We start from the raw sequence: 138388 nt of genomic DNA on the forward strand, positions 1-138388 counted from the left end.
CCCACCTCCTCTAGTTCACCCTCTGGATTCAAGTTTGTCAGCCACTGCCGCTGAGATCAGGGGATGGCACCAGATAGAATTTTAATTCAAAAGGAAGCAGAACTTAAAGATTAAGAAACTTCTCAGCCTATCCATATTGTGAAAACTAAGAAAGCATGTTCAGGAGAGAACACCAGTGGTGTGTCTATGTAACCATCGGATGAGGAAATTAGTATGCATCAACCATCTCAGTGGAATCTGGGTGCTATTTATCAAAGCAATGAAAGAATGACCCAAAGACATTTCAGATCAGGGCTGCCACTCCTATCCGAGGTGCGGAATACAAGGGCATGGGGGACAGAATGATTTCAAAGGAGGGGCTGCATGTACTTGTGGGGCTTCAGCACTCACTATCATGGGCCACCTTGAGGCTCTGCTCTCCACCCTCCATCACAGGGCTCCTAGGCTACCCCAGGTGTGGCTCCAACAGATCCTGGTTTAGTGTGTGCTGTGCTCTGAAAAGCTGTGGGGCATGTTAACCTCCACCTAGATTTCAAAGGATGCTCTGGAAAGCCACAGAGGGTAGGCAGAAAGCTACCATGTGCAGGGCCACCATGGAGAGTTGCACTGTGCAATGCCCAGTGAAGCAGTAGGGTAAGGCCACCCCTGAGGCCCTAGACCAATTGAACCACTGGTATACAATTTCAGCCTGGGAGAGCCTCGGGCACACAGCTGCCTCAGAGGTAGGGCCACCAAAGGGAGCAACTATGAGGGCAGGGCCGCACAAAGCCATGAGGCAGAGGCCACCTCCCCAGTGTGCCTGGAGGGCAGAACCTTGATTCAAAAAGATTATTCTGGAAACTTGACTTGCTCAGGACCTGGTACACCTTTCTTCTCTCCCATTTCTTCCTTTTGGAATAAGAATTTCTATCCTATGCCTGTCCCATCATTATATTTTGGAAGCAAATAGCATATTCGATTTCACAGCTGGAGAGCAATTTGCCTCACAATGAATCACACCTTGAGTCTCATCCATATCTGATTTATCCTCTTAACCCTTTTATGTGTATAGCTCAGTTGGGTAAATAATATTCACATTGTTGTGTGACAACTCTAGCACCTTTTTCTATGCAAAATGAAACTTTATACTCAGGGAACAACTCCCTATTTCCCACTCTTCCTAGCTCCTGGAAACCCCCACTCTATTTTCTGTTTCTATTATTTTGACTTTAGATATCTCTTATAAGTGTAATCATACAGTATTTATCTTTTTGTGACTGGCTTATTCCACTTACCATAATGTTCATCCATGTTGTACCATGTAACGGGATTTCTTCTTTTTTTAAGGCTGAATAATATTCCACTGCATAGATGTAAACCACATTTTCTTTATCTGTGGGCAGCAAGCCACCCAGGTGCCAAGGCAAGAGACCAAGGGCACAAGTTTTTCCAGTATAATAAGGAAAATATATAAAAATAAGAATAGTTATACTAGAAATAGATTATAGATATGATGATATATGAATATTATTAATCATCAGTTTGTATACTTACTCTTTATTCCAATATTATAATAATCCTTGCTCTACAATTATAACCTAGGAAAAACCAGACCATACAGAGATAGGAGCTGAAGGGGCACAATGACAAGTGACCAGAAGACAAGTGTGAGCCCTCTGTCATGCCCGGACGGGGCCACTAGAGGGCTCCTTGGTCTCACAGTAACGCCAGTGCCTGGGAAGGCAACCGTTACTTAGCTGACCTTGGTCTAGCAGTAGCATCAGTGCCTAGGGAAGGCACCCATTACTTAGCAGACTGGGAAAGGGAGTCTCCCTTTCCCTGGGGAGTTAGAGAAGACTCTGCTCCATCACCTCTTATGGAAGGCCTGACTGATATCCACCCACAGCCATCCAGAGGCCTAACCGTCTCCCTGTGATGCTGTGCTTCAGCGATCACGCTCTTGTTTCACTTTCATGTTCCACCCCATACACCCTGTACACCTGGCTCTGCCTTCTACATAGCAGTAGCAGAATTAGTGAAAGTACTAAAAGTCTTTGAAATACATACAAGAAATAATGGTGTAAGCTGTCCTCTCTCTCTCTCTCCTCCTCAGCTGCCAAACAGGGAAGGGCCCCCTGTCCGGTGGACACATCACTCACGTGACCTTACCTATCATTGGAGATGGCTCACACTCCTTACCCTGCCCCTTTTACCTTGTATCCAGTAAATAACAGCGCAGCCAGGCATTCGAGGCCACTACTGGTCTCCATGTCTTGGTGGTAGTGGTCCCCCGGGCCCAGCTGTCTTTTTTTCTATCTCTTTGTCTTGTGTCTTTATTTCTATGATCTCTTGTCTCTGCACACGAGGAGAAAAACCCACAGACCCTGTAGGGATGGTCCCTACATTTATCCATTTATCTGTCAGTAAACTTTTGGGTTGTTTACACCCGTTGCCTATTGTAAGTAATGCTGCAATTTACATGAGAGCAGAAATATCTCTATGAAATGCTGATTTTGTTTCCTTTGGGTATGTATCTAGAAGTGGAATTGCTGAATCCTGTGATAATTTTATTTGTTAACTTTTTAGGAAATCTCATACTGTTTTCCATGGTGGTTGCACCATTTACATTCCTACCAACAGTGCACTAGGATTCCAGTTCTTGAGATTCTCACTAACACTTGTTATTTTTTTTGTTTTGTTTGGTTTTATAGTGGCCACCTTAATGGCTGTAAGATAATATCTCTCTCATTGTGGTTTTGATTCATGTTTTTCTAATAATTGGTGGTGTTATGCATATTTTCATATACTTGTTGGCTATTTGTATATATTATTTGCAGAATTATCTATTCAAGTCCTTTGCCCATTTTTAAACCAGGTTATTTGTTTTTCGTAATTGACAAAGAAAAATTATGTATACCTATCACGTACAACATGATGTTTAAAATATGTACGCATTGTGGAATGGCTAAATTGTCCTAATTAATATATGCATTATATACTTCAATGGTGAGAACACTTAAAACCTACTCTCTCAGCAATTTGCAAGAATACAATGCATTGTTATTAATTATAGTCACCATGTTGTACACCAGGCCTCTTGAATGTATTCCTCCTATTTGACTGAAATTTTGTATCCTGGGACAAATATCTTTCCAACCAGCAGCACTTTCAGCTCCTAATAATCACCATTCTATTCACTCTTCTTATGAGTTCAACATTCTTGGATTCACATATAAATGTGATTATATGGTATTTGTCTTTCTGTAGCATATTCACTTAACATAGTGTTCTTCAGGTTCATCCATTTTGTTGTGAGTTACAAGATCTTCCTCTTTTTTAAGGCTCAATAGTACTCTGTTGCGTGTATATACCACATTTTCATTATCCGTGTATCTGTTGATAGACACTTAGGTTGTTTCCCTATCTTAGCTATTATGAAAAATGCTGCAATTAAAATGGGAGCGTAAGTATCTCAATGAAGTGCTGATTTCATTTCCTTTGAGTGTATGCTCAGAAATGGGATTGCTGGATCATATGGTAGTTCTATTTTTAATTTTTTAAGCAGCCTCCATACTATTTTCCATAATGACTATATAATTTACATTCTCACAAACAGCATACAAGGGTTCCATTTTCTCCACACCCTTGCCAACACTTCTTATCTCTTGTCTTTTGATAATAGTCATTCTAACAGTTGTGAGATGATATCTCATTGTGATTTTAATTTTCATTTCTCGATTAGCTATGTTGAGCATTTTTTTCATATACCTGTTGGCCATTTGTATGTAAACTTTTGAGAAATGTCTTTTCAAAACCTTTGCTCATTTTAAAATCAGGCTGTTTTCTTGCTATTGAGTTGTTTGGATTCCTATACCCCTTATCAAGCATATGGTTTGCAAATATTTTGTCCCATTCCATAGATTGTCACTTCATTCTATTGATTGTTTCCTTGGCTGTAAGAAAAAGTTTAGTTTGATGTAATCCCATTTGTCTACTTTTGCTTTTGTTGCCTGTGCTTTTGGGATTATATAAAAAATTATTGCCCAAACAAATGTCATGGAGCTTTTCTTCTATGTTTTCTTCTGGTAGTTTTACAGTTTCAGGTCTTATGTGTAAGCCTTTATTCTGAGTTGATTTTTGTATATGGTGTGAGATGAGAGTCTAGTTTCATTCTTCTACATGTGGATATCCAGTTGTCCCAATACCATTTATTGAAGAGACTATGCTTTACCCATTGTTGGTTCTTGGCACCTTTGTTGAAAATCAATTGACCATAAATGTGTGGATTTGTTTCTGGGCTCTCTATTCTGTCAATATATCTGTTTTTATGTCAGTACCATGCTGTTTTGATTACTATGGCTTTGTAGTATATTAGTATATTTTGAAATCAGGTAGTATGATGCCTCCAGTTTTGTTCTTTTTGCTCACAATTGCTTTGGCTATTCAAGGTCTTTTGTGGTTCCATATGAATTTTAGGATTTTTTTCTGTTTCTGTGAAAAATGTCAAGGAAATTTTGATAGGGATTGCATTGAATCTGCAGATCACTTTGGGTAGTACAGACATTTTAGCAACATTGGTTCTTACAATATATAAACACAGGATATCTTTCCATTTATTTGTGACTTCTTCAATTTCCTTCATCGGTGTTTTATAATTTTAAGTGGATAGGTCTTTCACCTCCTTTGTTAAATGTATTATTTTATTTATTTACTTATTTTTAGCGATTGTAAATGAGATTGTTTTATTGGTTTCATTTTCAGATAATTCATTGTTAGTGTGATGCTACTGATTTTTGTATGTTGATTTTTGTATCCTGCAACTTTATGAGATTCTTTTATTTTTTTTTCAGTACAATCTGTATTCTGTTGCAGCTAGATTCCTTTATTAGTTCATAGTTTTTAAATGGAGTCATTATGGTATATATATATATATAATCATGTTATCTACAAACAGTGACAATTTATATTTTTCCTTTCCAATTTGGATGATTTTTATTTCTCACTCTTGCCTAATTGCTGGCTAGAACTTCAGTACTACGTTGAATCGAAGTGTTTAGAGTGGACCTCCTTGTCTTGTTCCTGGTCTTAGAGGAAAAAAATTTCAACTTTTCACCATTGAGAATGATGTTAGCTATGAGTTTGTCATATATGACCTTCATTGTGTTGAGGTGCATTCCTTCTGTACCTAATCTGTTTAGAGTTTTTTTCAATCATGAAAGGACGTTGACTTTTGCCAAATGTTTTTTCAGAATCTATTGAGATAGTCATATGTTTTGTATTCTTCATTCTGTTAATGTGGTATGTCACATTTTTAGATCTGAGTATGTTGAAACATCTTGCATCCCTGGAATAAAACCCACATGATCATGATAAATGATCCTTTTAATGTGCTGTTGCATTCAGTTTGCTATATTTTGTTGAGGATTTTTATAGGTTATTTGTCATTGTTGCTGCTGTTGAATTGTAGAAGCTCCTTATATAATCTGGATATTAACCTCTTATTGGAAAGATAATTTGCAAATATTTTATTTCATATTGTTTTTAACTCTGTTGTTTTCATTGATGTGCAGAAATGTTTAAGTTTGATGAAGTTGGATTTGTGTATTTTTTGTGGCCTGTTTTTGGTCATATCCAATAAATTACTGCAAAATTTAAAGTCATAAAGTTTTCTTCTATGTTTGATAAAACTTCTTCTAGGAGTTTGATACTTTTAGCTCTTACATTTAGGTCTTTTATCCATTTCAAGTTAATTTTTGTATTTGCATATGGTGTGAGGTAAGAATCCAACTTCATTATTTTCCTTGTGGATATCCAGTTTTTCCAACACAATTTGTTGAAGAGATTGTCCTTTCCCCATTGTATACTCTTGGCACCCTGATGGAAGATCATTTGACCATATACTTGAGGGTTTACTTCTGGGCTCTCTCTTCTGTTCCATTGGTATGTTTTTATGCCAGTATCACATTGTTTTGATTACTGTAGCTTTGTAATATGTTTGAAATGAGGAAGTGTGAGTTCTTCAACTTTGTCCATGTTTTACTTTTTTTTGCTATTCAGGATTTTTTGAGATCTCAAGGATTTCATATAACTTTTTAAGATGGCTTTTCTATTTCTAGAATTTGTAAATTTCTTTTGATAATTTTCCTCTCTTTACCTGAAGTCATTAGGCATAAAGCCTTTAAAAGTCTTACAAAAATCATGTGTTTGCTTTAAAAATAAGAAAAAGAAAAGGAGAAACTGTAAGTGTAGCTCGATCCAACAGAGACTTAAGTGAAAGATATCTAGATAAGACAGATTGCACTACGTAGAAGGGAAAACACTGTCAAAATCCCGCTTTTCTTTCAGTTCTATGTACCTGCTGCTTATTTGACTGACTAGAACATAATATATATCAATTAACACTCATTTAATAATAAGTGGAATAGGCAGTTGACATCGGGTACTCAGAAAACAGCAAAAATCTAAGAGTGTTTGAGGGTCTCTTCTTAGAAAAAAATCTTTCTCATACCCATAATCTCTGCTTTTGTGAATCCTTTCTATCTTTCAAAACAAAATCCATACTTTTTCATTCATTTGTCATTCATTCATTTACTCACTTATTTAACCCAATTTTATTGAGCACTTAGTGGCAGGATTTAGAGTAAAGACCCCGCTGTAGGGCTTACATCCTTCAATTATCCTCAGTTTTTAATGATTCATGTTTCATCTTAGCTCCTGTAACTCTTCCATATGGTCGTTCATTTACTGTACCCATAGTGTCCCATATCTGCATGGGACTCAGATATATATGTCTTGAATCTAGACAAGGAATATTGTATTTTAAGAAGTTATAATAATAAACAAATTCCACTCACCCAAAGCAGTGACTTTCTAATGGATAAATTTAAGACACAACTATAAGATGTGAGTGGCTGAAAAAGCAGGGACTTCCCAATGCCCTGAAATCATGTGATAACTTTTTATCTTCTCTAAGACTGTTTGGCATGGTTTTCTCTTTTATTATTTTTGACAAATGTGATGACTCTAGGCGTGGGTTTTTCTTTCACTTCTCGTCTCTCTAACCAAAAATGATGTCACCAGGCCAACAGAATTCAGCAATACCTCATAGTCATCCCTGAGCTGTGATGTTGGCTCTCCATCTCTATCAGCCATCAGATTTTCATATTATCTTGTCTCTCTCTTCCTCTTTCCTTATACCAAAAATTGATTCATCAAGGAGTCTGACTACTTTACTATATTTCCATTTCAACTCACACACACACACTCAAATTAATCACTGATAATGTCTAATTTATAAAATATTCCTTCAAAGCAGCCATTGGCATAATCCCCAAATGATGCCGTTGATCCATGGCGATAGGGAGAATAATGTCTCCATCATTACTTTCTTCTCATAGTCTTTTAATTCCTTATATAGAGGCTAGTTTCAACTGCAAAAGTAACATGAAGTCCTTTCTCCATCAAACTCCCCTCGTAATATTTATAACTGCTCTGGGACAGAAATCTGTCCTCCGGACACCAGAGTTGGAGGTTTAAGAATGGCCAAATGTTGATACAATCCAACTGATGTAGAGTGATAAGGAAGGGAGTCAGGCAGCATAAGGAATTGGGAGGATGGGAGTTACGGAGAATTTCTGATGTAGACAATGAGCTTCTTTTCCTTTTCTTAAGGGATTTCCACAATCCTCCACTTTGTGGCATTGGGGACAGTGGTAATGACAGGGAGGGAAGGGCAGGAGAGGCTTATTCCAAGAGGAGGCAGTAAATGTGGGCCTGTGAAGAGCTGTTTAGCAGGCTTTAAAGTCCTATGTACATGTCCTTATCTTTTGAAGTGCTCTCCTGGTCCAGGCCCTGCTTATCATTACTCACAAATTTCAGTGTCTGAAATAATCCAGAACGTGGCCAATCAGACACCCACAGATTAATTGATGATTTATACTTATTCTCCCTCTCTCCTCACTCTCTCTCCCTTTCTCTTCTCTCTCTTCCTCCCCTCTCTCTCTCCCCCTCTCTCCCTCTCCATCTCTCCCTCCCCTTCTCTCTCCTCCCCTCTCCTTTTTCTCTCTTCCCGCTCCAATAAAGAATGATACAGAGATGTATCACACTCCTCTCTCTCCCACCTGAAAATTTAGGGATGGGGTGGGGTCCTAAGAAGTTAGCCTTAGAATCTCTTCCTCTTACTGTGGCTTCCTTAACCCTCCATCATCTCATAACTAATGATAAGTCTGAAAATGAGCTTCCTTATTAATTCTCATTATTCTGACAACAGACTCTAGAATCCAGCCATATTCTACTGTTTGGAGCCAGTCAGGGACTTTCCAAGTATTCACAGAGAAACACAGGTTTCCGTGCCTGGGTCTCCCCACCCACTGCCTCTGCACTTGATGCCTTTGAACCTCTCTTGTTCCTCTTGCCCTTGCTACTTCTGTATAGATCACAAGATCCCTCTACACAGCTTCAGTTACACACATCCGTGCAGCAGGAACTTCTCAGGGACTTAGTCTGCCAGAAACTAGTGATGCTGCGTTTCACTCACTTGTTATTGGATAGAGAGAAATGTTACCAGAATTTCCCAGGAACAGAGCTTCTTTGAAGTCTCTACATGCATTCTTATTTGAATCCTTTCCCCTGATGTTTTCCCTCCCTCCCTCTACTCACAGCCCTGTTCAGAAGCCTGAACATGTCATGATGGCTGGAGTCTCAAATCTAGGGGACAATCCGAGGTGAAGGTAAGCAAGGAGAGAGTCTACGAAGAGATCATGGAAGCTGTTGGGGAACGAGAATGCTTAAGTACCACAGGCAATCAAACTCTTCCTACTGCTCCAGTTGCCAAAGCAGGAATGAAAACCTGTCCCCTCTGTTGATTGCTCTTCTTCTTCGCTCCTAAAACTACACACCTGATGGATGTTGTCATCAGTCCTCCTCTTATCACTCTACACCTGCTGCTCTGGAGGACTCATCCAGGCCTGTGGCTCCCTGCAGGTCTACACTAGTAACCTGCAAATCCACAGTCTCCAGCACTCCCTCCTGCTCCCATCCCCAGGTCAGTCAGGAGCCTGCACTTGGCTATCTCAACATCGACATCACCCCAACACCTATTTTTTCATGGGAGAATCTTTTCTCCCCAGATTTCTTTCACCTTCCCTTTGGGGTTCCTGGAATAAATAATACAAAACTTGAGGTTTTCTTGTGATGCTGCATCTGTTTGGAGTTAGAGAGAGAGAGAGAGAGCGATACCCCCAGGAGGAAGCTGTCCCGATTCTTTTCCATCACTCGGGAGCTAGCCCTACATCTAATCTAGTCTTACTGTTTGGAGCCCTATAAAAAAAGGGCATGAGCAGCCCCCTGGGAATAGCATATGTCTTTGTTCTCTGAGAGGCAATGATTTTTATCTGGACCCCACATAACTTTTCTCTTCCCCAGAAAGCATCACAGTAAAAGCACGTTTATCTTCTCTCCTTAACTTCCAACATCCTTAAATCCCAGGGAAGGTCATGGAGGGAGACAGATTGCTGATTCTGTGTATTTGGGTAAACCAGGTTCCTGGCTAAAATCACTTAGTAAAAAATGCCAAGCGGGTTAGAGAGTTTAAAAGAATGAAATTTGGAGACAGGTAAACTTGAAATCTAATTTTCCCTTCACCTATTGTGTGTGTTATTTGGGGTCATATACTTAACTGTAACTACCTATTGCCTCATCTTAGAATAAGGATAGATAATATCTATGTTGAAACATTTCTGTGAGCATTAGTGCTCAATAGCTATTACTACTGTACTAATGCACGTTCTTGATTTTAAACAACAGAAAGCAACCTTGAATAATTAAGCAGAAAAGGCATTTATTGGAAAGGAACTAAATAACTCATAGAGGATATGACAAAGGCAGGAGTTCTTAATAGTTGATATTGTATCTCCATGCATTGAATCAGGAGACACATTATGTTGATTTGTTCTATTATTAGTAACGCTAATTTTGACTACTTGATTTTAGTGGTCACTGACAGATTTTTCAACCATAAAGTTATCATTTTCATTGCTTGATTTTCATATATTAAACTTACCCTGTGTTCATAGAATAAACTCAACTTGGTCATTAGTTTACATAGTGTTATATTTAATTGACTAATAGATCATTAAGGAGTTTTATATCTATGTTTAAAAATGAGATGGGCCTGTGCTTTTGTTTTTTGTTTTTGTTTTTGCTTCATGCTTATGAGGATTTGGCATATTGCTGCCTGAGTTGAGAAATGTTCTTTTATTCCCCCATCTTTTTGAATAGCTTGTGTAAGGTTAGCAAATGCCTTCATTGAGTATTTGGAAGAATTCACCCAATGTCATCTTTGCCTACAGATTTCTTTGTGGAAAGTTTTGTAATTACCAACTCAATTTCTTTAATAGATACAGGATTATGAAAATTTTTCTATTATTTCTTAAGTTCATTTTAGTAAGCAGTGTTTTCTAGAATATGTCTATTTCATCTAGCTTTTCAAATTTGCCAGCATAAAGTTATTTATAATATTTTCTATTATAATTTTAATGTCTATAGGACCTGTAATGATAGCGCCTTTTTCATTTCTGATATTGGAATTTCGTACCTTCTGTCTTTTTAAAAATCTTCCACAGTCTTGCTAAAATTTTAATCAATCTTACTAGTCTTTTCAAAGAAAAAAACCTTCAGCATTGTTGATTTTTTCTATTGTATTATTATTTCCTATCAAATTATTTTCTTCTATTATGTATATAATTCCCTTACTTTTACTTTTCCCGGGTTAAATTTGACATTCTTTTTCTAAGTATATGATTGATTGATTTTCAGTGTTTCTTTCTTTCCAGTTGTATGCACTTAAGGCTGCATATACTTTTTGTCTAGACCTGACTTCGGCTTTATCCTATATTTGCAATTTCCTTTCTTCCTTCCTTCTTTTCTTTTTCTTCCCTTTCCTTTTCTTTTCTTTCAAGACAGGGTCTCACTCTGTTGCCCTGGCTGGAGTGCAGTGGTGCTGTCATAGCTCACTGCAGCCTTGGACTCCTGGTCTCAAGTGATCCTCCCACCTCAGCCTCCTAAGAAGCTAGGACTACAGGCATGCAGCACCACACCAGCTAACTTATATTTTATTTTTTGTAGAGATGGGGTCTCATCATGTTGTCCAGGCTGGTTTTGAACTTCCTAGGCTCAAGCAATCCTCTTGCCTCAGCTTCCCAAAGTACTGGGATTACAGGCGTGAGCCACCACACCCAGCTGATATTTTCAATTTTTTATTGTCAGTGATCTGATAATAATTAGATTTAATCTCTGATTATCTTTTTTGACGTATGGATTATTTTAATTTGTATTTCTTAATTCTAAACTCTTCAAAATTTTCTGGTTATCTTTCTGTTATTGATCTCTAGCTCTGTTCTATTTTTGTCAAAGAACATTGTACAAGAGAAAATACTTTGAAATATTGTGTTCTTTTAAATTCTGGTTTAGTAGTTATGTTTTTCGAGAAATTTGTCTTCCTTTTTTTTTTTTTTTTTTTTTTTTGACAGGTTGCTATGTTGCCCAGGCTAAAGTGCACTATAGCCCCATACTCCTGGGTTCAAGCAATCCTCCTGCCTCAGCTTCCCAAGTAGCTAGTAGTACAGATGTGTACCACCCTGCCCAGCACAAAATGTATCTGTTTTATCTAGATTATCTAATGTATTGGCATACAATTGTCCACAATATTCCATTATACTTGTTTTTCATTTCTGTAAGGTGGTAGAAAGGTCTCATTTTTAATTCCTGATTTGAGTAATTTGATTCCTTTCTTTTTTTTTTTTCTTACTCAGTCTAGCTAAAGTTCCCTTAGTTTTGATTCTTTAAAAGCAAAAACTTAGTTTTGTTGAGTTTCTCTATCGTTTTTCTATTTCCTAGCTCATTTATTCCCATTCTAACATTCCTTTCAGTAGTTCTGGTTTATCTTACTCTTTAATAATTTCTTTATTTTTTCTTTTTGAGATGGAGTTATTTTTTTGAGATGGAGTCTTGCTCTTCACCCAGGCTGGAGTGCAGTGGCCTGATCTCTACTCACTGCAACCTCCCACTGCCGGGTTCAAATGATTCTCCTGCCTCAGCCTCCTGAGTAGCTGGGATTATAGGCTCCTGCCACCACACCAGGCTAATTTTTGTATTTTTAGTAGAGATGGGGTTACAGCATGTTGGCCAGGCTGGTCTCAAACTCCTGACTTCAAGTGATCCACCCACCTTGGCCGCCCAAAGTGCTGGGATTACAGACGTGAGCCACCTTGCCCAGTCTCTTTTCTAATTTCTTAAAGTGGAAGGTTATTATTGATTTGCAATTTTTCTTCTTTTTAAATGTAGGTATTTAAAGCTATAAATTTCTCTTTTATCATTAAAATGTCTTTACTTTTCTCTAGTGGCAATTTTTGTATTAAAGTCTATTTTGTCTGGCATTAGTGTAGCCACTACCACTTTCTTTTGGTTGCTCTTTACATGGTGTACCTTTTCGTGCCTTGTACTTTCAATCTCTTTGTAACTTTGTATCTAAGGTTTGTCTCCAGCAGAGAATATACAGTTGCATCATTTTTATTTTATCCATTCTGCTAACCTGTCTTAATTGAAATATGTAATGCATTTATATTTAGTGTGATTACTGTAACATATTTTTATGTCTGCCATTTCATTGTTTATTTTCTATTTTTCTTATTTTTTTTTATTTTTATTTTTTTTTGAGACGGAGTCTCACTCTGTCGCCCAGGCTGGAGTGCAGTGGCGCGATCTTGGCTCACTACAAGCTCCGCCTCCTGGGTTCACGCCATTCTCCTGCCTCAGCCTCCTGAGTAGCTGGGACTACAGGTGCCCGCCACCACGCCTGGCTAATTTTTTATATTTTTAGTAGAGACGGGGTTTCACTGTGTTAGCCAGGATGGTCTCAATCTCCTGACCTCATGATCCGCCCGCCTCAGCCTCCCAAAGTGCTGGAATTACAGGCATGAGCCACCGTGCCTGGCCTATTTTTCTTATATCTTTTTTGTTCCTCTATTCCTCTATTACTGCTTTTTGTTGTGTTAGACATTGTCTATTGTATCATTTTAATTCATATATCATTTCTTTTACTCTACTTTTTAAAGTTTCTCTACTTTTTTGTCTTAGTGACTATGCTACAGATTAAAATTAACATATTAATAATCTAGTTTGTATTAATACCAACTTAATTTCAATAGTATACACTTTATTCCTATATAGCTCTGTTCCCTATCCCCGTGCAGTTATTGTCATACAAATTACACCATTCTTACATGTGTGCCTATCAACACAGATTTATAAATATTGTTTGCTGAAGTTTTAAATTAAATAGGAGAAAAAGTCATTAAAAATTACATTTATATTGTCTTTTATATTTACCTATTTCAGTTACCTTTATTGGTGTCTTTATTTTCTTACATAGATTTGACTATATTACACTGTATTCTAGTGTCCTTTCACTTTCTCCTGAAAGTATTTTAATATGGCTGTCTTGCTAATGATGAAATCTGTTTCTTTTTTACCTGGAAATGTCTTAATTTCTCCTTCATTTTTGAGGGATAGTTTTGCCAGATTTAGAGTTTTTGGCTGACAGCTTTTCCCCTCAGCACTTTGAATATGTCTTTGAATTGCATTCTAGCCTCCATAGTTCCTTTCTTTTCTTTTCTTCTTTCTTTCTTTCCTTTCTTTCTTTCTTTCTTTCTTTCTTTCTTTCTTTCTTTCTTTCTTTCTTTCTTTCTTTAATTCTTTCTGTCTTTTTCACTTCAAATATGTTTTTCAATTGCATTCTAGCCTCCATGGTTCCTTCTTTCTTCTCTCTCTCTCTGTCTCTTCCCCCCATCCCTCCCTTCTCTCTCTCTTTCTCTTTCTTTCTTTCTTTTTCTCTGTCTCTCTTTTTTGTGTTTTTACTTTTTTTGTTGTTTTTAATAGAGATGGGGTGTTGAACGCTTGCACTCAAGCAATCTTCCCACCTCAACCTCCCAAAGTGCTGGGGTTAAAGGCATGAGTCACTGCACCTGGCCCTCCATGGTTTCTAATGAAAGATCATCTGTCAATCTCCTTGGTTGAATGTGATGAGATACTACTCTCTTACTGGTTTCAAGATGATATCTTTGTCTTCAACTTTCAACAGATTGATTTCAATGAGTGTAGGTGTGGATCTCTGTGAGTTTATTCTGCTTACAGTTCGTTAAGATTCTCAGATATGTAGGTTAACATTTTTCATCAAATTTGCAAAGTTTTCAGCCATTATTTCTTCAAACATTCTTTCTGGCACTCTTTTTTTTTTTATTTTGGTACTACAATTATACATATTTTGGTCTGCTTGATGGTGTTCTACAGGTCTCTGAGGATCTGTTTATTTTTCTTTTCTCATTTTTCTTTTTCTTCCTCAAACTGGATAATTGAAATTGATCTACATTTAACTTTGTTGATTATTTCTTCTGCCTGCTCAAATCTGATGTCAAGCCAGTCTGGTGAAATTTTCATTTCTGTTACTGTATTTTTCAACTCCAGAATTTCTATTTGCTTCTTTTCTTATATAATTCCTGTTGCTACAGTCTCTATTGGGTGGTGAGACATCATTCCTATGCTTTCCCTTAGTATACATGATTTCCTTCAGTCCTTTGAATATATTTTAAATGCTTATTTAATGTCTTTGTCTAGTAAGTCCAATTGCTGGGCTTCCTTGGAGACATTTTTTATTTATTAATTTCACCCCTATGTACAGGCCATACTTCATTATTTCTTTGCATGTCTTACAATTTTTGTTGAAAACTAGGTATTTGTGTAATGTAATGTGGCAACCCAGATAATGAGATTCTTCCCTCCCTTTCCCTTCTACGGTTTGCTTTCACTGTTTGTCGTTTTGTTTTGTGACTTTTCTGAACAAATCTTGCAAAGTCTGGTTATTTGTTATGTGTAGCTATTAAAATGTTTCTCAGTTAGCTTAGTGGTCACCTAATGTTTGAACAAAGGTTTCCTAAATACCTAGAATAACACATCTCCTCGTCTTCCCTGAGGGGCTTTGTCTTTGTTTTGTGTTGCTGTAACAGAATACCTGAGATGAGGTAAATTATAAAGAAAAGAGGTTTATTTTACTCATGGTTCTGCAGGCTGGAAAGTTCAATATTAGACAGCTGCATTTGGTGGCTTCTGCTGAAGTCCTTGTGCTGTGTCAAAATATGGCAGAGAAACAAAAGGAGTACCAGGTATATGTGAAGAGGACAAAACAAGATAGGCAAACTCACTTTGTAACAACCCACTCTCATGGGAACTTGATAACTAACCCAGTCTTTCAAGAAAGACACCAATCCAACTTAATGAACTAAGCACCTCTTAAAGGCACCATCTCCCAACACCACCAGATCGGGAACCAAGCCTCAAAATAAGTTTTGATGAAGACAAGCAGTATTCAAACCACAGCAGGTTCTGTATGCATGTTGGTGATACTTTCAACACTCAGCCAGACAGTTGACAACTCTGCTTTACCCTTTATTTCCTCCTTGTACAGAGCCCCAAGGCTGTGCTGTTATCCACTGCCCTAGGCAACTCAGTTGCCTTTAATTTTTTCCAATAAATGTTTTCATGGAAAAGGATTTTTGCACTGGGCAAGTTCCCAATCAGGTCAAATGAGAACTACTTTGCAAACTGGGTATTCCAGCAAACCACCAGACTGGTAAAATAATGACAATTCTCTGATCACAGGGTTTTGGAAAAGCCCCACCTCTATGCTGCTCCCTCCAGGCTGCTGGTTTTCACCATGATTATAGCCTGTTGGTTTTCAAGTCTACTGCAGAACCTGAGAGGACAGAATGGGAATTGTACAAGTTAAAATGTCACAAAACTGTTCTTATTGAGATTGCACCTTTTTTTTTTAGTAAATGTTCTCTGGATTGCTGCAAGACTTTGATTAATTTCCAGAGTTCTGAAAAAGCTGATTTTTTACAATTTTTGTCACTTTTCTTGTGCTTTTATGGAGAGGAGAGTTTTTGGAGGCTCTTACTTTGTTATTTTTGCCAATATTGACCCATCTATAGGAGTTTTTAAAATTTATTTCATTGTCATTTTTTAGTTATAGAATTTCTTTTAATTCTTTTCTATACATTCTTCTCTTTAATAAAATTTTTCATTATGATTTCTATTATCTTGAACATATTCATTATAGCTGTTTTAAAGTTTATCTCTAATCCAATAATTAAGTTATTCATTATTTTTCTCAGTGATGCACTTTTCTTCCAGAAGGAATTTGCCCTATCCTCTGTTAGGCATGTAGAGTAGAAACTTATCCTTATTTTAATCTGGAATGGATCTGACTCGAAGCAGGGCTTAAGTTTTTTCTGGCTGTCATTGTCTACTGTTTCACTGACATCCTGACCCCTTAAATTTGGCAGCCCCAAATACTATTCTTTGTCTCTCCATGGCCGTAGGTTTTCTGCTAGAATTATCAGTCTCTTCCTCTGCCCTAAAAATAAAATAATTTCTTTAGGAGAAAAGCAGCCACAGAATGTTGGCTCACCTCTCTTGTTATCTTCTTTTCATGATCTTGTCTTCTCAAGCTGTGGTCACCTTGAGAGTTTTATGATTCCCTCAGGCATATATTTTTTGTAGTTTTTTTTTGCTTTGAGAGGGGGTCTTGCTCTGTCACCCAGGGTGGAGTGCAGTGGTGTGATCATAGCTCACTGCAGACTCAGCTTCCTGAGCTCCAGTGTTCAATCCTCCTGCCTCAGATTCCCAAGTAGCTAGGACTGTAGGCACACGCCACCATGCCCAGTTGATTTTTTACTTTTGTAGAGACTGGGTCTTGCTATGCTGCCCAAGCTGGTCTTAAGACTCCTAGGCTCAAGTGATCCTCCTGCCTTCGCCTCCTAAAGTGCTCGGATTATGGGTATGAGCCACTGTGCCTAGCCTATTTTTTGTGTTTTATCTGGCTTTACTCATTGTTATTGGAAGGAACATTAATATTGTACAAGCTATTCCATCATAGCCAAAAAGCAGAAGGCAATCCACAGTATTGTTTTTGATTTACAACTGGGGATAGAATTGGAACCTCAGGTCTTACTAGTCTCTTCCTTCATAATCTCTTATTTCAGATGTGGAAGTTGATATTGGACATCTTCCAGTAGCCAAGTGTATATATTGCATTCATATAGTAAGGATCTGGGAGATAATCAAATGATGTGTTATAACTATCATAATCTACCACTTTGACCAGCAAACCATAGTCACTCCTTGGTGGGAGAATACAATTGATCAAACATACATTATGTCTTAGACTAGAAGAAAAATAATTTTATTCCTCTTCAGTTACTATATGGTAGTCATTAACCTTAGATATTCTTAGAATTAATGACACTCATTAACCAGTTTATCATTGATGTTATCGTTGTCATAGTAAATTAGAAATGAGGGATTATCTTCATCAATGTCAGTATTTCAAGTAATATCAGCAAGAAATTAATAATAACCTGTATAGATGTGCTTGGGCAGATTCATTTGAGGCTGGGGAAAGAGAATGGTCAAGTATATGGTCTGGTAAAGGTAAGGCATCCAGTATGGCTAGAGTGTAGTTTACAATAGCGTGACAGAGAGTAAATGACTAAAATAATGAGTTGATGCCTTTTATTTACTACTTCTCTGCCTCTCTCTGGGTAGAGAGGAGGTAAACAATATCAAATGTTGGGGAAGTAACAATATATTATTATGGCTTTACATTGAAGAATCAAGGCCTATAGGTAATTAGTAAGCACATAAAACACAATATTGAGAGTTCTAAGATCATTAGTATGAGAATCAGGCATCCTTAGTTTAAACCTATCTATGTCCCTGATTAAATCCATGTAATAATTTAACTATGCATGGAGTGAATGTGAAACCATAAATAACTTCTCTACCTTAAGTGTGTCCCCAAGTTAACTCTCCCTTGTTTGAATCTCTGAAATATCTATGGTCACTCTATTGCCACCTAACAAGGGGAAAAATGTATGATGGATGAGAAGTCAGAATGAAGAAAGACAGCAGTCTTAACAATTTGCTATTAAATTATCTTACTTTTTGCAGATTGTACAAAAATATATGATGTTAAAAGGCTCCTGCAAGAAGGGGTCCTGAATATTAAGTCTCTTTAGCTTAAAGGTAAGTCAGCCTCTGTATAACGACAATTTCATTCCTATACTTGCTCCTATTTTCTTTCTTTTTTCTCTGGATTTGGCTCTCTCCTATCTTCTTTTTCTTGTCACTCTATTCACCCTTTTTTTTTTTTTTTGCCTATTTACCAACTGGTTGTAATTTAGAAATGAAAAATGTTTATCTTAATATTTTGATGTATTCATTTACTTAATAATATAAGTTCTGAAGATTTGGAATGTATAAGTAAAAATTTCATTATGCTTTGTTTCTGTAAATTAAAAACTAAACTACATGTTTGGGTTGGGGGTTGGTTTTTGTTTTTAATTTTAAAATTTTTTTGATACATTATATTTGAACATATTCATGGAGTACATGTGGTATTTTGTCACATGCATGCAATGTAATGATCAAATCAGGGTGTTCAGGGTATCTATCACCTACAATTTATCATTTTTGTGCATTGAGTACCTTTCAAGTCCTCTCTTCTAGTTTTTTTTTGAAAAATACTATACATTGTTGTTAAGTATAGTCACCCTACTCTGCTATCAAACATTAGAATTTCTTTATATTAGTATATGTTCATAACCATTAACCAACATGTCTTTATCTCCATCCACTTGCTAGTCTCTAGTATCTATCATTCTACTCTCTACCCTGTTGTGATCAACTTTTTAAACTCCCACATACGAGTGAGAACATGTGATATTTGTTTTTCTGAGCCTGACTTATTTCACTTAACATTATGATGTCCACTTCTATCCATGTTACTGCAAATGACATGATTTCATCTTTTTAAATGGCTGAATAGTTTCATTGTCTATATATACTACATTTTCTTTATCCATTCATCCATTCATGGACACTTAGGTTGATTCCATATCTTGGCTGTTGTGAATTGTGCTGCAATAAAGAGTGCATATATCCCTTTGATACATTAATTTCATTTCCATTTGGATAAATACTAATTAGTGAGATTGCTTTATTGTGTAGTAATTCTATTTTTAGTTTTTTGAGAAATCTCCATATTATTTTCCATAGTGGCTGTACTAATTTACATTCCAAGTAACTGTGAATAAAAGTTCCCTTTTCTCCATATCCTTGCCAACACCTGTGATTTTTTTTTTTTGTCTTTTTCATAATAGTCATCCTAACTGGGGTAAAATAATATCTCACTGTGGTTGATTGTTTTGTTTTTTGTAGAGATGGGATCTCACTACGTTACTTAGGCTGGTCTCAAACTCCTGGCTCAAGCGATCCTCCCACCTTAGCCTCTGAAAGTGTTGGCATTACAGTCATGAGCCACTGTGGCCTGGCCTATTGTGGTTTTGATTTGCATTTCCCTGGTGACTAGTGATGTTGAGAATTCTTTCATGTACCTGTTGACCATTTATATGTCTTCTTTTCTTTCTCTTGCTCTCTCTCATTTTTCTTTTCTCAGTGAAGAGAATAAATGTCTGTCTTCTTTTGGGAAATGTCTGTTCATGTCCTTTGCTCATTTTAAAAATGGGATTATTTATTTATTTATTTTTGAGACTAGATCTTGCCCAAGCTAGAGTGCAGTGGTGCCATAGTTCACTGCAGCATCAAATTCCTGGGCTCAAGTTATCTTTTTGCCTCAGTCCTTCAGCTGGGACTACAGGCTCATGTCACCATACCAGGCTATTTTTTTTTTTTTTTAAATTTTAGTAAGAGACTGAGGTCTAGCTATGCTTCCTAGGCTGATCTTGAACTCCTGGACTCAAGCAATCCTCCTGCTGTAGCCTCCCAAAGTGCTGACATTACAGGCAATAGCCACCACACCTGGCCAGGATTATTTATTTTCTTACTATGAAGATGTTGGAGCCCCTTGTATATTCTGGATATTCATCCCCTGTTGGGTGAGTAGCTTGCATATATTTTCTCCCATTCAAGAGGTTTTCTCTTCACTCTGTAGATTGTTTCTTTTGCTGTGCAGAAGCTTTTTAGTTTAATATAGTTCCATTTGTCCATTTTTGGTTTTGTTACTGGTGCTTTTGAGATCTTAGTCATAAAATCTTTGCCTAAACCAATGTCCTGAAGAATTTTTTCTATGTTTTCTTCTAGCAGATTTATAGTTTCAGGTATTATGTTTAAGTCTTTAATCTATCTTGAGTTGATTTTTGCATATGGTGAGAAGTAGGGGTCCAGTTTCATTCTTCTGCATATGGTTATCCAGTGTTCCCAGCACCATTTATAGAAGAGGATGTCATATCCCCAATGAACGTTCTTCATAGCTTCATTGAATATAAGTCAGCTATAAATATGTGGATTTATTTCTGGGTTTTCTATTCTGTTCTATTCTTTTTTAAAAAAAAATATTTCTATAGGTATTGGGGAACAGGTGGTGTTTGGTTACATGAGTGAGTTCTTTAGTGAAGATTTTTGAGACTTTGGTGCACCCATCACCCGAGCAGTATACACTGCAACCAATTTGTAATCTTTTATCCCTCACCCCCTTCCCACCCTTTCCTGCTGAGTCCCCAAAGTCCAATGTGTCATTCTTGCGGCTTTGCATCCTCATAGCTTAGTTCCCACTTATGAGTGAGAACATACAATGCCTGGTTTTCCCTTCCTGAGTTACTGCACTTAGAATAATAGTCTCCAATCTCAAACGGGTCACTGCAAATGCCATTAATTCACTCCTTTTTATGGCTGAGTAGTATTCCATCATAGATTTATATTCCATCATATATATATATTCCATCATATATATATTCCATCATATATGTATATTCCATCATATATATATTCCATCATATTATATATATTCCATCAATATATATTCCATCATATATATTCCATCATATATATATTCCATCATATATATAGATGATATATACATATATTCCATCATATATATGACGATATATACATATATTCCATCATATATATGACGATATATACGTATATTCCGTCATATATATGACGATATATACGTATATTCCGTCATATATATGACGATATATACGTATATTCCGTCATATATATGACGATATATACGTATATTCCGTCATATATATGACGATATATACGTATATTCCGTCATATATATGACGATATATACGTATATTCCGTCATATATATGATGATATATACGTATATTCCATCATATATATGATTGATATATACATATATTCCATCATATATAGATATATATATATTCCATCATATATGTATATGATGATATATATATATATATAATCACAATTTCTTTATCCACTCATTGGGTTGCTTCCACATTTTTGCAATTGCGAATTGTGCTGCATAAACATGTATGTGCAAGTATCTTTTTTGTATAATGACTTCTTTTCCTCTGGGTGGATACCCAGTAGTGGGATTGCTGGATCAAATGGGAGTTCTACTTTTAGGACTCTTTAAGGAATCTCCACACTGTTTTCCATAGTGGTTGTACCAGTTTAATTCCCACCAGCAGTGGACAAGTGTTCTCTATTCATCACATCCTTGCCAACATCTATTATTTTTTGATTTTTTGATTATGGCCATTCTTGCAGTAGTGAGATGGTATTGCATTGTGGTTTTGATTTGCATTTTCCTGATTATTAGTGATGCTGAGCAATTTTTCATATGTTTGTTGGCCATTTCTATGTCTTCTTTTGAGAATTGTCTATTCATGCCCTTAACCCATTTTTTATGGGATTGTTTGTTTTTTACTTATTAATTTGTGTGAGTTTGTTGTAGATTCTGGATATTAGTCCTTTGTCATATGTATAGATTGTGAAGATTTTCTCCCACTCTGTGGGTTATCTGTTTACTCTGCTGACTGTTCCTTTTGCCATACAAAAGCTGTTTAGTTTAATTCAGGTCCCAGCTATTTATCTTTGTTCTTATTGCATTTACTTTTGGGTTCTTGGTCATGAAATCCTTGCCTAAGCCAATGTCTAGAAGGGTTTTTCCGATGTTATCTTCTAAAATTTTTACAGTTTCACATCTTAGATTTATGTCCTTGATCTATCTTGAGTTGATTTTTGTATAGAGTGAGAGATGAGGATCCAGTTTTATTCTCCTACATGTGGCTTGCCAATTATCTCAGCTCCATTTGTTGAATAGGGTGTCCTTTCTCCACTTTATGTTTTTGTTTGCTTTGTCAAAGATCAGTTGGCTGTTAAGTATTTGCATTTATTTCTGGGTTCTCTATTCTGTTTCATTGGTCTGTGTGCCTACTTTTATACCAGTACCATGCTGTCTTGGTGACTATGGCATTATATTATATTTTGAAATCAAGTAATGTGATGCCTCCAGATTTGTTCTTTTTGGTTAGTCTTGCTTTGGCTATGTGGGCTCTTTTTTAGTTCCATATGAATTTCAGAATTTTTTCTAGTTCTGTGAAGAATGATGGTGGTATTTTGATGGGAATTGCATTGAATTTGTAGATTGTTTTTGGCAGTATAGTCCTTTTCACAATATTGATTCTACTCATCCATGAGCATGGGATGTGTTTCCATTTGTTTGTGTCATCTATGATTTCTTTTGGCAGTGTTTTGTAGTTTTCCTTGTAGAGATTTTTCATCTCTTTGGTTAAGTATATTCCAAGTATTTTTTAATTTTTTTTTTTGGCAGCTACTGTAAAAGGGATTGAGTTCTTGATTTGATTCTCAGCTTGGTCATTGGTGTATAGCAGTGCTACTTATTTGTACACATTGATTTTGTATCCTGAAAGTTTACTGAATTCATTTTCAGATCTAGGAGCTTTTTGGATGAGTCTTTAGGGTTTTTGAGGTATATGATCATATCATCAGTGAATAGTGACAGTTTGACTTCCTCTTTACCTATTTGGATGTCCTTTATTTCTTTCTCTTGTCTGATTATTTTGGCTAGGACATCCAATACTATGTTAAATAGAAGTGGTGAAAGTAAGCATTCTTGTCTCCTTCCAGTTCTCAGGGGGAATGCTTTCAACATTTTCCTGTTCAGTATAATGCTGGCTGTGGTTTGTCGTAGATGGCTTTTATTAACTTGATGTATGTCCCTTCTATGCCAATTTTGCTGAGGGTTTTAATCATAAAGTGATGGTGAATTTTGTCAAATTTTTTTTCTGTGTCTATTGGGTTGATGATATGATTTTTATTTTTAATTCTGTTTATGTGATGTATCACATTTATTGACTTGCATATGTTAAACCATCCCTGCATCCCTGGTATGAAACCCACTTGATCATGGAGTATTATCTTTTTGACATGCTATTGGATTCAGTTAGCTAGTATTTTGCTGAAGATTTTGCATGTATGTTCATCACGGATATTGGTATGTGGTTTTCTTTTTTCTTATGCCTATTCCCGGTTTTAGTATTAGGGTGATACTGGCTTCATAGAATGATTTAGGGAAAATTCTGTCTTTCTCTATCTTTTGGAATAGTTTCAGTAAGATTGATACCAATTCTTCTTTGACTGTCTAGTAGAATTCAGCTGTGAATACATCTGGTCCTGGACTTTTTCTTTTTGGCAGTTTTTAAATTATTATTTTAATCTTGCTACTTGTTATTGGTCTGTTCAGAGTTTCTATTTCTTCCTGATTTAATCTAGGAGGGTTGTATATTTCCAAGAATTTATCTATCTCCTCTAGACTTCCTAATTTGTCTGCATAAAGGTGTTCATAGTAGCCTTCAATGATCTTTTGTATTTCTGTGGTATCAGTTGTAATATCTGCTGTTTCATTTCTAATTGAGCTTATTTGGATCTTCTCTCTTCTTTTCTTGGTTAATCTTGCTAGTGGTCTATCAATTTTGTTCATTTGTTCTAAGAACCAGCTTTTCATTTCATTTATCTTTTGTATTTTTTGTTTCAATTTCATTTATTTCTGCTCTGATCTTTGTTATTTCTTATATTCTGAGGGTTTGGGTTTGGTTTGTTCTTGCTTCTCTGGTTCCTTAAAGGGTGACCTTGGATTGTCTATTTGTGTTCTTTCAGACTTTTTGATGTTGGCATTTAATGCTATGAACTTTCCTCATAGCACCACTTTTGCTGTCTCCCAGAGTTTTTTTTGTTGTTGTTGTTTTGTTTTGTTTTGTTTTTTTTGACAGAGTTTCTCTCTTGTTGCCCAGGCTGTAGTGCAGTGGCACAATCTTGGCTCACTGCAACCACCGCCTCCTGGGTTCAAGCAATTCTCCTGCCTCAGCCTCCCGAGTAGCTGGTATTATAGGCACATACCACCACACCTGGCTAAATTTTGTATTTTTGGTAGAGACAGGGTTTCACCATGTTGGCCAGGCTGGTCTCGAACTCCTGACCTCAGGTGATCCACCCACCTCAACCTCCCAGAGTGTCAGGATTACAGGTGTGAGCCACTGCGCCTGGCCCTCCCAGAGTTTTTGATAAGTTGTGTCACCATTATGGTTCAGTTCAAAGATTTTTAAAATTTCCATCTTGATTTCGTTGTTGGCCCAATGATCATTTGGGAGCAGATTATTTAATTTCCATGTATTTGTATAGTTTTTAGGATTCATTTTGGAGTTAATTCCCAGTTTTATTCCACTGTGATGTAGGAGGGTACTTCATATAATTTTGATTTTCTTATACTTATTGAGACTTGTTTTGTGGTCTATCACAATGTCTATCTTGGAGGATGTTCCATGTGCTGATGAAATAATGTATATTCTGCAGTTGTTGAGTAGAATGTTTTGTAAATATCTGTTAAGTCCATTTGTTCTAGGGTGATATGGTTTGGCTCTGTGTCCCCACCCAAATCTCACCTTGTGGCTCCCATAATTCCCATGTGTTGTGGGAGGGATCCTGTGGGAGATGATTGAATTATGGAGTGGGTCTTTCCCATGCTGTTCTCGTGATAAAGAGCTGCAGAAATTTGCATGAGTAACAAGGAGCCAAATGTTAATCCCCAAGAAAAGTCACTTCCACTGCCTTCTGTACCCCTGTATTTCCCTCAGCTCTCTAAATTGACTCAGCTCCAGATCAGGTCAGAATCTTCTCCCATGATCTAGACCTTTAGGCTCCCCAGTGAGGTATGTGTTCAGGGGTGGACGATCCCCCTTTCCCACTTCCACAGTTTGGGAACTCGTAGTATTAGGGATGTCTCCCAGGTCCTGCAGGAGCAATCTACTTCCTTCAGAGGGTCTGTGGGTTCTCTCAGCTTTCCCAATTTATTCCTGCAGTAGATTTGGAGCAAAAGTTCACCATGCGAGACTCCACACGCTGCTCTTTCCATCCAAGTCGGAGCTGCAATCTAGTCCTGCCTCCCGTCTGCCATGATTCTCTCCCCTATTCTGTTGTATTCTATGTGTCTATATGTCTGTTTTTTATACCAGTACTCTACTGTTTTGGTTACTACAGCCTTGTAAAATGTTTTGAACTCAGGTATTATGATACATCCAGCTTTGGTCTTTTGGCTCAGGATGGCTTTGCCTAGTCAGGCTCTTTTTTGGTTCTATATAAATTTTAGGATTGTTTTTTCTATTTTTGTGGAAAATGACATTGGCATTTTGATGGGGATCACATTAAATCTGTAGATTGATTTGGGCAATATGGTCATTTTAATGATATTAATTCTTCTGATCCATTAGCATGGAATTTCTTTCCATTTGTTTTTGTCCACTTCAATTTCTTTCATCCGTGTTTTGTAGTTTTCCTTGTAGGAATCTTTCACCTCTTTGGTAAAATTTATTCATGAGTATTTTATCTTATTTTTTGTAGCTGTCATAAATGGAATTGCCTTCTTCATTTCTTTTTCAGCTATTTCATTGTTGGTGAATAGAAATGCTACTTATTTCTGTATAATGATTTTGTATCCTGCAAGTCTACTGAATTTCTTATCAGTTCTAAGAGTGTTCTTGTGGAGTGTTTGGTTTTTCTAAATATAAGATTCTTTTGGAACTTGCTTTATGATCTCTTGCCAGCAAGATGGCGGATAGGAGCAGAGCTGATGTGCACCGCCTCCTTGGATGGACAGAATAGTACTATGTTGAGTAGGAGGGGTGAAAGTGAGTATACTTGTCTTTTCCCAGTTCCTAGAGAAAAACTTTCAACTTTTCACCATTCCGTATGATGTTAGCTGCGGGTTTTTGTTACGTAGAGCCTTTATTATATTAAGGCATAATCCTTCTATGCCTAGTTTGTTGAGAGTTTTTATCATGAAAAGGCATTGAATTTTGTCAAATGCTTCTTCTGCATTTATTGAGAGAGTCATATGGATTTTGGCCTTCATCGTGTTGATGTGATGTATCACGTTGACGGATTATTGTATGTTAAAATATCCTTGCATCCTTGGTGTAAATCCTACTTGATCACATTATATTATTGTTTTGATCTACAGTTTGGTTCAGTTAGCTACTATTTTGGTAAGTATTTTTCCATCTGTATTCATCAGGATATTCACCTTTAGTTTTCTTTTCTTGGCGCATCCTTGTCTGGTTTTGCCATTAGTGTAATGCTGGCCTCATAGAATGAGTCTGGGAGAATTCCCTCCTCTTCAATTTTTTGGACTAGTTGGAGGAAAATTGGTGTTAGTTCTCTGAAAGTTCTGGTCAATGCTAGCTAAAACAACTTTGGATCCTAGCCAATACCTCCTCTGGAAGGCAGAATATGATGAGTTGTGTGAGCAACAAGCCAACCAGAATCAAGTGGCCGGGCAAGACATAACAGCTGATACGCTCCAGGGGAAGGGTCCCCATGCCGATGTACAACAACAACTAGATTTTGATCCCCAGGCCTATACTCAAGTGTCTTTGTGTGCTCTCAGGGCTTGGGGCTGAATTCCTGAAAGTGGAGTTCAGCAGGGATCTTTTATAAATGTTCGACAAGGGCTTCAGGAGCCATTTGTGGAGTTTATCAATTGGTTAACCCAGGCAATTAAGAGAAAAATTAGTCACGCCCAGGCCACTGATATCTTATTGTTGGAACTGGCTTTTGAAAACAAGAATGTGGATTGCCAGCAGGCAATGCAGGCAATCAGAGGAAAGGCAGCCACAGTTGGGGAACTTATATGAGCATGTCAGCTAGTGGGAACTGAGACACACAAAGCCAAAATATTGGTGATGGCATTAAGGCCTCCTAAAGTGAAAAGGGATAGAAACCAAAGTTGTTTTCTATGTGGAGAGCCAGGTCATATGAAGAGGGAATGCCCCCATAATAGAAACCAAGGTAACTCAGGGAAAGAACCCCCTTCTATATGCCCCCGATGTAAAAAGGGGAAACATTGGGCAAATCAATGCAGGTCAAAATTTGACAAAACCGGAAACCCCATAAGTAACCAGGTGGGAAACCTCATGAGGGGCTGGCCCCAGGCCCTGCTTCAAACTGGGGCAATGCCAGTGGCTTTCCTCAGTCAGATGGAAAGCCCACGGTCCTCTCTCTCAGAGCAGCCACTACTGGGAGTGCAGGGCTGGACTTACTCTGCCCCAACAAATCAGTGCTGAAAGAAGGAGAAGACCCTAAAAGGGTTGCAACCAGGATATGGGGCCCGCTGCCTCCAGGAAAAGTGGGATTAGTCCTAGGGCAGTCTAGCCTATCCAGTAAATGAATTAATGTGCTCACCAGGGTAATTGATAGTGACTACCAAGGTGAGATATTCGTTATGATGGAATGTAAAGGTCTGCATGTTCTTCCCCCTGGATCAAAGATAGCTCAGTTACTGATTTTACCATACTGGGTCCCCAGTGCCCATGGAAAGGAAAGGGGAAAGGGAGGTTTTGGGAGCACAGGAGCCACAGGAGTATATTGGAATCAATTAGTCACTGATCGGAGATGCATGATTACCTAAAAAATTGGAAATAAGAATTTTACTGGCTTATTGGACAGGGGGTGGACATTTCAATCATTAGTGATCAAAACTGGCCAGAAACTTGGCCTTGGGTCACTCAGAAACAAAAAGTTGTTGGCATTGGGGAAGCACACACAGCCAAGCAGAGCATGCACCCCCTAACCGGTTGCAATTCAGAAGGAAGAAAGGCAGTTATACAACCTCTAATAATGCCCATCCCTGTTAATCATTGGGGACGGGACCTATTAGCCCAATGTGGGGGGAGGGACGTCACTCTGCAGACCCCTTTCTAACAATGGCCACTGTTATTATTCCTCCCCTACCCCTGACATAGCTCTCTCAAGATCCGATTTGAGTAGAACAGTGGCCTCTGAAGGGAAATTACAAAAAGCCCTTGAATTAGTTGAAGAGCAATTAAAAGCTGGGCATGTAGAACCATCTAATAGTCCTTGGAATACACCCATTTTCATCATTCCCAAAAAGTCTGGGAAATGGAGACTTTTGCATTACCTGTGTGTTATTAATGCTAATTTGCAACCTATGGGACTCCTTCAACAGGGCCTCGCTTCCCCTGTGGTGATTCCTCAAGATTGGCCTATAATCATTATTGACTTAAAGGACTGCTTTTATACGATTCCCATAGCAGAACAGGACAGAGAAAAATTTGCATTTACGATACCAGCTATCAATAATGAAAGGCCAGATTGTGGATTTCATTGGAAAGTGTTCCTCAAGGGATGCTAAACAGTCCTACCATGTGTGAGTATCATGTAAATCAAGCTTTGCTCCCCAGTAAAAAAGAATTTCCTAATTGTAAGATTATTCATTTTATGAATGATATTTTACCAGCAGCCCCAATGGAGCCAATACTTTTAAATTTATATTCCTCTGTCATAAAGAATACACAGCTAAGAGGTTTAATCATTGCACCTGAAAAAGTACAACTTCCTGTCCTTGGAAATATCTTGGGTACATGCTAACCTCCCAGTCAGTAAGACCTCAAAAGGTTAAATTAAATACTAGCAACTTACATACCTTAAATAATTATCAGAAATTACTAGGTGATATCAACTGGTTCCGCCCCACTTTAGGCATTCCTACTTATAAGCTACAAAACCTCTTTTCTATCTTAAAGGACAATACAGCCCTGGATTCTCCCAGATATTTAATCCTTGCAGCAAAAAGGGAAATTGAGGAAATAGGACAAGCCATCTCTCAGAGGCAACTAGATCGCATAGACCCCCCTTATTCCATCTAGTTGTTTATTTTTCCCACCAAACACTCCCCTACAGGGTTAATAGGACAGATGACCCCAGGACTGCACTTTCTAGAATGGGTTTTTTTTTTGCTCACATACCGGGACTAAAACACTCTCTCCCTATATTCAATTAATCAGTAAAGTAATATATTCAGGCCACAAACAATGCAGTCAGTTGCTAGGTTATGATCGTGATATCCTGATATCATCAGGATTCCTTTAAGTAAAAAGCAATTAGAAGCAGTTTTGTCCCTATTGTTAGATCTGCAAATAGCTCTCTCTGATTACACAGGACAAATAGAGCATGCTCTTCCTGCTGATAAACCCCTTCATTTCTTATCCTGTACTCCTGTGATCTTGCCAACAAAAATAGTTCACTCCCCCATACCTAATGCTTTAACACTGTGTGCTGATGGTTTGGGTAACACGGAAAGGCGGCAGTCTGGTGGAGACCACATAATTCACTCACTCGATCTGGGTTTACTAGCACTCAGAGAGCTGGGATCAGGGCCCTGATACTGGCCTTGGAAACTTTTTCTACTCAGCCCATCAATATAGTTAGCGATTCTGCCTACTCTGTTTATTTATTGCAAAACCTTGGAACAGTCCTAATTAAGTCCACTCTGGAGCCTGCCCTGTGTGCTCTTTTTGTCCGACTTCAGCAATTGCTAGATCAATGTACACATCCTATTTTTGTTACACACATTCGAGCCCACAGCTCACTGCCTGGGCCATTGGCTTATGGCAATGATCAAGCAGACCTTCAGGTTATGACATCACTGCTTGACCAAGCCACACAATCGCATCAATTTTTCCCTCAAAATTGGAGAAACTTATCTAAGTAATTTCAACTTAGCCAGAGACTGGCTAAACAAATTATCCTACAATGCCTGGATTGCCAGCTAACAGGCATGTCCCCTCCTTCAGCAGTTGTTAACCCCAGAGGATTAGAACCTAATCAGTTATGGCAAACAGCTGTTACACACATCCCTGAATTTGGAAAACTAAGATATGTACATGTATCCGTTGACGCCAACACTCATCTAATTAGTGCACATGCTCTTCCTGGAGAGTCCACTCGATATGTCATTAAACATCTTCTTTTAACTTTTGCATTTATGGGGCAGCCCAGAAAAATTAAAACTGATAATGGTCCAGCTTATGCCAGCTCACAATTTCAACAATTTTGTCACACATGGAATATCCAACATTCCATAGGCATCCCGTATAATCCCCAACAACAGGCCATAGTAGAATGTGCCCACTCCACCCTTAAAAATATGCTCAAAATCAGAAAAGGGGGAATATGGGTAAAGACCCTGCAACACTATTGGCACAAGCCTTATTTACCCTTAATTTTTAAAATTTAGATGACAAATTTCAATCAGCTATAGAAAAGCACTTTTTGCTAAAACCTCTCAAGACATAAAAACTGCCATTTATGGAGAAATGTAAACAGTAATGTATGATGTGGTCCAAATGAATTGTTAACTTGGAAATAGGGTATGCTTGTGTCCACACCCCCTCAAGTCCTCTTTGGATTCCAGCAGGATGCATCAAACCATACCATGATGTGGCTAGGACCCAACCCAGTACCAGAAATTAAGGAACTAACCCTGCAGGACCCACAGCCCCGGATGATGTTGCTTCCATTGATGACACAAGCCCCAGACATTACCTGAGGGATGCTGAAGAGGACAACTCAGGAGGCTGAAGGAATCCTGCTCTGGACACAGACACCATTCACTCCAGATAATTTGCTCCTTGCTATGCTTTCTGTTGTACATTGCAACTCATGTAGGGTATTGATCCTTTGTTATTATTATTATATTTTAAGTTCTAGGATACATGTGCACAACGTGCAGGTTTGTTACACAGGTATACATGTGCCATGTTGGTTTGATGCACCCATCAACTCATCATTTACATTAGGTATTTCTCCTAATGTTATCCCTCCCCCGCCCCCCGCCCCCATCAGGTCCCGGTGGGTGATGTTCCCTGACCTGTGTCCTTGTGTTCTCATTGTCCAATTCCCACCTATGAGTGAGAACATGCAGTGTTTGGTTTTCTGTCCTTGTGATAGTTTGCTGAGAATGATGGTTTCCAGCTTCATCCATGTCCCTGCAAAGGACATGAACTCATCATTTTTTATGACTGCATAGTATTCCATGGTGTATATGTGCCACATTTTCTTAATCCAGTCTATCATTGGTGGACATTTGGGTTGGTTCCAAGTCTTTGCTATTGTGAATAGTGCCGCAATAAACATACGTGTGCATGTGTCTTTATAGCAGCATGATTTATAATCCTTTGGGTATATACCCAGTAATGGGATGGCTGGGTCAATTGGTATTTCTAGTTCTGGATCCTTGAGGAATCGCCACACTATCTTCCACAATGGTTGAACTAATTTACAGTTCCACCAACAGTGTAAAAGTTTTCCTATTTCTTCACATCCTCTCCAGCATCTGTTGTTTCCTGACTTTTTAATGATTGCCATTGTAACTGGCATGAGATGGTATCCCATTGTGGTTTTGATTTGCATTTCTCTGATGACCAGTGATGATGAGCATTTTTTCATATGTAGGATATTTATTCTTCCTATCCATGAGCATGGAATGTTCTTCCATTTGTTTGTGTCCTTTTTTATTTCGTTGGCTACCTAAATGTCTTCTTTTGAGAAGTGTCTGTCCATATGCTTTGCCTACTTTTTGATGGGGTTGTTTTTTTTTTCTTGTAAATTTAAGTTCTTTATAGATTCTGGATATTAGGCCTTTGTCAGATGGGTAGATTGCAAAAATTTTCTCCCATTCTGTAGGTTGCCTGTTCACTCTGATTCTGGTTTCTTTTGCTGTGCAGAAGCTCTTTAATTAGATCCCATTTGTCTATTTTGGCTTTTGTTGCCATTGCTTTTGGTGTTTTAGTCACGAAGTCTTTGCCCATACCTATGTCCTGAATGGTATTGCCTAGGTTTTCTTCTAGGGTTTTTAAGGTTTTAGGTCTTACATTTAAGTCTTTAATCCATCTCGAGTTAATTTTTGTATAAGGTGTAAGGAAGGGATCTAGTTTCAGCTTTCTACATATGGCTAGCCAGTTTTCCCAGAACCATTTATTAAATAGGGAACCCTTTCCCCAATTCTTGTTTTTGTCAGGTTTATCAAAGATCAGATGGTTGTAGATGTGTGGTGTTATTTCTGAGGCCTCTGTTCTGTTCCATTGGTCTATATATCTGTTTTGGTACCAGTACCATGCTATTTTGGTTACCGTAGCCTTGTAGTATAGTTTGAAGTCAGGTAGCGTGATGCCTCCAGCTTTGTTCTTATAGCTTAGGATTGTCTTGGCTATGCAGGCTCTTTTTTGGTTCCATATGAACTTTAAAGTAGTTTTTTCCAATTCTGTGAAGAAAGTCATTGGTAGCTTGATGGGGATGGCATTGAATCCATAAATTACCTTGGGCAGTATGGCGATTTTCATGATATTGATTCTTCCTATCCATGAGCATGGAATATTCTTCCATTTGTTTGTGTCCTCTTTTATTTCGTTGAGCAGTGGTTTGTAGTTCTCCTTGAAGAGGCCCTTCACATCCCTTGTGAGTTGGATTCCTAGGTATTTTATTCTCTTTGTAGCAATTGTGAATGGGAGTTCACTCATGATTTGACTCTCTGTCTGTTATTGGTGTATAGGAATGCTTGTGATTTTTGCACATTGATTTTGTATCCTGAGACTTTGCTGAAGTTGCTTATCAGCTTAAGGAGATTTTGGGCTGAGATGACGGGGTTTTCTAAATACACAATCATGTCATCTGCAAACAGGGACAATTTGACTTCCTCTTTTCCTAATTAGATACCCTTTATTTCTTTCTCTTGACCAATGGCCCTGGCCAGAACTTCCAATACTATGTTGAAAAGGAGTGGTGAGAGAGGGCATCCTTGTCTTGTGCCGGTTTTCAAAGGGAATGCTTCCAGTTTTTGCCCATTCAGTATGATACTGGCTGTGGGTTTGTTATAAATAGCTCTTATTATTTTGAGATACGTTCCATCAATACTCAGTTTATGGAGAGTTTTTAGCATGAAGGGCTGTTGGATTTTGTCAAAGGCCTTTTCTGCATCTATTGAGATAATCATGTGGCTTTTGTCTTTGGTTCTGTTTATGTGATGGATTACGTTTATTGATCTGCATATGTTGAGCCAGCCTTGCATCCCAGGGATGAAGCCAACTTGATCATGGTGGATAAGCTTTTTGATGGGCCGCTGGATTCAGTTTTCCAGTATTTTATTGAGGATTTTCCCATTGATGTTCATCAGGGATATTGGTCTAAAATTCTCTTTTTTTGTTGTGTCTCTGCCAGGCTTTGGTATCAGGATGATACTGGCCTCATAACATGAGTTAGGGAGGATTCCCTCTTTTTCTATCGATTGGAATAGTTTCAGAAGGAATGGTACCAGCTCCTCTTTGTGCCTCTGGTAGAATTTTGCTGTGAAGCCATCTGGTCCTGGACTTTTTTCGGTTGGTAGGCTATTAGTTATTGCCTCAATTTCAGAACGTGTTAGTAGTGTATTCAGAGATTCAACTTCTTCCTGGTTTAGTCTTGGGAGGGTGTATGTGTCCAGGAATTTATCCATTTCTTCTAGATTTTCTAGTTTATTTGTGTAGAGGTGTTTATAGTATTCTCTGATGGTAGTTTGTATTTCTTTGGGATCAGTGGTGATATTCCCTTTATCATTTTTTATTGCATCTATTCAATTCTTCTCTGTTTTCTTCTTTATTAGTCTTGCTAGCAGTCTATCTATTTTGTTAATCTTTTCAAAAAACCAGCTCCTGGATTCATTAATTTTTTTGAAGGGTTTTTTGTATCTCTATCCCCTTCAGTTCTGCTCTGATCTTAGTTATTTCTTGCCTTCTGCTAGCTTTTGAATTTGTTTGTTCTTGCTTCTCTAGTTGTTTTAATTGTGATGGTAGGATGTCAGTTTTAGATCTTTCCTGCTTTCTCTTGTGGGCATTTAGTGCTATAAATTTCCCTCTACACACTGCTTTAAATGTGTCCCAGAGATTCTGTTACCTTGTGTCTTTGTTCTCATTGGTTTCAAAGGACATCTTTATTTCTGCCTTCATTTTGTTATTTACCCAGTAGTCATTCAGGAGCAGGTTGTTCAGTTTCCATGTAGTTGTGTGGTTTTGAGTGAGTTTCTTAATCCTGAGTTCTAATTTGATTGCACTGTGGTCTGAGAGACAGTTTGTTGTGATTTCTGTTCTTTTACATTTTCTGAGGAGTGTTTTACTTCCAACTATGTGGTCAATTTTGGAATAAGTGTGGTGTGGTGCTGACAAAAATATATATTCTGTTGATTTGGGGTGGAGAGTTCTGCAGATGTCTATTAGGTCTGCTTGGTGCAGAGCTGAGTTCAAGTCCTGGATATCATTTTTACCTTCTGTCTTACTGACCTGTCTAATATTGACAGTGGGTGTTAAAGTCTCCCATTATTATTGTGTGGGAGTCTAAGTCTCTTTGTAGGTCTCTAAGGACTTGCTTTATGAATCTGGGTGCTCCTGTATTGGGTGTATATATATTTAGGATAGTTAGCTCTTCTTGTTGAATTGATCCCTTTACCATTATGTAATGGCCTTTTTTGTCTCTGTTGATCTTTGTTGGTTTAAAGTCTGTTTTATCAGAGACTAGGATTACAACCCCTGCTTTTTTTTGCTTTCCATTTGCTTGGTAGATCTTCCTCCATCCCTATATTTTGAGCCTATGTGTGTCTCTGCATGTGAGATGGGTTTCCTGAATACAGCACACTGATGGGTCTTGACTCTTTATCCAATTTGCCAGTCTGTGTCTTTTAATTGGGGCATTTAGCCCATTTACATTTTAGGTTAATATTGTTATGTGTGAATTTGATCCTGCCATTATGATGTTAGCTGGTTATTTTGCCCATTAATTTATGCAGTTTCTTCATAGCATCAATGGTCTTTACAATTTGGCATGCTTTTGCAGTGGCTAGTACCAGTTGTTCCTTTCCATGTTTACTGCTTCCTTCAGCAGCTCTTGTAAGGCAGGCCTGGTGGTGACAAAATCTCTCAGCATTTGCTTGTCTGTAAAGGCTTTTATTTCTCCTTCATTTAGTAAGTTTAGTTTGGCTGGATATGAAATTCTGGGTTGAAAATTCTTTTCTTTAAGAATGTTGAATATTGGCCCCCACTCTCTTCTGGCTTGTCAGGTTTCTGCCGAGAGATCTGCTGTTAGTCTGATGGGCTTCCCTTTGTGGGTAACCCGACCTTTCTCTCTGGCTGCTTTTAATATTTTTTCCTTCATTTCAACCTTGGTGAATCTGATGATTATGTGTCTTGGAGTTGCTCTACTTGAGGAGTATCTTTGTGGTGTTCTCTGTATTTCCTGAATTTGAATGTTCGCCTGCCTTGCTGGGTTGGGGAAGTTCTCCTGGATAATATCCTGAAGAGTGTTTTCTAACTTGATTCCATTCTCCCCGTCACCTTCAGGTACACCAATCAAATGTAGATTTGGCCTTTTCACATAGTCCCGTATTTCTTGGAGGCTTTGTTCATTTCTTTTTACTCTTTTTTCTCTAATCTTGTCTTTTCACTTTATTTCATTAATTTGATCTTCAATCACTGATACCCTTTCTTCCACTTGATTCAATTGGCTATTGAAGCTTGTGCATGCATCACAAAGTTCTCGTGCTGTGGTTTTCATCCCCATCAGGTCATTAAAGTTCTTCTCTATGCTGTTTATTCTAGTTATCCATTCATCTAACTGTTTTTCATATTTTTTAGCTTCCTTGTGATGGGTTAGAACGTGCTCCTTTAGCTCAGAGAAGTTTGTTATTTCCGAACTTCTGAAGCCTACTTCTGCCAACTTGTCGAAGTCATTCTCTGTCCAGTTTTGTTCCATTGCTGGCAAGGAGCTGCAATCCTTTGGAGGAAAAGAGGCATTCCGGTTTTTGGAATTTTTAGCTTTTCTGCTCTGGTTTCTCCCCATCTTTGTGGTTTTATCTACCTTTGGTCTTTGATGTTGGTGACCTACAGATGGGGTTTTGGTGTGGATGTCCTTTTTGTTATGTTGATGCTATTCCTTTCTGTTTGTTAGTTTTCCTTCTAACAGTCAGGCCCCTCAGCTGGAGGTCTGTTGGAGTTTGCTGGAGGTCCACTCCAGACCCTGTTTCCCTGGGTATCACCAGCAGAGGCTGCAGAACAGCAAATATTGCAGAACAGCAAATGTTGCTGCCTGATCCTTCCTCTGGAAGCTTCGTCCCAGAGGGACACCCACCTGTATGAGGTGTCTGTCAGCCCCTATTGGGAAGTGTCTCCCAGTCAGGCTACTTGGGGGTCAGTGACCCACTTGAGGACGCAGTCTGTCCATTCTCAGAGCTCGAACACCAGGCTGGGAGAACCACTGCTCTCTTCAGAGCTGTCAGACAGGGACGTTTAAGTCTGCAGAAGTTGTCTGCTGCCTTTTTTTCAGCTATGCCCTGCCCACAGAGGTGGAGCCTATAGAGTCAGTAGGCCTTGCTGAGCTGTGGTAGGCTCTGCCCAGTTCAAGCTTCCCGGCCGCTTTGTTTACCTACTCAAGCTTCAGCAAGGGCGGAAGCCCTCCCCCTACCAGGCTGCAGCCTCACAGGTCGATCTCAGACTGATGCACTAGCAGTGAGCAAGGCTCCATGGGCATGGGACCCACTGAGCCAGGCACAGGAGGGAATCTCCTGGTCTACCGGTTGATAAGACTGTGGGAAAAGTGCAGTATTTGGGTAGGAGTGTACCATTTTTTCCATGTACAGACTGTCACGGCTTCCCTTGGCTAGGAAAGGGAAACCCCTGATCCCTTACACTTCCCAGGTGGGTCAGTGCCCCACCCTGCTTTGGCTTGCCCTGCACGGGCTGCACCCACTGTCCAACCAGTCCCAATGAGATGAACCAGGTACCTCAGTTGGTAATGCAGAAATCACCCGTCTTCTGCCTCGATCTTCCTGGGAGCTGCAGATCAGAGCTGTTCCTATTCAGCCATCTTGGAAGTGACCCTGGGTATTGATCTTTTTATGCTCTCGCTTTATCTGCAACCTGTACCTGCTACACTCTATTGGGCTAATATCTTAGATCTGCCTTTCTTTCACCCTGTCACCTGGGCAGACACTCTCTTCCCAACCTTTAATGACGTAACTGCTTGGCTAGGAGGGATAGATTTACTCCCAGTGGGGTCCCTCAATAATGGCACACATTGGACTAAGGTGCCAGATAACACTACATATCACTCCACTATCCTCCCACTGTGTGTAAGTTATAAAGGTTATAACCCTTACTGTGTACCTGCCCAAACACAATTATGGCTACACCATGGCAAAAGAAATGCCTTAAAATCTAAGCTGCAGGTAGCCTGAAACTGGGTAATGCAACCAATGCCTCTTTCCCAAACATTCCTTCCTGTGCTAAAGAACAAAGCTGGGAAAGTAGTGGAGTCCACTTTAGCTGGGAGGTCTGTCATGGGGACCAAGCCCGTAGCCTCCAGCTAGGCAATTATAACACCTTAGACTGGAGCCCCCACAGCCGTTTGCAGGGCAGCCTTACTGATGTCCTCATCCATTATGGCATCAATCACCGTTTTGTAGCTGCATCACATTCCCTTATGATTTGGACTGATGAGGGGATGGGTTATCCCATGCCCCAAGTAAAGTCCATGCCACCCCAAGACGCTTTATGGTGCCTGGGACATCTTAGCACCTCCTTTTCCCCTGGCATGGGACATGTCATAATTCCAGTGGCAAATATACTATAACCTTTATTCATAATCACACTGATCAGTGCCTAATTTGCACTACCCATCCATATATTTTCCTTATGGGAACTGATATTGCCATTACACCCCAAAACTCCATGTTTGTGACCCGGGTGCAGGAACAGGCTTGGTTTGCCTCATGTATCACTAATTACAATATATCTAATTTAAATATTACTAATGTCATGGTATTAAGGAGACACTCTGAGGCATTCCTGCCAGTCAATTTGACATGTGATTGGCAAGTTTCCTCTGTCCTTGCCACCTTAGAACATGCCCTGTCCTAGGTCAGACCTAAAAGATTCATAGGCACACTTATAGCCTTTATAGTCTCAGCCATAGTCATCCTAGCAACTGCTAGTGTGGCTGTAGCGTCTATTACTGAATCAGTACAAACAGTTGCTTTTGTAGATAATTTGGCCAGAAATGTATCTAATAAACTTCTTTTACAGCAGGGTATAGATCAAAAGATTCTTGCATGTCTGCAAGCCCTCAAGACTGCCCTGGAATATATGGGGGCATGACAAGATGCACTGGCATTCTGACAGCAATTAAACTGCACTGGGAGCATAAACATATCTGTGTCACTTCTCTACCATGAAATCAATCAATACATAGTTGGGATGAGGTGAAGCAACACCTCTGAGGAACCTTTCATGACAATTTAACAGCAGATGTAAAGCAACTTAAAACTAAAATTTTAGAATCCCTTCCCACTATAGATCTACACACCCAAAAAACAGCCACATGGAAGGCTGCACAAGATAATCTCACCTAGTTAGACCCCCGCTCCTGGGGTTCACTCTTTGACTGAAAAAGAATGTTGCTAATTATACTCATGATTGTCTTGTGTTATTTGCTAATTCTAGGATACAAAGCCAGAGTAAGAGCAATGACTGCCTTGCCTGACAGACCTGTTGCTGCACACATCTGCATGCTTCAGTCAACAGAACCCAATGCAAAAAACAGAAAAGGGGGAGATGTGGGGGTTCAGTCAAGATGGTGGGAGAAATTGTAAAATTATAGATATAGACAAAAACCTTCTTGGAAGGCCAGAAGGTAATTGCAAAAAACTCAAGATAGGGTTATGGCTGAAAGCAGCATAATCCTTACCTTGAGTTAATTTCCTGGAATGCACATACAAAGGAATGTAGAGTAGTTTATCTAAATAGCTTGTTTACTTATGTGGTCATAAGATCAACCTTTCATCAACTGTGGGTGCATAATTGATCTCTACTCAGGGGGTCACCAACCAGATCAATTACCCTCTAGTGGTGTTTACTCATGACCTTTGTCATTTAATCTTTACTGAATAAATGCCAGCTTCACTGGCTGATCAGGGCCATGGCTGCAACTCTTTACAGCACCTCCCTTGGTGTCTGTGTGTGGCCTGGACCCTCAGCCGAACTGACAAGCAAGATATCTGTGTCAGTGTACATCTCTCATCCCTCGCTGGGTCAGGGTCTACAGGTCAGACCCCTGCAGTCTAGTTAGCAGTTTATCAATTTGTTTATCTTTTCAACTTTTTCTTTCATTGATCCTTTGTATTTTTTAATGTCAATATTGTATTTCGTTTTACTCTGATCTTTATTATTTTTCTTCTGCTGATTTGGTGTTTTATGTGTTCTTGCTGTTCTATTTTGTTGAAGTGCATTGTTAGATTATCTATTTGAAATTTTTCTATTTTTTTTGATGTAGGTGTTAATTGCTATAAACTTCCCTTTTAGCATGCTTTTGCTGTGTTCCACAGGTTTGGGTATGTTATATTTCCATTTTTATTTGTTTCAAGAAATTTTTTGATTTCCCTCTTAATTTCTTTCTTTCTTTTTTTGTTTGATTGTTTGTTTGTTTGAGGCAGAGTCTCACTCTGTCGCCCAGGCTGGAGTGCAGTGGCATGATCTTGGCTCACTGCAAACTCCACTTTCTGTGTTCAAGTGATTCTCCTGCCTCGGCCTCCTGAGCAGCTGGGACTACAGGTGCGCACCACCATGCCCAGCTAATTTTTGTATTTTTAGTGGAGATGGGGTTTCACCATATTGAACAGGACAGTCTCAAACTCTTGACTTCGTGATCCACCTGCCTCGGCCTCCCAAAGTGCTGGGATTACAGGCATGAGCCACTGTGCTGGCCTCCCTCTTAATTTCTTTGTTTACCCAGTGGTCATTCAGGAGCACATTGTTTAATTTCCATGTATTTGTATAGTTTTCAAAGTTTCTCTTGGTATTGATTTCTAGTTTTATTCCATTGTGGTATGAGGAGATACTTGATATAATTTCAATTTTTAAAAATTTGTTTAGGCTTATTCTGTGGCCTAACATATGGTCTATCCTGGAGAATGTTCATGTGATGATGAGAAGATTGTGTATTCTACAGTTATTCATGAAATATCCTGTAAAAGTCTGTTAGATCCATTTGGTCTAAAGATCATTTTATGTCTAATATTTCTTTGTAGATTTTCTGTCTAGATGATCTGACTACTGCTGAGAGTGTTGTGTTGAAGTCCTCCACTAATATTTTATTGGAATTTATCTCTCTTTTTAGATCTAGTAATATTTGTTTTATAAATCTGGGTGCTCCAATGGGTGTGTGTGTGTGTGTGTGTGTATGTGTGTGTGTGTGTGTGTATATATATATATATATATATATATAATCGTTATATTTTTTCTGGATTGATCCCTTTATCATTATGTAATGACCTTCTTTGTCCTATTTTACTGTTTTTGCCTTAAAGTCTGTTTTATCTGATATAAGTATAGCTACTCCTGCTCTTTTTTATTGCATAAAATATCTTTTTCTATCCCTTTGCATTTTTGCCTTGAAGTCTGTTTTATCTGATATAAGTATAGCTACTCCTGCTCTTTTTTATTGCATAAAATATCTTTTTCTATCCCTTTGCTTTCAGTGTATATGAGTCTTTGCAGGTAAAATGCATTTCTTGTAGGCAGCATATAGTTGGATCATATTTTTTCACCCATTCATCTAGTCTGTCTGTCTTTCTTTCTTTCTCTCTTTTTCTTTCTTTCTTTCTCCTTCCTTCCTTCTTTTCTTTTCTTTTTTTGATGGAGTCTCAACAGTGCAGTGGTGTGATCTTGGCTCACTGCAACCTCCACCTCCCAGGTTCAAGTGATTCTCTTGCCTCAGCCTCCCGAGTAGCTGGGATTATAGGCATGTGCCACCATGCCCAGCTAGTTTTTGTATTTTTTATTGAAGACGGGGTTTCACCATGTTGGCCAGGATGGTCTTGATCTCTTGACCTTGTGATCCACCCACCTCAGCCTCTCAAAGTGCTGGGATTACATCTTTCTTTCTTTTCTTTCTTTCTTTCTTTCCTTCCTTCCTTATCCCTCCTTCCTTCCTTCCTTTCTTCTTCCCCTCCCTCCCCGTCCACCTCCCCTCCCCTCCCCTTCCTCCCTCCCTCCCTCCCTTCCTTCCTTTCTTTCCTTTTTTTGACCCAGTTTCACTCTGTCACCCAGGCTGGAGTGCACTGGCATGATCTTGGCTCACTGAAACCTCTACCTTCCAGGTTCAAATGATTCTCATCCCTCAGCCTCCCAAGTAGCTGGGATTACAGATCCATGCCACCACACCCAGCTAATTTTTTTTTTTTTTTTTTTTTTTTGTAGTTTCATTAGAGGCAAGGTTTTGCTATGTTGGCCAGGCTGGTCTCAAACTCCTCACCTCAAGCAATCCCCCCCAACTTGGCCTCCCAAAGCATTGAGATTATAGGCATGAGCCACTGCATCTGGCCCAGTTTGTATCTTTTAAGTGGAGAATTTAAAAAATTCATTTACATTCAAAGTAATTATTGATACATGAGGTTTTGTTTCTGTCATATTGTTAATTGTTTCCTCATTGTTTTGTATATTCTTTATTCTTTTTTTCTCTTATTGTTTTTCATCATGGTTTTTCAGTAGTCACATCATTTGCATGGTTTCTTATCCTTATTTTTGTGTTTGCTTAAGAGTGAGTTCTATATTTTCATGTGTTTTTGCTGATGGTAAATGTCATCTATTCATTTCCAAGTTTAGAAGTCTCTTGTGCATTTCTTGTAGGGTCAGTCTAATAAATAATGAATTTCCTCAACTTTTTCTTCTCAGGGAAAGACTTTATTTCTCATTCATTTATGAAGGATAATTTCCTGGGTATAGTACCCTTACTGGCAGTTTTATTCTCTCAGCACTTTGAATATGACATACCATTTTTCTTCCATCCTGTAAGGTTTCTACTGGGAAATCCACTGTTAGTCTGATAGGGGTACCTTTAGAAATGACTGAATGCTTTTCTCTTGCTGTTTTTAGAAATCTCTCTTTGTCTTTGACTTTAGACAGTTTGAATATAATGTGTTGGAAAGAAGACTTTTTTCATTATATCTGTATTGATTTTTTGGGGTATATCTGGATATCTAAATCTCTTGCTAGACATGAGAAATTTTCACCTATTATTTTGTTAAATAGGTTTCCTAACCCTTTTATCCTTTGTTTGACCTCTGGAATACTGATATTTCAAATATTTGATCATTTTATGGGTTCTGTATGTCATTAAGACTTTGCTCTTTTTCTTTTTAAAAATTTTATATTATTTATTTGTTTTTTAAAGACAGCGTCTCTCTCTGTCACCCAGGCTGGAGTGCAGTGGTGCAATCTCAGCTCACTGCAACCTCTGCCTCCTGGGCTCAAGAGATCCTCCCATCTCAGCCTTCTGAGTAGCTGGAACTACAGGTGCACACCACAGTGCCTGGCCAATTTTTGAATTTTTTGTAGAGATGAGGTCTCGCTGTGTTGCCCAGGCTGTTCTCAAAGTCCAGGGCTCAAGCAATTCACCTACCTTGGCCTCCCAAAGTGCTAGGATTACAGGTGTGAGCCACTGCACCCCAGCCTGCTTTGCTCATTGTTAAAAGTCTTTTTTTCATTATTTTTGTCTGACTGGGTTATTTAAAAAGACATTTCTTCAAGTTCTGAGGTTCTTCCTCTTCTTGGTCTAGTTGATTGTTAAGGTTTTCAAATGCATTTTGTATTTCATTCAAGGACTTCTTTAGTTCCAGGATTTCTCTTTGGTTCTTTTTTATGTTATCTGTCTCTTTGGTAAATTTCTCATTTAAATCTTCAATTGCTTTTCTGATTTATTTATTTAGTTTCTTGGAGTTCTCTTGTATCTCACTGAGCTTTGTTAGTATCACAATTTTGAATTCTTTTTCTGGGATTTTGTGAATTTTTTTATTTTACTCTGTTTCTGGAGAATTATTGTGTTCCTTTGAAGGTGTCATATTTCCTTGCTTTTTCATGCTTCCCATGTCCTTACATTTATATTTGCACGTCTCATGTAACAGTCACTTTTTCCAATTTTTTGAGTTTGTTTTCACTGGGGGGAAAAGCAATTCTCCCACCTCAGCCTCCCAAGTAGTTGGGATCACAGGCACATACCATGAACAGGCTTCTGAGAGCTGTAACTAGAAGAAAAGTAAAGACTCCAGACTCCAGCACCAAGCAGACTTTCCTTAGCAATTTACGACCTGAAGCTCTAAGGAAAAACTATTTTAGCACACACCAAAACTATTCCCATGTGCTGACAGGTATGGAGACTTGTACTTATATACTGTTTTATTCTTTTCTAACTCATTTCCATGCACAATTTCTATTGTTTTCTCCTTAGTTTTACCTTGCATGAGTTTGCTCACTTTTCATGCGTACCTGTTTAGACTTGTACTTATATACTGTTTTATTCTTTTCTAACTCGTTTCCATGCACTATTTCTATTTTTTCTCCTTAGTTTTACCTTGCATGAGTTTGCTCATTTTTTATTCATACCTGTTTATCAATCCTAAAATACTAAAAGGATCCAGGCAGGGCAGCTCTAATTGGTGGCTGCACGGAGTGCTACTTCCTGTGAGGCAGCAGTTCTAACCCTAGTTGGCATACACTTCAGATTTTCTCAACGGCAGAGGACATGACCTTCCCAAGAACCCACTTCAACCCTCAGTTCTCTCACTTCTATGTCCATGTGACACCTCTGATACATTTTTCCCACTATGAAACAGAACTGTTCTCTTGATAGCATGCCACTTCTCTTTCAGAATTCAAGGATACAATATCTCTGTTTAATACCTCTCCCTTCTCTGCAACTCACTCAGGACAATCTCAGTATATTACCTCTATTACCTGGTCACAAGCGAGGATGCCTCACACTCAAATCTCGATTGCTGGAGGGAAAGGCATTAAGCAGAAGTAATAATTCTTGTCATCACAGCTTTCTCCAAATCTGTTCCACCAACATTTTACTCTCACTCTTAGAGCCTAGCTTCAACCATCAAATAAACAGTTGAGTGTTCAACAGCCCCTTTCTGGGACAGATTTTTTTAGTTGACTGTATTCTAACCCTGAGCAATGGAGCCCCTGGCTAAGAGAGAGAAGGAAACAGGGAAAGGAGAGAGGGAATTGCTGCAATGCTACCTTTTCAGAGAGGAAATGGAGACAAATAGTTTTTATGGGGCTAATACACAGTCTCCACTGTCCCACAATAAGAGCAACTGAGCTTAAATACCAAAAAAAGGCTTTTCTATGCAAGCTGAAAACAGAAAGAGAGAGCAAATGGGAGGATGGGCTGGAGTAATCTTGCTTGAAGTTCTCTTACCCTAAGGAAGAACCTTCTGTTCCTCTGTCATACACGAGTGCTTAGGGCATACATAAGCCCCATCTGCACTTTACTAGGAGTAGATCATCCTTCTCAAGACAATAAAAAAGGAATCAATCATGTATCTTACATATTTAAAGATATGTGAGTACACTTTTCTCATAAATAAAGCAACACACCCCTGCCTGACTTCCTAGGACCTCCATAATTGAGGTATATTTATTTGGAGTCAGAGATTCTTAAACCAATCCTGCTTTTTTCACTTCACTAGACCAAACTTGACCAGATTCTTTAATGGCTCCAAAATCACAGCCCTTTGAAATTGTACTCTTGTTTTCCATTTTCTTTTATACCACTGTCCAGGTGATAGAGATTTTTCTTAAAAATCTATGTCTGAGGGTACAGCTAAGTGTTCACCTAAAGTCCAAGCTGAGTGTTCAGCTAAAGTCCAAGCAGGGAATGGGAGATCTATCACCTTCTTTACTACAGAAATATTACTGATATTAATGCAGCCTAATGTTATATTAAGTCCTTTGACAGGTATATCAAACCATTGGATCTTAACCAGTTGGTGGCCAACCAGATAGTTATAAGTGAGATGGACAGATAGGTCATTCTCTTCCAGTGCCCTCTCTTCCTTATCCTATTTACCCCAACATGCTGAGGCAGGAAACAATGCTTACTCCTTCGTGCAGTGCTCCTCCATTTCCCATTTTTAAATGGAGACATACTTAAGGCATAGTCTTCAGCCCTTTGCTCATCTCTCTACACTCATTCTCCTGTAGATCTCAGTCACCTTGTGGCATCAATCATTATGCCACAGAAAACCCATTAGTGTATAGTCTCTGGCTTCATCTTAGTATGTGTTCTGGGCGCATCCATCTGGATGTTCTGCCATTACCTGAAACTCTATCCTTAATTTTTCTATTGGAAACATCACTTCTCTGCAAACCATGCTTTGTGTTCAGCATGCTCATCTGGCATCCAGTTTAGAAGGCCGTCTTCTTTTTTCAATAAATGCATTATATAGTTAATAGTTTCATTTATATAGAATGCATAGAAACTGTTCACAGAATATCCAGCATTTTGTATTTTTCCAGTAGGGAATATTTCTTCACTGAATTCCACTCTCACATTAGATAATTTAATAGTTTTATGGAGGAAGTGAAATGCTTCCCCCAAAATTGAAAATGTCACTTGTTGGTTTTCATGGATACCCCTTATTAGGTGAAGCAATTCCCCTTTATTCCTAGTTTTCTAGGACATTTTATCATGAATGAGCAAATGCCTTTTTCTGCATCCATTTACATAATTATACAATTTTCCTTTCGTATTCTGTTAAGATGTGGAATCACATTGATTTTTTTGAATGTTAAACATGCCTTCCATTCCTGGCATAAACTTTTATGATCATGTTATATCATCCTTTTTAATGTATTGTAGAATTCAATTTTATAATATTTTGTTAAATATTTTTGTGGCTATGATTGTGAGGGATATGCATCTTTAGTTTCCTTTTCTTTTTTCTTTTTTTTTTTTTTTTGAGACGGAGCCTCGCTCTGTCGCCCAGGCTGGAGTGCAGTGGCGTGATCTCGGCTCACTGCAAGCTCCACCTCCCGGGTTCACACCATTCTCCTGCCTCAGCCTCCTGAGCAGCTGGGACTACAGGCGCCCGCCACCGCGCCCGGCTAACTTTTTGTATTTTTAGTAGAGACAGGGTTTCACCGTGGTCTTGGTCTCCTGACCTCGTGATCCACCCGCCTCAGCCTCCCAAAGTGCTGGGATTATAGGCATGAGCCACTGCGCCCGGCCCAGTTTCCTTTTCTTTTAATGTCATTGTTTGGTGTTAGTATACTGAACTTGTAAGTTATTGGGATGTGTTTTCTCCTGCTCTTTTATTGAAAGAGTTTGTATTGAGTTGGTACTGTTTCTTCCTTAAATGTATGATAGAATTAATCAATGAAGCCATCTGACCTGGAAACCATTTGGCCTTCTCTGTTAGAAGGATTTTTAAAATTATAAACTTAATTTCTTTCATTGATTCAGATTTCTTCTTCGTTTAGTTTTGGTAATTTGAATCATTCAAGAAATGTTTCTATTTCATGTTGTTAAAATACAAATTTTAGACAAATTGAATTTAACAGAGTTTATTTAGCAAAGAACAGTTCATGAATTGGGCAGCCCTCAGAATCCAGAAAGATTCAAAGAGCTCTAGCCAGCAACATGAGAAGGCGGTATTTATAAATAAAAACAGTAAGTGATATACAAAACCAGCCAATTGGTTACAGCTCAGTGTTTGCCTTATATGGGCATGGTGTGATGAGGCATTTGCCTTATGGGGGACATAGTATGATCAGTTGGCAGCCTGTGATTGGCTGAGACTCAGCTATTTATTACAACACTCAAGTTAGGCTATAGTTTGTTTACATGATGCAGTTATGTTAAGTTAGGTTAGTTTGCTATGTAGAGACTCAAGATATGGAGAAAGCTTTACACCAAATATAATTTAATTTAACAATGTAAGTTGTCAAATTTATTGTCACTTTTATTTATTGGCATTTTCATAGTATTTTGTCATAATATTTTAATGTCCTATGACCTATTGTGATGTACCCACTTCCATTCCTGATATTGGAGCTATGAGTCTTATCTCTTTTTCTTGATCCATCTAGCTAGAGATACTCGAATGTATTGAGCTTTTTTAAAAGCCAGCAATTCACTTTATTTTCTTTACTGCTTGTCCATTTTTATTGCATTTATTTCTGCTTTTACTAAACTTGGGATTAATTTGACCTTTTTTTCCTAGTTTCTTAAGATGGGAGCATAGGTGGTTGATTTTAGAGTTTTCCTCCTTTCCAATTATGTAAAGTTATAAATTATTATCTAATTACTGTATCATACTAATTTTGATATAGTGTGCTTTCATATTAATTCAGTTCAAAATATTTTCTAATTTTGCTTCTGACGCTTTTTAAATCCAGGTGCTGTTTAGCAGTATACTTTTTAATTTCTAGGTATTTGGGACTTTCAATGCATTTTTCTGTTATTGGTTTCTAATTTAATGCTATTGTGGTCCAAAAATTTATTCTGTATTATTTCAACAGAGACATTTATTTGGACATTTATTTATTTATTTAGATGTGTTTATGACCCAGTGTATAGTCTGTCATGTGGAATATTCTTGAGCATTTGAAAATAATCTGTATTCTGCCACTATTGGGTGGAGTATTCTATAGGTATTGATTAGATCATACTGGTTCGTTGATAATGTTATTTAAATCTTCCATGTCCTCACTGAGTTTTTTCCTAAGTATTTTATTGTTTACTTTTACTGAGTGCTTGAATACTAAAATATAATTATGAATTTGCCTATTTCTGCTTTTATTTTTATCATTTTTGGTGTGATGTGATTTAAGACATATTTTCTAAGAACATACACATTTAGGATTGTTATATGTTGGTAATAAGATGATCCTTTTATCATTATGAACTATCCTTCTTTCTCCGTGGTAATATTTCTTATTCTGAGTTCTATATTTCTGATATTAATACAGCCACCAGCATTTCCATCATTGGCATTATTTTCCCATTCTTTTTTTAACTTTAAGTTCTGGGATACATGTGCAGAACATGCAGGTTTGTTACATAGGTATACATGTACCATGGTGGTTTGCTGCACCTATCAACCCATCATCTAGGTTCTAAACCCTGCAAGTGTTAGGTATTTGTCCTAATGCTCTCCCTCCCCTTGCCCCCAACCCCCCAACAGGCCCCAGTGTGTGACGTTCCCCTCCCTGTGTCCATGTGTTCTCATTGTTCAACTCCCACTTGTGAGTGAGAACATGCGGTGTTTGGTTTTCCGTTCCTGTATTAGTTTGCTGTGAATGATGGATTCCAGCTTCAGCCATGTCCAGCAAAGGACATGAACTCATTCTTTTTTATGGCTGCATGATATTCCATGGTGTATATGTATTTTCCCATTCTTTTACTTTTCATTTGTCTTTGCCTTCATATTTAAAGAGGGCATTATGTAAACAGCATAAAGTTGGCCTATACATTTTTTGTGCATTCTGACAATCTTTGCCTTTTAGTTACAGTGCTCAGACCATGTGCATTTAGTTCAATTATTAGTATGGTCATTTTAAACTCTACCATCTTACACTTTGTTTTCTCTTTTTCTTATCAGATTTTCCATTTTTATTTATTTTGAATTAATTATGCTCAGTATTCTATTTTATCTTCTCCATTGGCCTCTTAGTGATACCTCTTTTCATTCAGTAGTTGTCAAGAGTTTAAAATATTCATCTTAATAATTCAACCTTCAAATAATAACATACTTCTTCACATGTATAAGAAGCTTACAACATTATACTTCCATTTCTCCCTTCTATTCTTTGTGCCATTGTCATCATGTTTTACTTGTGGGTCTGTTATAAACCCCCAAATAATTTTCACTTTAAACAATTACCTTTTTCAACTCAAAAATAGAAAAACTAGAAAACATGTTTTTATATTTATCTGCATTTTTACCATCTTATGCTCTTTTCATTTTAACATCTAGAGAACACTCATAAAGAAACAAAATCCTTGCTCAAATAAGATATTTTTCTTCATGATCACCACTATTCTCAAACCTTTGAAAACTCTGTTTATGATAATTTAAGTTCTCCCACATGGAGTGACTATGGCTGGTAAAAAGTGCAATGAATGACAGCAGTTTCTTATTTTATTTCTTGGCTCTTAGTTTATCATGTAGAAAATATTCTCTATTAGATATTGCTATAATTACAATCCGGTTTTGGGAAAGGCGCTCAGGGGAATGGAATCCAAATCTGCCTGAAATCTTGATCCAGACAGACCAAATCTCTTCCCTCAGAGACTTCAAACACTGCAGTCTTCAAACCACATCCAAGAAAAACTTCATCCTAGTAAAATTTCCCCCAAATACCCTTTCTCTACCTGACCCTATCCTGTAGTTAGGGAAGAACCCAGGGCTGAATCAATATCCTCAGACCTTTCCATTCAAGTAAGATCAGAACCTTTAGTAACTATATCTGCAACAGAGCTTGAAACCACACTTTCAATAAATCATATTCACATGTGACCTTGTCCTAGACTTCCAGTAAGAATGACTCAGCGTCTCCCAGCTCTGACATACTGAAGTATTTATTGGTCTTAGGGTATTCTTGGGAAGGTGACAGTGAAGTTTCTTCAAAGGAGACCAGAGGATAAAAGGCTCAATGAAGGGATAATCTCCATATCAGTGCTACAAAAGTGTCGACATTTATTCATTACCTTCTATTTGTTGGGAACTTTACTGAGGAATGACTGCTTTAAGGTAACAGATAAGGACAGAGTTTGAAGGGTCAGCAATTCAGTCAGCCACTGGGGTAGTGAACACATGAAGTGAGAAGAAAAGCTGAGGTGTAGTTTGTAGAGCAGCTGGAGTTCAGATCTCTCCTAAGTCCTCTTCTGTTCAGATATTTTGTCACCTGCAGCAACACACATGGTTACTGTCATTCCTGGGTTCAGTACTGTAAGCCCAGACCCATCTTCTCCACTCCCTTTGTATCTGATCTTCCCATTTCTCCGCCCTGTTCAGGTCCCAGGGAGAAGGTGGTCATCTGTGCACATGCCCTGGTCCTCCAGGTGAACAGCACATAGGAGCGAAGGAGTTCCCTAAAGTCATCGAATTTCACCACCAAACTCCAGCTGACTTTGAGGGCATCCCATAAGCTTCATGTCTCTAAAATATCCTGACAAGGAGAAGGGCCACATTACTGAGGGCAGAGAAGAAGCTTAACTCTGGAGTGAGACTTGGAAGGGACAAACATCCAAACCATATCAATGAAGGCAATGAAGGAAGGATACTTGCTCACATTGTGTAAACTGCTCTTTGAAAGGATTTCAAAGCCAAGGTAAATTCTCTAAAACGATCTCTGTTGAACATCTGACAGCAGTACTTCCTCTTTCCTGGAATTCTTTAATTCCTTGGCTTATGCGACAACACATTGCCTTAATTCTTCTGCCTCTCTGCTTCTCCTCCATTTTCATTAAATACTCCTGTTTTGATATTTGGTTAATCATGTATCTTTGCATTAATTTTGCTCTTTCAAGATATTTCATTAAAATATGATTTACTTTTATTACTGAGTTCTTTTGGTATCCCCCAAATTTTGCACCTAAGTCAAGTGCATCTCTTACATCACCCTAGTCCCAGCCCTCCTTTCCATACTTCCTCTTAACATCTGACATTCTCCATTCACTTCATTCTGTTATAAATCATTATAGATATAAATGTGTGTGAACAAAGAAAAATAAAGAATTTGTCCTACTGGATACTAACACACACTACAATGTCATAGTAATCAAAACACTAGGACACTGGCACAATGTGGGGAAAAGCAAGAGAGATCAGATTGTTAATATGTCTGTATAGAAAGAAGTAGACATAAGAGACTCCATTTTGTTCTGTATTAAGAAAAATTCTTCCGCCTTGAGATGCTGTTAATCTGTGACCTTACCCTCAACTCTGTGCTCTCTAAAACATGTGCTGTGTCAAACTCAAGGTTAAATGGATTAAGGGTTGTGCAAGATGTGCTTTGTTAAACAAATGCTTGAAGGCAGCATGCTCCTTAAGAGTCATCACCACTCCCTAATCTCAAGTACCCAGGGACACAAAAACTGCGGAAGGCCGCAGGGACCTCTGCCTAGGAAAGCCAGGTATTGTCCAAGGTTTCTCCCCATGTGATAGTCTGAAATATGGCCTCATGGGAAGGGAAAGACCTGACCGTCCCCCAGCCTGACACCCGTAAAGGTTCTGTGCTGAGGAGGATTAGTATGAGAGGAAGGCATACCTCTTGCAGTTGAGACAAGACAAAGGCATCTGTCTCCTGCCTGTCCCTGGGCAATGGAATGTCTCGGTATAAAACCCGATTGTACGTTCCATCTACTGAGATAGGGAAAAACTGCCTTAGGGCTGGAGGTGAGACATGTGGGCGGCAATACTGCTTAACAAAGCATTGAAATGTTTATGTCTATGCATATCTAAAGCACAGCACTTGATTCTTTACCTTGTCTATGATGCAAAGGCCTTTGTTCACGTGTTTGTCTGCTGACCCTCTCCCCACTATTGTCTTGTGACCATGACACATCCCCCTCTCTGAAGAACACCGATAAGTAATCAATAAATACTAAGGGAACTCAGAAGCCAGTGGGATCCTCCATCTGCTGAACGCTGGTCCCCTGGGTCCCCTTATTTCTTTCTCTTCACTTTGTGTCTTTTCCTTTTCCAAGTCTCTCGTTCCACCCAACGAGAAACACCCACAGCTGTGAAGGGGCGACCCACCCCCTTCAGCACAAGAAGAGACAAACAGAGCAGCGGAACAACATGGAACTCAGACACAGGCCCGTCTGTAATGGGGGCTTTCAGTATAGCAAAGAGACACCACAAACATATGGGGGAAAGGTGAACTATTTAGTAGTTCTGGGAACACTGGCTCTTTATATAGAGAAAAATAAAACATGATCCCCATCAAACACAAAGGTGAATCCCAGACGAATTAAAGTAGTAAATGTGAAATTTAAAACTATAGGAGATATTTTAAGAGTATCTTTGATATCTCAGTATAGGGAAGACTTCTTTTAAAAAACACACACAAACAAAAAAACAGTTGATGGACTTCATTACAAAATACTAAGGATTTCTCTTCAATAAAGGAAACCAAGGAGAAAGTTGCCAGAAGTCAGATTAGGGGAAAACAGTTGCAATGCCTAAAACTGACAAGGGACTACTAGCAGGACTATATAAGGATCTCCTGCAAATCTATAAGAAAAAGATAGAAGCCCACAGTACAAAAATGAGCATAGAATGTGAACAGGCAATTTATAGAAAAGGAACCCCCAAGTGGCTAATCAGTCCCAATTATAGCCCCAATTATAAATAATTATAATTATAAATAATTATAAAACAGCATATTTCTTTATGCACATGAAATTGGCAAAAGTTAGAAAACTGGATAATGTCCAGTGTTGATGTGCATTTAGGAGTTGCAGGACATTTCAGGTACTGACAAAGGAAGTACAGATAAGTACAGCCATTCTGATGAGCAGATGAGCAATACTTAGTCAAATTAAGGAGCTGCATCTCCAGAGACCCTGCAACCCCTTTCTAGGATACATACATTTCAGGGATGCAGGTCAGGTCTACATGCATACGCAGGTCCATGTGAGATACAATCATCGCTTGCAATAGTAGCGAACCAGGGATGATCCAGGTATCCCAGGAGCAATATAGATATGTGGATTGATATGATTTGGATATTTGTCACTTCCAAGTCTCATGTTGAAAATTGATCCCCAATGTTGCAGGTGGGGCCTGGTGGGAGGTATTTGAATCATGGGGGAGACTCCCATACGAATGGCTTGGTGCCCTCCCCAGGGTAATGAGTGAGTTCTCACTCTATTAGTGTACGTGAAACCTGGTTGTTAAGAAGAGCCTGGCACCTCTTTCTCTCTCTCTTTCTCCCTCTCTGACCATGTGATGCACCGGCTTCTTTTGCCTTCCACCATGGGTAAAAGCTTCCTGAATCCCCCAACAGAAGCAGATGCCAGTGGCATGTTTCTCATACAGCCTGCAGATCTGTGAGCCAATTAAAGCTCTTTTCTTCATAAATTAGGTAACTTCAGATATTCCTTTATAGCAATGCAAAATGGACTAATGCATGGACGTATAGAGTATAATACTATGGAGGATTTGGAAGAAACAAAATGGATGTACAAAATTAGATCTATAATTTAATGCCATTTTGGTTAATTAAAAATACATGTACACTGGACACTACTGCATATTGTACAGGATCTATGCAAATAAAAGGAAACATCAAATTCATTAAAATGTTTACCAATGAGGTAAGAGTAAGAGGTTAGATATGGGAGTAAGGACTGGGGATGAAAGGGACCAAACAAATCGAGAGAGAGAGAGAGAGAGTTCGGAGGCACCAATGATGATAGTATAATGAACTGAGAAGTTCTTAACCTTTTGTACCTGAGGTCCAGAATGAATAACAATAATAATAATGAATTAGATGTGGTCATCTGCATGGAAGTTCACTATCTAATGCTAACAGAATTCCCAAAACATATAAAAATATAAAATATGGTGAGTGTTATAATAAATAGAAAATATAAAATCTCAGGAAGGGCATTTTTTGTGTGAGCATTGCCACGGAATGAGTCCAAGTAAAGACAGTAAATAGTACAGGCACCCACCACAGTGTGTTGTAATTATGTATACAAATATAGATCTGGCTCCATTACTAGACAATGGACTCTTGGAGAATTTGAACTTTGTCTTTTCCTTCACAAAATAGGGTGAATAAGACAGTGGATAAACAGTCTGGGATCCAGACTTTCTGGATTGGAAGCTAGCCCTACTACTTCATAGCTGTGGGAACTTGATCAAGGTGCTTCAGATCTCTGTGTATGTAAAAAGATAGAATTATCTCTCATGTGAAATGGTGAAAATAATAGTACCTACCTCAAAGACTATTTGTGAGAAAAAAGTGAGTTAATAAATGTAAATGCTTAGAATAGCACCTGAGCATATTAACTACTCAGTTAGTTATCAATGTTGTTGTTGTTATGTGGCTGAATGCTTTTAACGCATTAGGAGATCAATGAACACTTATCAGATTGAATTTTTCCTCCCTTCCTTACATTCTACAGATTCTAGGGCCTCCTCTTTACATTCCCACCTTTAGAGTATTTCACAGGGTCCCCTGGGCGCGGGGGTCACGACTAGAACGCATAGCCTTTAAGATGAGGATGGTGCCCATGATGATGCCCACTAGGCCCAGCACCAGGCCCAGGGCACAGAGCACAGTCTCCGTCGTCTCAGGCATCTGGATTGGCTCTTGGGCCTCTAGGTGAAGAATGAAGAGATAGGGTCAGGAGGTGCAGTGAGGGTGGTTATGGCCTGGGATGGTTGTGGGAATTGAAGGTTATAGACCAGTTAATTGGATGTTAAGACGAAGAGAGGACTGAGACCTGGCCAGTGGGGAAAGCTGGTTCAGAGGACACCAGGTCCTTGGAATAGAGGATGCCAGGAGATTATGGAGAGAAAAGGCGCTGCATACCCCAGTGCTTGAGGAGTGGCTGGTCCAAGCCCCAGTGCTCCACCCTGCAGTCATAGACGTCCTCGGCCGAGGGCACAAAGGTCAGGTAATGGAACTTGTGGAAGCTGTAACCTGTTCTGGGCAGGAAGAGGCTCTCGGCGACACCCTCAGTGACCGGCTCCCCGTTGCACAGCCATGTGACGTTGAGCACTGGTGGGAAGAACTTGTCAATGTGGCAGATGAGGGTGTTGGGCTGGCCCAGCTCCACAGGCTCCTTGGGAAACACGGTCACCTCAGGTGGATCTGGGAAGAGACAGGACCAGGTTAGGTCCCTGTTCTGGGATGAATCCCAAAGGCTCCACCTCTGGGGGATCATCTACCTCAGCCATAGATTTTATGGCAGCTCTGAGTTCCTGAATCACAGAGCTGGGTATCACACTACTGACCAGCCTCACTTTTCTCACCTTTCTCTCTCCTGAGAAGAGAGGATGCAAGCCCTTGCTGTGGTGGGATCAGCCCATGGCCACTAGGGGAAGAGGATCACACAGCAGGGGGCACTTAAGCTTCCTAGTCTGAGGGTGGCAGACAGGCCCTCTCATCCCTTCCAGTCGGGCTACAGAGAAAGAGGCAAAGATAGGCAGTACCATTGGCGGCCTGAGTGTGGTTGGAATGCTGGATCATGGCATTCAAGTGGTCGTTCAATGCAGCAATGTTAGCCAGCCCGCCCTGAGCCTCCAAGGAAAAGGCTCGGCCAAACTCCTCTAGATGCCAGACAGTCTCCTTCTTGTCCAGATCCACATGGAACATCTCATCCTCATCAAACTCAAACATATACTCCCCTGTCGGTCTATGCGTCTGTATAAACATGGCAAAAGTGGACACATGGTCCGCTGCATAAAGAAAGTAGAGAAAAACATGACAAAATGTCAGTATGAATATGTAAGTGGTGAAAGCTCGAGAATGAATAAAGATGTATGACTATAAAAAGGAAGAAGGTAAGAGGTCAAAGGAAGGACATATGGGGAAGAAGGAGAAACACCATAAAGGAAATAATACAGAGCAGATGAGTAGTTATAAAAAGAAAGGAGCAAAGAACAAAATGAAAAGTTTATCATTGATAAGTCAAGCTGCTTCCTGGTCTTTGAAAGTCTGGGTATCCTGACCCTACACAACAGTAATAGTAACAATGATAGCTAACATTTCTTGAGCTCTTACTTGTACCAGGCATCCTTCTAAATACTTTACATATTTCACTCGTTAAATTGTCACAATAACCCTATGAAGCAAATACATAGCATACATTTTACAGGTAAGGAAATGCAGAGAGGTTAAATATTAATAACTTGCTAAGGTCATATGGCTACTGGTGGAACTAGTAGAGAGATTTTCTCTACCCTTAAGATCTTAATTCTTCTAGGACACAGATGTAAAATTGTTTTTAGAGTCATGGGGGTGGGGGAATGGACATTTTATTTTTCTTATTGCATAAAAGGGAGAAAAAATAGAAAATTGGGAGGAAGAAGAAAATATCCTTCAAATTTTAGCATTCTTGACAGTTTTAAAGTTTCTGTCTTAGTTTATGAACACGAAACTGTAGAATGTATAGCTTTGTTGATAATATTTTTCATTTGGGGCATATAAATTCAAAAGTACAGTATAGTTATTTTGGCATTTATTCCAAACTTTTGTTTCCTTTTTAAAAATATTTCAACATTTATTTTATGTTCAGGGGTACATGTGCAGGTTGGTTACATAGGTAAACTCATGACTCTGGAGCTTAGTGTACAGATTGTTTCATCACCCAGGTACTAAGCATTCTAAACGTTTCTTATATTTATATTTTGATTTTTGTTTTAGAGGCCAACTAGAAATTATTGCTGAGTTTCAAACTATCACAAGGACAAAAAAACCAAACACCGTATGTTCTCACTCATAGGTGGGAATTGAACAATGAGAATACATGGACACAGGAAGGGGAACATCACACACCGGGGCCTATTGTGGGGTGGGGGGAGGGGGGAGGGATAGCATTAGGAGATATACCTAATGTAAATGACGAGTTAATGGGTGCAGCACACCAACTTGGCACATGTATACATATGTAACAAACCTGTACGTTGTGCACATGTACCCTAAAACTTAAAGTATAATTTTAAAAAAAGAAAAAAAAAGAAATTATTGCTGAGTTTGAAATACCTGTAGGATTTATTTTGTTTCTTAGTCTTTATTAGTTTGCAAGAAGTAGCAAAGATAAGAGGATAAAAGCAACTATAATCATTAAAGCAAACAATGAATGTATATGTGAGAGTCTGGGTTTAGAATGATAAATGCATGAGAGTGAGAAAGGACCACAGGGCTCATCTGCTCTCACCTCCCAACTCACGGATTTCCCTGTGAGTTTGCAGCCTTGACATGTGGGGACCCAGTCAGTGCTTGCACTTACAGTGACAGGGAGAATTAAATCCTATAGGTGTTTCACAAGGGAAATAGCTTCCTCCTCAGTTTAAAGGACTCAAAGGACTCACCAGGAAAAAGAGGGCAAAATTAAACGACACAAAGTCTTCTAGCAATTATTGGGAATTCATCTTCTTAATACATGAATATCCCATGTACTTTTTAAAATAGTTTTTAAAAAACACTTTCACAAGTTCTGCTGTCTAAAGATCAGCCAGATATGAAACAGGTTATTTTACTTCAAAATGTCATATCCATTCAGACAAAAATATGTATTAAAAGACTACTATATGTCAAACACTGTTAGATGCTAAATATGCAAGTAAAAATAATACATAGGTCCTGTTCTGCAGATATGTACAATTCACAGAAGGAAACACAAGTGACAAGACAACAGCAGGTTCAGAAGGATAAGTGCAGATATGTGGGTATACACAAGATGCGATCAAACAACACGTCGGGGACAGCTTCCTGGGGAACAGATGGCTTCAATGTAGGCATTCTGAAAACAGGGACAAAGCCACTTCTCACAGGGGGAAGACAGCCTGACTGGGAGAAGATACTGAGTTCACTGTGGGGCTATTGCACTTAGAAGATCTGAAAGGAGAAATAATACATAGACATTTGTGGATGATGGGTGGCTCAGGAGAGGAGTTTAGGCCAGAGAACTGAGAGTCATTAGTGGCAGGTGCAGATTAGATGAGATTTTCCAGGAAGAGTACCAAAAATCAGAATTGCAGAGATCTCAGGCTATGATGAGAGGACATGATAATTAAGAAGTGATTTAAAGGATGATAAGGAAGATCCAGAGAAATAGGAGACAGATAAAGACAGGGTAGTTCATCAGAAAGAAGTGGATTACAGTGCAAATGTTATTAGTAACTCAAGTCAGAGGCACTGAGAAGAACCCACTGGATTTGACCTTCTACAGAGGTTCCTGATGGCCAAGATGAGCAGGATGTACTGGACACAAGTCAGACACTTAGCTCCAACTGTGAGGACACAGAGAGAGTGTCTCTAGGGTAAGATGCAGGCAAGGTTGTTTTTTATCAGTTGGTTTTCGCTTATGTTTTTAAGGTAAAGGACATGTTTAAATGTTAAGACAAGGAACCTATACCTAATGCTAAATGACGAGTTAATGGGTGCAGCACACCAACATGGCACATGTATACATATGTAACAAACCTGCACATTGTGCACATGTACCCTAAAACTTAAAGTATAATAATAATAAAATTTTTTTTTAAAAAGACAAGGAACCACTGGGAAGGGAAACCCTGAAGAGACAGCTGAGCTAATTAGGAATTTCTACCAAGAATCCTAAAACATATTCAAATCTAAGAAGAGATGCCCATTGTGGTGTTTATTATAACATAACATTAGAAATAACCCAGGTGACCATGAACAGGGCAATAGATACTTCTGGTTCTCCCCAGCCTCACCTCCTCTTTATTCTACACATCAAACTGTCTGAGGCCAGTGTGCATCTTGTATGTTATGGATTCTAACCTTCCCCATCACTAGATTTTGGGATGACAGCATCATACACAGGCTTGATGTCATTCTCCCTGATGTCAGCTACAGGAAGAAAGAGCATTCATCACAGCCCATCTCTGGCTGAGTCCTTGCAGCTCTCCAAAGTTTAGGCCTCCCTTGCAGTCCTGGATCTCTCAGGAGCCGAGTCACAGGCTATCAAGACCATGCAACATTGCCGTCTTGAGAGAGGAAAGCTTATGACCATCCAGAAAGACCCAGGAAGGGCCCTAGGGTCCTAGGAGAGAGGAAGGATACAGAAACACTCTTAGCACTTCCTCTCCTAACGCAGAGCCCATAGCTCAGAGTTCCTGTGAAGCAGCCACAAAAGACAGAGGCTGGGGATCCCAGATAGATAGGAGGGGTGTTGGGGCCCAGAAGGCCCTGGCAGAAGGTCACTGTGTATAGGAATCTGGGGGAGGCAGTTTATGACCCTCAGAGCTGGGTCTGGTCTTCAAACTTGGCTCGTTGATCTGCTGTGTAACCTTGGAAAACGTATTCATCTTTTTGAGATTCAGTTTTTCAAAATAATTTCTAAATGAAGGGAATAATATCTTCATTCAAGATTCCTGTGAGATGTAAATGGGGAAAGAAACTATGCAGGTGTCTCGTAAATTCTGGGGGCTATTGCTGTTATTATTATGAGGGCCAGAGGGAACATAGACTATCATGAGGGCCAGACAGATCAATGAGCCCCTAAAATCTCTGATTCCTGAAGCAACAATTGATGTGAGCCTCCCCACCACTCACCCTGATGCTCTCACATTCTCCTGAGCACTCACCCTTGATGGCCCCAGCTCCTCGGAGACTTAGCAGGACAGCCAAGGAGAGGGCTCTCAAGATCACACCTCTGGTCTGGAACATTCTGTCTTCAGGGCGCATGTTGTGGGGTCTATAATCGATGACTGTGAGCACAGAAACAGTGATGAGGAACTGAGGCCGGGTGGAGGCAGATGAGACTCTGAAACTGTGGGCTTCTAACACCTGGAAATGGTCAAAATGGGTGGAGAGGAGTCAGCATGGCTGGGCTTCACCAATCAGAGGAATAATAGAGCTGACATTCTCTGTTGCTGGGTAAAGAGGATGCTGGAAGGTGTTGGGGAAGTGATGGGAGAATTTTAGGTACCAGCATGATCAAGAGAACTCCAGTTCACAGTTCGTGTTCAGAGTTAGAGAAAGAGACTTAAAAAGATAAGTCACACCTTCTTCTGATGGCAAATGTTTTCCATTATGTTCTTTCACCCCACCCCCATCCCCACCCAGACATTCAGATGATCTTTGATGATTTTTGGTCACTATATTTTAAATAATGTTTTATGTTACGTTGTCAAGTTTACAAAAATATTCAGCTGAAAATTAAGAGTGAATGTGCTATCTAATAAAATATATAGTAATCTTTCTTTCTTTCTACCTCCCTGAGATATCTCCCTTTTATGTAATCATTTCTGCAGAAGTGTTATAATTTCTATTTAGAGGTTTTAATTAACCTGAATGAAGTTGATCTTTAAGTATTTATCTATTCCTGGTTACCTTTGTTAGTGAAATGTTTAGATAACTTTTATTTAGATTTCTCAGTATTTGACTTTTCATGTTATTTAAACTGTGTAATAACATTTTTATATTTAAATTACTGACCATGTTATTTCATTTTCATATAAGAAATCCAGGAAAGCATTACCTATGGTCACAATGCGCACCCATATTTTGATCTTGTTTTCAAGAAGGTTTCTCTAATGCTTTTCTGTCACATGTAATGTTCATTTTTTTATTTTATGTTCTCTTTACCATAGTTAAGAAATTACTTTTCTAGTCTCATTTTAAATATTTCAAATTTGGGCTATTTCTTTGATACTCATGGATAAAGTCACAAAACATTTAATATTTAATGTAATGATGAAGTACATATATTACATTAATTTTTTTCTTGTTTGTGGCAGCCTTACCTTGCATAAATAATAATTACTAACAGATTAGTACATGACAGATGCTGTTACTAGTGCTTTGCAAGCATTATCTCATTTAATCTTCACATAAATCTGAGAGAGGTATTATTAATGCCTACTCTAAAAATAACTTACCTGAGATATTGAGAAGTTAAGTATCTGTCTAATAATCTATGGCAGGTAAATGACAAGGAGCAGAGTCCAACCCAGGCAGCTGGACTGAGCTTTTCTCCACAATCCTCTCCTGGCCCCTCAATCCTACTGGACACCTTCTACTACATAATTCTTTCTTCTCTTGCATTTTACATTATCGCCTTCTATTTACATTTTAAATAAATGATGCCAATTTGTTTTTTTTTTTTAATTAGAATTGGTGGTCCATCAGGATCACATTTATAAGTACCTAAAGTAAAAAGCAATGTTCTTTGGAAGTTTGTAAAAATATTCACTATAACAAAATAGAATCAGATTGAAGGAGGTGGGGTCTTTGATTTTTTTTTCACTTTCTTCCTTATTTGCTGGTCAATTTATATTCTCTATGGCTTTATTTTTCCAAAGCAATTTCAGAACTATTGATCTCATTTGGTCTTAAGAGCTTTCCTTTAAGGCAGGTTATATCATCCCCATATTGAAGACAAGGAATTGAAGTCCAAGAGAGGCAGTGTCGTTAATGCTGCATATTTACATGGTAGGGTGGGTGGTGTGTCCATGCTCCCCGTGTAAGTTTCCTACACCGAGCCCTGCTGACCCTGATGACAGTCCTATGGAAGAACCTGGTATCCCCTGCACATCGCAGGACTCACAGATCTCTGGGAGAAAGTAAATATAAATGGGTGCTAAGCTTAAACACACCCTTGGACAAAGGCAAGACAGACAGACTCCAGGCCTCATTTGAGTTCTGGGATGGGTACCCTAATCCCTCTAAACCATACCACTGAATGGTCTTTTATACACTGAGATGGCGCTTCTTCCACAACAGACCGTGTCCTGTGAGTGTGTGAGGTGTGGCAGAATTAAGGAAATGATAATCCCCTTAGATGGGCCAGCAGAATATTTGAGATCACCTTCAGAGCAAAGAAAACACATCGTCTCCCCAAATCTCATGACTTATCTGACTGCTTAAAATAAGTATCATTGTCCTCCCTCTGTCATCTTAACTTCATCACAGGCTTTATATTTTCAGACCTTTCACACTAACCGTCTGCCTAGTGAGTGATGACTCATACAAAGCTCAGTGTCCATTGGTTCTTTTCTCAGACTCTGTCCAATCCCAGGATCACAGAAGACTGCTTGGGTTCATGGTCTCTAATATTTCAGACAGGAGCTCCCCTTAGTGAGTCATTCTTTTCCTGACTGCAACTCTTTTCGTTTTGCCACCCTTTTCCAGCTCCACGATGGTTCTGCAGGTTTCTGCGGCCCCACAGACAGTGGCTCTGATGGCGTTACTGATGGTACTGCTCACATCTGTGGTCCAGGGCAGGGCCACTCCAGGTAAGAGCAGAGCTGCCATTCCTGGAGGATCTGGCTCAGGGAGCAATTCCTAGGGAACTTTCTCTTTAAGAGACCAGACCCTGAGACAGGCTGCTGGGGCTCCTGCACTAAGCCAGTGTCCTCCCTTCCCAGCTAGAGAATGAGGCTCATCCTCTATAGGATAGGTTGCTACCCTACAGGCCTATTCTCTCATCAAGGACACGAGTACAGCAAACAGAGAGAGGTGACCAATGGTCAGGATACTTGTCTTTGGGGAAATGGGGCCAAGAGGTCCAGGATAACCTTAGACAGACAAGGTTTACAGAGAGAGAGGTTGGCAAGTGCATGCTCCTGGGTGTGCTCACACCTGCATCCAGCCTGGAGGGGAAGAGAGCCCTTAGCCAGAGTATCCAGGCTCTGAGGATCATTCTCCAGGTAGGAGCAGGAGCCCACGCCCCTTGGACAATTAAGGCAAGATGGGAGGGAGGGTTGTGTACGGGTTCTAGCCCCTGAAGGGGCTCTCATTAAAGGTACTTCTCTCAGCTTCCCCAGAACTTGGTTAGAGTATTAGGGTGGGTTGAGACTTGCAGGAAAAATGTGATGAGGATGTATGGGTGCGTGAAAGAGATTGAGTGTAGGTTATCAGACAGCCAAGGAAGCAGTAACCAATGGAAAAACCTCTTCTTCCCACTGCCTCCCTGCGGCTAGTGTAATATTATGTCTTCTATGATCCATTGTTTTTTACTCAGGATGCTCTTATCTTACTAGTCCAAATTTACACCAACACCCTAAGAGGAAGGACTGCAAAGTAGGTACCTTAGTTTTCCACTGACTTCCACCTTTCCTGCTTAGATCCTTCCTCCTAGACCCCTCCACACCCCTCATAGGACACACCTAGAAGGTACTGACATCATGTCACCTCCTCATTTTTCAGGGTAACAATGTTGGAATCTCCTGAGGACAGCCCCTCAAACCCCAAAGCCCCTCACCTATTACCTCAGGTCCATTGTCTGGGAAGGGGAGGAGAACTTGCACTTGTAGTCACAGAGGGGTGCTGAGAACTAACCAGCAGGATGGCTCAGCCCTGGGAACTGGAGAGGGTTGAGGCTGGGGAGAGAGGAAGCTGGAGTAGCGCTGGTGACACTAATCAGCGTCAAGAGGGGGTGAGGGTATACGGTGCCCCCATCCCATAGGCAGAGCTGTTGTGTGGGATGAGGGGCAGTGTTGGGAGCCACCAAGGAAACCCAGAGATGGGGGAGCAGAGAACAGAAGGGGGCATGTGATGCTGGGCAGTGAACGGGGGGAAGGGCAAAGGCTGGGTTGAGGTTAGTGGGGGAATGAGATGAGGCAGCAGAGCCATGTGACAGGGACCGAGGGTGGGTTACCAGAGCTCCCTGTGTAGAATGAATGTTCAATCCAAACCTGCTGGAGGGAGAGCTGGGGCCATAGGGGAGTGGGTAGAGCGGGCAGGGCCGATTCCACAATTCCCTGCATGCTCCTCCAACTCCACACACATCCCGAACCTCAAACAGAGCACAAGAGGAAAGGACTGAGGAGTCAAGCTGTGGCTTAAAGGGGTTGGGGGAGAAAAGCTTGACTGAGACAATCCATAGGGAGCCAGAGGTTTTTAACATATCCTGTTCTGAGTGAGAACTGAGTTCATTCAGATCAGTGGTTTTCAAACTGTGCTCTGGGCAACTCAATTGTTAAGGGTTCAACAAACAGGATAAAGTTTCTTATATTCAAAACCAAAGGTTTCAAGTTACATCATAAAACCCCTCATCACTTATGTCTACTTGGCAGGTAAAATTCCATTTAAAAAGTTAAATGTATTTAAAAAATACCTAAGACTGGGTAAATTTTTAAAAAAAGGAATCAAATGTTGCAAAGAAAAATTTCAAAATTCTTATTCTTGAGTGAAAAATGTTCTCTTACTGGTGAATGAAAAGGAGAAACAAAGACTAACAAATGAAAATGGGAGGATCCACACTCAGAGCAGGGCAATTGAACAGGGAGGGGCGGATGGGTGGCAGTAGAGGAGGAATCTGGGCTCAAGGGGCTGGGGGCGGCTGGGCTTGGGAGTTTAGGGGGCTGGGGCCCAAGGCACCAGGAAAGGAAGCAGGTCAGGATATCTGAGTCAAGACCTGGGATCTTGCCTTAGCAATGACACTGGAGACTAAAAGTGGTGCCCCTGAGCCCAGCCCCACTCCATCTCCATTATCTTCTGCCACCAGCTGTGCAGCTTCTGTGAGGGGTGATGTTAATAAACTGGAGAGGTTAACTTGCAGAGCATGAAACAGATGTGCAGAACAATCACAGAACCTTAATTTCCCCAATGTGCTCAAGAACAGAGCAGGCCTGAAGAGGCTCAAACAGAAACAAACATGTGCCGTGTCACTGATAATTCTGTGTAGACACACACCTGCCAGACACTGCTCATGGCGCTCCCTAGGAAGAACAGTATGGGGGAAAGGCTGCCAAAGTTCTTTATGTAAAAATTACATCAATGCTCTCTTCCTTTGCGCTGCCTATGCAGCTGGCAGCCATCTCTTCCTCCGCATCATGGCCTCCCTCAGATTCCTCATGAAGCATAAGATCATCAAAAAGAAGACCAAGAAGTTCATGCGGCACCACTTAGACCGATATGTCAAAATTAAGCGTAACTGGCAGAAACCCAGAGGTCTTGACAACAGGGTTCATAGAAGGTTCAAGGGCTAGATCTTGATGCCCAACATTGCTTATGGGAGCAACAAAAAAAACACATGCTGCCCAGTGGCTTCCAGAGGTTTCTGCTCCACAATGTCAAGGAGCTTGAAGTGCTGCTGATGTGCCACAAATCTTACTGTGCTGAGATGGCTCAGAAAGTTTCCACCAAGAACCACAAACCCATCATGGAAAGAGCCACCCAGTCGGCAATCAGAGTCAGCAACCACAATGCCAGGCTGCTCAGTGAAGAAAATGAGTAGAAAGCTCATGTCCACGTTCTGTGTTTAAATAAAACCACAAAAACTGCCCAAAAACTTACCTCAATGCCTCTAAACCCAAAAGACTCCACCCCCACAGGTCTCTGGTAGTTGTGGTTATTTTCATTAAGATATTTTCCACATCTTTCGACACCAAGTCTTTCTGCATCCATCTTTGAAAATTAACTTTCAGGCTGTAGAGTCTCTCTTTCTCTCTCTCCTTCCTTCCTTCCCTCCTTCCTTCCTTCCTTCCTTCCTTCCTTCCCTCCCTCCCCCCCTCCCTTCTTCCTTCCTTCCTTCCTTCCTTTCTTTCTTTCTCTCTTTCTCTCTTTCTCTCTTTCTCTTTCTTTTCTTTCTTTCGACAGAGTCTTGCTCTTTCGCTAGGCTGGAGTGCAGTGGCGCGATCTCAGCTCACTGCAACCTCTGCCTCCCAGGTTCAAGTGATTCCCCTGCCTCAGCCTCCCGAGTAGCTGAGACTACAGATGCCCACAACCACGCCCAGCTAATTTTTTGTATTTTATTCGAGATGGGGTTTCACCATGTTGGCCAGGAAGGTCTCGATCTCTTGACCTCATGATCCTCCTGCCTTGGCCTCCCGAAATGCCAGGATTACAAGCGTGAGTCACTGTGCCAGGCCCAGTCCAGGTCCCCTACCAAAGTTGAAGAAAGTTTTAATGAATATATTTCTACATTTCCTAAATGCAAAACAGCAGGAGCAGGTTGAGGAATTCTCAAGAAAGTGGCAGAGGAGAGCCCCTAGCTGTGATAAAGAGAAAGAAGGAAAGGAGGGCTTCCTGGAGGAAGTGACATTTGAGCCAGGACTGACACCAGGATGGAAATGTCAGTCAGGGAGTTGGGTGGGGGAGCACCTCCACCCTCCATGTCCCCAGCTCCTCCTGCCCCTACTGTTTCTCCCAGCGACCACACGTGAAACGTCTCCCTCTCCTCCTTCAGCCGCCAGCAGAAGGGACTGCCTTCCCCTCAGTGCTCGCTCCTCCCTATCTGATCACTGAGTCCCCTTGAGCAGTGAGTCTCATTCTTCTCAGTAAATCTTCTCGCTGTGTAGTGAGAAAACTGAGGGCTGGAGAGGCTCTGCGACCTGCCTAGGACCACAGAACTCGGTACAATGAAAACTCCTATTTTAAAATCCAGCCCTGAGTGGGAAGATTTGGGAAGAATCGTTAATATTGAGACACAGAGGAAGAAAGAGAGGATCAGGTGAGAGTACACCTCCCCCCTTCATGGCCTCCTCCTCCCCGCAGAGAATTACGTGTACCAGAGACTGTTTGAATGCTATGCGTTTAACGGGACACAGCGCCTCCTGGACAGACTCATCTACAACCAGGAGGAGTACATCCGCTTCGACAGCGACCTTGGGGAGTACAGGACGGTGACGGAGCTGGGACGGCGTACTGCTGAGTACTGGAACAGCCAGAAGGACATCCTGGAGCTGGAGCGGGCCGAGGTGGACAGGGTGTGCAGACACAACTATGAGCTGGAGGAGCCACTCATCCGGAAGCGCCAAGGTGAGTGAGGGCTTTGGGCCAGGGGTCCCAAGGCAGCCGCGGGGGCCCGAGCCCAGAGAGCAGGGGCAGCTGGGCCGGCCTAAGGGAACTTAAGTGCCAGGCGGGAAGAGGACTTTGGGCTGGGGATTGATGGGGAGCCCATCCAGAGCATGCATGTCAGGGGAGTGAGCACGGGGACCTGGACTGTGCTGAGCATGGAGTGAGGAAGATGAGCACAGAGAGACCCCCGGGACTACATGAGGCCTGGCAGCTGACTGCATGTGGGGTGAAAAAAGGAGGCCACAGGACAGCATGCAGGGGTGTGGTGTGGAGATGGCACGGCAGGCCACACAGAGTAGAAACCTGCAGGGAGATGGCTGGGTTTGAGGTGCTTGAGGGGCAGATGGATAGTCTGATGGGCAGGTAGAGAGAAGGGTCTGCAGCAGGGTAGGGGCCTAAGCTACATGAGACCACCCAGGGAGAGGGGACCCAGGGAGAAGAGGGAAGGACTGGATGCTGGGAACTGGACAGTTGTGATTTGGCCAACAGAGAAAAGCCTGTGAAGGAGACAAAAAACCAAAGTACAGTGTGAGGAGAGGCCTGAAGAGAAGAGTCCTGGAGGCTGAGGGGAGGGGACCTCAGCAGCACAGTGGACAGCAGTGACAGTGAGTTGGGAAGGTCAGAAAACAGAAGATGGAAAGTGGGTTTGGAAACCAGGGAGACCTGGGGAGAGCACGTTGGCTGCAGCGGCGGGAGCTGGAATGGGACGGGGTGAATGAGGCTGAGTGTGGCACATCCTCCTCAGGGCTGAGATGGATTTTACTTGTCTTGGGTTCCCCATGCCTGGCACAGGGCAGTGTCTGAGCTCATTCGTCTTTTCCTTCAGGAAGTCTGGGTGTAAAGGGATGGAGAGAGGTGAGGTGTGTGTAGTAAGAGGATTTCTCAAGGATGGGACAAGAGGGCCTTGGATCTTTGGCTTCCTCCTGTGAACTTGTGGGGTGGGGAGCCTGGTGCACCGACCTGAGGGACCTGAGGGAGCAGCATGGAGGCTGAGCCCTGGACCTTTGTCCTAGAGAGAGAAAAAAATAGAGGAGGAGGAAGCTGAGGAGATCACACCTTTGATCCCCTTGTTCCTGGAAAGTGGAAGGAAGTGCACCTGCTAGGAGTGAGAAGGTGGACACACTGGGTGGGGATGAGGTGAGTGACATGAGTTTAGGCAAGTTGCTGAGGTAATTGGTTGAGAGAGGTGTTCAAATAAAAGTAATGCAATTACTTAATAATTGTTCAAATAAAAGTAAAGCCAGCCTAAGGAGTGTGGGTTTCTCCTCTAGGCCCACAGGTCCCCAACCTCACTCCTCCAAAGACTCTCCTGGAGATGCTCTGTGATGCACAGATCCCCAGACTCACTGCCCCCCAGACTCAGGTTCCCTGGGTGGGGAGGTCTGGAGGTCAAAGTTTGTAATCAGCTGCCTAGAGGTTCTAACCAGATAAGTATTGTCAGAACACTGAAGATTTTTGAAAAATGAAAAAGATGTTGGAGTTGTGTCTTCAGAACACTACTAAGGGTGTTAGGTAGAGGAGGGACCAGAGGCAGGGAGATGAGGTAGGAAACTGCTGTTATTGTCAGTGAAATTGCAATGAAGGCATGAATTAGAACAGGGAAAACACAGAGGCCGCGGAGAGATGGGAAGGGGGAGGAAAGGAGTTGTGACAATTCCAGTGTGGATGCCCACCCAAATCTAGAAGTAATTGAGCAAATGTTTTCTGGGCATTAGAGAAGGCAACTAGAACAAACAGGAATCCTTCCCCTGGTGAAATGTATTTCAACTGGGTCAGAAATGAGGCCATTGGGTATCAAACCTTAGCTCCAGCGCCCCCTGGAGGTTTCTGATGTGCTCCAGGCTGATGGGCTCCTGTCAAAGAATATTGAGCAAGATGCCTCTCATGGAAAGTTCTGGGACCTTAAAACAGACACCGAAGTATTCCTCCTGATTTCATAGTTCCCAGGAGCTCTATGGGGAAGAAATTGTATGTAATTCACAACTGATATTTAGACATGGGTTGAATAGTTTGATGGACGCTGAGTTTATAGAGGTGATTGAAGTAGTGAGACACAGGTGCCCCTGAAATAAACTCACATTGAGGGAAGAGGCTGGCAATGTGGATCAGTCTGTAAACAAGGGAAAAATACAATAGGGAGTAAGGGTTGTGGGTCAGTTCAAGACGGTGCTTTTACCTGGCCCAACCCCATGTCAGGGTATTTGTGTTCTCCAGGAAGTAGAAAGGAAAGAACTGAGTGATTAGGGACCTAGAAGACTAATTTGAGACATTTCTCTGAAAGAGCTGTTCTCTAGGGGATTCCTCTGAATGAGCTGTTCTCTATGGGCAGTTGGCCCTTTTCTGTGTTTGTTTTTTGTTTTTGTGTTTGTGTTTGTTTTTGAGAGAGGTTCTCGCTCTGTCTCCCAGGCTGCAGTGCTGTGGCGCTGTCACGGCTCACCGTAGCCTTAACCTCCTGGGTTCAAGTGATCCTCCTGCCTCAGCCTCTCATGTAGACAGAACTACAGATACATGTACCACCATGTGCAGCTAATTTTTTTTCTTTTTAGAGATGGGATCTCACTATATTGCCCAGGCTGGTCTCGAACCCCTGGGCTCAAGCGCTCCTCACGCCTGCCTCCCAAAGTGCTAAGATTATGGGCATGACCACCATGCCTGCCCTTTTGTGCCTTCTGAGGAGGAAAAAGGTACTAGTGGCAGAGATCCAAAAGAAAAGTTGCAGGTGGCAGTGTGGAAATTGACCTGTGAACAACAGAACGAGCTGGGGCACAAATCCAGAAATGCAGAGAGAGGCAACACCTGGTCGTCTGTGAGACCTTCACAGGACCTGAAGACACAGCACAGAGGAGGAACTTGGAAAAGGACGGGATTTCTACTACTCAAGCATGTAGGGGCTAAGGATATTATGTAAATAGGAAGATTTTGAATTTTTGTAGGTGAAGTCAAAAAATACATAGGTTATTTGCAGAATAAGACATGTCAAGCTCTCTTCATTTTCTTTGTATTTTCATGAAATAAAGTTACTAGATTAATAGGCCACCATAATGCCATTGTCTGTATATCCCAATTTCAAGATATGATTTGGGTAAATTTTGCATCATTTGTATCAAGATAGAACTTTGAAAAGACAGGAATTTTCGCATTTGATTGAATATTCTTTGTCCAAATTGCTTTTAGTTAAAATTTCTCCTAAATGTGCTACAGAGTGCTACCTCTGTATCCCCACCATTCCCCTATATACTTATTATTTATTATTTTATTCAAGATCATGCATGCTCTACTTGAAGGTCTATTTCTATCTTTTCAGTGCCACCCTTACCCACTAGCCTAATCACATTATTCCTATTTTCAACATCTAGGAATCAATTACATAGTGAACATGCCTAAGAAATAATAATCTGGCCAGAGGTGGTGGTTCAGGCCTGTAATCCCAGCACTTTGGGAGGCCGAGCGGGGAGATCACTTGATGTCAGGAGTTGGAGACCAGCCTGGCCAACATGTTGAAACCCCTTCACTACTAAAAATACAAAAAATTAGCTGGGTCTGGTGGCAGGCACCTATAATTCCAGCTACTCAGGAGGCTGAAGCAGGAGAATCCCTTGAACTCGGGAGGCTGAGGTTGCAGTGAGCCAATATTGCACCACTGCACTCCAGACTGGACGACAGCGAGAGACTCAGTCTCAAAGAACGAAAGAATAATTTCAAATGCTATTCCACTTTTTTCTTCCCCATCCCTAGTCCAGCCTAGGGTGAATGTCTCTCCCTCCAAGAAGGGGCCCTTGCAGCACCACAACCTGCTTGTCTGCCACGTGACGGATTTCTACCCAGGCAACATTCAAGTCCGATGGTTCCTGAATGGACAGGAGGAAACAGCTGGGGTCGTGTCCACCAACCTGATCCGTAATGGAGACTGGACCTTCCAGATCCTGGTGATGCTGGAAATTACCCCCAAGCAGGGAGACGTCTACACCTGCCAAGTGGAGCACCCCAGCCTGGACAGTCCTGTCACCATGGAGTGGAGTGAGTTAGTCTCTGATGACCTTCTAAACCCCACCTCTGAAGAGTAGGGGACTCTCTGGCTCTGGGGTCCACTCATCTTGTCTTCTGCATCTATACCCTGTGGCCATGTCCAATGCCATCTTTCTTCCATACCAGCTCCTGAGCATAGTTTTAAGCCGGGGAAATGGAGATTTCCTGACCCTGGCCTAGGGGGTCCTGAGGATTCATAATTCTCCTCCTTGTCAGAGAATCTAGGGACACAGACACCTTCCGGAACTGACCTCACACATGGGAACTGTTCTCTTCCTTCAGCATTTTAGCCTCTTCTCAGTCATTTTGAGAGGCAACTTCCAGAATCAGCATTTGCCACCTTGTTGAGGTCACACCCCTGTTCCAGATATGAGGGAGCGGCTCTTTCTGAATTTCCTTTTATGCAAGGTTTTTCCCCCTCACTGTCCTCGTCCTGATATTCTGCATCAGGCTCTAGAATCTCAGACAGGACTTGAGTAGGGATGCAGCTGGTGGAGGTGACACTGAACCTGGGTGTCTCTTTCCCAGAGGCACAGTCTGATTCTGCCCGGAGTAAGACGCTGACGGGAGCCGGGGGCTTCGTGCTGGGGCTCATCATCTGTGGAGTGGGTATCTTCATGCACAGGAGGAGCAAGAAAGGTGAGAAGGCCTGCAAGGTGAATGGGACTTACCGTCCCCTGGCATATTCACACATATTCCATGATGAGGGGTTCAGACAGAAAAGAAATGTCAGAAAGCTCTAGAGGCCACTGAAATCAGATAGAGAACAAACATGACCTATAGCGAGAGAGGGATCCCAGGCTGGGATCTTAATGCAGCCAGATGCATGAGGCCCCAAGTACTCAGGCTCCTGCGGGGAGTCCATTGAGTGGTGGGCGATGGAATTTGGTGGGATGGAAATGTTTCTATGTTTTTCTGAGGTGGTTTCAATGACTGAATACAATACCTTTCCTTTTTCATTTCAGTTCAACGAGGATCTGTATAAACAGGTAATATTCCTGATTTGGTTTCCTTGTGGGGTGGGTTGCAGGAGGATATGAGTCCTTTCTGTGCATTGTGACACTGAGGCTCCTCTAGGAAGAGAATCTCAGGCGTAAACCCCTCTTTCAACCTCAGCCCTCGAGTGAGTGGGGAAAGAGCACTGCTTGGCTCCATTACTGAAGGAAGCAGAGATCAACTCTGTTCTTTATTAGCCTGAGACTCAGCCTCTCACCATAATTTTTCTCTCCTGGGACTTAAAGGAAGGAGGCCAGCAACCTGGGATGACTTTGTCTTTTACCCCCACAGCATTCCTGACCTCACCAAAAAGACTAATGTGCCTTGGAACAAGCATTTTCTGTGTTTCGTTAGCACCAGCGGCTGGTACCCGGACAGACCCCCAGCTTCCCAAAGGATCCTGCTACCAAGAAGTTGCTCTGAAGCCAGTTTCTATTGTTCTGCTCTTTGATTCCATGCACGGTTTCTCGCACTGGGCCTCCAACCATGTTCCCTTCTTCTCAGCGCCATAAATAATCAAAACCCAACATGAGTGTTTATTTTCTTTTAAAAATATACACCAAATCACCTCTCATCACTTTTGTTTAAGGGTTTTAGTAAACAATAGGAGTTAATAAAGAAGTTCATTTTGGTTTACACGTAGGAAAGAAGAAAACCATGGCTTCCTTCCTTCCTTCCTTTCTTCTTTCTTTCTTTCTTCTTTCTTTCTTTCTTCCTTTCTTCTCCCTCTGTTGCCGAGGCTGGACTGTACTGCAGTGATCTCCGCTCGCTGCAACCTCCCCGCCTCGGGCTCCCGTTATTCTCCTGCCTCAGCCTGCCGAGTGCCTGGGATTGCAGGCTGGAGGCAGTGGCGTGATCTCAGCTCACTACAACCTCCAACTCCCAGCCGCCTGTCTTGGCCTCCCAAAGTGCTAAGATTACAGCCTCTGCCCAGCCGCCACCCCCTCTAGGAGGTGAGGAGCGTCTCTGCCTGGCCGCCCATCGTCTGGGACATGAGGAGCGCCTCTGCCCGGCCTCCCCGTCTGGGATGTGAGGAGCCCCTCTGCCCGGCCGCCACCCCGTCTGGGAAGTGAGGAGCGCCTCTGCCTGGCCGCCCTGTCCAGGAGGTGAGGAGCACCTCTGCCCGGCCGCCACCCCCTCTGGGAGGTGAGGAGCGCCTCTGCCCAGTCACCCCGTCTGGGAAGTGAGGAGCGCCTCTGCCTGGCCGCCCCGTCTAGGAGGTGAGGAGCATCTCTGCCCGGCGCCACCCCGTCTGGGAGGTGAGGAGCGCCTCTGCCTGGCCGCCACCCCGTCTGGGAGGTGAGGAGCGCCTCTGCCCGGCGCCACCCCGTCTGGGAGGTGAGGAGCGCCTCTGCCCGGCCGCCACCCCGTCTGGGAAGTGAGGAGCGCCTCTGCGCGGCAGCCACCCCGTCTGGGATGTGAGAAGCGTCTCTGCCCTGCTGCCCCGTCTGGGAGGTGAGGCGCGCCTCTGCCCCACTGCCACACCGTCTGGGAGGTGAGGAGCGCCTCTGCCTGGCAACCCCGTCTGGGAAGTGAGGAGCGTCTCTGCCTGGCTGCCCCGTCTGGGAGGTGACAACGGCCTCTGCCCAGCTGCGCTGTCTGCGATGTGAGGAGCGCCTCTGCCTGGCTGCCATCCCGTCTGGGAGGTGTACCCAACAGCTCCGAAGAGACAGCGACCATCATGAACGGGCCATGATGACGATGGCGGTTTTGTCAAAAAGAAAAGGGGGAAATGTGGGGAAAAGAAAGAGAGATCAGATTGTTACTGTGTCTGTGTAGAAAGAAGTAAACATAGGAGACTCCATTTTGTTCTGTACTAAGAAAAAATTCTTCTGCCTTGGGATGCTGTTAATCTATAACCTTACCCCCAACCCCATGCTCTCTGAAACATGTGCTGTGTCAACTCAGGGTTAAATGGATTAAGGGCCGTGCAAGATGTGCTTTGTTAAACAGATGTTTGAAGGCAGCATGCTCGTTAAGGGTCATCACCACTCCCTAATCTCAAGTACCCGGGGACACAAACACTGCGCGGAAGGCCGCAGGGACCTCTACCTAGGAAAACCAGAGACCTTTGTTCACGTGTTTATCTGCTGACCTTCTCTCCACTATTATCCTATGACCCTGCCATATCCCCCTCTCCGAGAAACACCCAAGAATGATCAATAAATACAATTTAAAAAAAAAAAAAACCATGAAAATGAGTCTATGTCAACTATTTTATAATGTGGCCTGTTAGACATGGCACTCTTCTTAATTTACTGGATTTCAGTGAGCTGACCCCAAATCAAGTTTACTGCCGTCATCCATTTAGATCTCAGACCACTATTCTTAGCTATTCAGTGGTGAGCAGACTGCAAATCTGTCTGATAGGACCCATATTCACACAGCACTGATTCAACATATAACTTACTGAGAACACATTTTATCATAACCATTAAGAAATTAAATGAACATCAGAATTTAAAATTATAATTATATTCTAATACACTTTAAACATTTTCTTTTCATGCCATCACAAATACTCCTTAGCTAAATATGGTTTGGCCTTTTGAATGCATCCAGTAGACATCATTTATCCTCTAAGTCTGCATTCATTCACCAGCCTAGACCTCCTGTCTTATATTTCATACAGACGAAAATGCCTCCCCACTGGGGAAAGAGAAAAGAAATACATGTAGCACTCTTTTTCAAAAACTCGTGGTTTTTTCCTTTTTTGCAATCCAACATTGTTCTGTGTTTTGCATCTCATATTGTCACCTTTCAGTCAAGGTAGAGGACACGTTTGGCTTAAGCTTTCCTTTTTGTGTAGAGGATGGATTCTTTGCTCCTGATACACATAATGAGTGCTCAGCAGCTCTCTCATACATCCAGTTGATGCCTTCCCTCTCCATGGCTTCTTACAAGCACCTTCTGGGCCTTGTGTTCCCCTGGGCGCCTGTCCCTGGTCAATTTCCACAAGCTACTGTGCTCCTGTCTCCCACCTCCCCTTGCAAATAATGCCCTGCATCTGGGGACCAGCTTCCTCCAATTCCAAGAGAGGCGGGGCTGAAGGTACAGATTGGGTGTCACTGGCACAGATATAAGTAAATACAGCTGGAGTCTGCAGCGAGGATGGACTAAGTGAGGGAGTCAGGAAAAAGAAGCCACCCACAAGGATAACAAATCATGTCTCGCATAGTCCTCTTAACCTAGGGAATAGGACACAATCATTTTTTCTTTTTAAAACATCCATATCACTAATCAGCCTCATTTTCTCAAAAACTATAAAGGAAAATGCTGCTGCCTTGTTTTTGTGTAGTAATTTCAGCTGTCACATAATAAGGTAACGAAGACAGTATATACTAAATAAATGAGTATCCTTTATCTTTCTTATTTTCCCTTTTAGCTTCACAGCCGACTTGGGAGAAACGTATGCAGCAGAAAATTAATATGATTTTAATCCAGAAATTCAATGATGGAAGGAAGTCATGAGAATTGCAGAAAGTCTTCAAATCGAGATCACTATGAAATCCTCAGACCCAGAGCACATAAATCCCACCCTCAGTGCTACTGAGCAGTTAATATTACAAACCGTATGCAATCAGAGTCATTCTGTTCCATGCTTGTTACCTGTACCCATGTTACAGGTTAGGGCAGTACCCAGAGTGGAGTGAACAATCTCTGGACTAACATTTGGCAGGATCAGAAGCTGAGGTATCTGCACCCACATTACAGGAACAGGATATGTGCTCCTAGGGAACTGAGGGTATAAGGAGATGAGGAAAGGCCCTGCAGTCACAGAAAGATGGTATAACATGTGTCTCACTCTGGTATATGCTGGTATTTATGAAACTCTGGAATTTCTAAGGAAGGATGCAGTACAGAGAGAGGTCCCAGAGGAGACCAGGGTAGAGAGACCATCCGAACTGGGGACCACCTTGTCACTACACTTCAAATGTTCAATATTTACAGAGTGTTTTCTAAGAGTCAGGCCCTTTGTTGAGTGCTATGTGCAGCAGGATCAAAGGGAGCCAGGAGGTAGAGGAGTCTTGAGGTACATCAGTCATTGGGGTTGAAGAGCAGAGATTCAAAGGAAAGCTGGAACTGGAGCTTTAAAGGAGATGTGAAGTGGATGACTCAACCTCTGACTCAGAAAGATTGACACCTGCAGTAGAACAAACCCAGTGGGCTTAGGACTCCCAGCTGAGCGTTGTATCCCCCATCCCTTTCCACCTGGCCCCTTCATTTTCTACCCCTCACAGTCCCCTAAGGAGAAGGTGGCCTGCCCAACAGATGATGCTGCCTCAGATGGTTATCAAGGGGTACCCTAAGGAAAAGTCATTTCACCCTCCCTTTGTCCCCATTTGTCAAGTAGCAGTGAGGCCCAGCCAGGGGATGGTGAAAGTGGAAGGAGGTGGGAGTTGGGCATGGGGTGTGAAGATGCTCTTTAAAGGGGTTCTGATAACCACTTGCTACCAGGCCAGTGAACACTTACCATAGTTGATGCCTTTTGAGCATGTTGCATTCTAAACTGTCCCTGAAATTCCTGTGCACTTGGCTTATGGGATGAAACATCCTCCTAGTTCTCTTGTCCCTCAGCTTCTCCAAAGTCTCATTGAGCACCTTCCCTTCAATTCCTTTTACACAGTAAGAATAGGATCAGCTGTGCTAAACTAACAAATACCCAGATATCCAGGTTTGGCCCATGCTACACGTCCAAAGTAAGTTGTCCGGGAAGCTCTGCTCATCATCGTACTCAGGAAGCCAGGCTGACAGCCTTTCTCCTGCACACGTGCTCCCAGAACCTCCACAGCAGAATGAAGGGAACCTAAGAATTTATTCACTGTCTCTTAGTGATCCCTCCTAGAAAGAACACACTTCTCACATTTCATTTTCCAATGTAAATCATATGGCTGCAACTAACTTCAAATGAGTGGGCATCTTTGAAGGTCGAAAACATTTAAGAAGTACATATTAAATAAATAATAAAATACTTCTACAAGAGATATTTATGGAGGACCTACTGTGTACCAGGAGCAATGCTAGGCATTATGGATATCAGCAGCCTTTGGCTCCTGAAAAGCTTACAAACTACCTCCTGGCCTAAGGAGGGGCACAGGGATGCTGGCAACAGTCTATTTCTTCACCCAGGTACTAGTTACATGGGTACTTGTGGTGATAATCCTTCAATGTACATTCTATTGGTTTGTGTGTTTCTTCCAAATGGCCCCTAGTTCACAATAAAAAGGGCTTAAATAGAGAAGTAAAGGAGAATTTGGGAATTTGAAGCAAAAGCAAGAAGCCAATGAATCAAGCACAAATACTGAGCTTTGATAAATATTGGAATAAGAAACATAATAAATGAGATAAGAAATAGGACTTTTGCCACTGAAGTGTAATTAATAAACAAAAGGCCAGACTGAGAAACTGCCCCAAGGACAATATGATAGAGTAAACAATAGAAAATGTAAAGGACAAGTGAAGAGAAATGAAGGATAGAAACAGACATCTGACATCTTGATAATTAGACATCTAGAAAGTCGGGGAAATAGTGGAGGAAGAGGAAATAACTGAAAACATAATAGATGTTTAGTCTTTATGGAAAGATGAAATAAGTTCATTCAAAATGCTGCATAGAATGTCAGACTATTTGTTAAACAATTTTGTTAGAATAAAATGACTGAAAACAAATGAGCTAATTATGTGAATCAAGAGGATGGAAAAGTAGAAAAACAGCAAAAAGAAAATACCTGTAAACAATAAGGACAAAAGCTGAATTAAATGAAATATAAAAATAGGGAAGACAAAATCAAATTTTGAGGGAAATAAAACTTTAATGAGACCTCTGGCAAGACTCCTAAGGAAAATACGGGAGATTCAGAATGAAAAGAGGAAATGACTATTTAAACACACATTTTAAAATGCAAAATCTTACAACCAACTCTATACATATAAATTTGAAAATTTAGATAAAATGGATACATTTCTAGAAAGATATAAAGGTCGAAACTACAGGAAGAAATAGAAAACTAAAAGAGTAGAGAATATCAAAGAAATTGTCATGGGAAGCAAAGAATCACCTTCCAAAGGGTCCTGTCCTGATCATATTGCAGATGAGGGCATCCTCTCACATTTCTAGGAGCAGATCATGCCTCTTACACGTGTGACTCTAGAACATAGAATGGAACAGAATTTTTGAGATCATTTTATGAGGTTGGCTAATTCATATTTCCAGAGCCAACTAAGAATAGTACAAGAGTACAATAGAACAGGATTGTGGACTAATTTTACCCATGTCACTGAATCCAACAGTACATTACAAATGCAATCAGTTTTGACCAATTTAGATTTATTCTAGGAATGCAATGATTCTTCAGTGTCAGATAATATATAATGTGGTTAACACATTAGTGGACTCCACAAAATTCATATTAATTTAAACTGAATTCAGCTCAAGACATAGAATTTAATCAATTTCATGACGTGTTAAAGACGGTGAACCAAAAACCTATAGCATATATATTTCAAAAAAATGAGGTGGATTGTCTTTGAGATTGTGCAAAAGATAGGATGTCCTTCGTTGCTGGAAATGTTTAACATAGCATTGGAAGTTCTGAACATCACTCTGTGGGCAGAAGAAAATTAAGGCTGTGTAAAATGTAGGAAGACAGATAGTGACTGCAGATGAAATAATCTAAATACTGGACAAGACTGCAGCCACTGCAGGCCCAAAGCCTGGGTTTAAATCCAAGCTTTGCACTTTGAAGCTGTGAGGTCTTCACCTCTCCTGGTGTCTGATTCCCCCTCTGTAACATGAAATAAATAAGAACCAACCTCCACAAGTAAATACGTGAACACATGAGAAGCACTTAGAATAGTGCCTGGAACACAGTAAGCAACTCAACAAATGTCATTTCTCATTACATTTGTTAATGTTTTTATCCAGCCCAATGGCACTAAAACATCAATGCTCAAAGAGCCCCTGGTGAAGTGTTTCTCTTTCCCACTCTTCACCCCTAACTTGTTACTTCGTCTTTTCCACTCTGTCCCTAATACACCTCTAAGATGACTCATAGGAGCCCCTGGACCCAGGGATGCGGTCAGATCGCTTGGTCTTTGAGACGATGGTGCCATTGAGGACCCCCGCCAGGCCCACCAGCAAGCCCAGGGCACAGACCAGCATCTCCATGGTCTCAGGCACCTGGATTAGTTCCTGGACCTCTGGGGCACCAAGGGAAGACAGAGTTATAAGGTATAGAGAGCAGGGGCTGGCCTCGGGTGTGGGAGGTGTTGGGTATTCGAAACCACGAGATGGTGAAATTTGGATAAAGTGACCATAAAACCTGGGATTGAGGAAAGCAGGTGCTGAGGGGCGATGGGTCCAGGAAATAAAGGTGGTGCCAAGGCCGTGATGGCAGAGGGAGAGTGCTCCATACCCCAGTGCCTGAGGAGAGGCTGGTGCAGGCCCCAGTGCTCCCCCTGGAGGTCACAGCTGTCCTCGGCCATGGGAACGAGGGTCAGGTAGTGGAACTTGTAGAATCTGAGTTTGTTGCTGGGCAGGAAGATGATCTCTGCAATACCCTCAATGACTGGCTCCCCATTGCGCAGCCATGTGATGTTCAGCACTGGTGGGAAGAACTTGTCAACATGGCAGAAGAGGATGCTGGGCTGGCCCAGCTCCACAGGCTCCTTGGGAAAGACAGTCACCTCGGTGGGGGCTCCAAAAGGGGATAGAACCCAAGGAGCATACTGCCATTGGCTGACTCTTAAAGGTTCCACCACCCCAAGCCCTATATTCACCAGATTAGGGGCCACATCTCCCAGGCCCACCCTCCTGCTTTCCCAGGGCTCCTGGACAGAGTCATAGCTTCTCATGCTCCTGACCTGGCCCCCTCAGCCCGGCCTTTCTCTTGAGTAAGAAGAAAATGCCTCCTCCTCTGCTGTGCTAAGCACCCAGCTGTGTGGACCCAACATGCTCACTCTCAGGGAAGGGGATCGTTCATGAGTGGGCATCATGGCCTCTAGTTCTCTGTGTGGCAGAGAGGCCCTCCCATCCCTCCAGCTGGACTGTAGAGGAACAGGCAGCTATAGGCAGTGCCATTTGTGGCCCAAGTCTGTTTGGACCATTGATCTGGGTATTCAAGTGCTTCCTTGCCATGACAATGCCAGCAATACCCCTCTGAGCACCAAAGTCAAAGGTGTGAATAAACTCTGATAGATGCCAGACCATCTCCTTCTCATCCAGGTTCACGTAGAACTGCTCCTCCTCATCAAATTCAAACATATACTCCCCAGAGGGTCTGTGCATCTGCACAAACTCTGCATATGTTGACACATGGTCTGCTGCATGAAGGAGAAGATGGAGAATGGGTGAATATGTAGGATGCTACACAGAATGCAGGAAGCAAACAGGTAACAGGAAGGTTATTGGGAACATGAAGGAATAACACAGAAAATGAGAAATGCAAATGAAAGAAAAGGAGTGAGAAGAAACAAAGACAGAAATGACCCATGGACGATATAGGTTGTTTCCCTTGTCCCTGAAGACTTAATATCCATCTATGATAATGGTAATGCTGAATACAGTAAGATAATATTTATTGGGCACTTACTATGTGCTAAACTTACTCATTGAATCTTCACACCCCCATGTAGAAGAAATTATTTTCCATAGTAGGGAACTGACCCCAGAGATAAAGTAACTTGTCCAAGTCACACAACTCCTGGTAGAAACAATACTGAGTAGTCCTCCTACCCCATTCCCATAGGATCTCAGAAACCCTACAGGACAATACATTAAAAATTACTGATATAGCCATAAAGCAAGGCAGGGAAGTGGAAGGATGGAATAAATATTTCAGAGTGGAAAAAAATCATGAAGTAGGTGAAAATACCTCCAGAGTCTTAGTGACATTTATAGACTTCAAGTTACATTCTTACTTTTAGAAGAAAAATGATACCTTCTATAATTTTATCCACAACACTTACATTTTAGGCAGAGTAAATTTAAAAATATTATCATTCACATAACATTCACAAAATTGTCTTGTGGAGTATAGTTTTCAAGTGTAGTTTCACCTGGAAATACAAGTTGTTGCATTTGAAAGACCTATGGGATAGTATCTTAGCTTTGCCTGATGTATAGGAAGCAGCAACTGGTTGATAACAAAAAGCGAATTATTATTACAGTAAAAAAATAAAGATGAGAGAGTTTGGGGTTCAGCCTGGAAGAGGAAGTGAAGCAAAATGACACTGCATGGTTGATGGTCCCTAAGCGAGGATTTCCCCTCCCAGCCCAACACAGGGAGAACCAGTCCTCTACTTAGATGCGTACAGTGACAGCAGGTTCAGTGTTACACATGGATGGTGAGGGTCCCCCACTGAGTTTAGGGTCTAGAGAATTACTCACCTACAGAAACGAAGCCCAAAGGAAAAAAAAAAAATACATGGTGTATAGACTGGGCTACACAGATGTAATTGGTTCAGCTTAGGCTACTTTATATTTATTATATTCACAAAATCTGAAAACTAAAGGTCTGCACATTTTGAAGCAAATTCCACACTTCAAATGTTAATTTTCATTCAGTTAAATAAATGCTTATTGTGAACTTTCACTCTCCAGGTAATAAGGATGTAACTCTAAAGATAGGGATTTTGTCCTCAATCTACTTGAAATTCAAGAACAAAAGAGACAAAGAAAAGATGATGGCTACATGTGTGGTTTGATTACCACTGAGTATCACAAGATATACGCAAGAGCTACTCAGGAGAAAAAGAGGACATTGAAATTAAAATACGATTTAGGAAAGGTTCCTAGGGACAGTGTTCACCTGCAGATAGCAAAACAGAGAAAGGGGAAATGGCATTTCCAGCAGGAGAAGCAGGCTCAGGAGCAGAGAGGCATGAAGTTGCAAGGAGAACTGCAGTTCTTCCGTGTGACTGAAGCCAGGGGAGATGTGGGCCGGGCTGCACTGTAACCTGCCTTGTGTGCTGATGGCAGGTGTTTGCATTATCCCACAGGACATGGGAAATTGTGAAGGATCTTAAGCAGGAGAGTAACATGGTGAGATTTGTGTTTGCATGGGGCACCAGTAGGAAGGATGGGCTGGAGGAGGCTGGACTCAAGGCAAGACGAGTAGGACTTTTCAGCTCTGTGGTGGAAGTAATGAGGGCGTAGGCCGGGGCAGGAACATGGGGTGAGGAGGACAGCAGATGGCTTTGATGGCAGTAATGACTTGAGAGGCCACAGGAGTCACTAAATCATGTGCCAGAAGTAGGGATATGAAGGAGTCTAGAATAACTAGGCAATGTGGAGAACTGTGGCATCAGTAACTGCAAAGGTGATAATTAAGTGATTGAGAGAAGATAAAATTTTCTGTTTGAGACATACTGAATTTAAACTTCTAGGGGAACAAATGTAGTTGATTTGAAGGCAGTGAAATAAATGGGTGGGTCCCAGGCTACACTAGGTTAGTGACATAAACTGGAAGGAGGCTCATGGTGGGTAAAGTTCTAATTTTGGATCAGGTCACTCAAGAAAAGTACACAAAGTCAAGATAGCAGGGATCTGAGTGTGTGCTCCTGCATCCAGGCAAACACAGACATGAAGAAAGAGGTTGAAAAGGAAAGGACTAGAAAGTGGTAGGAAAACAGAGAGGAAGTGGGTTCATAAAAGACAACAGACAGGAGAAAACTTCCAGGAAAGAGGAGAGGATGCATCTCAAACACACTAATGACACACATAAGACAGAAACAGAACAGTGACCACTGGCTTGAGTTGTATAAAAGTCATTAGTTGCCACCCTGAGAGGAGCATCAGAGATGAGGGAAAGAAAAAGAAAGAGTGTATTGGGTTGAGAACCGAATGAAATGGGAGAAAATTGGTAATAGGCTGGGCACAGTGGCCCATACCTGTAATCTCAGTGATTTGAGAGGCCGAGACAGGAGGATCACCTGAGGCCAGGAGTTAGAAACCAGCCTAGGAAACACAGTGAGAGTCCATCTCTAAGAAAACAATTTTGGATTCCCTGCCTTCCATGAGCAACACAGCAAACATAAGCTCTGCAGATGTGCTCAGACTTGAGCCTGACTCACTGAAGAGAGTCTGGTGCTGCCAGGCCTCAGACACCAGATTATAATCAGCCTCTTCCCAGGCCCTGCACAGGAGAGGCCCACTCTGTGGGGCAAACAGTGCCCAGGGGTGGTACAGGCCCTACAGAGACCACAGACTGTTCACCTGACAATAAATATCTTGAGGAACTCACTTCACAGATCCCCTCAAGAAAGGAACCACTGCAGGAGAATACCCAGAAAATTGAAAGAATTCACAGATCCTTTTAAAGAAGTGAGGGGCCACTGCAAACTCCACCAGACAGGTGAAAAACTGTGCGTTCCCAAAGCGTGAGAGGGGAAAAACCTGCTTCTGAACTCATGTCCCCACTGGGGAACCCGAAAATCCAGATTACAGGAAAAGGATTTAACTTTACCCAGACCTGAAACAGATACAGCATGAAATATAAAAGTAGGCCGGGCGCTGTGGCTCACACCTGTAATCTCGGCACTTTGGGAGGCCGAGGCGGGCGGATCACGAGGTCAGGAGATTGAGACCATCCTGGCTAACACGGTGAAACCCCGTCTCTACTAAAAATACAAAAAAATTAGCCGAGTGTGGTGGCAGGCGCCTGTAGTCCCAGCTACCAGCAAGGCTGAGGCAGGAGAACGGCGTAAACCCGGGAGGCGGAGCCTGCAGTGAACCGAGATCGCACCATTGCACTCCAGCCTGGGCAACAGAGCGAGACTCCGTCTCAAAAAAAAAAAAGTAGATGCAGCAGTGGGAAGAGCCTTGTAGGCACGCCCAGTCCTTAGCTCAAGCCCAGGGAAGCCATCCCTGACTATATCTCACAAGGGCCTTAGGGGAAGGCAGACGGCAAAATCTGGAAGGGATCACAGTGTGAAAGAAGCGTCCAACTGAAATTTGTTATAATTTTGACTGGGCACAAATCCTCTGGAGCAGAATCTGGGGGCGAACGGGAACTGCTGGAGAAAGAGCAGAAGTTACTGCCAACACTGTGGGCAGACAGGGAGGCACATGGCCTGAAAGCTGTGCTTGCTTTCTCAACAGGAAACTTATAGCCTGGAGTGAGGTCTGAGTCCCTCCTGAAGGCTGCAGGGAGATAAACTCAATGCTGTTGGTGTGGCACAGCAGGAGCAAGACCTGCCTCGCCAACTGCATGGGAGCTGGGTGAAGCCTATGGCTACCAGGTTTCCCCTACTTCTCTGGTGACAGAGGCAGCCATAATGCCCTCTGGAACATAATTCCATTGGCTGGAGAAAAACCCCCCACCCCATTCCTCACAGTGGCTGCAGCCAGCCCCCCGCCCAAGGAGTGTCTGAACTCAGACCTGCCTAACCCTGCCCACACCTGAGGGCATTTTTCTACCCACCTGGTAGCCAATCACAAAAGACGTAAACTCTTGGGAGCTTTATGACACCACCCATTGCCTGAAAAACCGAATATTTATCTTGGCCAACTTAGGGTAAGCTTATATCCCCCTTCTACTATTGTAGCTGGTGCTCTCTTGAAAGCACCACATCCTGGCTGGAGGCCAACCAACTCAGGACATTACAACAATTCATGACAGAATAACTGCTCTAAGAAAGGAGAAAACAGCTAATTCCACTGCCTGAAAGATCCTGACTAACCAGTGGTCCTCGGTCAGTCCACATGACAACTGCACTGCTAGCATAACCAGCATTTGAGAAAGCCACCACACTAAGTCTATCTACAACCAAGGACTCTCACAGTCTACTTCACTCCCCTACCACCTCTACACTGGACCCCAGCAATAGATCCAAACTAAGAAGAAATCTCTGAATTGCTAGATAGAGAATTCAGAAGGTTGATTTCAAGCTACTCAAAAAGATACCAGAGAAAGGTGAAAAACAACTTAAAGAAATTTTTTAAAAACACAGGATATGGATAAAAATGCTCCAGGGACATAGATATCATAAAGAAGAAACAATCCAACTTCTAGAAATGAAAGACACACTTAGGGAAATACAAAATGCACTGGAAAGTTTCAACAATAGGATCAAACAAGTAGAAGAAAGAAATTCATAGCTCAAACAACAAGGCTTTCGAATTAACCCAGTCAGACAAAGACAAAGAAAAAAGAACTTTAATAAACAAACAAAGCCTCCAAGAAATTTGGGATTATGTTAAATGACCTAAGAACAATTGGCATTCTTGAGGAAGAACAAAAATCTAAAAGTTTGGAAAACATATTTGAGGGAATAATCAAGGAAAACTTCCCTGGCCTCGCTAGAGATCTACACAACCAAATACAAGAAGCTCAAAGACCACCTGGGAAATTTATCACAAAAAGATTATCTCCCAGGCACATAGTCATCATGTTATCTAAAGTCAGGACAAAGGAAAGAATCTTAAGAGCTGTGAGGCAAAAGCATCAGGTAACCTATAAAGGAAAACCTATCAGACTAACAGCAGCCTATAAGCCAGAAAGGATAGGGGTCCTATTTTTAGCCTCCTCAAACAAAATAATTTCCAGGCAAGAATTTTGTATCCAGCAAAACTAAGCTTCATAAATGAAGGAGAGAGAAAGTCTTTTTCAGACAAACAAATGTTGAGAGACTTCACCACTACCAAGCCAGCACTACACGAAATGCTAAAAGGAGTTCTAAGTCTTCAAACAAAACTCCAAAATATACCAAAATAGAACCTCCTTAAAACATAAATCTCACAGGGTCTATAAAACAGTAATGCAAAGGAAAAAAATAAGGAATTCAGGCAACAACTAGCACGAGAAATAGAACAGTACCTCCCATCTCACTATTAACATTGAATGTAAATGGCCTAAACTCTCCACTTAAAAGATACAGAATGGCAGAAAGGATAAAAATTTACCAACCAAGTATCTGCAGTTTTCAAGAGTCATCTAATGTGTAAGGACTCACAAAAACTTAAGGTAAAGGAGTGGAAAAAGATATTCCATACAAATGGAAAACAAAAGCAACAGGAGTAGCTATTCTTGTATCAGTCAAAACAGACTTTAAAGCAACAACAGTTAAAAAAGACAAAGATGGACATTATACAGTGATAGAAGGATAAGTCCAACAGGAAAATATCACAATCCTAAACATATATGCACCTAACATGGGAGCATCCAAATTTATAAAACAATTATTACTAGACATTAGAAATGAGATAGGCAGCAACACAATAATAATGGGGACTTCAATACTCCACTGACAGTACTAGAAAGTCATCAAGACAGAAAGTCAACAATGAAACAATGGACTTAAGTTACACTAGAAGAAATAAACTTAACAGATATTTACAGAACATTCTACTCGACAACTGTAGAATATACAGTCTTCTCATCAGCACATGAAACATCCTCCAAGATAGACCATGTAATAGGCCACAAAACAAGTCTCAATAAATTTAAGATAATCAAAATTATATCAAGTACCCTCTCAGACCACAGTGGAATAAAATTGGAAATTAACTCCAAAAGAAACCCTCAAAACTATGCAAATACATGGAAATTAAATAATCTGCTCCTGAATGATCTTTGGGTCAACAATGAAATCAAGATGCAAAATTCTTTGAACTGAACAATAATAGTGACACAACTTGTGAAAACCACTGGGACACAGTAAAAACAGTCCTAAGAGGAAAGTTCATAGCATTAAATGCCTACATCAAAAAGTCTGAAAGAGCACAAAAACAAAATGTAAAGTCACACCTCAAGTAACTAGAGAAACAAGAACAAACCAAACCCAAACCCAGCAGAAGAAAAGAAATAACAAAGAGCAGAAGTAAATGAAATTGAAACAAAAAAATACAAAAGATAAATGAAACATGAAGCTGATTCTTTGGAATGATAAACAAAATTGATAGACCATTAGTGAGATTAACCAAGAAAAGAGAAGATCCAAATAACCTCAATTAGAAACAAAATGGAAGAAAATACCACTGATATTACAGAAATACAAAATATCATTCAAGGCTGCTATGAACACATTCACAGGCACAAACTCGAAAACCTAGAGGAGATAGATTCCTGGAAATATACAACCCTCCTAGAATAAATCAGGAAGAAATAGAAACTCTGAACAGACCAATAAAAAGCAGAAAGATTGAAATGGTAATTTTTTAAAAACTGCCAGCGATATAAAATCACAGGTTCACATGGACTCACAGCTGAATTCAATCAGACATTCAAAGAAGAGAATTGGTACCAATCCTACTGAAACTATTCCAAAACAGAGAAAGAGAGAATCCTCCCTAAATTATTCTATGAAGCCAGGATCGCCCTAATACCAAAGCCAGGAAAGGACATAACAAAAAAGAAAACTACAGACCAATATCTCTGATGAAAATAGATGCAAAAATCCTCAACAAAATACAAGCTAACATAATCCAACAGCATATCAAAAAGATCATATATGGTGATCAATTGGGTTTTATGCCAGGGATGCAAGGATGATTTAATATACACAAGTCAATAAATGTGATAGATCACATAAACAGATTTGAAAACAAAAATCATATGATCATCTCAATAGATGCAGAAAAAGCATTTGACAAAATCCATCATCGCTTTATGATTAAAACCCTCAGCAAACTTGACATACAAAGATCATACCTTAAGGTAATAAAAACCATCTATGACAAACCCACAGCCAACCTTAAACTGAACGGAGAAAAGTTGAAAGCATTCTCCTTGAGAACTGGAACAAGACAAGGATGCCCGCTCTCACCACTTCTATTCAACATAGTACTGGAAATCCTAGCCAGAGCAATCAGACAGATCAGTAAATAGGAAGTCAAACTGTTGCTGTTCACCAATGATATGATTGTATACCTAGAAAACCGTAAATACTTATCCAAAAAGCTCCTAGATTTGATAAATGAATTCAGTAAAGTTTCAGGATACAAAATTAATGTACACAAATCAGTAGCACTGCCATATACCAGCAGTGACCAACCTGAGAATTAAATCAAGAACTCAACCCCTTTTACAGTAGCTGCAAAAAAATAAAATACTTACGAATATACCTAACCAAGGAGGTTTATTGGGGGAACCAGCCCCCAATATTTCAAAGTAGGTTCTTTTCTATTTTCCCTAAGTGTGGGCCAGTGTGAGAAATAAAGAGAAAGAGTACAAAAGAGAGAAATTTACAGCTGGGTCTCTGGGGGTGATATCACATGTCAGCAGGTTCCATGATGCCCACCTGAGCCACAAAACCAGCAAGTTTTTATTATGGATTTCAAAAGGGGTGGGGGTCTACGAATAGGGAATGGGTCACAGGGATCACATGCTTCAGAGGGCAATAAAAGATCACAAGGCAGAGGGCAAAACTAGAATCACTGATGAGGTTCCATGTCCCACTGGGCACGCATTGGCATTGATAAACATCTTAACAGGAAACAGGGTTTGAGAGCAGAGAACCGGTATGACTAGAATTTGCCAGGCTGGAATTTCCTAATCCTAGCAAGCCTGAGGGCACTGCAGGAGACCAGGGCATATTTCATCCCTTATCTTCAACCGCGTAAGACAGACACTCCCAGAGTGGCCATTTTAGAGACCTCCCCCTGGGAATGCATTCTTTTCCCAGGGCTATTCCTTGCTGAGAAAAGAATTCAGCGATATTTCTCCTATTTGCTTTTGCAAGAAGAGAAATATGGCTCTGTTCTGCCCGGCCCTGCAGGCAGTCAGACCTTATGGTTATCTCCCTTGTTCCCTGAAAATTGCTGTTATCCTGTTCTTTTCAAGGTGCCCAGATTTCATATTGTTCAAACATACATGCTTTACAAACAATTTGTGCAGTTAACACAATCATCACAGGGTCCTGAGGTGACAAACATCCTCAGCTTACAAAGACGACAGGATTAAGAGATTAAAGTAAAGACAGGCATAGGCTGTTATAAGAGTATTGATTGGGGAAGTGATAAATGTCCATGAAATCTTCACAATTTATGTTCTTCCACTGTGGCTTCAGCCGGTCCCTCCGTTCAGGGTCCCTGACTTCCCACAATAGAGGTTAAACACCTGTACAAGGAAAATTAAAAACACTGCTGAAAGAAATTATAGATGACACAAACGAGTAGAACCACGTCCCACGCTCATGGAAGGGTAGAATCAACATTGTGAAAATGACCATACTGCCAAAAGCAATCTACAAATTCAGTGCAATTCCCACCAAAATGCCATCATCATTCTTTACAGAGCTAGAAAAAGCAATCCTAAAATTCATACAGAACTACAAAAAAGCCCACATAGCCAAAGCAAGATTAAGCAAAAAGAATAAATCTGGAGGCATCACATTACCTGACTTCAAAATATACTGCAAGGCTATAGTCACCAAAACAGCATGGGAATGGTATAAAAACAGGCACATAGACAAATTGAACAGAATAGAAGTCCCAGAAATAAAACCAAATACTTACAGCCAACTGATCAAACAAAAACATAAAGTGGGGAAAGGACATCGTATTCAACAGATGGGACGGGGGAAATTGGCAGTCCACATGTGGAAGAATTAAACTGGGTCCTCATCTCTCACCTTATATAAAAATCAACTCAAGATAGATCAAAGACTTAAATCTAAGACCTGAAACCATAAAAATTCTAGAACATTGGAAAAACTCTTTTAGACATTGGCATAGGCAAGGAGCTCATGACCAAGAACCCAAAAGCAAATGCAAAAGAAACAAGATAAACAGATGGGACCCAATTAAACTAAAAAGTTTCTTCAAAGGAAAAGAAATAATCATCAGAATAAACAGCCCACAGAGTGGGAGAAAATATTCACAAGCTATACATACAAAAAAGGACTAATATCCAGAATCTACAAAAAACTCAAACAAATCAGCAAGAAATAAACAAATACTCCTATCAAAAAGTGGGCTAAGCAGAGGAACAGACAATTCTCAAAAGAAAATATACAAATGGTCGACAAACATATGAAAAAATGCTCTACATCACTAATTATCAGGGAAATGCAAATCAAAACCACTATTGATACCAACTTACTCCTGCAATAATGGTCATAATTTAAAAACAAAAAAAAATAGACGTTGGGGTAGGTGTGATGAAAAGAGAACACTTTTACACTACTGGTGGGAAATTAAACTAGTACAACCACTATGGAAAACAGTACAGGGATGCTTTAAAGAACTAGAAATAGATCTACCATTTGATCCAGCAATCCCACTACTGGAGGAAAAAATTCATTGTATGAAAAAAACACTTGCACACACACGTTTACAGCACCATGATTTACAACTGCAAAAATATGGAACCACCCCAAATGCCCATCAATCAATGGGTGAATGAAGAAAATGTGATATATATATACATATATATATGATATATATGTGATCTATATACCTTAGAATACTACTCAGCCAGAAGAAGGAATGAAATAATAACATTTGCAGCAACCCAGGGGGAATTAGAGACCATTATTTTAAGGGAAGTAACTCAAGAATGGAAAACCAAATATTGTATGTTCTCACTTATAAGTGGGAGCTAAGCTATGAAGACACAAAGGCATAAGAATTATATAATGGACTTTGAAGACTTTGAGGTATGAGTAGGAGCTGGGTAAGGGATAAAACACTACACACTGGATATAGTGTGCATTCCTCAGGTGATGGGTGCACCAAATCCTCAGAAATCACCACTAAAGAACTTATCCATATAACCAAACACCACCTGTTCCCCAAAAACTATTGAAGTAATTTTTTAAAAAACTTTTATTGGAAGGACCCTCTGGAGTTCTGAGGAGGAAGCCTGAGCATATGTGGGGAAGGCACAGATGAACACATAGGAGGGATCTCTAAGAAAACAATGGCCACCAGGTCACTGCTAGACTCACCGCAGGGCCTTCTAAACCAGGGGGCCCCTCCACGAGCATACCCTGTGGAGTCAAAGGTTAAAACTACAGGCGACAGGGCCAGCACACTAAACCCCACTTGCTTCTCCTCTTTCCACTATCTCAGCCCTGTGACCAGCATAACTTACAGGTTCCAGCACTGCAGGCTCTCTCTTCTCTCCCTTCAGCCCCCGGGGCCCATGGGCAGCCTGAGGGAGACACACATGTAACCCCAGTGGGGCCCATGAGCAGCCAGGACACCAGGCCTGCCCCCATCTCAACTCCAACCTTGATTTTGGGTCCTCTGGAGACCAGACCAGCCCTACCCACAAGCCCCACAGGCATCCTCTAAATACCTCTGTTCACAAAACTCTCAGGCCTGCCAAGGAGACCTCAGGGTTCCCTGCACCCCAGTTCCCAGTCCCATCTCAGCAAACAAAACCTCTCCAAATCCCGAAGAGCCTCTTTCAGAAAGAGGACTTTGAGTCTTTCAGTCTTTCTCCAGAAAAGAAAAGGTATATGCCCTTATGCACAAAATTTTATTTAGAATTTGAAGGAGTTCAAAAATGTAAAAACCCTGCACAGGTTAAGTATCCATACTCCAAGTAAATTTGGAGAGCATTCCCCAGAGATATTCCAAACTGAGGCCTCATAACTGGCTTTTGCAAAACATATAGTTCTTGGGCTCAGTTATCCAAGCCCCAGAGCAGCCCCCTACAATACACCCCACAGTTCCTCTCCCAGCAAGGATGCTTTGCCCTTCCTCTGGCCCTCATGTACACTCCAAGCCAACCAGTTCCCTCCCTTGCACACCTCCATTCAGATGCCTGTTCCCAAATCCAGGCCATAGCCAAGATAAGGGTAGGGAGAAGGTGAAACATTCACCACCACCCCAACTCCCCGAAACAAAGATCTTCAGAATGCCCCTCTCCACCTTCATCCTGACAGCAATGATCAGTTTCAAAATTCTCCCATATCCCACGTCAACCCCAAAGACCTAGACAGCAGCATAAAGGAAAGGCAGCAGAAGCTCAAGGGTGCCAAGAGCGGGATGTATGGCATGCAGCAGCAGGGTAGAAAAGGCAGCCATAACTGCAAGGCAGGCAGAAGATGTAGCAGAGTAGACAGGAAGCAGTCCAACTGACAGAGAATACCGGAAGATATGAGAACAACTAAGGGACACAAAACAAAATGACAAACACTTGTATGCAAGAGTGATGCCAGGGCCAAGGAAAATTAAACATGGCCAAGATGGCCACAAAACAAACTGGACAAACAGGAAGTGGCTGCACGGACAGGAAGCAGCCAAGGAAAGAGGATCTGGGAAGTGAACCTTCAACAATATGGCTACCATGATCCAGAGTGAAAAGAAAGGAACAAAACAGGTACAATGGGACTCCTGCAAAGGGAATTATGCATGCAAGGCTTGGTGGGTAGATGAGCAGATGGAATCAGATGAGTGAATAGATAGAAGGGTGGAATTGAATATGTGGTTGAATGAACGGTTGGATGTGAAGTGAGTGGGTGAGAAGATGGGTGCATGAGTGTATTGAAGGAGAGAGTGGTTGAGTTCCAGGAAGGATAATGGATAGATGGGTGGCTGAACAGATGCATGCATCCTTGTATGCATGGGTAGATGGGGTGTGTGAGTGGGTGGGTGAGTGAGTAGATGGATGGATAAGTTCAAGAGGACAGATGAACAAAAGCATAGTCGAATAGATGGGTGTAAAGAAGGGGAGAGTCGTTAAGCAGGGGGAGGATGGACAGGTGAGTGGATATAAGCCGTCACGCATGAGTAGATGGGTAAGTGTGTGATGCATAGGTGGGTAAATGGTTGGGGGAGTGGGTGGTGGATGTGTGCATAGGTGGGCTGGTGAATGAGTGAATGGATGGAGTGGATGAGGAGAGAGATAGGTTCAAGGGATGGATAGATGGAGAGATGAAGACTAAAGGATAGAATAAGTGGCTGTGGACAGTCCTGCCACATAAGTGGACACCTAGTTATTCTGCAGAGATCAGCAGTCCTGAAGATAGGAAATGCAAATCAAAATTCACAAGAAAAAAAATGAAGGCTTAGGAAATAGGAACATTGCATACTGGGGCCAGAAGAGGAGTGGGCACAAAATAAGGGACCAGAAGTCACTCCTTTCTCTGATTTCTGTGGTTACCTCAAAGACTTTCTTCATCTGGGATACAGGCACCAACGATTATCACCCCACAGGTGTCCAACACTGGACTAGTGCTTCAGGGGAGAGGCCGGGTGACTCACATCGTGCAGTCAACAATGAGGGTGACAGACTGGCCCTTCATGGCCATAGCCACACGGTGCCACCTGGTCATGGAGTGAGAGGTTCAAGTGACTGACTGAAGCAGGGGCGTCAACAGGGTTGGAGATCAGTTGATAAGAGTTGAAATCAATGATGATGAGAGCAGTAATCACAATAGCTGCCATTTATCGAGTGCTTACAGTGCACCAGACACTGTGCCATCACTTTCTCACTTGTTTGTGCCAATTCTATTTACTGTCCATCCTAAGATGTAGAAACTGAGGCTCAAAAAATTTAAGTAACTTGCCCAAGGTACAGGCTAACACAACTTGCAGAGAAGGATGCACTCTAAGCCCAAACTCTGGGCTAGAAGTGACTGAAATTCGGGCAGTGCGTAGGTGTGGTGTGGCCAAAAGAAGGAACAGGGTTTCACAGTTTAGAGTGTACAGGTTCTAGGGCACTTTCTTCCAAAAATGTGGGCCAGGCAGACCAGAGGAGCAAATAGACTTACTTGCCAACTACTAGGGTGAGGCCTCAGAAGACCGGCTGAGCAGGAGGTTGAAGTCGTCCAGTCTGATCCTCATACGGGAAGCAGACAAGTTGGCCCAGCTCCAGGCTCAACTGTTGGACACTTGGGCATTGCAGAGAATCAGGAGGGGAGCTTGGAGACCAGGACGGGTCCAGAAAACAGTCAGGAGAAAGAAATCTTTGGGAAATCCTCCTGGTACCCAAGAGAAATACACACAGAGTGAGAGGCAAAGACAGCCACAACCCCTTTCCTCCTGGTGTCTGATTCCAGACCCCACCCCATTACCTCCCTCACCGTGTCACTACACTTAGGAAGAGGTAGAGGGTGGGTGTGCTGAGTTGGGCAGCTTTTGACACTCAGTAGATAGACAGTTACCCCTTGCCCTCCAGACACCATCAGGGAAGGAGGGGAACCTCAGGCCCAGGAGTAAATCCACAGGGGGTGCACCTGGGAGAGTCCATGAAGGTCAGGGGAAGGGACATGCCCTCAGGAGGGAATAAATGGGGGACTTTGTCTCAGAAGGGAGTGGAACTTGCACTTGTGGTCACAGAGGGCTGCTAAGAACTCCTCAGCAGGACAGCTCAGTTATGGGAATTGGAAGGGGTGAGACTGGGAAGAGAGGAGGCTGGAGAAGTGTGTGATGTCGCTGAACAGTGTACAGCAGGAGGGAAGGGGTGCAGATGAGAAAAGAACTTGAAGGGTCAGCAATTCCATCAGCCTTTGGGGTAGAGAGCACATGAATTGAGAAGGAAAGCTGAGATAGAGCTTGTAAAACAGCTGAAATTCAGATCTCTCCTAAGTCCTCTTCCTTTCACGTATTTTGTCACCTGCCTCAAGACACACACAGTTACTGTCATCCCTGGGTTCAGTACTGTAAGCCCAGACCCATCTTCCCCGCTCCCTTTATACCTGATCCTCCTATTTCTCTGCCCTGTTTAGGTCCCAGGCAGAAGCTAGGTGGTCATCTCTGTGCCTGCTCTGGTCCTCCAGGTGAACAGCAATTAGAATTCAATGAGTTCCCTAAAGTCAATGAATTTCACCCCAAAACCCCAGTTGACTTTGAGGGCATCTGCATGCATCACATCTCCAATATATCCTGACAAGGGGAAGGGCCACATTTCTGAAGCCAGAGAAGAAGCTCAATTCTGGAATGATGGGGATGAAGGAGAAATAATTGCTCACATTATGTAAAACTGCTCTCTGAAAGGATTTCAAAACCTAGGTAAGATTTCTGAAATGACTTCTGTTGAGCTTCTGACTCCACTCTACTTCCTCCTTCCTGGAAATCTTTACTTCCTTGGCTTATGTGCCAGTATAATCTTCTAATTCTTCTGCCTCTCTGCTTCTCCATTTTCTTTGAATAGTTCTCTTTTGACATTTTGTTCGTTATATATTTTTCCATTAATTTAGATGTCTTAAGATATTTCATTAAAATATGATTGACTTTTATTACTGAGTTGTTTTGGTATCCTGCTAGATTTTGTACCTAAGGTGAGTGCATCCCTAGTCCCAGCCTGGCTTTCCACACTGTCTCTTAATATCTAACATTCTCTATTCATTTCATTCATTTCATGTAAGTAATTGTAAATCCTTATAGATAGAATTATAAATGTGTGTAAACAATGAAAAATTGAAAAGAGAGAGAATATATCCTATGTCCTACTGGATATTAACATATACTACAATGTCATAGTAAAAAAATAGTATTAAAAGCCTACTATATGTCAAACACTGTTAGATGCTAAATATTCAAATAAAAGTAAGACATAGGTTTTGTACTCCTGATGTTTACAGTTCACAGAAGAGAACACGGGTGACAAGACAACAGCAGGCCCAGATGGGTAAGTGCAGATATGGGGCATGCACAAGATGCTGCTGTCAAGGCATCAGGGAAGGCTTCCTGGGGAACAGATGGCTTCAATGTAGGCAGTCTGAAAACAGGGCAGAAGCCACTTCTCACACAGGAGGAAGCAGGTTCAAAAGTGTGGGCCCAGTGTGGCAATGACATATTTGAAGAACTTCAGCTGCTTCAGTATGAATGGAGCCAGCTTTGGATGTGGAACAGCAGCAAGAAAAAAGGAAAAATAGACAGGCAGGGGCTGGATCATGACAGATGTTACATGCAAAGCTCAGGAGTGGTTACTCTGTCCTGGAAGTCATAAGGAATTATCGAAGGATTTTAAGCAGGAGAGTGATGGCGCATTTGCAATTTAGGAAGATCACTATGGCAACAGTGGGTAGCATTAGTGGAAGAAGTTGATTCAAGAGGCAAGACCAATAGTGCCTGAACAAAGAGAGAGGAAATGGGCACAATAGTAAAATTATGGGAGAAGAGGGCTTAATTTAATTGACATTAAAGGGATTATTGGTGAGTGATGTCGGTGGTATCCAACATAGAAAACTCCCAGATAACTCTTATTCCTAGATTGGCCAATGCAATCATCTCTCTCTCTCTCTTTTTTTTTTTTTTTTTTTGTGTGTGTGTGTGTGCATGTGTGACTTTTCTAAATTACTTTGACAAAAATTGTTTATATTTATCATGTATAATATGTTGTTTTGAAGTATATGTACATCATGGACCGGCTACATCAACCTAAAGAATTTATGACTCACCTCACATACTTATTTTTTGTGGTGAGAACACTTAAAATCCACCCTTTCAGCAATTTTCAGCAATACATTGTTAGCAACTATAGTCCATGTTATACAATCAAACTCTTAAAATTATTCCTCCAATCTAAATGAAATGTGTCCTTTGAAATGTATCCTAAATGAAATGAAATGGATGTGTCCTTTAACCAACATCTCCCCAACCCAATGCAAACATCTTGATTCCATTCATTAAAAAGGGTAATGAGAGAAGACAGCCTGACTGAGAGAAGACACTGAGTTCAGTGTGGGGCTATTGCACTTAGAATATTTAAAAGTTATCGAAGGAAAAATAATATATAAACATTTGTGTATGATGGGTGGTCTCAGGACAGGAGTTTAATCCAGAGAACTGAGAGTCATCAGGCATAGGTGCAGGTTAGATGAGCTTTTCCAGGAAGAGTGCCAAAAATCAGAAATGCAGGGATCTCAGGGCATGATGAGAGAACATGATAATTAAGAGGTGATTTCAAAGGATGATAAGGAGGATTCAGTAAATAGGAGAAAAATAAGGACAGAGTAGCTCATTAGAAAGAAGTGAATTAAGTGCAAATATTATCAGTAACTCAAGTCAGAGGCACTGACAAGAACCCACTGGATTTGACCTTCTACAGAGGTTTCTGATGGCCATGATGAGAAGATCCTCAGGGATGTACTGGAGACAAAAGTCAGAAGCTTAGCTCCAAGTGTGAGGACACAGAGAGAGTGTCTCTAGGGTAGGACGCAGACTGAAGGCAAGGTTGTTTTTTTATTAGTTGGTTCATGGTTATGTTGTTTTTTTCCCCCGTAGGTTATAGTGGTACAGGTGGTATTTGGTTACATGAGTAAGTTCTTTAGTGATGATTTGTGAGATTTTGGTGCACGTATCACCTGAGCAGTAACCCTCGCCCCCTCCCACCTTTCCCCTCAGGTCCCCAAAGTCCATTGTATCATTCTTATGCCTTTTCATCCTCTTAGCTTAGCTCCCACATATCAGTGAGAACATATATTTAGTTTTCCATTCCTGAGTTAGTTCACTTAGAATAACGGTCTCCAATCTCATCCAGGTTGCTGCAAATGCCATTAACTCATTCCTTTTTATGGCTGAGTAGTATTCCATCATATATATATCACAGTTTCTTCATCCACTCGTTGATTGACGGGTATTTGGGTTGGTTCCATGATTTGTGATTGTGAATTGTGCTGCTATAAACACGTATGTGCAAGTATCTTTTTCATATAATGACTTCTTTTCCTCTGGGTAGGTACCCAGTAGTGGGATTGCTGGATCAAATTATAGTTCCACTTTTAGTTCTTTAAGGAATCTCCTCACTGTTTTCCATAGTGGCTGTACTAGTTTACATTCCCACCAGCAGGGTAGAAGTGTTCCCTGATCACCACATCCACACCAATATCTACTGGTTTTTTATTTTTTTATTATGGCCATCTTGCAGGAGTAAGGTGGTATCACATTGTGGTTTTGATTTGCATTTCCCTGATCATTAGTGATGTTGAGCATTTTCTTATGTTTGTTGGCCATTTGTATATCTTCTTTTGAGAATTGTCTATTCATGTCCTTAGCCCACTTTTTGATGGGCTTGTTTTTTCTTACTGATTTGCTTGTGTTCATTGTAGATTCTGGATATTAGTCCTTTGTCAGATGTATAGATTGTGACTACTCTGTGGGTTGCCTGTTTATTCTGCTGATGGTTCCTTTTGCCATGCGAAAGCTCTTTAGTTTAATTAAGTCTCAACTATTTATCTTTGTTTTTATTGCATTTGCTTTTGGGTTCTTGGTCATGAAATCCCTGCCTAAGCCAATGTCTAGAAGGGTTTTTCCGATGTTATCTTCTAGAATTTTTATAGTCTCAGGTCTCAGGTTTAAGTCCTTAATCCATCTTGAGTTGATTTTTGTATAAGGTGAGAGATGAGGACCCGGTTTCATTCTCCTACATGTGGATAGCCAATTATCCCAGCACCATTTATTGAAAAGGGTGTCCTTTCCCCACTATATGTCTTTGTTTGCTTTGTCGAAGATCAGTGGGCTGTATTTAGGTTTATTCCTGGGTTCTCTATTCTGTTCCCTTTGTCTATGTGTCTATTTTTATACCAGTACCATGCTGTCTTGGTGACTATGGCAGGGAACCTGAGGTTTTTCTCCACAATCCTATACTGGCTCCTTCTACTGCATAATTATTTTCTTCTCTTGAATTTTACATGCTAGTCTTCTATTTACATTTTAATATTTATATAAACAAATGATGCCACTTTTACATTTTCTTTATTAGATTAGGAAGTCATACAGGATCACATTTATAGGTCTTTAAATTAAGGAGTAATATTCTTTGAAAGTTTATGAAACTATTCAGTATAAACACCACAGAATCAGATGTTCTGGAAACTGTAGGGTCTTTTATGACATGTTTTCATTTCTTCCTCATTCACTGTATAATTTATAGTCTCATTTTTCCAAAGCAATTACAGATCTGTTGATGTAATTTGACCTTAAGAGCCCTGCTGTAAAGGCAGGTCATATCATCCGCATATTGAAGACAAAGAACTGAAGTCCAAGACAGGCAGTGTCCTTAAAGCTGCATACTTCCATGGTAGTGTAGGTGGTGTGTCCATGCTCCCAGGTGTAAGGTCCCTAGACTGAGCCCTGCTGACCCTGATGACAGTCCTATGGAAGGAGCCAGTATCCCCCGCACATCTCAGGACTCACAGACATCTGGGAGAAAGAAAATATGAATGTGCACTAATCTGAAGCACGGCCTTGAACAAAGGCAAGACAGACTCCAGGCCTCATTTTCAGTTCTGGGATGGGTACTCTAATCTCTCTAAATCATGCCACTGAATGACCTTTTACACACTGAGATAGCATTTCTTCCACACCAGGCCATGTCCTGTGGGTGTGTGAGGTGTGGCAGAATTGGGGAAATGATAATCCCCATAGATGGGCCAGCAGAATATCTGAGATCACCTTCAGAGCAGAGAAAACACATCATCTCCCCAAAACTCATGACTCTGACTGGTTAAAATGAGTGTCACTGTTCTCCATCTGTCATCTTAACAGCATCACTGGCTCTATATTGTCAGAGCTTTCATACTAACTTTCTGCCCAGTGAGCAATGACTCATACAAAGCTCAGTGCCTATTGGTTCTTTTCTCAGAGTCTGTCCCTAATCCCAGGGTCACAGAAGAATACTTGGTTTCATGATCTCTAACATTTCAGACAGGAGCTCCCTTTAATGAATCCTTGTTTTCCTGACTGCAGCTCTCTTCATTCTGCCATTCTTTTCCAGCTCCATGATGATCCTGCAGGTTTCAGGGGGGCCCTGGACAGTGGCTCTGACAGCATTACTGATGGTGCTGCTCATATCTGTGGTCCAGGCCGCGGCCACTCCAGGTAAGAGCAGAGCTGCTATTCCTGGAGGGTCTGGTTCAGGGAACAATTCCTAGGGAATTTCTCTTTATGGAACCAGACTCTGAGACAGCATGGGGCTCCTGCCACAGCCTAGTGTCCTTCTATCACAGCTGGAGAATCAAACTCACCTCCTATAGGATAGGTTGCTATCTACCAGGTCTATTCTCTCTCCAGGAACATGGGCACAGTAAATAAGGGGAGGTGCTCAGGGGTCAGGTTGCTTGTCTATGGGGAAATGGGGCCAAGAAGTTCAGGATAATCTTGGACAGACAAGGTTTCAGAGAGAGAGGTTGGCAAGTGCAGGCTCCTGGATGTGCTCACATCTGCATCCAACCTAGAGGGGACTCAGGCAGAGAGCCCTCAGCTGGTGTGTCCAGACTACAAGGATCACTGAGGATTCAGTGCTTATGGAGAATGCCTCTCATTCTCCAGGGTGGAGCAGGAGCCCATGCCCCTTGGACAATGAAGTCAAGATTGGAGGGAGGGGGACAGGTTCAAGCCCCTGAAGGCACTCTTGTTGAAGGTACTTCTCCCAGCCTCCCCAGAACTTGGTTAGAGTATTAGGGTGGGTTGAAACTTGTCAGAAGAATGAGAAAGAGATTGAGGGTAGGTTATCAGACAGCCAAAAAAGCAGTAACTAAGGGAAAAACCTCTGTCTCCTGCTGTCTCCTCGTGGCTGGTGTAATATTATGGCTTCTATGGCTCATTGTTTTTCTCTCAGGATGCTCTTACTTTTCTGGTCCGAATTTATACCAACACCCTGAGAGGAAGGACTGCAAAGTAGGTGCCTTACTTTTCCACTGACTTCCACCTTTCTGCATAGGCCCTTCCCCTGAGACCCTTCCACATTCACCTAGGACACCCCTAGAAAGTACTGTCCTCATGTCACCTCCTGATTTTCCAGGGTAACAGTATTCGAATCTCCTGAGGACAGCCCCTCAAACCCCAAAGCCCCTCACCTATTACCTCAGGTTCATTGTCCGGGAAAGGGTGGAGAAACTGCACTTGTAGTCACAGAGGGGTGCTGAGAACTAACCAGCAGGACGGCTCAGCCCTGGGAACTGGAGAGGGGTGAGGTTGGGGAGAGAGGAGGCTGGAGCAGCGCTGGTGACACTGAACAGTGTCCAGCAGGAGGTCCATAGCAACAGTGTCCATAGGCAGAGTTGTTGGTAGGATGAGGGGTGGTATTGGGAAACGCCATGGAAACCTCAAGGTGCGGGGTAGCAGAAAGCACAGGAGGGAGATTGATGATGGTGGGCAGTGAACAGGTGGAGGGGCAAAGACTGGGTTGAGGTTGGTAGGGGAAATGAGATGAGGCAGTGGAGCCATGTGACAGGGACCGAGGGCGGGTTACCAGAGCTCCCTGTGTAGAATGAATGTCCAACCAAAACCTGCTGGAGGGAGAGCTGGGGCCATAGGGGAGTGGGTAGAGCAGGCAGGGCCAATTCCACAATTCCCCGCATGCTCCTCCAACTCCACACACATCGCCAACGTCAAACAGAGCACAAGAGGAAAGGCACAAGGAGCCAGGCTGTGGCTTAAAGTGAGAGAGGGGAGGGTGGAGAAAAGCTTGGCTGAGACAACATCTAGGCAGCAGGAGATGACACAGCAGGTGGAAAAACCAGACTCCTGGAGACGACACCCTTTTGTCTCTGACAGGCTTTAAAATGGGCTTTTTACAGCTGAGTTTCTTACCTCACCCCACCCACTTCCCCAGGCATTAGGGCCATACTCCCGAGTCCTCCTGTCACAGCAGCTGGGCACTTGCAGAAGCTCATTGTGCATTTGAGTCTTTGGGTACTCACTCTTCTGTTAATCTAACTCCTCAAATAAAATCACTAGCACATACAGTAACCAAAACAGCATGGTACTGGTACCAAAACAGAGATATAGATCAATGGAACAGAACAGAGCCGTCAGAAATAATGCCACATATCTACAACCATCTGATCTTTGACAAACCTGAGAAAAACAAGAAATGGGGAAAGGATTCCCTATTTAATAAATGGTGCTGGGAAAACTGGCTAGCCATATGTAGAAAGCTGAAACTGGATCCCTTCCTTACACCTTATACAAAAATCAATTCAAGATGGATTAAAGACTTAAATGTTAGACCTAAAACCATAAAAACCCTAGAAGAAAACCTAGGCAATACCATTCAGGACATAGGCATGGGCAAGGACTTCATGTCTAAAACACCAAAAGCAATGGCAACAAAAGCCAAAATTGACAAATGGGATCTAATTAAACTAAAGAGCTTCTGCACAGCAAAGGAAACTACCATCAGAGTGAACAGGCAACCTACAAAATGGGAGAAAATTTTCGCAACCTACTCATCTGACAAAGGGCTAATATCCAGAATCTACAATGAACTCCAACAAATTTACAAGAAAAAAACAAACAACCCCATCAAAAAGTGGGCGAAGGACATGAACAGACACTTCTCAAAAGAAGACATTTATGCAGCCAAAAGACACATGAAAAAATGCTCACCATCACTGGCCATCAGAGAAATGCAAATCAAAACCACAATGAGATACCATCTCACACCAGTTAGAATGGCGATCATTAAAAAGTCAGGAAACAACAGGTGCTGGAGAGGATGTGGAGAAATAGGAACACGTTTACACTGTTGGTGGGACTGTAAACTAGTTCAACCCTTGTGGAAGTCAGTGTGGCGATTCCTCAGGGATCTAGAACTAGAAATTCCATTCGACCCAGCCATCCCGTTACTGGGTATATACCCAAAGGACTATAAATCATGCTGCTATAAAGACACATGCACACGTATGTTTATTGCCGCATTATTCACAATAGCAAAGACTTGGAACCAACCCAAATGTCCAACAATGATAGACTGGATTAAGAAAATGTGGCACATCTACACCATGGAATACTATGCAGCCATAAGAAATGATGAGTTCATGTCCTTTGTAGGGACATGGATGAAATTGGAAATCATCATTCTTAGTAAACTATCGCAAGAACAAAAAACCAAACACCGCATATTCTCACTCATAGGTGGGAATTGAACAATGAGAACACATGGACACAGGAAGGGGAACATCACACTTCAGGGACTGTTGTGGGTTGGGGGGAGGGGAGAGGGATAACATTGGGAGATATACCTAATGCTAGATGACAAGTTGGTGGGTGCAGTGCACCAGCATGGCACATGTATACATATGTAACTTACCTGCACATTGGGCACATGTACCATAAAACCTAAAGTATAATAATAATAATAATAATAATTACAATAAAAGAAAAAAAAAAAAAATCACTAGCACAGAAGAGAGGTGGGAAGATCCAGTCAGCAAACAGCCAACAAACACTTTTCAACCATTAAGATCTGGTGCCCATGGAAAGTCTTCCTGAGGTTTTCCAGTAGCTCATAAGCTGATCCAGTTCCTCTTTCATATGCATTTATTTAGAATTTTGCTCCTATTCAAACAGGTCACACAATGAAAAGAGGAAGGGAACTAACTAACATGGATTGAGCAGTGACAGATACAATAGTATGTATTTTACATATGTGAGCTCATTTGGTTCTCACAGCAATTTTGCAAGGTAAATAGTGTTATTACTATTTTGCCTTTCAAGAAATGGAGAGTTAGAAGGTTGTTTCTTTGCCCAAGATAACCTAGTAATCAGTCGTAGTGCAAGAACTGGAATCCCTACCTGTGACATGTTCCTTTTCTTACCCATGTGGCCTCCATCATATCTTTCTGCAATTATATTTTAATATATCCTATTCTGAGTGAGAGATGAATTCACTCAGATCATTGGTTTTCAAATTGTGCTCTGGGTAACTCAATTGTCAAGGCTTCCACAAACAGGATAAAGTTTCCCATATACAAAAAAAAAAAAATGAAGCTTTCAAATTCCGCCGTACACTCATCACTTATGTCTGCTTTGCAGGTAAAATTCCATTTAAAAAGTTAAATGTTGCAAAACAAAGTTTTGAAATTCTTACTCTTGACTAAAACATGTTCTCTTATTGGTGAATGAGGAAGAGAAACAAAGACTAACAAATTAAAATGAGAAGATACACGCTCAGAGTGGGGCAGTTGAATAGGGAGGGGCGGGCTAAATGGGCCTGGGTGTTTAGGGGGCTGGAGCCCAAGGAACCAGGAGAAGAGGCAAGTTAGGATATCTGAAGTCCTGGGATCTTGCCTTAGAGATGACATGGAAACTACAGGCCAAGTCTATGGTGCCCCTGAGCCCAGCCCCACCGCTTCTCCACTGTCCTCTGCCACCAGCTGTGCATCTTCCATGAGGGGTGAGGTTAAAAAACGTGAGTTGCTAATTTGTAGAACATGAAACAGGTGTCCAAAACAAACCTTAATTTGCTGTGTGCAAATCACAGCACCTTAATTTCCCCACTGTGACCAGGAACAGATCAGGTCTGAAGAGGCTCAGACAGAAGCAAGCAGACATGTGCTGGGTCATTGCTACTTCTGTATATACATGCACCTACCAGACACTGCCCATGGTGCTGCCTAGGAAGAACCACAGGTGGAAAAGGCTGACACACTTCTTTATGTAAAAATGACACCATCAATGCTTCTAAATCTAAAGGAGTCCAGCCACTTAGTTTTCTGGTTGTTCTGTTGATTTTCATTGATTAATATATTTTTCAGGTGTTTTGAGATCAAGTCTTTCTACAGCCATGTTTGAAAAGTGAAATTTAACTTTCAGGCTACATTGTCTTTCTTATGGCAAACTTGAAGAAGTTTTAAGAAATGCATTTCTGGCCGGGCACGGTGGCTTACGCCTGTAATCTCAGCACTTTGGGCGGCCGAGGAGGGCAGATCTTGAGGTCAGGAGTTCGAGACCAGCCTGGCCAATATGGTGAAACCACATCTCTACTAAAGATACAAAAATTATCCGGGTGTGGTGGCGCATGCTTGTAATTCCAGCTACTCAGGAGGCTGAGGCAGGAAAACTGCTTGGACCTGGGAGGTGGAGATTGCAGCGACAGAGTAATACTCTGTTGAAAGAAAGAGAAAGGGAAGAGAAGGGAAGCGGAGCGGAGGGGAGGGGAGGGAAGGGAAGGGAAGGGAAGGGAAGGAATTTCTACACTTCCAGCTTGCAGAATAGCAAGAGCAAGTTGAGGTATTCTCAAGAAACTGGCAGAGAAGAGAGAGCACCTAGCTGCAGAAAGGGAAAGAAGGAAGGGAGGGCTTCCTGGAGGAAGTGGCACTTGAGCCAGGACTGACATCAGGATGGAAATGTCAGGCAGGGAGTTGGGTAGGGGGAGCAGCTCTGCCCTCCAGGTCCCCAACTCCTCCCATCCCTACTGTTTCTCTGCCTGAGGGACCCTCCCCCGATGAGATTCTGCTCCTCCATGAGACTCCACGTGAAATGTTTCCCCCTCCTCCTCCAGCCGCCAGCAGAAGGGGCTGCTTTCCCTTCAGCGTGCGCCCCTCCCTAATGATCACTCAGCCACCCTGAGCAGTGAGTCTCATTCTTTTCAGTAAATCCTCTCGCTGCGTGGTGAGAAAACTGAGGCCTGGAGAGGGTCTGTGACCTGCCTAGGACCACAGAACTCGGTAGTAGGAAAAATCGTATTTTTTTTTTTTTTTTTTTTTTTTTTTTTTTTTTTTTTTTTTTTTTATTATTATTATACTTTAGGTTTTATGGTACATGTGCGCAATGTGCAGGTAAGTTACATATGTATACATGTGCCATGCTGGTGCGCTGCACCCACCAACTCGTCATCTAGCATTAGGTATATCTTCCAATGCTATCCCTCCCCCCTCCCCCCACCCCACAACAGTCCCCAGAGTGTGATGTTCCCCTTCCTGTGTCCATGTGTTCTCATTGTTCAATTCCCACCTATGAGTGAGAATATGCGGTGTTTGGTTTTTTGTTCTTGCGATAGTTTACTGAGAATGATGATTTCCAATTTCATCCATGTCCCTACAACGGACGTGAACTCATCATTTTTTATGGCTGCATAGTATTCCATGGTGTATATGTGCCACATTTTCTTAATCCAGTCTATCATTGTTGGACATTTGGGTTGGTTCCAAGTCTTTGCTATTGTGAATAATGCCGCAATAAACATACGTGTGCATGTGTTTTTATAGCAGCATGATTTATAGTCCTTTGGGTATATACCCAGTAATGGGATGGCTGGGTCGAATGGAATTTCTAGTTCTAGATCCCTGAGGAATCGCCACACTGACTTCCACAAGGGCTGAACTAGTTTACAGTCCCACCAACAGTGTAAAAGTGTTCCTGTTTCTCCACATCCTCTCCAGCACCTGTTGTTTCCTGACTTTTTAATGATTGCCATTCTAACTGGTGTGAGATGGTATCTCATTGTGGTTTTGATTTGCATTTCTCTGATGGCCAGTGATGGTGAGCATTTTTTCATGTGTTTTTTGGCTGCATAAATGTCTTCTTTTGAGAAGTGTCTGTTCATGTCCTTCGCCCACTTTTTGATGGGGTTGTTTGTTTTTTTCTTGTAAATTTGTTGGAGTTCATCCCTTCCTTACACCTTATACAAAAATCAATTCAAGATGGATTAAAGACTTAAATGTTAGACCTAAAACCATAAAAACCCTAGAAGAAAACCTAGGCATTACCATTCAGGACATAGGCATGGGCAAGGACTTCATGTCTAAAACACCAAAAGCAATGGCAACAAAAGCCAAAATTGACAAATGGGATCTAATTAAACTCAAGAGCTTCTGCACAGCAAAAGAAACTACCATCAGAGTGAACAGGCAACCTACAAAATGGGAGAAAATTTTCGCAACCTACTCATCTGACAAAGGGCTAATATCCAGAAAAATCGTATTTTTAAATCCAGTCCTGAGTGGGAAGATTTGAGGAAATAGCTAATATTAAGGAGGGGGGTGTTGTTGGGGGTGCCACTACCCCCATCTCTCCCCCCTGCTCACAGAGAATTCCGTGTACCAGGAACGGCAGGAATGCTATGCGTTCAGTGGGACTCAGCGCTTTGTGGACGGGCTCATCTACAACCGGGAGGAATACGTGCATTTTGACAGCGCAGTGGGGGAGTTCCTGACAGTGATGGAGCTGGGGCGGCCCATGGCCGAGTGCTTGAACAGCCAGAAGGACTTTATGGAACGCAAGCGAGCCGAGATGGACACGCTGTGCAGACACAAGTACGAGCTGATGGAGCCACTCATCCGGCAGCGCCGAGGTGAGGGCTGTGGACCAGGGCTCCTGGGGCAGCCGTGGGGGCCGGGCCCAGGGAGTAGGGGCAGCCGGGCCGGCCTAAGGGACCTTAGTGCCAGGAGGAAAGGGGACTTTGGGCTGGGGATTGATGGGAGGAGCCCAAACGGAGCTTGTCAGGAGGGTGAGCATGGGGACTGGGCTGAGCATGGAGTGAGGAGGATGGAGGGAGAGAGACCCCCTGGACTTCATCAGGCCTGGCAGCTGACTGCATGTTGGGTGAGGGGAAAGGAGGCCACAGGACAGCGTGCAGGGGTGCCGTGTGGAGATGGAGGTGGAGATGGCACAGCAGGCCACGCAGAGAAGAAACCTGCAGGAGATGGCTGGATTTGAGGTGCTTGAGGGGCCAGATGGGTGGTCTGATGGGCAGGTGAGAGAAGAGTTTGCAGCGGGGGAGGGGCCTGGGCTACATGAGACCACCCAGAGAGAGGGGACCCATCGGGAGGAGCATAGGGCTGGATCCTGGGAACCGGACATTGTGATTTTGAAACGGCTCCATTGTCTGGGGTATATACCCTGGTTCTTTGTCATGGCCGAGAAAATTCACGACAGACACACATGAGGAGTGGGTTTGGGAGTGGAAAGTTTAATAGGAGAGAGAAAATCCTTCCTCATGCTGAGAAAGGGGGTTGCCCAAAAGAGGGTCTGCTGTTTGTGGTGGAATGCAATCGGTTTTGTACAGAGGCTTGAGGAGGCAGAGATTGATTTACACAGGGCTCAGGGTGTTGGTTTGACCAGTTGTGTCATTTACATAGCCCACGAAAAGACTGACTCTCCCACCCTAGTCTTTTATTATTCAAGTGCAGCCTCCAACTGGTGGTGGACAGGATACCTGTACATGTGGTTTTACCTGGAGGCTGCCATGACACCTGTAAACGTGGTGACAAGGAAAAGAGAATGGGAACCGCCATATTGGATGTACCTGACTTCCAGGTACAGCTGCCAGCATTTACATATAAAAGCTTCCAGTCTGCATATCTATGCCTGAGTTTTCAGGCTGCTTTCTGTTAGAGAAGAAATGGTTTGGGGCTGCTTTTTATTAAAGGAAAATTCCACTGAGAACTTTTACCCTTTCTAGCTGCCTAAAAATAATTTCTTAATAACTTCTGTATTATTTCCTCCCTCAGGAGACGTAACCATAACTGCTGTTAGGGGGTGTTGGACGACGATTCTTTCTGACTACTTCCTGCTGAAAAGGGGCGTCGTGTTGGGGAGCTGCAGTTGGGGCTCCTCCTGAGGTTGATCTAAGGCTTCTTGGAAGAATGGCATGTCCGTGTGTGGCTTTGTTTGCAGCACTATTTGAAGTTTGATTGCTTCTAGAAGAAAAGAGATAAATTTTACATGAAGGTTTAAAATATAGGGTTACCATATGAGTATTAAGATTACCACCTACAGACCACAACTATGACAGTAGAGTTTGATCCGTGTTAGTTACACCAACGTATTGTAATACTGGCTTGTCTCCACTAGATGTCGCTGTATATTACTAGAAACGTTAATATAAAAGCAACACTTCCTTTGAGAAAAACATGTATTTCCCCCTCGACTTGCTATTAGGTCATAATTTTAGGTTTAGGCCATTCTTTATAGCTTATGATATGATTGGGAGGAAAACGTTATTGGGTGGCTAAAATAACTTTGGTGTTAATCTTGGCAATTCCTTTCTCTTAATTATTAAGTTCCTTAATTATTAAATTATTTCATGACTTTCACAGACCCTTTTACTACATACTCAACTTTCTGACTTGTCTTAAACATCCTTCCTTTAAACAACCAGTTTTTAAACAACCAGTCATTTCCTTTTAGGACAAGAATTTACTATACAAGATCCTTTCTTATATAAAATATCTTTCTTTGTAACCTTCTTTCCATAGCTTAGAGTGCACCATATTACCAATCTTCAATAAAAAGTCCTATCAAACTTAGTGATAGTAAAATTTTCATGCTTACTTCTTGTCTGTAACTATTACTCCTGCTATAAGCAAAACAAACTTGACCAAATCCTTCCTGCAATTATTAATTCCGTCATAAAGATGATAATTAGGCAAAATATTACAGGAATTAGAATTTTACAACCAGAATTCCACATTGTGGGTGCCACAGTGTACAGTTCTATTGCAAATAATAGCATGACTATAACAATTCCCACAAAAGTGATGTAGTAAATAATTTCCATTTAAAACTTTACTTGCCAAGATATAATGTTTCCCTTTGGGGATTCACAAAGTAACAAATGCAGTCCCATGTATAATTAAAAATCTCCCTGCAAATATGTATTAAAAATTAGTTCTAATACTGGGCAGTGAATTTTGAGAGGAAAGGTAGAAATGATGAAGAGTACCTGGTGAGGTAGGAATGGCACTAAGGTGAGTAGCCCTCACTCATTTACTTACCTTTTATGACTTTCAGCTTAAGATCTTTATTTCTCCACATTGACATTCAGGATGTTCCTCTGGGCTGTCAAAGGTTGCTCCCTCAGCTTTTCAGGCTTTGACTTGAGTGTGATATATTCAGAAGTTGACACTTGTAACTTTTACTGCTGGGGGGTTGAAAGAAGAACTGTGTAGGGCCCTTCCCAGCTTGGCTTAGGGAAGGAGAAAGAGATGAGTTTTCACCAATACCAAATTTTCTGGCTAAGTAAAGGTGGTCCAATTTCCTGGGGTTGGCCTTTTGCTAGTTGTGTCAATTTCTGTTGGAAGTGAGCTAGAGAGGTTACATTTTTAAACAACTTAGAGGTTTTCTGCCTGAAAACAATCTCTGAGCACGTTGATAAGTTTTATCCTTTCCTACGTGAAAAGCTTGGTGAAGGATTTTAAGGACTTTCCATTGACTGGAGGCCGATAGATGGAGTTTGTCATCCTCAGGGCTGGAATACCCTTGAGAAGTGGCTTATTTTATTTCTGCAGGGGAATACTGAAGTTTAATTTCTTTTATGGAGGCTTCCGAGATTAAAAGGGCTTGAAGTGTGTTAAGGCCTTGAGGCTTCCCTGCTGCCAGCTTAGCTCCCTGCTCAGCTAACCTATTTCCTTTGGCTACTTCATCTGTTCCCTTTTGATGTTCCCTATAATGCGTTACTGCTATTTTTCGTGAAAGGAAAACTGAGGATAATACCCTGTTAATTTCCTGGTGATATTTTATAGGAGATGCTTTAGTGGTAAGAGAATGTCTTTCCTTTTAAATAGCAGCATGAGCATGGAGAACCTTAGCATACTTGGAGTCAGTGGAATTGTTAGCTATCTTTCCCCTGCTTAATTTAAGTGCTCTTGCAAGAGCTATTAGTTCAGCTAATTGAGTGCTTGTGTCTGGGGAGAGATATTAGAGTGACTACTGCTTATCCTGCCTTATGTATTTCTTGCTTTACCTGCTGTTTGTTAGCTAAAGGCTCCCCTAGAGGACAGTAATCGGCTACATTATGTGGGGTGTAAACAGTTAAATTATTTCCTAGGGTTAATTTGTTTTTTTTGTTTTTTTTTTTTCTTGGCAATGGAACCCGGAAAACCTTTATTAAACACAGTAGGGAAAGTTCTCTCTCTGCATTACGGAGAGGACAACCAGATATCAACTGTTACAGAAATGAAATAAGATGAAATTTTTTTAAACAAATTGTTTAAACTCTTTTCTTAAAGTGACTTCCTCCACTGCCGGAGATCTTGAATAGCCTCCTGGTGAGTTATCTGGAAGCAATTCTTCACATAACTGATGAGCTTAGCTTCCACTTTAGGAAGAGAACCGCCTTGTTCTATACTTGCTTGCATTTTGCTTTTTTTTTTTTTTTATGAAGTATTTATTGATGATTCTTGGGTGTTTCTCGGAGAGGGGGATGTGGGAGGGTCATAGGATAATAGTGGAGAGAAGGTCAGGAGATAAACACATGAACAAAGGTCTCTGGTTTTCCTAGGCGGAGGTCCCTGCGGCCTTCTGCAGTGTTTGTGCCCCTAGGGTTAATTTGGAGGCTTTTTTGACTAGTAGAGCCATAGTGGCAATGGCTTGGAAGCATGTGTAAACAATAGGTCCTCCTAACTGCAATTAGGAGGTGGAGAAAAATATTGGAATATAGTTTTTCCTGAGACACCCCTTACAATCATGCTATGGGAAGAAGAGAGGCCTGGATTAAAGAGGAGAAAAGAGAGAGAGACTGGCTGTAGTGTTTAGAAGGAGGTCTACTTTCCTTTCTTCAATTTCTAGAATCACCTGGTGGCTCCCGTGCTATAATGGCAGTTTGAGCCACTGGAGCTGGGGTTTGAGCCCCGGGACCCATCAGTCCTGCTGGACCATCTGTGAGACTGGTTCTGACCCCAGTGACCTCCATCTCCGGGGGATCTCCAGTGGTTTCCACTACAGGCTGGACAGGGTTGAGGTGGCTTCCTCTTGCTGTTTGGGCACTCCTTTTTAAAATGCCCTGGCTTGCCACACCGATAGCAACTAGCGGATGCACCTCGGGGATCCTGGACTTTGCGAGCCTGCAAAGCTGCTACTAGAGCTTCTGTCTTTCTCCTGAGATTTCTCTCTTTTTTCTGGGCCTCCTCCTGGTCCCTTTTATAAGTGGCTACCCTCAGGAGGTTCTCCAAGGTGCTATCTGGTCCTATAGCTTGCTTCTACAGTTTCCTTCTAATATCAAGAGCTGCCTGTGTAATAAACTTGTTCTTTAGAATGAGCCGTCCCTTGACTGAATTAGGGGCTAAGGAAGTGTGCTCTATTAGTGCCTCTCTCAGCCTTTCCATAAAAGCTGCAAGATTCCCATCTGGCTTTTGGTCTATCATAGACAGTTGAGAGGAATTAAGAGGTCAGGACTTAGTTCTTCATAGACCCTCTAATATGCATATTTAAAAAATGCTTCCATTTCTATTCATTTGCAGAGCTATTGGGGTCCCAATTGGGGTTGTCAAGAGGAACTGCTTCCCTTCCTATTGGGAATGGTGTTTCTGCTATTTTTTCACTTTCCCTATCTCTTTTCTTCCCTTTTGGTGTATTATAGGAGATATGTTGCTCATCTCCAAAATTATCTGCTGCCTGCAGAGCTGCCTGCTTTTCAATTGCGGTTAGAGTTTGGTTTAGGAGCAGCATAACATCCTCCCATGTGGGGTGAAACACCTGAGTTAAATTCTGGAAAGCTTCTATATACTTATTGGGATTGTCAGAAAACTAGCATAAGTCTTCCTTTGTTTGCCTAAGGTCCTGTAATGAAAAGGGAGCTTGAGGTTGAAGGGGGCCAGCCCCTCCACACCTGTGGGTATTTCTTGTCAGGTGGGACGAGAGACTGAGAAAAGAAATAAGACACAGAGATAAAGTATAGCGAAAGAACAGTGGGCCCAGGGGACCGGTGCTCAGCATACGGAGGACCCGTGCCGGCTCTGGTCTCTGAGTTCCCTCAGTATTTATTGATCACTATCTCTATCATCTCCGTGAGGGGGATGTGGCAGGACTATAGGGTAATGGTGGGGAGAGGGTCAGCAGAAAAACATGTGAGCAAAGGACTCTGTGTCATAACTTTAAGGAAAGGTGCTGTGCCTGGATGTGCACGTAGGCCAGATTTATGTTTGACTTTACACAAACATCTCAGTGCAGTAAAGAGCAGTATTGCCGCCAGCATGTCTCACCTCCAGCCATAAGGCGGCTTTCTCCTATCTCAGTAAATAGAATGTACGATCGGGTTTTACACTGAGACATTCCATTCCCAGGGACGAGCAGGAGACAGATGCCTTCCTCTTATCTCAACTGCAAAGAGGTCTTCCTCTTTCACTAATCCTCCTCAGCACAGACCCTTTATGGGTGTTAGCCTGGGGGACGGTCAAGTATTTCCCTTCCCACAAGGCCATATCTCAGGCTGTCTCTCTCAGTGAGGGAAACCCTTGGACAATACCCAGGCTTTCTTGGGCAGAGGTCCCTGCGGCCTTCCGCAGTGCATTGTGTCCCTGGGTACTTGAGAGTGGAGAATGGTGCTGACTTTTACCAAGCATACTGCCTGCAAGCACATTTTTAACAAAGCACATCCTGCATGGCCCTAAATCCACTAAACCTTGAGTCAATACAGCACATGTTTTCTTCGAGCACAGGGTTGGGGCTAGGGTTATAGATTAACAGCATCTCAAGGCAGAAGAATTTTTCTTAGTACAGATCAAAACGGAGTTTCTTATGTCTTCCTTTTTCTACATAGACACAGCAACAGTCTGATCTCTCTTTATTTCCCCCACATTGGTGACTCCAAATAAGGGGAATTCTCAGACGGTTACCTTGGAAACTGCCTTTGTAATTCTGGGGGATTATTTTCTATAGGCCTACCTGATAAGCCTATTTAAAAAGCTGGGCTGATCTTACAACACTTGCAAATGTTTAGTAAAAATGCCATGCCCTTGTGCAAAAGAAAATGAGTCACTTTTCTCTTCAAACTCCTGAGGTTAAAGGAGTTCCAGTGTTTCAGAGTGCACTCCAGAGGGGTGCAAGCTGAAGCTGGTCTGTCACCCATCGAGAAAAAGAAGTGAGAATAAAAGTGTCCTTTCAGTCCCCATTCTTTCATTGTGACCCAGGGTGAAGGAGAAGACAGTGGAAGTGTCCTCCCTACTGTTTTCTCTCCTTGGTTCCTGGGTCCTGGCGATGTGTTAAATGTACCACGCATGGTTGCAGGTGTGGTCCTCCAAGCCATGGAACTGGATAAACTAAGTGATGGGATTAGCTATGCTTTACCCACACAACCTTAGCTTATTCACCTTATGTGAGCCCCTTTGACATCCTTAATTTGTGTGATCTGCCTGGCTCCCCGAAAAATGGATCTCCAGAGAGACTATGTCATCTCTGGGTAGGCTCCTTTAATGGAGGCAATGTGCTAGATTGCCTGCCATTACCGCCCATGCTAAAACATTTACCCTTAGCAAAATGGCTCTGGTTAACTTCCAAACCTAAAATCCCCTTGCTAATTAAGTACTGTCCTAATTGGAGACAGAAATGAACGTAGGAAACTAATGGCAGTTTTTCCTGCTGAGGGGACAGTATCAGAACTAAAATTTCACTGCAGAGGACATTTTACTCCTAACTGTTGAAGACAGTGCTTTCTCGTTCACAGAAGAGGCTTTTCCAGCCGCACGAAAAGAAAGAGTTTGGAAGCTGCAGTGTTACGGTAAAAAACCAACAGGGTGCCTGATGAAGAGGATTTCTATTTCCACTAGGTGGTGATCTTGGCTTAGAACTACCATGTGCTCGCCAGAGACAGGATAGAGAGTAGCAGTTACTGCCTGTGGCATTTGCCGATCTTCCCTAACAGGACTGTTTCCCAGAACTATAAAACTTCCCGCAAATTACACACACAGAGAGGACAGGAGACATAGTGACCACGGATAGAAAAGAAAGGAAAATTTTGCAACAGGATAGCTGGAGATCCATTACCAACACCTGGACAGGCTGTCGGAGGCTGGGTTCAGTCCAGAAGCCTTTGAATAACACCAGGGTGTTCCCTGGCTAGAAATTTTCAGTTGCCCCAAGACTTTCCCCAGCCTCATGCGATTGGTGAAGTTCCCCATGAAAGGAAACTGGTATGAAGACAGCCTTGAGATTAAAGAACAGATTTGAGGTTTGCTCTATACTCACCACTCCGATGTTTCTATCTTCCATTCTGATTCGGATCCCGGATGAGCTCCCAAAATGAAACAGCTCCATTGTCTGGGGTATATACCCTGGTTCTTTGCCATGGCCGAAAAAGAATTCACAACACAGACACACACAAGGAGTGGGTTTAGGAGCAGGAAGTTTAATAGAAAAGAAGAGGGAAAAAGCTTCCTAATGCTGAGAAAGCAGGTCGCCCAAGAGAAGGTCTCCTGTTTCTAGTGAAATGCAATTGGTTTTGTACAGAGGCTTGAGGAGGCAGTGATTGATTTATATAGGGCTCAGGGGATTGGTTTGACCAGGTGTGTCATTTACATAACCTGCAAAAAGACTGACCCTCCCACCCTAGTCTTTTATTATACAAATGCAGCCTCCACCTGGTGGCGGCCATGATACCTGTACACGTGCTTTAACCTGGAGGCTGCCTTGACACCTGCAAACATAGACAGAAAAGAGGGTCAGAACCGCCATATTGAATTACCTGGCTTCCAGGAACAGCTGCCGGCATTTACATAAAAGCTTCTAGTTTGCATATCTCTGCCTGAGTTTTCAGGCTGCTTTCTATTAGAGAAAAAATGGTTTGGGGCTGCTTTTCATTAAAGGAAAATTCCACCAAGAACTTTTACCCTTTCTAACTGCCTAAAAATAATCTCTTAATAACCTCTGTGTTAATTTGGCCAAGAGAGAAATCCTGTGAAGGAGACCAAAAGGCACTAGTGAGCCTTGCACTAAACAAGGACCTTTGTCCTAGAGAAAGAGGAAAGAATGAAGAGGAAGGAGGAGGAGGCTCAGGAAGTCACACCGTTGATCCCTCTGTTCCTGGGAAAGTGGAAGGAAGGTCATCCGATAAGAGGGAGAAGATGCACACATTGAGTCAGGATGAGGAGAGTGACACGGGTTTAGGAAAGTTGCTGAGGTAATTGGTTGAGAGAGGTGTCCAAATAAAAGTAATACAATTTGCAAAAACTGTCACTAAGACTTCATAGAGGCCCAAATCAGCGACATGGCAGCATTTTCTTTCATGGTAATCAGCTGCCAGATTGCAGAGACCCCCTGATGCCAGACTAAGGAGTGTGGGTTTCTCCTCTAGGCCAGCAGGTCCCCAACCTCATTGCTCAGAAGACTGTCCTTGCGATCCTCTGTGAAGCAAAGATTCCCCCAGACTCACTGCCTAAAGATTCAGATTCCCTGGGTGGGGAGGTCTGGAGATCTCTGTTTTTAATCAGCTCCCAAGTGATTCCCATGTAGCCAGATAAGTGTCAGAACACTGAAGATTTTTGAAAATCTTCAGAAATCTTAAAATGACAAGGCTGGAAATCTGTTTTCAGAAGACTGTGAAGTCAGTTGGAGAGAGCAGGAACCAGATGCAGGGAGATGAGATGAGAAACTGCTATTATTGTCCAGGGAAACCATAATAACGGCATGAATTAGAATAGAGAAAAACACAGGGGTAGGGGAGACAGAGGAAGGAGGAGGATAGAAGATCTGGCCATTCCAGTGTGGATGCCCACCCAAATCTAGAAGTAATTGAGCAAAGGCAACTAGAACAAACAGGAATCCTTGCCTTGGTGAAATATATTTGAACTGGGTCAGAAATGAGGCCATTGGCTATAAGCCTTAGCTGCAGCGCCCCCTGGAGGTCTCTGATGTGCTCCAGGCTGACCAGCTCCTGTCGAAGAAGATGGAGCAAAGTGTTTCTCATGGAATGTTCTGGGACCTTAAAACAGACACCCGTATATCCCATGACTTTCATGCTTCCCAGGACACCTATGGGGAAGAAGTTCCACTTAATCCACATTTGGGATTCAGACCTGGGTTGACCTGTCTGATGGATGTTGAGTTTACGGAGGTGGTTGAAGTAGAAGGAGAGCCAAGTGCCTCTGAAATAAAATCACATCGAGGGAAGAGGCTGTGAATGTGGATAATCCTGCACACAAGGCAAAAATACCATAAGAAGTAAGGGTTGTGGGTTAGTTCAAGACTGTTCATTTACGTAGCCCAGGCCCATGTCAGGGTATTTGTGTTCTCAAGAACAGAGTAAATAAGGACCTAGAAGCTCTGATTTGGAACATTGCTGTAATTGGGCTGTTCACTAGGGGCAGTTGGCCCTTTTCTGCCTTCTGTGGAGGAAAAGGGTACTGGTGGCTGATGTCCAAAGGAAAAGCTGCAGGTGGTGGTGTGGAAATTGATCTGTAAGCAGCAGAAAAAGAGGGGGCAAAAATAGAGAGGTGCCAAGGCACAGCCAACACCTGGTTATCTGTGAGAACCTCAATAGACGTGATAACACAGTGCAGAGGAGGAACGTACGAAAAGGATGGGATTTCCACTATTTAAGCATGTGGGGGCTCAGGATATTATGTAAATAGGAGGATTTTGAGTGTTTGTAGGCGAGGCCAAAAAATCCATAGCTTACTTGCAGAGTAAGTCATGTCAAGCTCACTTTGTTTTCTTGATATATTTATGAAATATAGTTACTGGATTAATAGACCATGAGAATGTCATTGTTTATATATATATTAATTTCAAGAAATTATTTGAGCAAATTTTTCATCTTTTGCATCAGGATAGAGCACTCAAAAGATAAGGTAGTGTCACTGCTGATTAAATATTCTTTGTCCAAAGGCTGTTAATCAGTGGCTGATAGATAAGATTTCTTTTAAATGTGCTACAAACTGGTAAGTTTGTGTGCCTCCTATTCTTCTCAGTACCATTTCTGTAGTTTCAGTACTCCCCTTATCTGCTGACCTAATCACAGCATTCCAACTTTTTTTTTTTTTTTTTGAGATGGAGTTTCTCTCTTGTTGTCCAGGCTGGAGTGCAATGGTGCGATCTCAGCTCACTGCAACCTCTGCCTCTGGGGTTCAAGCGATTCTCCTGCCTCAGCCTCCTGAGTAGCTGGGATTACAGGCATGCACCACCACGCCCAGCTAATTTTGTATTTTTAGTAGAGACGGGGTTTCTCCATGTTGGTCAGGCTGGTCTCGAACTCCCAGCCTCAGGTGATCCACCTGCCTCGGCCCCCCAAAGTGCTGGGATTACAGCTGTGAGCCACTGCGCCTGGCCATCATTCCTATTTTCAACATCTGGAAATCAATTCCATAATGAGCATGTCTAAGAAATAATAATCTCAAATGCTATTTCACTTTTCCACTTCCCCACTCCTAGTCCAGCCTAGGGTGAACATCCCCCCTCCAAGAAGGGGCCCCTGCAGCACCACAACCTGCTTGTCTGCCACGTGACAGATTTCTACCCAGGCAGCATTCAAGTCCAATAGCTCCTGGATGGACAGGAGGAAACAGCTGCGGTTGTGTCCACCAACCTGATCCGTAATGGAGACTGGACCTTCCAAATCCTGGAGATGCTGGAAATGACCCCCCAGCAGGGAAACATCTACACCTGCCAAGTGGAGCACCCCAGCCTGGACAGTCCTGTCACCATGGAGTGCAGTGAGGGTCTGATGACCCTCTAGACTTCACCTCCGAAGAGCAGGGGACTCTCTGGCTCTGGGGTCCACTCATCTAGTTTTATGTGTTTATACCTGGGGCCATGTCCGACTCCATTTTTCTTCTATACAAGACCCTGAGTGTAGTTTTAATCTGGGGACAATGGAGACTTGCCTGCCCCCGGCCTAGGAGGTCCTTAGGATTCACAGTTCCTCTTCTTGTCCAAGAATCTAGGGATGCAGACACCTTCCTGAACTGACCTTACACATGGGAACTATTGTCTTCCTTCAGCCTTTTAGCTTATTCTAAGTTATTTTGAGAGGCAACTAATTGAATCTGCATTTGTCTGTTGTTGAGGTCACACCCTCTGTTCCAGAATTGAGAGAGTGACTGTTTCTCAGTTTCCTGTTATGCGAGGTGTATCCCCCTTGCTGTCCTCGTGCCGATATTCTGCATCAGGCTGCAGGATCTCAGACAGGACATGAGCAGGGGTGCAACTGCCAGAGGTGACACTGAACCTGAGCCTGTTCTTCCTAGAGGTACAGTCTGATTCTGTGCAGAGCAAGACGCTGACAGGAGCCGGGGGCTTCATGCTGGGGCTCATCATCTGTGGACTGGGCATCTTCATGCACAGAAGGAGCAAGAAAGGTGAGAAATCCTGTGAGGTGACCGATATCCACCTTTCTCCTGACTTGCTCACCCTTCTTCCATGATGAGGGGCTGAGACGAAAAAGCAATGCCAGAGAGCTTGCTGAAATCACAGAGTCAGGAAACAAAGACAGCTTCTAGGGAGAGAGGAATCTCAGCCTGGCATCTTAATGCAGCCAGTTGCATGAGGTCCCAGTTACTCAGGCTCCTGCAGAGCGTCCATTGAGTGATGGGCAATGGAAGTGTGATGGAAACGTTTCTCTAATTGTCTGAGGTGGTTTCAGTAGCTGAATACATTTTCTTTCCTCCTTTCATTTCAGTTCAACAAGGATATGCATAAACAGGCAATATTCCTGCTTCGAGTTCCTTGTTGGGGGAGTTACAGGAGGACATAAGTCCTTTCTGTGCATTGTGACACTGAGGCTCCTTTAGGAAGAGAGTCTCAGGCCTGAACTCCTGTTTCAACCTCAGCCCTGGGGTGAGTGGGGAAAGAGCATTGCATGGCTCCATTGCTAAAGGAAGCTCAGATCAATTCTATTCTTTATCAGCCTGAGATTCAGCCTTTCACCATTATTTTTCTCTCCTGGGACTTAAAGGAAGGGGGCCAGCAACCTGGGATTACTGTTTTTTACCTCCACAAGATTCCTGACCTTGCCTAAAAGACTAATGTGCCTTGGAACAAGCATTTTCTGTTTCTTTAGTATCTGCTTCGAGGACAGTATCTGCTTCGAGGGCAGACCCCCAGCCTCCCAAGAGGATGCTGCTGCTGAGTAGTTGCACTGAAGCCAGTTTCTATCATTCTGTTCCTGGATTCAATGCATGGTTTCTCTCATGGGGCCTCCAACCAAGTTCCTTTCTCCTTAGTGCCATAAATAATCAAAATCCAACATGATTGTTTTCTGTTAAGAATATATGCCAAGTCATGTCTCATCACTTTTTTTCTTGAGGGTTTTGGCAAACAGTAAGAGTTAATAAAGACGTTCATTGTGGTTTACACATAGGAAAGAAGACAACCATGAAAATAGGGCTATCCAAACTACTGTATAAGGTGGCCCATTGGACACAGACCTCTCCTGGATTTACTATATTTCAGTGAGCTGCCCCATCATCATGTTTGGTGTCATCCATTTAGGTCTGAAACCACTATTCTTAGCTATTCAGTGGTGAACAGACTGCAAATCTGTGTTATAGGACCCATATTAACATAGCACTGATTCAACATATAACTTACTAAGAGCATGTTTTAGCATTACTGTTAAGAAATTAAATAAGCATCAGAATTTAAAATGATAAATATAATCTAACACACTTTCAACATTTTCTTTGCATGCCATCACAAATACTCCTTAACCAAATGTTGCTTGGCCTTCTGAATGCATCAAGTAGACGACATTTATCCTCTAAGTCCGCATTCATTCACCAGCCTGGACCTCCTGAACTAATAATTCATACAGAGAGAAATGCCTCCCCATTGTTGAAAGTGCAAAGCAATAGGTGCGGCACTCTTTCAAACACTGATCTTTTTTTTACAATCCAAAATTGTTATGTGTTTTGCATTTCATATTAAGTTACTGTAAATCAAGGTAGAAGACATGTTTGGTCTAAGCTTTCCTTTTCGTGTAGAGGATGGATTCTTAACTCCTGATACACATAATGAGCACTCAGTGGCTCTCTGATACATCCAGTTGTTGGCTTCCTTCTCCCTGACTTCTCACAAGCAGCTTCTGGGCCTTGTATGCCCCTGGGCACCTATCCCTGGTCAGTTTCCCAGAGCTACCTGTGTTCCTCTCACTATCCAATCAGAGTCATCCCCTTCCATTTTTGCCCCTGGACACATGCTGTAGGTGTCAGCAGTACCCAGAGTGGAGTGAACAATCTCCACACTAACTCTTGCAGGATGCAAAACTGAGGTATCTGCACCCATAATGCACCTGTATCCTACAATTACAGGTCCAGGATATGCATTCCTAGGGAACTGAGCATATAAGGAGTCACAGAAAGGCATCAGATGTGTCCAGCTCTGACATACACAAGTATTTATTGAACTCTGGGATTTCTCAGGAAAAATGCAGTGCAGAGAAAGGTCCCTGATGAGACCACAGCATACAGACCATCCAGTGTGGGCGCCACCTTGTCACTACACTTTAAATTCTTCATATTGATTGAGTGCTATCTAAATGTCAGACCCTTTGCTGAGTGCTAGGTGCAGGGGGATCATAGGCAGCCAGGAGGTGGAGGGGTCTTGGGGTACATAAGTCATTGTGGTTGAAGAGCAGAGATTCAGAAGAAAGCTAGGCCTGGAGCTTTAAAGAAGACCTGAAGCTGGTGACTTTGTTACGTCAACTTCTGACTGAGAAAGTTTAACACCTGGAGTAGAACAAACACAGTGGGTTAGGACTGCCAGCTTAGTGTTTTGTCCCCCATCCCTTTCCATCCCTGGTGCCTTCATTTTCCGCCCCTCACAGCGTGAATAAACTCTCACAGATGCCAGACCATCTCTTTCTTGTCCAGGTGCACGAAGAACTGCTCATCTTCATCAAATTCAAACATATACTCCCCAGAGGGTCTGTGTGTCTGCACAAACTCTGCATACGTTGACACATGGTCTGCTGCATGAAGGGGAAGAAGACTGCAGAATGGTGAACATGTAGGAAACTACACAGAACACAGGAAGCAAGCAGGTAACGGGAAAGTTTTTAGGAATGCAAGGGAATAACACAGAACATGAGAAATGCAAAATGAATGAAAAGAAAAGGAATGGGGATAAACAATGACAGAAATGACTCATAGAAGATTTCAATTGTTTCCCTGGTCTCTGAAGACTTACACATCCCTCACACCATTCCAATAATGATAACACTGAACACAATCAGAAAATATTCACTGAATATGTACCATGTGCTCAACTTATTGAATCCTCACATTTCCACATAGAAATGTTCAAAGAAAAACTTCTGGCTGGGCACGGTGGCTCACGCCTGTAATCCTAGCACTTTGGGAGGCCGAGGCGGGTGGTTCACTTGAGGTCAGGAATTCAAGATCAGCTTGGCCAACATGGTGAAACCGCTTTGTCTCTTCTAAACCTCTTTGTCTCTACTAAAGATACAAAAACTAGCCAGGCGTGGTGTCTGTAGTCCCAGCTACTTGGGAGGCTGAGTCAGGAGAATCACTTGAACCGGGAGGAGGAGGTCACAGTGGGCTGAGATTGCGCCACTGCACTCCAGACTGGGTGACAGAGTGACACTCTGTCTCCAAAAAAAAAAAACAGAAAAAAGAAAAAAAGAAAAACTTCAGCTGAATTCAATGTAAAAGAGTCAAATTGAGCAATGAACGATTCGTGAATCAGGCAGCCTCCCGAGGCAGAGTAGGCTCGGAGACTCCATTGCAGGCATGTGGTGGAAGATTTATGGACAGAAAAAGGAAAGTGACATACAGAAAACAGAAGTGAGGTACAGAAACACCCAACTGGTTACAGCTGGGTGTATCCTTATTTGAACACAGTTTGAACAGTTGGCTACATATGATTGGCCGAAACTGGGTGATTGACACAGGTGTAGGCTGTTTACACCTCCACTTGTTATAGTTCACAATGTACAGAGAAACCTTTAGGCCACACTTAAAATATGTAAGGAGGCAGCTTTAGGCTAAACTTGATATAGCAATTTTCCTCTTTTGGTAATCTTCTCAATTTTGAGATTTACCAAAACTTTAGTCATCGATGCCACTATCACCATTGTAAATGTACTTATTTGGTCTTGAAACCCCCTGGGAAATAGCAGAACAATGAGTTTTGTAAAGGGGAACAAGGACTTCAGGTTATTTTATTTTATTTTTGTAAGGGTTAGATTAGAGGGTAACTCCTTTTGCTGGAACGTTCTTTTTATAGGAGAAAAAAACAAAACCTGGGCTGTTTTAGGATCTATGTGTTTCCTTAAAGTCTTAGTTTAATTATGTCACATTTAGCATGAGTGACTCCATTTTGGTTTGGTCTGGTCTGTTGGGGCTTAGTGCATTTGGCCTTTCATTAAAGTCCAAAACAATGGCCTCCCATGATTTTGTTTAAAAATATCCCCTTTTTGGTCACGTTCTCACTTAGGTGAGAACGTGACCAAAGCTTGGGGCCTTAGCGCCACTCTCAGTTACCATCATTTTGGGTTTCCAGTCTCGGCACATCATTCATAGGTTAAAGTGCCCTCATGGTCACACGTTTCTTTCACTCTTTTAATTCTAGTTGAAGAGAGAAAATTTGACATTCTAGAGATGGCTGCATGCAAACTTCAAAACTTTCGAGAGAATACAGTGCACCAGGCAGACTACTATTATGACTATCAGGAGGATAATACCAAGAGTTTGGAGTATGCTCCTTACACAGGGTCCCCATAAACCAAACCACCCAAAATTAAATAGATCAAAGAATGAGCTAAATAAAGAGTTTACTTATTTAAGCAGTCTCTTCATTAATTACCTACAACTGAATCTCTGTAATACCTGACGTGATGTATTTCTCCATAGGTCACAAGTGCCAGCAGCTGCACAGATACTTCTCTGTTTAGCCAGTAAGTAATCTACAGCAATCCTATTATTAAGCATAACTTTCACAAAAGAATTTAAAATCTGTTGTGTAACCATAGCCCTTACAGTAGACTCTGTTTAGAGCCTATCATGAGGGATACATTTCTAATCATTGCCTGTTTTACTCCAAATCATGGTAAAAGACCTAACGAACAATGCCCTTCTAGAAGAATGAAGGCCTCCTGGCAATGTTCTCTTTAACCCATGATGTGGAATAGGGGAGTGAATCAATGTTCTGTTTCTGACTGATTATGAGGCAACCTATGTACCATTAAAATTTCTCACCTACACTGGGCCTTCATCTTTCATCTATCAAGGTGTGAGGTTATCCATGTATAAGGCTGGCTGCAAAACCCTTCACCAATAAAAGTATACCTACCCCATAAGTGCACACAACAGACCCCCTTTTCACTTCTATTGTTCATAGAGGCATAAGCAAGGGAAAAAAATACTCAAAGATAAGAGCCTCATTATAGCAGAGAAGTCTTGATCTGTGATCTTGGTAAAAGCTGTTCACATCAAGGATACCATCTTCTTCTAGGGAGAAATTTCCCTGGTTAGCTTTACCTGAAGGGTTCCAATGGGTGTACAGTTCCAAGAATGTGGAGAGATCCTTCTCAGTTGTGAGATTATGAACCCAAGGTTCACGGTTCTGATGTTTGCTGCAGTGTGGATGGCAAGGGCAGTCTTTCTCTGATGTTCTCAGAAGATCCGATCTTCAGGTTCTAGATTGTGAAGGGGTTGATTGTCCTCAGTCAGTGAACCATGAAAAGCTTTCTTTACCTGGTGAAAATACACTGTGAAATAATAATCTACTGTTATAACATCAGTTCACTTGTATAGGAAAGCTTTTACACAACCAGAAAACATGCATTGAAAATGACAGTTGACTGAAATCCCTTCATAAATGTTTAAATGGCTCATGAGGTAGCAGAATGTACCTGAAGCTTTGATTGTCTTCCCAGGAATATGGGTTTGGCAAACCAAGCATTGGTCATAAACTATTTTAGCAAATTAGAAGTCACCACACCAATATGCATTTAACTTGGATCATTTTATCTTTTCCATGATGAGTCATGGAAAGCAGAACTTTAAATTATAAAAGCTTTAAAAGCTCAGGAAGGATAAGGCAGCCACCTTGGTTCTCCATGAGTCCATGCTTAACACAGTTGTTTCCCCAACTGAGGTGCATAGCACTGATAACTGATGGGTTATCACAGGTAATTTGAGTTAGACCACAGAGTTTATTCAAATTGTGTATCTAAACAATTTCAGTATTGGGTGATTTAGCATTAAAGACTTGCAAAGTATTTTCTTGGTATTCAATTAATTTGTGTTCTACTTGGGATGGCAATTTTATAAACCAGTCAGTCTTTTCATTAAAGCTCCAGGAAGCAGGAGAATGGCCTGAACCTGGGAGGCGGAGCTTGCAGTGAGCCAAGATCGTGCCACTGCACTCCAGCCTGGGCGACAGAGTGAGACTCCGTCTCAAAAAAAAAAAAAAAAGCTCCAGGAATTCTTACCCAGTAAAAATGATGTGATTCTAAAGTTATCAGAAACCTGTAATCAAGAATACCTTTTGGGGTCCTTTCCATCCTTTCAGGAACCTCCTAAAAGACACCATATTCTAGAATTGTGCCTACTTGTGAAGTTTTCAGAAACTGCACCAGCATTAAACAACTAACTATGGAAATGACCTTCTTTCCTGCCTTCCTTCCTTCCATTCTCTCTCTCTCTTTCTTTCTTTCCTTTATTTTGAGACAGAGTATCACTGTGTCGCCCATGTTGGAGTGCAGTGGTGCAATCTCGGCTCACTGCAACTCCGCCTTCCAGGCTCAAGCAATTCTCATGCCTCAGACTCTCCAGTAGCTGGAACTACAGGAGTGCAGCACTGCACCAGGCTAATTTTTGTATTTTTAGTAGAGACTGGGTTTCACCCTGTTGGCCATCCCCAAAAGGATATTTAAGCCTTAGATTTTGAGAGGGATCTATCTGCTTTTGATTCCTGGTGTTTCATGAGGAAAACAGTTATATCCCAAAGCAGGATCGTAGTGCCTCCTCTGTTTTTCCCAAGGAGTCCCAGGCTTTTAGAAGTTCCCTTAGGTCCTCTCATGTGTGCGACAAAAGTGGCAAGAAGACAAAATGGAGAAAAACAATTCAGTTGGCTAAAAAGAAAAAAAAATTAAAAAAAAACAAAGATCCAAGAAGAGAAAAAACCAAAAGGCCTTTTAAATATACCTATAGCTTGGATATCCACTTTTAATTAAGCTGACTTTTAATTATAGCGCTCTTTCTAAAAAAAAAAAAAAATTGTTTGTTTGTTTTTAGAGATGGAGTCTTGCTCTGTTGCCCAGGCTGGAGTGCAGTGGCCCAATCTCAGCTCACTGCAACCTCCGCCTCCCAGGTTAAAGTGATTATCCTGCCTCAGCCTCCTGAATAGGTGGGACTACCAGCGCGAGCCACCACATCCAGCTAATTTTTGTATTTTTAGTAGAGACAGGGTTTCTCCATGTTGGTCAGGCTGGTCTCGAACTCCTGACTTCAGGTGATCCACCCTCCTTGGCCTCCCAAAGTGCTGGGATTACAGGCATGGACCACTGCGCCCAGCCTAAAATAATCATTTTAAATCTCTTATTACTTGACTTTAGCCAGGCCAAACAGCCAATATGTCTGGCTTTTGAACTTTACCAAAGGTAATCTCCCAAGTGAAACCAATAAGCATTAACAAGGTTATAACTTAACCACAAGTGTACGAAGTATTTTCAAAAAGGTAGCAAGCAATTTTTACAAACTCTAGAATTTCCAAACGTAGAGAAAGGAAAATTCAAGACGAGAGTCAGAAGTTGTTCATGAGGGGAAGAGAATCAGCAAATAGCAAAGATCACAAAGATATCAAACCAAACAGGTCTCATTCCCTGAGCTGGAATTGAACCCTGCCTGGCCGCCATCATAAGATGGCAAAGCTTAGCCACTAAGCTACACCATTGGTGGTTTCCATTGTTCCTCCCAGAAGGAGGAGCCTAGAGCAGCCAATTTTCAGCTTGCAAAGGCTTTTAACTGCTCAAGATAATTTTTAGAGCTAACTATGACATGAACTCCAAAATCCCTGTCCTCCAGATGGTGGAGACCAAAAGAAAGTACCGTCATGTGGTTATAAGGCCAAGCTCCCGAGGACATAAGACAAGATGAGAGGGAAACCTTATCCAGTGTTTTTTTGTTTCAGGGACCTGCAGTTTGTAACTGACCAGTTTGCCAGGCTGGCTTGAACAGCAGGCTTCTGGGAATCCTAGGCCCACATTTTATCCTATTTAACCCCTTTTATGACCAAATGACACAGAAAGACCAATTCATAGCACAAAGTACACCAGATTTGCTACAGCTTAAGACTGGCTCACAAATCCTTTTTTTTTTTTTTTTTTTTTTTGAGACGGAGTCTTGCTGTCGCCCAGGCTGCAGTGCAGTGGCGCAATCTCGGCTCACTGCAGGCTCCGCCCCCGGGGTTCATGCCATTCTCCTGCCTCAGCCTCCCGAGTAGCTGGGACTACAGGCGCCTGCCACCTCACCCGGCTAATTTTTTGTATTTTTAGTAGAAACTGGGTTTCACTGTGTTAGCCAGGTTGGTCTCGATCTCCTGACCTCGTGATCCACCCGCCTCGGCCTCCCAAAGTGTTGGGATTACAGGCGTGAGCCACTGCACCCGGCCTCACAAATCCTTTTTATCATTAATTAAAACTTTGCGGAGGAGACAGTGATTTTTACCATTCCTACAACCGTTTCCACACAGAGAGAGAGGCCAGAAGTCTGACTGCTAAGAAATTCTTACCCTTTTGCCAGCATGCAAGGCTTCTGGGTTCCCTCTTCCTGAGTGGCCCTAGCGACCCTGTTAGCTGCACCATAGCCTGGGGGCCAAGCCACAACACAAAGGAAAATCATCTTTTTTGATTTCATGGAACCATAAGCAAAAGCCTCTCAATTTTGTAAGATGCTGCCCAAGAGATTGCATGGGGGAACTGAATTAAAATTTTCCCTTCCAGCCACAGCAAAATACATGTGACAAAACATAGGCATTAGCCACTCTGCTTAGTGCCCAATATTGAACTGGTAAGGCTTAAACTTGCCCCTGGTGGGGCTCTGCTATCTTTAATCCATTCAAAGTGGAGTGGAATGATCTCCAGCCAGAAGTTTCAGCATGTGATCTCTAGGCAAGATACAATAGAAAGCTAGAAAAAGGAGGCCGAGGCGGGCAGATCACGAGGTCAGGAGATTGAGACCATTCTGGCTAAGACGGTGAAACCCCGTCTGTACTAAAAATACAAAAAAAAAAAAAAAAAATAGCTGGGCGTGGTGGCGGGCGCCTGTAGTCCCAGCTACTCCGGAGGCTGAGGCAGGAGAATGGCATGAACCTGGAAGGCGGAGCTTGCAGTGAGCCGAGATGGCACCACTGCACTCCAGCCTGGGCGACACAGCGAGACTCTGTCTCAAAAAAAAAAAAAAAAAAAAAAAAGAAAGAAAAAGGAAAGAAGAGAAAGAGAGAAAGAAAAGCATTGTCTGCAGCAGGGTGGGGAAGGCAAAGAGTTCAGGGAGGCCAGAGAAGGACCCACCTATTGCAGTGACACTAAATTAAAAGTTCAGGGCCGGGCGCGGTGGCTCATGCCTATAATCACAGCACTTTGGGAGGCCAAGGTGGGCGGATCACCTGAGGTCAGGAGTTCGAGACCAGCCTGACCAACATGGTGAAACTCTGTCTCTACTAAATACAAAAAATTAGCCGGGCATAGTGGTGGGCGCCTGTAATCCCAGCTACTCAGGAGGCTGAGGCAGAAGAATCGCTTGAACCTGGGAGGCAGAGGTTGCGGTGAGCTGAGATTGTGCCACCGCACTCCAGCCTGGGAGACAGAGTGAGACTCCGTTTCAAAAAAATATGTTCAGGCAGCTGCTTGTCAGTCACGAAGGGATCTTTTCCAGCCATCTCATCAGCTCTCAAGTTTCCCACTTTGAGGAGAAAAAAGTTCCCCATGTCCCATGATCCTGTACATGCCTAATCCTGTCACCCACAGCCATCAGCAAAAAGCGCAAGGCAGATTTAATTTTTTTAAATCAATCTGTTGTTTAAGCTTTTTATTTCTTTTCTGTAAAGTCTTTAAATGTAAATATTGAAATTTTTTAGAAGCTTCTGCATATCAATAGGCATCCCTACATGAGACTGTACGTGAGACTAATTTGGGAGCCTTCATTTTCAAATGCACTTCAGTGCAGTGTTGTTCTTTTGGAATGTTCCACTGCAAGTTATCTTTACTAAAAAAAAATTTTTTTTTTTTGAGACACGGTCTCTGTCACCCAGGCTGGAGTGCAGTATTACGATCTCAGCTCACGGCAGCCTCCACCTCCTGGGTTCAAGTGATTCTTATGCCTCAGCCTCCCGAGTAGCTGGAATTACAGGCACTTGCCACCATGCCTGGATTTTTTTTTAATTTTTAGTAGAGACAGGGTTTCACAATGTTGGCCAGCCTGGTCTCAAACTGCTAGCCTCAAGCAATCTACCCACCTTGGCCTCCCAAACTGCTGGGATTACAGGTGTGAGCCACCACGCCTGGACAATTTCTGTAAGATTTTGCTCCTTCCAGGGCCTGATACTTATGCTTGTATAATCCAGAAGGAACTCAGTTCTTCAGAAATTAAGGATCACATTTTTACCTCAAATACTGGCTTTGCTCTCAGGTTCCCTTGTTCAACTTAGCCAGTGACTTTTTTTCCTACCTAAGTGCACAAGAAAAATGAAACAAAGGAGTAGAACACAAAAATCCCTGTGAATTTCCAAAAGCCAAATTTTACACCCCTGCAATATTGCCATTTAATACTGGTTTCTTTCTGATCCAGTCAGATGTAAGAGGCCTCTAACCGGATCCAAGCCAGTTAATTACTGGAGCCAATCCAATCCTGGACTCAGTTCAATTTCTTTTGCGACTTTCAAACCCAATCAGGATCAGAAATTTACTCAAAGAAACTCAGAGAGCTCAACACACAAATTTGTGGCGCTTCAGAATCTGAGAGAGAACTTACCACGATCCCCAGCTGCTCTGAGAGAGAAAGAGAGACAATGGGCCTGGAGGGTACCTCGCTAGGTCACTCAGCATTCGTGGGGGTCAGTAGAAGCTCTACTTCCAACCCCACTTCTGACACCACCTGATAAAAGAAAAACTTCAGCCGAATAAATTTTAAATGAGGTTAATTGGGCAATAAACAATTCACAAATCGGGCAGCCTCCCAAGCCAGAGTATTCTCAGAGTCTCCAGCACAGCCGCGTGGAGGAAGAAAGTTTATGGACAGAAAAAGAAAAGTAACATAAAGAAAACAGAAGTGAGGTACAGAAACAGCCAGATTGGTTACAGCTCAATGTTTGCCTAACTTGAACACGGTTCAAACAGTTGGCTACATATGATTGGCCAAAACTCAGTGATTGGCACAAGTGTAGGCTACGGTCTGTTTACACCTTCACTTGTTATAGTTCATGATGTACAGAGAAACCTTTAGGCCAAACTTAAAATATGTAAGGAGGCAGCTTTAGGCTAAACTTGATTTAACAGAGGAAATTATTTTACATATTGGGGAACTGACCACAGAGGTAAAGTAACTCGCCCAAGTCACACAACTCCTGGTAGAAACAAAATTGCGTAGTCCCTACCCCATTCCCATAGGATCTCAGAACCCCTACAGGACCAGACATAAAAAATACTGATATAGCCACAGAGAAAGGCAGGGAAGTAGGCAGATGAAATAAAAATCTTTCAGGGAAAAAAATAATGAAGGACATGAAAAGACCTCCAGAGTCTTAGTGCCATTTATAGACTTCAAGTTATGTTCTTACTTTTAGAATAAAAATGGAACCTTATATAATTTTATCAAAACACTTTCATTTTAAAGAATTTAAAAGTGTTGTCATTCACATAATATTCACAAAGTGTTCTTATTGAATGTATATTTTCAAGTGTAGTTCTACCTGGAAATAAAAGTTGTTGCATTTGAAACGCCTATGGGATAGTATCTTAGCTTTACCTGATGTATAAGAAGCAGCAAAAGGTTGACAACAAAGAAGTCTATTACTATTACAGTAAAAGAATAAAGATGAGAGAGCATGGGGTCCAGCCTGGAAGAGGAAGTGAAGCGAAATGACACTGCATGGCTGTTGGTCCTAAGCAAGGATTTCCCCTCCAAGCCCAACACGGGGAAAACCAGTCCTCTCCTTGGATGTGTCAAGTGACAGCAAGTTCAGTGTCACACACGGATGCTGAGGGTCCTCCACTGAGTTTATGGGCTAGAGAATTACTCACCTACAGAAACGAAGCCCAAAGAAAAAACAAATGAAAAACATGACATGCAATCTGTGCTACAGAGATGTAGTTTGTTCACCTTAGGTTACTTTGTTTTTATTATATTCACAAAGTCTAAAACTGAAGGTCTGTGCATTTTAAAGCAAATTCCACCTTCAAATGTTAATTTTCATTCCATTAAATGAACACTCATTGTGAATTTTCACTCTTTAGGCACTAAGGATGTAACTCAGAAGACCTGGGCCTTGTCCTCAAGCTGCTTGAAATCCAAAATCCAAAGAGACAAAGAAAAGAAGATTGCTACTTGTGTATTTTATTTTGTGTTTTTTTAATTTTTTATTTCCATAGGTTATTTTGATCACCACTGAGTACCATAAGACATACACTGGAGCCACTCAGGAGCATAAAGAAGGCATTTTTTAAAAATGAGATTTAGGAAAGATTCCTAGGGATAGTGTTTACCTGAGATTAGCAAAACAGAGAAAGGGGAAATGGCATTTCCAGCAGGAGAAGCAGGCTCAGGAGCAGAGAGGCATGAAGTTGCAAGGAGAACTGCAGTTCTTCAGTGTGACTGAGGCCCAGAGGGGATGTGGGCCGGGCTGCACTGTAACCTGCCTTGTGTGCTGATGGCAGGTGTTTGCATTTTATCCCACAGGACATAAGAAGTTGTGAAGCATCTTAAGCAGGACAGTAACATGATGAGATTTGTGTTTGGAGGGGGCAGCAGTAGGGAGGATGGGTTGGAGGAGGCTGGTTTGAAAGCAAGACCAATAGAACTCTTCAGCCATCAGGTGGGAAGTCATGACGGTGTAGGCAGGGGCAGGAACATGGGGTGAGGCGGACAGCAGATGGGTTTGAATGGCAATAATGAAATGAGAAGCCACAGGAATCACTAAATCATGTGCCAGAAGTAGGGATATGAAGGAGTCCAGAATACCCAGACAATGTGGAGAACTGTGGCATCAGTGACTGCAAAGGTGATGAAAAATGAAATAATCGAGAGAAGGTAAGATGTTCAGTTTGGAACATGCTTAGTTTGAATTTCTGTGGGAACAAATGGAGTTAATCTGAGGATAGTGAGCTAAATGGATGGCTCCCAGGCTACATTAGGTTAATCACTAGACTGGAAGGAAGCTCATTGTAAGTGAAGTTCTAAATTTGGATCGGGTCACTGAACGAAAGTACATAAAGTCAGAATAGCAAGGGTCTGAGTGTGTGCTCCTGCATCCAGACAAACACAGACATGAAAAAAGAGGCTGAAAAGGAGAAGACTAGAAAGTAGGAGGAAAACAAAGAGGAAGTGGGTTCATAAAAGACAACAGACAGGAGAAAAAGTCCAGGAAAGAGGAGCGGATGCACCACAAACACACAAATGACACACAAGAGATAGAGACAGAGAAGGGACCACTGGTTTGGGTTGTATAAAGGTCACCCTGAGAGCAGCATCAGAGATGTGGGGAAGAAAAAGGGAGAATGCAGTGGATTGAGGACTGAATGAAACGGGAGAGAGTCACCAACAGGCTGGGTGTGGTGCTCCACACCTGTAATCTCAGTGCTGCGAAAGGCTGAGACAGGAGCATCACTTGAGGCCAGGAGTTTGAAACCAGGCTAGGAAATACAGTGAGACTCCGTCTCTAAGGGGGGGAAAAAAATACATATATATATATATAATTATCCAGGTGTAGTGACAGACACCTGTAGTCCCAGTTACCCAGGAGGCTGAGGTGTGAGGATCCCTTGAGCCTGGGAGTTCAAGGTTGCAGTGAACTGTGATCATGTGATTGCACTCCAGCCTGGGCAACAGAGCAGGACCCTGTCGAGAGAGAGAGAGAGAGAGAGGAAAGAGAGAGAGAAAAGAAGAAGAAGAGGAGGAGGAGGAGGGAGAAAGGAAGGAAGGAAGGAAGGAAGGAAAAAAAACCCACATTGCAGACTCCTATTTGAGGAAGCTGACCTCTACAATTTACGAGAGAATCTCCAGAGGAGGTTGCCAAGCCCTGGCTCTTCTCTCTTCAGCACGAGGACATGGGGGAAAGGAGACATTTATGAATCTCTTTGAGTCTCAGTCTTTTCATTTCTAAAATTGTGTTAATAAAAGCCTTTCTGAAAATGGTGTTGTGAGGAAGGACATGAGGTTTGGCATTTAGGAGGTGTTCAGTAAATGATGGTTATTATTGTTAGAATGAGAGAAAGCAAAAGAGAGCCTCATGCAAAACAGTAAAGAATAGAGAAAAGAAACAGGAAAGAAAACAGCATCTGTGGGCTCCAGAAGCACCCAGAGCCCCCACCCTCCCTCGCCCACCTGCGCACTCACCCCTGATGGCCCAGGTTCCAAGAGGCTCAGCGGGGCAGCCAGGGCCATGGCTCGCAGGAGGATCTTGGCTCTACACTGGCTCCTTCAGTCTTCAGGGTGTATTGCAATGGCCACTGTGTGCCCCACCCCGAGGAGAAAATGAGGCGGTGCAGGGCCGGAGGAGCTCCGAATCCAGCACTCCTTTCCCTACCCCTGTCCAGGGAGAAAGGCTGGAGATTAAACAGCCTGATGGGGCTCAACCAACCGGAAGACATCGGAAGGGACGCCTCTGTGACGGGGGAAGGAAGATGCTAGAGCTGCTGGGAGGAAGTGGGAGAATTGTCAGGCACCAGCATGGCCCAGGAAGCCCCTGCCTACTGCAGAGTGTGGGGGTAAGTGAAGAAAACAAAAATTAGGACATCATAATCACCTTCCTCTTAATGAGGAAATACATTACGGAAGTTGGGATTTTTTTATTTGTAGTTACTTTTGTGAATGGATGATATTTCTTCATAATTTTACATTGATTCTTTGCATCATAAAGGAATTAATTTGTTACCAGGTGATATTATATTGACCCTTTTATAGCTTTGATAATTTTGGAGAAAATCTTTGATGTTTTCAAACATATAAGGAGAAGGAAATAATATTTAATTATTTAATTAGTAATTATTATTTTATTTCTTCTTCATAGAAAAATGTGGTGAGGCTGGGTGCACAGCTGAATGAAATTTAAGAGTCAGCCGGGCGCGGCGGCTCACGCCTGTAATCCCAGCACTTTGGGAGGCTGAGGCAGGTGGATCACCTGAGGTCAGTAGTTAGAGACCAGCCTGGCCAACATGGTGAAACCCCATCTCTACTAAAAATACAAAAATTAGCTGGGCGTGGTGGCACGTGCCTGTAATCCCAGATACTCGGGGGGCTGAGGCAGGAGAATCACTTGAACCCAGGAGGCAGAAGTTGCAGTGAGCGGAGATCACACCATTGCAGTCCAGCCTGGGCAACAAGAGCGAAACTCCATCTCAAAAAAAAAAAAAGAATGTAGTGATACAAAGAATCCCACTTTAAATTTTATGTTTAAGAACAATTTCTTTTTCTCCTTTATTTTCTGCGTGTGTGTGTGTGTGTGTGTGTGTGTAAGACAGAGAGAGAAAGAGAGAGAGACAGTGTCTCATTCTGTTAACCAGGCTGGAGTGCAGTGGTACCATCTTAGTTCACCGTAGCCTCCACCTCCTGGGCTCAAACAATGCTCCCACTCAGCCTCCCCTGTAGCTGGCACCACAGGCACATGCCACCATGTGCCTGCATTTTAATTCATGTACTTCCTCTTTCCCAAGTTCTCTAGTTTATAGCATGTCCTCTCCTGAGGAACATAAATCACCTGTTATTGTCTGCCTTTCATCCTGAGAGGAAGGAGATAGTCACATGTCCATTTTATGCTTGAAGGATTTGGTGATCACTGGTCCAGTGAAGAGCCTCAGGATGGGTCAGTGTGGTTTTACCCAGGCATGGAGAAATTAACTTCTTGTTGATGATCAAGTCTCCTTATTAAATAGGAGTGCAACTGATAGAGGATCTCCTCACATTTGCTTTATTTCATGCTGTACCCTCAGCAGCAAGGAGTGGGACCATTACTCCTGGCGTTTCCAGATGGAACAGACACCAAGCCTGGCTTTGTCACTGAACACAATACTGGACTGATAATGCAGGTCAGTTATTATCCCAAATGTAGAAATCAACATAAGATCCCAATTTTAAATAACAGGTATAATAGCATAATATATTATTTTATTTTATTTATTTAGAGATGGAGCCTCACTCTATCACCCAGGCTGAACTACAGGGGCATGATCTCAGCTCACTGCAACCTCTGCCTCCAGTGTTCAAGCGATCCTCCCGTCTCAGTCTCTAGAGTAGCTGAGAGCTAATTTTTTGTGTTTTTGATAGAGATGAAGTTTTACCATGTTGGCCAGGCTGGTCTTGAACTCCTGAGCTCAAGTAATCCACCCACCTCAGCCTCCCAAAATGCTGGGATTGCAGAAGTGAGCCACCATGCCCAGCCGCATAATACATTATCGTTCTCTTTGTATATTATTTGTACTAAGTTATAGATACACACTTATTCCATAACTCTATGTTCACCAGATCACCCCAATTCCTTCTCTTGCAGGTGTACAGTGAAAATACATCCTTAGTTTCAAAAGATATATGTATACCAGATTTTTCAGGCATAGGCTTGCTTTTAGAATACAGTTTACTATGATTTTTGTAACTCATCTTAATTGATGTTTAATACTGAGAGAAGTCATATTTTCTCCAGTCATTTCATGGTATGATGTGCCACTAAGTCCAAATTTTATATAATAGTAATCAAGAGGCTGGACACGGTGGCTCATGCCTGTAATCCCAGCACTTTGGGAGGCCGAGGCAGGCAGATCACCTGAGGTCGGGAGTTCAAGACCAGCCTGACCAACATGGTGAAATCCTGTCTCTACTAAAAATACAAAAATTAGTTGAGTGTAGTGGCAGTCGCCTGTAATCCCAGCTACTTGGGAGGCTGAGGCAAGAGAATCGCTTGAACCCAGGAGGCGGAGGTTGCAGTGAGCCGAGACTGCGCCATTGCACTCCAGCCTGGGCAACAAGAGCGAAACTCCATCCCCCCCACACACGAAAAAATTTTAATCAGGAAAACTTGTAGTTGCTACAATATTATTAGATTGGTATGAATTTTCAAAAGTGGCAGAGCCTTAACCAAGCTTAAAGAGTTTTTCTTTCTTAACTGACCTTCTTGGATGTGACTATAGGGAATTTTGATGAAATATGTTCATAAATTATGATGACAGGTTGGTTTTGAGGGATTTTATATATTACCAGATACCAATGCCAAAGGAAGAGCTATGTTGGGGGCCCTTAGAGCCACCCCAGGTGAGATGATGCCCTAGGAGGACTCACAGGGCTCATCATGCGGTCCTACTCAGGGCTCTGATTCATTACAGTTAAAAGGATGTAAAGCAAACTCAGCGGAGGGAAAGACACACGGGGCAAAGCCTAAGAGAAACCAGGCGCAGGCTTCCAAGGATCCTGTCCCCCTGGAGCCACACAGAACACACTTAATGCCTCCCACAAGGAGCTGGGATCCCATGTGTAAAATATCATCTACCAGGAAGCTCGTAACAGACCAGCACTAGGGCCTTTGGGGGCTTTTATTAGTCAGACTTCTTCAGAGAAACAGAATTTATTGGATATATGTAGGTAGAGAGATGAGAGGGGATTTATGCTGGGAATTCACTCCCTCAACTATGGAGGCTGAGGAGTTCCACATTAGGCCATCTGCAAGCTGCTGAGACAGGGGAGCCTGTAGCATGGCTCAGTCCAAGTCTGAAGGACTGAGAACCGGGGGAGCTGGTGGAGTAACTCTGAGTCCAAGACCAAAAACCTGGGGGGCTGCTGGTGCAAGTCCCTGAGTGCAAAGGCCAGAGAACCTGGAGATCTGATGTCCAAGGGGGGGAGAATATAGGACTCCCTACTCCAAAACAGAGAGAGAGTGAATTCGCCATTTTTCTTCCTTTTTGTCCTAACCAGGCCTTCAGCCTACTGAATGGTGCAGTGAGCCGAAATCATACCGCTGCACTCCAGCCTGGGCAACAGAGTGAGACTCTGTCTCAAAAAAAAAAAAAAAAAAGAAGAGAAAAAGAAAGTCATATATTGGTACAGAAGATACTCTTAAATCCTACTTTTCTGGAAATATTGGTTGTTATAGAAAATATAGGACTAAATTCATTTTAAAATTTTCATTCTGAAATTATTATTACAAATAATATTTGTAATAATAATTTTTTATGAATCATATTAGCATATAGGCAAGTTTTGGAAAGGTAAAGTTACAAACCAGGGATGCAGATGAGTGTTCTGTGAAATTTTTAATTTTTGCAGAACACCATGAGAAATTACACATTTTCTATTCTATATTTCTTGTAGGAAATAGAGGCTGCCCATCTCTCAGTGCCACAAATGAGAAAGGGAAGTTGTCATTTCATATATCCACTATCAAGCATCTTGGTAAAACAGAGGAAAGCAGGCTGGGCCTGGTGGCTCATGCCTATAATCCCAGCACTTTGGGAGGCCAAGGAGGGCAGATAGCTTGACCAGCATGGGCAGCATGGCAAAACCCCGTCTCTACAAAAAAATATAAAAAATAAAAAATAAATGTAGTCCCAGGTACTCAGGAAGCTGAGGCAGGAGGATCACTTGAGCCTGGGAGGTAAAGGCTTCAGTGAGCCATGATAATGCCACTGCACTCCAGCCTAGACAACAGAGTGAGACCCTGTCTCAAGAAAAAGAAAAACAAGAGGGAGGCAATCTACTTTGTACCCAAAGAATTTTACATGCAAGGAATTTGACTATGAATGAGCCTCCATTGCTTAAGAGAGACTTCACTATTTGGGATTTTAAGAAAGAAATACACAAACAAGCAAATCTCATCAGCAGAGGACTGAGAAACCAGTGTTTATAATACCCAGTGATTTATTTAATATTGTCTTCAGTCATAATTAAAAGGGACTTAGTTTAAAAGTCATTTCGATTGATCGCTGACTCAGAGTCCTCAACATTTCACCTTTTGCTTTATGAAAAGAACTACTAGATTAACTTAGAGTTTGACAAGGAGAAGAAGGTCTCCCTTGATTTTCTGTTTGGCCAAGAATTTATCCTAATATGGACCATCAGAGTACTGTCAGAAAGCTGTGAGTCAACTCAGATTTCTCACCATTGAGTCAAGCTGTGAAGCCAGCCGTCTTGAGGATAAGGATTTCCATACAGAAACACTGTAAGTAGATAATTTAGCACTTGTTTCCTATTCCTTTTTATTGGATAACTACAGAGAATTAAAACTGTGGGTTATTTTGAATTCACAAAAGAAATGTTTTAAAGCTTTTGAGGAAAAAGCCGGATTATCCATTGCAAAGCATTGAAATTCAAAATCATGTTAAGGCTAGAGAAATAGGATCCTATCCCCACCTAGTGGCCAACACTGAAATCTAGACTTAGAACAGGAAATAAGGGAATTTGTCAACAATTTGGGAATACTCCAGCATTCTTTACAAAAAAAAGTTAGAGAAAAGGTTAGGCACACCAAAAAAACAAGTCAAAATAAATACGACCAATACATAGGTTTTTGCAGCACATAGATTTCTGTGATTTTGCTATGCTTTTAGCAGCAGCTGTAAAAAGCTTTGCACACTAAGCATTGCTAGATTGCCAAACAAACCTAATTATATTTTTTTGTTTGGTTTTTTGTTTTTTTCAAAACCTCCCAACCTCTGTGACCTAATTATGTTTTTAATGAGTTGAATGTAAAAACAAACAAACATCAACGAATACAAAATTTCAGTTAGACAGGAGGAATAAATTCAAGATATGTAACATGGTGATTCTAGTTAATAACAATGTACTGTGTACTTGAATATTGCTAAGTGAATAATTTTAAGTGTTCTCACCAAACACAAAAAATATGTAAGGTAATGCATATATTAATTAGCTTGATTTAGCCATTAAACAATGTATATACATATATATATAAATCAAAACATCATATTGTATACCATAAATAGATTCAATTTTTGTCAATTAAAAAAAGAATTAAATGAATACACATATTTTTGTTGCAGAGATGTATGAGAGATTGATCAATAAAGACTCTAAAATATTTGTTAAAAGATACAAACTGAGGGAAGGCCTTCGACATCATATTTGGAAGAAAGAAAGTGTACATAGTTAGACAGTCCTAGTATCTGTAAAGCGGGTGTGATCATCAGCAATACCTTGAGCAGTGCTGTCTTGTACAACGTTCTGCTGTTAGGGAAATGTTCTATATCTATCCAACCAAGCCGCCACTAGCCACAGGTGGCTCTTGAGCACTTAAAATGCTAGCAGCTGGTGAGATGAACAGGCTGAAGTTTTAATTTAATTTTAAATTAAGGCAAA

At 41.8% G+C, this 138388-nt stretch overlaps 3 protein-coding genes, 1 long non-coding RNA gene and 2 pseudogenes across 7 annotated transcripts; 3 read left to right on the top strand and 3 right to left on the bottom strand.

Annotated features, from left to right (window-relative positions):
* The first annotated feature begins 8462 nt into the window (after window positions 1-8462).
* On the top strand, window positions 8463-28608 carry LOC134739712 (uncharacterized). Its single transcript, XR_010126689.1, has 3 exons — window positions 8463-8708; window positions 18043-18117; window positions 28414-28608. It is a non-coding gene; the product is annotated as an uncharacterized LOC134739712 (long non-coding RNA).
* A 21064-nt stretch (window positions 28609-49672) lies between these two features.
* LOC129038211 (HLA class II histocompatibility antigen, DP alpha 1 chain) lies at window positions 49673-59588 on the bottom strand. 3 transcript variants are annotated; one of them, XR_010126688.1, is made up of 5 exons: window positions 59407-59588; window positions 55282-55527; window positions 54659-54940; window positions 51871-54444; window positions 49673-50906 (listed from the first exon to the last, which is right to left on the bottom strand). XR_010126688.1 is itself a non-coding variant. In XM_054490942.2 (5 exons), exons 1-4 carry the CDS (start codon window positions 59504-59506, stop codon window positions 54290-54292), a joined length of 783 nt encoding a protein of 260 aa, XP_054346917.2. In that variant the 5' UTR covers window positions 59507-59588; the 3' UTR covers window positions 49673-50014; window positions 54278-54289. The 3 variants fall into 3 exon arrangements, 2 of the variants coding, with proteins under 2 accessions (XP_054346917.2, XP_063522163.1); XM_054490942.2 differs by having other exon boundaries at window positions 49673-50014; window positions 54278-54444; XM_063666093.1 differs by lacking the exon at window positions 51871-54444 and having other exon boundaries at window positions 49673-50014.
* Window positions 59589-61030: 1442 nt separating this feature from the next.
* Window positions 61031-73669, top strand: LOC129038212 (HLA class II histocompatibility antigen, DP beta 1 chain). The gene is made up of 6 exons (XM_054490945.2): window positions 61031-62058; window positions 66263-66526; window positions 70301-70582; window positions 71120-71230; window positions 71557-71580; window positions 71879-73669. Exons 1-5 carry the CDS (start codon window positions 61962-61964, stop codon window positions 71574-71576), a joined length of 774 nt encoding a protein of 257 aa, XP_054346920.2. The 5' UTR covers window positions 61031-61961; the 3' UTR covers window positions 71577-71580; window positions 71879-73669.
* A 4967-nt stretch (window positions 73670-78636) lies between these two features.
* On the bottom strand, window positions 78637-84064 carry LOC134739776 (HLA class II histocompatibility antigen, DP alpha 1 chain-like; annotated as a pseudogene).
* An 8577-nt stretch (window positions 84065-92641) lies between these two features.
* Window positions 92642-96842, bottom strand: LOC129039022 (collagen alpha-2(XI) chain-like; annotated as a pseudogene).
* Window positions 96843-99122: 2280 nt separating this feature from the next.
* LOC129039023 (HLA class II histocompatibility antigen, DP beta 1 chain-like) lies at window positions 99123-108559 on the top strand. Of its 2 annotated transcripts, XM_063666096.1 has the most exons (4): window positions 99123-99302; window positions 100042-100100; window positions 106254-106500; window positions 107660-108559. In XM_063666096.1, the coding sequence occupies exons 1-4, from the start codon at window positions 99203-99205 to the stop codon at window positions 107767-107769; spliced, it is 516 nt and encodes a 171-aa protein (XP_063522166.1). In that variant the 5' UTR covers window positions 99123-99202; the 3' UTR covers window positions 107770-108559. The 2 variants fall into 2 exon arrangements, with proteins under 2 accessions (XP_063522166.1, XP_063522165.1); XM_063666095.1 differs by lacking the exon at window positions 107660-108559 and having other exon boundaries at window positions 106254-106993.
* Window positions 108560-138388: the final 29829 nt, after the last annotated feature.

Source organism: Pongo pygmaeus, chromosome 5 (genome assembly GCF_028885625.2).
Source record: "Pongo pygmaeus isolate AG05252 chromosome 5, NHGRI_mPonPyg2-v2.0_pri, whole genome shotgun sequence".
Taxonomy (NCBI): Eukaryota; Metazoa; Chordata; class Mammalia; order Primates; family Hominidae; genus Pongo; species Pongo pygmaeus.

Bases quoted from the DNA above. Each gene is read 5' to 3' on its own strand.
- LOC129038212 (XM_054490945.2), top strand. From the start codon at position 61,962: ATGGTTCTGCAGGTTTCTGCGGCCCCACAGACAGTGGCTCTGATGGCG. The intron at 66,527-70,300 runs GTGAGTGAGGGC...CCCCATCCCTAG, and splicing joins ACTCATCCGGAAGCGCCAAG to TCCAGCCTAGGGTGAATGTC. The intron at 70,583-71,119 runs GTGAGTTAGTCT...TCTCTTTCCCAG, and splicing joins TCCTGTCACCATGGAGTGGA to AGGCACAGTCTGATTCTGCC.
- LOC129038211 (XM_054490942.2), bottom strand. From the start codon at position 59,506: ATGCGCCCTGAAGACAGAATGTTCCAGACCAGAGGTGTGATCTTGAGA. The intron at 55,528-59,406 runs GTGAGTGCTCAG...TTCTTTATGCAG, and splicing joins AGGAGCTGGGGCCATCAAGG to CGGACCATGTGTCCACTTTT. The intron at 54,445-54,658 runs GTATGCAGCGCC...TTCTTCACCTAG, and splicing joins GCCACTCCTCAAGCACTGGG to AGGCCCAAGAGCCAATCCAG.
- LOC129039023 (XM_063666095.1), top strand. From the start codon at position 99,203: ATGATGATCCTGCAGGTTTCAGGGGGGCCCTGGACAGTGGCTCTGACA. The intron at 99,303-100,041 runs GTAAGAGCAGAG...TTTTTCTCTCAG, and splicing joins CCAGGCCGCGGCCACTCCAG to GATGCTCTTACTTTTCTGGT. The intron at 100,101-106,253 runs GTAGGTGCCTTA...TCCGTGTACCAG, and splicing joins CTGAGAGGAAGGACTGCAAA to GAACGGCAGGAATGCTATGC.